The following is a 144,179-nucleotide window of genomic DNA, read 5'->3' as shown; positions in this document are numbered from 1 at the left end:
CACGAAGTTCTTTAAACTCGCATACATTGGTATTTTGGAATATTTTCGTTTGCTATAATACATAAAATACACAAAATTTGTTAAACTTTCAAAATTAAGTCCTTTTGGATGATTTTCGTGTGCTATATACTACATAAAAGTCACAAAGTTCGTTAAACTTGCAAATTTTAATATTTTGGAAGATTTTTGTGTGATATACTACATAAAAGTCACGAAGTTCATTAAACTTTCAATTTTTAATATTTTTGGTAGATTTGCGTGTGCTATACTACATGAAGTTCGTTAAGCTTGCATACATTGGTATTTTAGAAGATTTTCGTGTGCTATAATACATAAAAGTCATGAAGTTTGTTAAACTTGGAAAATTTGTGCTTTTGGAAGATTTTTGTATGCTATACTACATAAAACTCACGAAGTTCGTTAAACTTGCAAATTTTAATATTTTGGAAGATTTTTGTGTGCTATACAACTTAAAAGTCCTGAAGTTCATCAAACTTTCATACATTGGTATTTTGGAAGATTTTCGTGTGCTATACTACATAAAAGTCACAAAATTTATTAAACTTGCAAAATTTGGTATGAAATTTATTAAACTTGCCAAATTTGGTATTTTGGAAGATTTTCGTGTGCTATACTACATAAAAGTCACAAACTTTATTAAACTTGCAAAATTTGGTATTTTGAAAGATTTTCGTATACTATACTACATAAAAGTCACGAAATTTGTTAAAGTTGCAAAATTTGGTCTTTTGGACGATTTTCGTGTGCTATACTACATAAAAGTCACGAAGTTTGTATAACTTGCAAAATATAGTGTTTTGGATGATTTTCGTGTGCTATACTACATCAAAGTCACGAAGATCGTTAAACTTATATACATTGGTATTTTTGAAGATTTCCGTGTGCTATACTACATAAAAGTCACAAAGTTCATTAAACTTGTGAATTTTAATATTTTGGAAGATTTTCGTGTGTTATAATACATACAAATCACGAAGTTCGTTAAACTTGGATACATTGGTATTTTGGAAGATTTCCGTTAGTCATACTACATAAAAGTCACAAAATTTGTTAAACTTTCAAATTTCAGTCTTTTGGAAGATTTTCGTGTGATACACTACATAAAAGTCAAGAAATTCATTAAACTTGCAAATTTTATTAGTTTGGAAGATTTTCGTGTGCTATATTACATAAAATTCACGAAGTTCATTAATCTTGCATACATTGGTATTTTGGAAGATTTTCGTGTGCTATACGTCATAAAAGTCACGAAGTTTGTTGAAACTTGAAATTTTGGGTATTTATGAAGATTTTCGTGTGCTATTCTACATAAAAGTCACGAAGTTTGTTAAACTTGCATACATTGGTATTTTGGAAGATTTTCGTGTGCTTTACATACTACATAAAAGTCATGAACTTGGTTAAACTTGCAAATTTTAATATTTTGGAATATTTTCATGTGCTATACTACATAAAAGTCATGAAGTTCGTTAACTTTGCATACACTGGTATTTTGGAAGATTTACGTGTGCTATACTACATGAAAGTCCTGAAGTTCGTTAAAATTGCAAATTTTAATATTTTGGAAGATTTTCGTGTTCTATATTACAAAAAAGTCACGAAATTTGTTAAAGTTGCAAATTTTGGTCTTTTGGACGATTTTCGTGTGCTATACTACACAAAAGTCACGAAATTTATTAAACTTGCAAAATTTGGTATTTTGAAAGATTTTCGTGTGCTATACTACATAGAAGTCACGAATTTTATTAAACTTGCAAAATTTGGTATTTTGGAAGATTTTCGTGTTCTATACTACATAAAAGTCACGAAATTTGTTAAAGTTGCAAAATTTGGTCTTTTGGAAGATTTTCGTGTGCTACTACATAAAAGTCACGAAGTTTGTAAAAATTGAAAAATTTAGTGTTTTGGATGATTTTCGTGTGCTATGCTACATAAAAGTCACAAAGTTTATTAAACTTGCATACATTGGTATTTTGGATGATTTTCGTGTGCTATACGGCATAAAAGTCACGACGTTTGTTAAACTTGAAATATTTGGGATATTGGAAGATTTTCGTGTGCTATACTACATGTAATTCACGAAGTTTGTTGAACTTTCAAATTTTAATATTTTGGAAGATTTTCGTGTGCTACACTAAATAAAAGTCACGAAGTTCGTTAAACTTGTTTACATTGGTATTTTGAAAGATTTTTGTGTGCTATATACTGCATAAAAGTCACGAAGTTCTTTAAACTTGCATACATTGTTATTTTGGAAGATTTTCGTTTTCTATAATACATAAAATTCACAAAGTTTGTTAAGCTTTCAAAATTCAGTCTTTTGGATGATTTTCGTGTGCTATATACTACATAAAAATCACGAAGTTCGTTAAACTTGCAAATTTTAATATTTTGGAAGATTTTTGTGTGCTATACTACGTAAAAGTCACGAGGTTCATTAAACTTTCAATTTTTAATTTTTTTGGTAGATTTGCGTGTGCTATACTACATGAAGTTCGTTAAACTTGCATACATTCGTATTTTAGAAGATTTTCGTGTGCTATAATACATAGAAGTCATGAAGTTTGTTAAACTTGGAAAATTTGTTCTTTTGGAAGATTTTTGTATGCTATACTACATAAAACTCATGAAGTTCGTTAAACTTGCAAATTTTAATATTTTGGAAGATTTTTGTGTGCTATACAACATAAAAGTCCTGAAGTTCATCAAACTTTCATACATTGGTATTTTGGAAGATTTTTGTGTGCTATACTACATAAAAGTCAAGAAATTTATTAAACTTGCAAAATTTGGTATGAAATTTATTAAACTTGCCAAATTTGGTATTTTGGAAGATTTTCGTGTGCTATACTACATAAAAGTCACAAACTTTATTAAACTTGCAAAATTTGGTATTTTGAAAGATTTTCGTATACTATACTACATAAAAGTCACGAAATTTGTTAAAGTTGCAAATTTTGGTCTTTTGGACGATTTTCGTGTGCTATACTACATAAAAGTCACGAAGTTTGTATAACTTGCAAAATTTAGTGTTTTGGATGATTTTTGTGTGCTATACTACATCAAAGTCACGAAGATCGTTAAACTTATATACATTGGTATTTTTGAAGATTTCCGTGTGCTATACTACATAAAAGTCACAAAGTTCATTAAACTTGTGAATTTTAATATTTTGGAAGATTTTTGTGTGTTATAATACATACAAATCACGAAGTTCGTTAAACTTGGATACAGTGGTATTTTGGAAGATTTTCGTTATAAAAGTCACAAAATTTGTTAAACTTTCAAAATTCAGTCTTTTGGAAGATTTTCGTGTGATATACTACATAAAAGTCAAGAAATTCATTAAACTTGCAAATTTTATTAGTTTGGAAGATTTTCGTGTGCTATATTACATAAAAGTCACGAAGTTCATTAATCTTGCATACATTGGTATTTTGGAAGATTTTCGTGTGCTATACGTCATAAAAGTCACGAAGTTTGTTGAAACTTGAAATTTTGGGTATTTATGAAGATTTTCGTGTGCTATACTACATGAAAGTCACGAAGTTCGTTGAACTTACAAATTTTAATATTTTGGAAGATTTTCGTGTGCTATACTACATAAAAGTCACGAATTTTGTTAAACTTGCATACATTGGTATTTTGGAAGATTTTCGTGTGTTATAATACATAAAAGTCATGAACTTCGTAAAACTTGCAAATTTTAATATTTTGGAAGATTTTCGTGTGCTATACTACATGAATGTCTTGAAGTTTGTTAAAATTTTAAATTTTAATATTTTGGAAGATCTTCGTGTTCTATACTACAAAAAATTCACGATATTTATTAAAGTTGCAAAATTTGGTATTTTGGAAGATTTTCGTGTGCTATACTACATAAAAGTGACGAAATTTAATAAACTTGCAAAATTTGGTATTTTGAAAGATTTTCGTGTGCTATACTACATAGAAGTCACGAAGTTCGTTAAACCTTTATACTTTGATATTTTGGAAGATTTTTGTGTACTATATTACATAAAAGTCCCGAAATTAGTAAAGTTACAAATTTTGGTCTTTTGGAAGATTTTCGTGTGCTATACTACAGAAAAGTCACGAAATTTATTAAACTTGCAAAATTTCGTGTGCTATAAATACTACATAAAAGTCATGAACTTCGTTAAACTTTTGCAAATTTTAATATTTTGGAAGATTCACCCTGCCCAATCGGCATCACTATAAGCACTCAATTTAGGAGGAACTCCAGTAGGAAAGAATAAACCACGATGAGAACTTCCCTTCAAGTAACGAATTATACGACGAACTGCTGCCAAGTGAAGGTGGCGAGGAGAGTGCATGAATTGACTTACTTGTTGAACAGCAAATGATATGTCAGGACGAGTAATAGTCAAGTAATTAAGACTACCCACGAGTTGACGATACAATAAGGGATCATGCAACAGATCACCATCATCACGATGATATTTAACATTAACCTCAAGAGGAGTATCCACTGGATTAGCCGATTGCAGACCAGCCATAGAAATTAAATTTGTGGCATACTTGTGTTGATGGAGGAATATGCCCTTGGATGTAGAATGAACCTCAAGACCAAGAAAATAATGCAAATTACCAAGATCTTTCATATGAAACGCTGCTTGTAACTGCTGTTTAAGGCTTTGAATGAAAGCATGATCAGAACCAGTAATAATCATATCATCAACATACAGAAGAAGTAGGACAATTCCAGTAGATGTTCTATGAATAAATAGAGAAGAATCGTACTGACTCTGAGTAAAGGAAAACCCAAGTAGAGTGGAGCAAAATTTTTCATACCATGCTCTAGGCGCTTGTTTCAAACCATATAAGGAGCGTTTGAGCTTGCACACACCCTTAGATGACGGAAATAAACCTTGAGGAGGAGTCATATAAATATCTTTCGCCAGGTCACCATGAAGAAAAGCATTTTTCACATCTAATTGATGAAGAGCCCACCCGTTAGAAGCAGCTATAGAGAGTACCGTACGAACAGATGTCATTTTGGCAACCGGTGCAAATGTCTCATCATAATCAATTCCATATTCCTGCTTGTTTCCTAAGGAAACCAAGCGAGCCTTGAAACGGTTGAGGGACCCATCAGAATTCAATTTCACAGAATACACCCATTTGCAGCCAATGGGTTTAACATCAAGAGGACAAGAGACAATATCCCATGTGAAATTCTCTTGAAGAGCTTGAAGTTCCTCATTCATTGCTTTTATCCAACGTACATCTTTAACAGCCTGTGAATAGCAAGTAGGAATAGATATGCTAGAGAGTGTGGCAGTCAGAGAAGTATGTGAGGAATCATACCTGTCTGGTGAATATCTATCTGGTGCTCGAGATATTCGACCAGAACGTCGTGGTTCAACCGTTACAGGATCAGGTGGCGGTTCAGCGTCGGGAAGGGGTGTGGGAACCTGCTGTTTGTGTTTTCTGACATATACATGACCTGGTTTATAGCGTTCTATAGAGATAGGCATAATAGAAAACTTAGGAAGAGTAATAATATCATTCATGACAGGAGAAACACATGGAAACATAAACTGATTATCAAAAAATGTCACATTCCTAGAAATGCGAAAACGATGGTTAGTGACATCATAACACACAAATCCCTTATGAGAGTGACTATACCCCATAAACGCACATTGAACAGACTGCGCTCCAAGCTTATGCCTTTCAAATGGAGGTAAGTAAACAAAACAAACACATCCAAAAGTATGTAAATCATTATAGTTAGGCTGAATTTTAAAAAGACGAAAAAAAGGAGAATCAAGATCAATAACCGTAGAAGGAAGACGATTGATCAAGAAGACAGCTGTGGAAAGAGCCTCCACCCAAAATCGGGGTGGTACAGACGCTTGAAGAAGTAAAGTGCAGGTCACATCAAGCAAATGACGATTCTTGCATTTTGCCATCCCATTTTGTTGGGGGGTATTGGGACAAGATCGTTGAGACAAAATGCCTTTTTGTTGAAGAAATTCTTGAAACTCACGAGACATGTACTCACCACCAGAATCAGAGCGAAAAATTTTAACATTTTCATGAAATTGAGTTTCAACATATGTCAGAAATTTCTTAAACATAGAAAACACTTCAGATTTAGACCGAAGAAAATATATCCAAGTAAAACGACTATAATCATCAATAAATGTGACAAAATATTTATAGCAAGCATGAGAAACTACAGGAGACATACCCCATACATCACTATGAATCATTTTAAAATAAGAGGAAGCCCGATAAGCACCAGACGGAAAAGGAAGTGTTTTACTTTTAGCTAATTTGCAAACAGAACATGAAAGAGAGGCATTAGAAACAACATTTTTATTGCCCAATAAACCATTTTTAAATAAATGAGATAAAACAGCAGAGTTAGGATGACCCAATTTTCTATGCCAATCCTCGTAAGAATTCAAGACATTATTACAAACAAGAGATAAATGACTAGAAATAAACTGAAGTGGAAACAATCTTCCCACTTTAGGCCCCTTCGCAACCACCTTCCCCGACACTTGTTCCTGCACAAGGCAACCATCACGAGAAAAATTTACATTACAATTATTATCAACCAATTGACCAACAGATAATAAATTGGAAGCAAGTCCAGGTGCTACAAACACATCCCGAAAATCAGAGTTGAGGTCACCAACATTCGTGATAGAGAGAGCATTACCATCCGCAATTTGAATTTTCTGATTACCATGGTAAGAATGTAAATTGTGCAAGTATTCAGAAGAGGCTGTCATGTGATTGGATGCACCAGAATCAAGAAACCACGGGCAGGAAACATTCGAAGACTTACCCTGAATTCCCAAGGTTGAAAGAGCGGAAAGTACCATCTGTTAGATTATTTGAGGTTGGAGAGCATCACCATTAGATGGATTGGTGATGGAAGGACCAACTGCAGAGCTTGTACTCGCAGGAAATGCTTGCACCGAACGTTGTGCTGATCGTGGAGGACGGGTGGGACAATCAGAGATAATATGGCCCCGCTGCTTGCAATAATTACAAAACTTCTTACTGCAACTCTGAGCAAAATGTCCAAATTGTTTGCAAGAGAAACATTGGACATGTCGAATATCACGACCTTTACCTCTACTCTGAGGAGCATATGCAAACATAGCAGACTCAGAAATGACAACATCGTGAGACATGGATCCTTGAGTAGCAAGACGTTGTTCCTCTCTGAGAAGTTCACCAACACATGTATCTAAAGAAGGAACAGGATTCCTATTCAGCAGAGCACCTCTAACAACCTCAAATTCTGCACGAAGCTTCATGAGAAATTGATCTCGCCTACTAGTATTGTAGACCTCTTGGACATCCGCGAGAGAACTCTTGGGAACATCAACATGTATAATCGCAGAGTGTTCTGTCCACAAATTCAAAAAACCAGAATAATATTCTTGAACAGACAGATTGCCTTGTTTGTAATTGGCAATGTCTAGCTCCAACTGAAAACGTTTGGCCGCGTTGTCTAGGTTATAGATACGCTTCAAGTAGTTCCACATTTCTTGGGCAGTGGAAAAAGATCGCAAACTATTAATCATGTGAGGATCAATAGTACCGAGAATCCAAGTGATAATCTGAGCATCTTCTATTTCCCATGCATCTAAGTCAGTTGTCTCCAACGGTGCCAAAGAGACATCGTCCAAGTGACTCCATAATCCTTTCCCTTTGACATACATCCGAAACTGAAATTCCCAAACAAGATAATTCTTTCCGGTAAAACGAACACAAATATGATCTATCTCTTCTTCGGAAGCCATAATATCAGAGATGACTTAAGAACAATTTTGTTAACGTGAAACAAGAAACACCAACGGAACACAGAAGAAAATACTTGCCAACACCAAATCAACACCCCAATTGAGGATACTCGCCGACACCAAGTCAAAACCCTAATTCAGAATACTTGCCGACACCGAGTCAAAACCCTAATTCAGAATACTTGCCGACACCGAATCAAAACCCTAATTTAGAATACTTGCCGACACCGATACGATAACACGATCAAAGCAAACACGATTTGTAAGCACCCGAGATTAGAATCGCAATCTTGGAAGAGATTACCGAGAACCGAGATGATTTTAATTACCGAGAAACGAGATCTACCGAGACGATTTCAAGAGCGACCCAGTGGGGTGTCGCTGAATAAAGCCAAGATTAACCTAAAACTCACAGGTTTGATTGAAAACCTCTGATACCATGTCAATAATTCTTGGCTTCATACTTTTCTCATTATTATTTCTCGTATATATAAAGGTTACAGGGCTATATCGGTAATTACACTAAATAATTACATTTAAACTAATTCCTATTCACATGGATGACAAGGAAATGTTGAAGAAATTGGTAATAATTGCTCTATGGTGTGTTCAAGAGGATCCAGGTCTTAGACCAAGCATGAGAAATGTGATACACATGCTTGAAGGTACTGTTGAAGTGCAAGTTCCACCATACCCCTCACAAATTAGTATTCAATATTCTCTAAATTAGTAAGTTGATTTGCAAGATTTGCAGATGTGCTAATCCTTGTTTTGTTGTTTTAAGTGAGGTGTAATATTTGCATTAATGTCTGTGTATCAAGCTGTGGTTTTATGTTCCTTGAACATTTGAATTTGAGGTTCAAGATTGATTAGTTTACAGGGTATGAATAAACTTGAATACACAGTTGTCTTGGATAATGTTAGTTTAAATATAGTTATCATATGTTTTATACAAAATTTGGAAGTTAAAATATGATATTAAGGTTCGCAGTCTTCGCCGACTGTGAGGTCCTCGTTGACTGGAATTCGTGAAAACTTGGTAGGCCACATTGCGGAGATATTAAGGTTTGGGATTCAGATTGATAAAATATTGAGGAGTTATGCTGCAACATGCTCCTGTATATTTCTATATATAATATAGGAAAAACAACCTATGAGTAACTGAATCCTAAATAATAGGATTTTTTATGATTTTAAATTCTAATCAAATCAAATTTAAATATAGGGTTTCAGATTCACATTGATTGAATATTGAAAAACATTAATTATACCATTAATTAGTTTTTAATTGTGACTTTATTTAAAATCTATAGCATCAATTAGTTTTTATTTGTGACTTAATTTAAAATCTATAACATTAATTATTTTTAATTTTATCATATACATTATAGAATTTAGAAAGATAAATACTCGCTTATTTTAAAATTTATTTGATTACTAATATATTTATCTAATAAAATAATAATATTCAATATTATATTATATTTTAAAATAAGTTAAAATTTTAAAGTTTATTGATAATAATTTATCAATATCCAATCAAAATTCAGAATATCAAGAAAATTTATCTTTCAAAATGATAACCGCAGTCACAGTCACAGTCAGGTCGGCACATTAGGTCCTTCAAGTCGACACATACTGAAACCTCAGTATTATGTGTCGACACCAACCTCTTCATAGTATTGAAGTATTGCTAGAAGAACTTTACTTCTTTGAGATTTTTGGCTTGATTAGTCATTCCCTCTTCGACTTCTATTGTGTCTGAATTGTTAGCAACTGCTTCGACTTCCACTTCGACAAGAGTGTCATCGATTGAAATTTCTTTGTCGACATCATAACTCATCAAAGGCTTATTAATTGCATCACCATAATTCCAATCCCAGGAAGAATTTTGATCAATCAAAATATCTCGACTCATCGCTATCATCTCTCTATTGTGAGAATTGGATCGAACTCTTGTGGGTCAAAGAGAATCTTGTTTTTCGGTAGAGAATGTGTCGAAGGCCTACATATTGTATTCGAAGTGTGTTCTAGTATGTAGGTGTCAAAATGCTAGGGCTATTAGTATTTCGAATTGGGCATGTTTGTTATGCCCAATTGTTCCAGTTAGTTTGTACCCTTAATTGGCTTGTAATGAGTATTTGTGAAAAAGCCCATTAGTTTAGTATGTAACTTTTATTATAAATAGCATACTAGCATATCATTAGTGCATACGACAAATCCTAATTTAGGGTGATAAGGTTATTTTTTATTCTTGTAACATTTGTAATCTTGATTTAAAAGAAAGTAAAGAATAGAAGCTATAACCAATCCTAGTTGTTCTTCTTGCTTTCCTATTGTGTTCCCTATTATACTTTGTTCTTGGAATCGTTTTCACAACAAATTGGTGCAGTGAGTGTGGAGAAGATGCCTTCAATAAAGTATGAGGTTGAAAAGTTCACTAGAATGAACAATTTCGGTCTATGATGCTTGAAGATGAAAGCCCTATTGGTTTAACAAGGTTGTTGGGAAGCATTGAAGGGAGCGGCGGCTATGGACGTTGCGTTAACAAAAAAAGAAAAGCGGTCATGATAGAAAAAGCCCACAACGCAATTTTGTTGAGCCTTGGTGATAAGGTTCTTCAACATGTATCAAAGGAAACGACGACATTATGGTTATGGGTAACACTTGAAAGTTTGTACATGACCAAATCGCTGGTAAATCTACTCTACCTAAAGCAAGCTTTGTATTTATTCGAGATGATTGAAGATAAAGTGTGGCTGAGCAGTTGGATATGGTCAACAAGCTGATTCTTGAAAGGGAGTCTCTGACTTTTAAAGAAGTTCAACCAGCCCTGTATTCTAAGGACTTGAACAAACGTAAGGAGCATAAACCTTCGACAATTGGTGAAAGTTTTACGGTTAAGGGAAAATTCGTGCGAAAGGATGTTAAGTTCGACAAGAATAGTGGAAAAAGTAAGTTGAAGTCTTATAGTGGCAAAGCATCTAGTATTCGATGATATCTGTTCTGGACTAGCCCAAATATTCCAAATGGCCCAACCCACTCTTTGGTGTAAACCGGCTCAATAAGCATTGGTCCAACCCATGAAAGCCAATAAGATGGACTTCCCCCTCATTCCGAGCATAACTGGAGATTAGTCGAGCGTGCTAGGATATCGTCCCTGGCAACGACTAGTGTCCCGGGCACAACTAGTCAAGACCTAGTCAACAGTTCCTTACATTCTGGGTCGGAAATCATATCCACTATAGTGTAACGAGAGTGCAAGGTAATCCAAACTTGGCCCAAAATCTCATACTTTCTGTTGTACCTTGTTGTTCTCTTACTTACTTTGACATCTGACTACCTTGCAGGTACAACCCCCTTTTTTCTCAACCGTCACCAAAGATCAAGTCTACTGTTGCTGGCTACTTGTTCTACCCATGGAGAACACTATCATTGCAAAAAGAAGGGTCACACAAGAAAGGTGTGCCCTGAATGTATGAAAGATCATGGAGGTAAGAATAATGGCAACACAACCATTATTCAAGATGATTTTGAATCATCTGATGTTCTTGTGATTTCAAGCAGTGACTCGAGTAAGGAGTGGATTATGGATTCAGGTTGCACTTGGCATATAACTCCAAAAAATGACTTGTTCGAGGGATTATGTGATCAAGATGGTGGATCTGTATTGCTGGAAAAAAAAGCTTGCAAGATTGCAGGTGTTGGATTTGTGAGATTCAAGCTTCATGGTGAGTCAATAAGGTTGTTGACTGAAGTTTGGTATGTTCCTGATTTGAAGAGATGGTGAATTCGACAAGAAAGTATATGTTTTCAAAGGAGAGAAAAGCATCCTAAGATTCATGAAAGGGTCGAAGGAAGTCTCGAGAGGCGTGGAGAAACAAGACTTGTATACCCTTGAGGTTGAAGTTGTAAGTGGTTCGACAAATGTAGCATCCACGAAACCTTTATCCAAGACATAAATTTGGCACATAAGATTGGGCCATGTCAGTGAAAGGGGTCTGGTCGAATTGGAAAAACATAATCTGCTTGGTGGAGACAAAGTAGAAGTTTTGTGAACCATGTGTACTTGGAAAATCTTGCAGAATTAAATTCAACAAAGGAAAAAAAAGAACGCATGGATCCCTTAATTACATCCATGTTGATCCATAATAGATGATTATTCCAAAAAAAGTATGGGTATTTATCCAGAAGACTTATAAAGTAAAGATCTTCCATCCAATGTGTTTTGATGAAGACAATGTACAAATTAAATGTTCATCTCAAAAAGTATGGAAAAATCTTGAAGTACACTTTATCAATCCAAGTGTTCAAGACGTAATACGTATAAAAACTAACATCAAATAACTCAAGACTTTTTATTTGAAGACTAGCATGAATCTTAATTAATAGAGGTATATGCATGCAATTATATCGATAACTTAGTGCTCAATTTTTTTTATACATTTTCATCTATGAAATTCTTAAATTATCATGCATAAAAATCTTTGATTCAAATGCATAAAAAAAACCTTTTTTTTAAGTTGTCAGCAATTTTTAAGTCAGACCTAGTTAACTGACTTAAAATAACTTGATGTTGTTTAAAATTTGAATAATTATTTGAAATTCAAAAAAATATTCTGCACTTGATAAGTCAGGTATCTGTTAAAATCGACTTACCAAGTCCTGTACGAATTTGAAAAAACATCAATTTTTTTAACTCCTTGTCTCTAACTATTGTAGCCCAAAAGAAAGATGCAAAGTCTATATGAGTCAAGGGAGATATTTGATCAAGGGGGTTATCAAGGATAGGGGGCATTCACATAAGAGATTCTTGATTGTTCTAAGAGATTCAAGCATTTCAAGAGATTTAAGCATCTCAACTTTTAATTGATCGTGATCATCAAAAAGGGGGAGAATGTAAAGTCAAGACCCTTCATCCAATGTGTTTTGATGAAGACAATGTACAAATTAAATGATCATGTCAAAAAGTATGGAAAAATTTTCAAGTACACTTTATCAACTCAAGTGTTCAAGACGCATCATGTGTAAAAACTAACATCAAATAACTTAAGACTTTTTATTTGAAGACTAACATGGATCTTGATTAATAGAGGTATAAGCATACAATTATATTGATAACTTAGTGCTAAAATATTTTATACATTTTCATCTCTGAAACTCTCAAATTATCATGCATAAAAATCTTTGATTCAAATGCATAAAAAAAAAACTTTTTTTAAAAGCTGTCAGCACCTTTTAAGTCTGGTCTAATTAACTGAGTTAACAAAACTTGATGCTTAGAGTTTTCAAAATGGGCTCGGCCCACGAGCCCTATATTTTATCATGAGTCGGGCCATAAAAAACCTTTAAAAAATATAACCATATATTTTTGGGTCAGCCCACGGGGCCTATGTTTTTCACGGGTTGGGCTGGGCCGGCCAACCGGGCTTCGAGTTGGCCCATTAAAATAAAATTTTAAATTAATTTTTGTTAATTTTGGAGAAAAAAATATTGAGCTAATGTAATTTCATAAGTGTATTTCAATTGAAAAAGAATTAAAAATGATGAAGATATATTTCAAGATGATATGGTTAAAGAAATAGTTCTGAGATAAAGAATTTTTTTAATAAGTATTAGAGATAATATTCAGTTTCTCTCTAATTTTACATAGATATCTTCGTGGGATTCATATATATATATATATATATATATATATATATATATATATATATATATATATATATATATATATATATATATATATATATATATATATATATATATATATAGATGTTGATTTGATGAATAATTTAAATATCACCGAACTAAGTTTATCATTACTCTCTACTTATGTTACGTAGCTTTTATTATTACATACTTTTTATAAATTGAAAACTATAATATTGAAATGAAGGATTGATTGGCTCATCGAGCCACATGACCAATCAATTACTAGGCCGAACTCATTTTTGACAGCCCATGAAGTAATCAGGCCGACCCACTTAATCCCATTTATATGTTTTGGCCCCCCGGACCGAAGCAGGCTGGGTCGAGTCAACCCATTTGACAGCTCTACTGATGTTGTTTGAAATTTGAATAATTATTTGAAATTCACAAAAATGTTCTGTGATTGTTAAGTCAAGTATCTGTTAAAAACGACTTAACAAGTCGTGTACGAATCTGAAAAAACATCATTTTTTTAACACATTTTCATGCACCTCTTCATGAAACCTTCTCATTTTAACTTGACATTTTTTCATGATATTTTTCCATAACTTTACCATGATTCATAAAGGTGCTATGCTCATATAAATACATGAATTTTCAAAGGCTTAATTCACACCCTATTAGCCACACTTTTGAACTTACAATTGACATCAGAGCAGGTTATATGTAACTTGTTCCTAAGAAATCCAAATGGCTTTCGCAAATCAAAACCTGATTTTTAGAGACGGTGGTAGCAATAACAAGCCTCCATTGTTTTATGGTGAATACTTTGATTTTTGGAAATCAAAACACGAGTCGACGCTCTGTCCAAGTTATGTCGAATCCCTCTCGTTAACAACTTATCTCATGATTTCTGTCATTCTTCTAAGCCCCCTTACAAACCTAATTTATGGGATCCAACCACTTGATTTGTGAGTTTTTTTTAATTGTACTATCAACGTATCTCATTAGATTTTTCCCTTAACGCATACTTAATAAAATTTCGTTTTACTATAAATATTTTAGGTTCAAATAATAATAATGCATCATTTAAAATATTTTACGATTTTTGAATCTCTTGATGCCAAATATTTATAGAATTCAAAAAAGTATCCAAATTTTAGAAACCAGAATATTATATTAAACGTTCCATCTATATGATTAACCGATAATAATATGGGCCTAAGATGATTTTCAATACATTTAAAGATAATAACATAAATTAGATTAATAAGCAAAAACAAAATACATGTTAAAAAAACCAAAAAACAAAACTTATATCAAAATAACCTAAATACTAATTGTTAACTAAACCACCTAAAAGCAAAAATTTAGAGCCAGATAAACTAACCCAAATCCTAACCCCATCCCTGGTATTCGCGAGAGCATTCGGTAACATTGAAACTAGATTCTAATTTTTCATTAGAAATCAAAGGAACTCTTAAACCTATACAATAAACATATTCGTTGTGTTTCAAATTTAATTTCAAATCTAAATTAAATTTTTTCAATAGTGTCTCATTATCGTACTCCATAAGTTGTTGAGCATTGAATTTGATCAAACTATTCCCATAAAACACGACTGGCTTCAAAATAGTGTTCTTAAAATCTGCGTCAAAGGATTCCATATCCACCATAGCAAATTTGTTTCCTTTATATGAAGAAATCGCAGATATGTCATAAATCTCGCTCATATACTGGCCGAAGTGTGGGTTTCTCACAGATATATTGAACTTAAAATTATAGTATAAGGTGTTGTCGCTCGTGAGATTAAACTGCGTGATTGAGGCATCTGCTATACTGAACTCCACTGGTTTATAGGGCTGCGAGTCTTCCGAGAAAAGCGAAAAATATAGCCAAATACCGAAAAGTAACAAGATAGTTACACAAAAAGAGCCCCACAAACAGTCCTTGCGGTCCTCTTCTAATTGGATTTGTGATAACTTGGTAGGGGGAGGTTTCTGCGACATTGCGGAGTTATTAAGGTTTTGGGTTCAGATTGATAAGATATTGAGGAGTTATGCTGCATCATGCTTCTGTATGTTTCTATACAACCTATGAGTAACTGAATCCTTAATAATAGGATTTTTTTAAGATTTCAAATTGGATATTGAAAAACAACCCATGACTGTGTCATAACTTAATCCTAAATAATAGGTTTTTTTATGGTTTTAAATTTGAATCATATCTATCGTAATATAATAAATTATTTAAATTATATAATTTAAATTAATAACTAAATACAAATTTAATATCAAGCAATAAAGAAAGAGGAATAAATACCTTGATATTTTTCTGAATATTCTACAATTGACTTAAATTTTATTGATTTATTATGTATAAATATTATAATTTAAATTAGGTATTTAAATTATATAATTTTCTATATTTAATAATTTTGATAATAAGAATTAGTAACAACTTCATACCTTAAATTTTAATAAAACAACTATGTATAATTTTATTTTAATTAAAAAAAATGAGCAAAAAGTAAAAGAATAAAAATTAATATAATTTACAAAGAGTGTAAAAAATAGCAAAAACATTTTACAAATCATTAAAGATTAAAAATTAAGACATATCAACTTAATATAAAAATTTAAAAAAAAAATATGGATCCAAATAATGTACAATGTTATATAAAACAATAATTTTCTTAATATATTGGCTATAATGGTAATTTGAAATTTTCTTTGAAGTACAATGACAAATGAGGTAATAGCTTTATTTGAAGTTTGCTAATAATAATATACATTTTACATTCTAATTTCTAGAACAATAAAACTGTTGCAATCAAGAAATGTAAGACAATGCTATAATAAGTATGCTATAGCAAATAAAACATAGCATTAAAAAATAGTATGATCATGAATTAGTACTACTGAGTGTCATTTTAGAAGAGTTAAATTGTTCATGAGAAACAAATTTTGAAGAGCTAAGGGCACTACCTGTTCAAACACACCAAACAACACATTAGAATACATATATGAAACAAATTAAAATAAAACTATATACAAGAGTAAAAGAAATAAATCACAGAAGATTTATTTTTAGAAAGCAGTAACAACAAAGTCATATTTCATTTTGCAGGTATGAAATTAGAAACTTATCAATTAATTTCTATTAGAGCTTGACCTAACTCATCCTTACAAACCCGTTAGTAAGGTGAGGAGTGTCCCTCTATATATATTCTTTGAAAGCTCTATCTTTAGCCAATGTGAGATTTTAGAATCTTCCTAATACACCCCCTCACGCCAGCACTCTTTTAGGCTTGGTGCGTGAATATTAATGGTGGACGGCCATAGTCCGATCGATAGGCTCTGATACCATATTAGAGTTTGACCTAACTCATCCTTACAAAACCGGTTGGTAAGGTGAGGAGTGTCCCTTTATATATATTCTTTGAAAGCTCTATCTTTAGTCAACGTAGGACTTTAGGATCTTCCTAATAATTTCCAACAAATATGAATATTTGAAAAGCTTTCAAACTCAAAGTTGTAAGTTCCATGAAACATCAGTACATCACACTAACTCAAAATGTGCATCTTTATAGCGGTTTGTTTGTATCAGAACTTGTATGCACTTCTTGTGCTATATGTTAATATATCTTTTGGCTTTTTCAACAAAAAAAAAAAAAAAACAACTCAAAATGTGCAAGGTTAAGCCATGTTATGGTAATCCAAAATAAAATAGACATTATTAGAAAAATTGAATATAGAGACAGGCAAAATCCGTCTCTAAAACATAAATATTTCGTCACTGAATTTGTTAGAGACGGAATCAGAGACGGGTCAACATCCGTTGTTATCAAATTTATCGCAGGTTGATTAGAGACGAAATATTTATCTCGTCTCTTACTTGAGACCGGTATATTCAGTCTCTGAAGACAATTAATATTTTGTACTATAACATTGTCGTCTCTGAATCATATAATTCCGTCTCTGAAATTCCGTCTCAATTACAAAAAAAATCCGGCTCTATTCCAATTAAGTATTATAAACCCGTCTCAAAATCCGTCTCTAGAATTTATATAATAAATTTTTTATATTTATTTAAAATAAAAAAATCAAGTTTCATTCAACATAACCAATATATTTTTCTTACAAAACATTTGTAAGATATTATACTTTAACATGTCAAAAAAATAAAAAGATTATATATATCTAACTAAAATCAATGTAACTATAGTTAAAGTTAATATCAATATTACCATAAAAATACGTGACATTACAAATCCTTAAATAAAACATTACCATAAGAAATAAAATTAAAAAAAAAAAAACTTCCAATTAGAACTCGCATCTATTTGTATTTTGATAATTAGCTTTAAGTTTTTTTGATTTATTGAAAAATATATTTAAACTTTTATTTATTTATTTAATCATTTTTTAAAACCATATTAAATAACACTTATCTTCATTTAGAGAGGTTTCTAAAAGTTTGATTAACAAGAGACGGAAATAGAGAGGGATATAATATCATATAAATTATTTCCATCTTTAAATCCCTCTCTGAAATATTTTTAATTTTTAAAAATAATATTTTTTATTTGGAGATGGAATTATTGACGGAATAAGTTAGAGACGGAACTAAATTCCGTCTCTGATATTCAAAACTTAAAAATTTGGTGAATATATAAAAATCCGTCTCAATTTCGATCTCTATTAAAAACTGAACTAAATCCGTCTCTAATGTTTGTCACTATTTTAAATTTTTCTAGTAGTGAGATACTCACATATAAATAGAGAGCGGTGGGCGGTAGAGAGAGGGTTTTGTTTTAATTTAATTTAAGTAAAATTTGATTTAATGGAGTTGTGAAGACCCACGTTTTTTATTTAATGGAGGTTGTAAAGACCACGTGTTGTTTTATTTTAATTAATTATTTAAATTAAATTTAAATTTAATTAACTATTTAAATTGACTCAGTGGTTATGAAGCACAGACACTCCTAAAATGACCCTGTCACTAACACGGCAACACTGCTAATAATTTAAAAAAGTAAATGAATTAAATGTAATTATAATTGTCGGTGCAGATTTCCGTCATTGACACAGACACCGACATGCCTGATTTTAGAAGTGTCGAAGTTAGTGGGGTGTGGGGAGTTATGCTTTGTTTTATTTTATTTTAACTAATGACTTTAATTAGTCATTTTTAATTAATTATTTTTCTTATTTATTTAATTTATTATTTATCATAAATTTTTGGGACCTTAACATCCACATTTTGGTTTATTTTATTTAATTAATTTCTTAAAGAGAAAAAGAAATATGCATTGATGGTATAAAATAATTTTGCCACTACAAAAAATAAGGTCTGTAGTAACGTGATTACCATGCCACAAAGTAGAATATCACGTCACAACATAAAATTAGCGACGTGGACGTATATGTCGTTTGGGAGAGCGTGACAACTTAGTTGTGTCATGATTATCACGTCACTAAGTAGTGACATCGAAATCACGTCGCAACGTGATGCACAAAATCCAACAGCTTTTTTCTAATGGAACAGACAGCGCCAGGAAAAAGCTGGTTGGCACAGAACACTGAGAAAAGTTGTGGTGTGTAAAACATGACACAAAGTAGCGACATGGAAAACATTTCACAAAATTTCTAATTAATTTTAAATTATAGCGACGTGATAAACATGTCACTATTTATTGACATGTATATCATGTCACAGACTTAATTTTTTTTTACAAAAAAATAAATTTTCTAATTAATTTTAATTTTTTTTTTGTGGAAGATGGAGGTCCCTTTCAAGATAAAGGCGTTTGGATGGAGACTATTTCATAATAGGCTTCCTTTGAAAGATCTTTTGGTGACTAGACTAGAGGTATGTCTTTCCCTTTGAATGACTTAAAATGTATATTATGTGGATATTGTTTAGAAATCACTTCTTTTTTGGTTGTTTGGTGGTGACAAATATTTGGAGAAAAATAGCTATTTGGGTGGGTAAAGAGGATTATTTTAATGAGGAGTATTTATCAAACTTTATGGAGTGACATTCCTTCTTTTACAGTAAAAAGGTGAGGGATAGAAAATTGGATATTGTTTGGATGGCCACAACTTGGTGTCTTTGGTTAGTTAGGAATGGTTGGTATTTTTGTAAGGAGACTTGGAACGTGAACGATACCATTTGAAATATCAAGTTGCTAACGTGGAGGTGGTCTTTTTGTGGAAAAATTACACACTTCAATTACTCTTTTTACGATTTTTGTATGGATCATGTGTACTTTCTTTCGTAATAGTAATATTCCCTTTTTATTGGGGTATTTTCTATCCGCTTTGTAATCGGGTTGGAGAACCCTTAATTCTCCCGTTTATAATATATATCTCTTGCTTTCTAAAAAAAAAAAAATTTGGAGCTATAATAAAATATGAGATTCTACAAATTGAATCTAAATTAATTTTACAACTATCACTTAATAAAAAAATAATTTACAACCGTGTTCTTCTATAGAATTTCGTTTTACTATAAATATTTTATGTTCAAATATTAATAATGCATCATTTAAAATATTTTACGATTTTTGAATACTTTAATGCCAAATATTTATAGAATTAAAAAAAGCGTCCAAAATTTGGAACCAAAATATTATACTACACATTCCATCTATATGATTAACTGAAAATAATATGGGCCTAAGATGATTTTCAATACATTTCAAGATAATAAAACATAAATTAGATTAATAGCAAAAACAAAAAACATGTTCCCAGAAAAAAAAAAACAAAAAACAAAACTTATATCAAAATAACCTAAATACTAATTTTTAATTAAATGACCTAAAATCAAAAATTTAAAGCTAGATAAATTAACCCCATCCCCAGTATTCGCGAGAGCATTCGCTAATATTGAAACTAGATTCTAATTTTTCATTAAAAATTAAAGGAACTCTTAAACCTATACAATAAACATAATAAATATATTCGTTGTCTTCTAAATTTAATTTTAAATCTAAATTAAAAATTCTCAATCGTGTCTCATTATCATACTCCATATGTTGTTGAGCATTGAGTTTGATCAAACTGTTCCCGTAAAACACCGCAGACTTAAGCAAAATAGTCTTCTTAGAATCTGAGACAAAATAATCCATATCCACTGTAGCAAATTTGTTACCTTTATATGAAGAAATTGCAGTGATTTTGAACCCGTAACTGTCGTAGTTTGAGTTTCTCACAGTTATATTGAGCTTAAAATTATAGTATAAGGTGTTGTCGTTTGTGAGATAAAACTGCGTGATTGAGGCATCGGCTATACTGAACTGCAGTGGTTTAAAGGGCTTGGAGGCTTCCGAGACAAACGAGACAAGAAAGTTACCAAACCGATAGAGCCACCCAAACATTTCCTGCGGTCCTCGTTGAGTTGGATTTGTGATAACTTGATAGGTGGACGTTCCGGCGACATTGTGGAGTGGTTTTTTCTTCACCCACCTCCTAACCTTCTTGCCCACCCCTGGTGAATTTACCACAATACCCCTTGTTTCGGAAGTTCATTTCCGAAACGGTACTTTTTTTGGAAAAAAGGTGTTTTCGGAAATGAACTTCCAAAAACGTGTTTTTTTTAATATAAAATATTGATTTCGGAGATGCATCTCCGAAATAAAGTCACTTTTCAGAAAATGTGGTGTTTCGGAAGTTCATCTCCGAGCGCACCCCCCTTGGAGGAATTCGGAAATGCACTTCCAAAAATAGGTCTGGACAGAAGAAAATGAACAATTCGCTTTATTTAATCGGGTGAAAATTACAACGATAATATTACATAAAATTAAAGTTACATATTGTTAAACACGGGTAGGTGGGGATGAGAGAGTGGTGGGGAGAAAAAAAGGCTTCCAAATTTCAAAAGGTTTATTTATTATTTTAATAAAAATACGTACAACTGAAAGTAACAAATGACGGAGGAGGTGTAACCGGAGCCGAAACATATGACGGAGGAGGTGGATGTCCGGAGGAAGAAGACCCGGAGGTACGTCCACCGCGAGACAAAGGAGCCAATCAATGTAAGCTATAATTTATCATTATCATCAGGGGACGTCATTACAAAAAATTGGAAAAAAAATCTTATTATTTTTAATCTTGATTTTTTAGAAATGACGTCCCCAGATGATAATGATAAACTATAGCTTACAATGATTGGCTCCTTTGTCTCGCGGTGGACGTACCTCCGGTTCTTCTTCCTCCGAACATCCACCTCCTCCGTCATATGTTCCGGCTCCGGTTACACCTCCTCCGTCATTTGTTACTTACAGTAGTACGTATTATTTTTATTAACATGATAAATCCAATACAAAAACACTGTGCGATACAATCCGAAATCCGAACAAAACAAAACAAAACACGTCAAACAAAACAAAAACATGTTATTCTGCCCGACGAGCGTTACAAAATACACATCAAACAAAATAAAAACACGTTATTCTTCTGGACGAGCGAACTCCTCCGAATGAAGATAATTATACCAATCCTCATCCCACTCAGTCTCAGAACCATCAGCGTTGATCACGACTCTCACGCCTGAAGACTGAGCTTGAGCATCCGGGCCCCGGGCCCCCTGGGAACGAGAAGTAGAGCCGGTCTAAACCTTCTTCTTCTCCTTCACCTCCTTCACCTCCTTCACCTCCTTCACCTCTTTCACCTCTTTCTTTGAAGAATCCTTTCTTCCCTTAGCGCCCTCTCTAGAAGACATGTTCCTGTAAACAATTGAAATCGATTAATATGCGAGACAAAATAAAAAACAAAAAAATTTGAACTTCTGATATATTTCGGAAGTTCATTTCCGAAAACTGGGATGGAGGTGTTTTCGGAAATGAACTTCCGAAACACCCCTGCGATGCAATTTTCTGCAACTTCCATGGCAGACCCCTAAATCAACCTTCAAACCAAATCAAAATGCTTCTAAACAACCTAAATACTACTAACAACCTAGCCATATATCATTTATGCAATTAAAACCCTAAATAACATGCATTTGAATAATAGATCTAAAAATTTCAAAACTTACAAAGTGTTAGGATTGAGGGCTTTTGAATGTTGTTTAGCAGTGTGATTGGAGCCTTGATGCAGCTTTGGAATTCTGTTTGCACAAATTTTCGCCTCTGCCACTTTTTGTTTTGATTTAGGGTAAATGATTGGGGGGAGGGGGAGTGTTTTGATAAATCTGCAGAAATCGCAGTATTTCGGAAGTTCACTTCCGAAATAATTGTTTCGGAAATGAACTTCTGAAGTAAGTCAATTTTTTAAAAAAAACACGCTTTCAGAAATGAACTTCCGAAGCAGGGGTAGTTTTGGTTTTTCGCAGGAGGTGACCACCCATAGGGAGGTGGGTAAAGAAATTTTCTTGTGGAGTTCGGATTCAATATCCAACCAAAACTCGTGAATACCAAGAAAATTTATCTTTTAAAATACATTGATAACCACCATAGAATTCAAACATGCCAGCAAGTAGAAACATGAATTAAAATTATAATTAAACAATTTTAATTAAACTTACTCTATTATGACCACGCTATTTTGATTATGGTCTCACTATTTTTGTTTCTTTTTCTATTATATTATATATAGGGTTTGTGGTGCGATCTATATAGATTTTTGAGAAAAAAATTATTTGCGATTCAATTCAGTTATAAATGATTAATTAAAAATATTTGATTCAATACAATTCAATTTATTTTGATTTAATTTTGATTAATTTTTAAATATTTGATCAATTTATTCTAGTATGCAAGTTGGGACTCTAGACAAGAAGAGTTTTGGATTCTAAATAAAGTAACTTTGGACTCTAGCCAATCAAAATGCACTCTGAACCGTTGAAGAAAGAAATGTTTACATCGACAAATTTGCTTCTACAAAGCATCAAGTCATCTATTGAATGAAGATTATCCGTATCGAATCCGATAGCTGAAGAGTCGATGTTTCACAAAATACAGAATACTTACTATGATCAAGCCTCATCTCAATCTATCATAAGCCTCTGACTCAAGTGGTTAAAAGTGCAGAAAGTTAGTAACTCTGAACAAGCTTCACCATATTCTATTAGAAGCCTTTGTTTGAAAGAGATTACTATGAAGGAAGATAGTGTGAAAATATTAAAAATTGTGTACAAATCATCATCATTTCCACTACCTTAAAAAAGATGACAAAAGGACTATTGTCAGTATCCACATTTTCAAAACGTCTCATCTTCACCTTCCATTATGTCGTTACCTTCATTCTACTACTGCACTACTAAATGTCTCCATGCAATTTGTGGTTTAAGAAATTCCACATTCACCCTCTTGCGAATCTATTTTCATCTATTTAAGTTAGTGTTTGAAGCCATGGAAAAATGACGAAAAAGATTTGAAATAGAACAAGAATGTGAAACGCATAAATTATATTCAAAGAAGTTAAGATTAACACGTAGAAAAAGTCGAGCATAAACACTAAGAAGAACTTTGTTATTTAATTGAAAGCTTCATTAATTTCATTCTTTGTAAATCTCATTGTAATGTAACTATGTATATCAGCTTTTTAAGAAGCATTTTGTAAACACAACACTTTGTAAACTTAACCAGGCTGGTTAATATTCTTTGTGGGACTAAAGATTTAGTCAGGATCCTCGAGAAGTCTTTGACGGGTAGTCATTGAGGTTGTATTAAAAGGATATTTGATTAGTGGATTAAATTCTTGTTGATAAGGCAAAATCACCTAGGTAAGGTGGAATGAAGGTAGTCTAGTTAACGGTGAACCGGGATAAAATCTTGTGTTTTTTTAGCCTTTTGCTATTTTTTCAGTTTGTGTTTGGGTGTTCGAAAAAACTTTTAATCTTGAAACCCAATTCAATCCTCTCTTTCTCGTGTTTCATTGAACCTTGAGCTTTAACCTAAACTTAATTTTACTGCATGCTAACCAAGAACCTATGAGATTTTATTACAGGCTCGAACTTAAATAAGAGACTTGATCACACAAATCCCAAATCTAAGTTTTTTACGAGTTTAGCTTCAAACCCAAACAAAAATTCCCTAAGTGGATAAAATTTTTAACCAAGGTATAAACAAAACTTCCTTGATGGAGTGTTCACGCTTTTCAAGCATCCAAAGAATTCAATTGAGACTGGAGGTTGGACCATAGTATGGTCTAAGCTAGATAATATATGTGCTTATACAATCAGTTCTGGTAGTGGTATTTGTGGATACAATATCTTCTGCACTTTGGGACTGTAAGAGATTTCCAAAATATGGAAGTCTGTACTTCTATATTTGTAATATATGGAAGTATAAGCATACAATATTGTGTTATATGGCCTAGTGGTTAGAAGTTGTGTCACTTTACCTAAACATCAACGGTTCAATTCTTGGCTTTGCAAATTTTTGAATGTTTATTTTACTAACGGAAACAAAATATATTCAAAATGAACGATTAACTGTTGCAAGACTTGAGCTCACGACCTGTTGCTTAAAGATGCGCGCCTTTACAATCTGAACCAATGCAATGCTTGTGGTTTAAATTGAAAAGATGAAATTTTCGCTTACAACTTTGAAAGTGGTATATGTTTTAAATACAACAAGACCGATCGAAAGGGAAGAAGAATCAATCGCTGAAACAAGAGAGAGGCAAAAATGGGACAATGGTGATTACATTTGCATGGACCATATTCTCAATAATATGTCTGATTCCTTGTTTTATATCTATCAAAGCAGTCAACATGTGTTTATGATTTACATGGCCGTTGAATATGATAAACATTTATTTAAGAAAATAAAATTAATCTAACTATTTAGATTTAGTCTTGACATGTGCTTACTGTCAGTAGGTTTATTGTTTAGATTTCTTATTGATATTTGCAAATAAGAATAATCTTAATTGTTATTCATTAGAATAACAAAATGCATAAATGTATATATTGTTGTAGCAGATTTATTGGGATGGGATTAATACTATTAATTAGTATATTAAACTGCATAAATGTATATATGGCAGTTGTAGATTTTTCTTCTTCTTTTTCTTCTTCTGGTTATTCATTTTCCAATCTATATTTCCATCTCGTATTCTCGATGTCATTTGATTCAATGTCGAAAGAAAAACATGATGTTTTCATGGTTCGCCTAAATGGAAAAAACTATTCAGCTTGGGAATTCCAATTTTCTTTATATGTCAAAGGAAATGATTTGTGGGGTCATGTTGATGATACAACCCCTGCCCCTAACAAAGACAAAGATAAGGATGGACATGCCAAGTGGGTAGTCAAAGATGCTCAAATCATGTCTTGGATCATCGGTTCGGTTGATCCCAACATTGTTCTGAACCTTCGCCCTTATAAGACTGCAGCAACAATGTGGGCTTACTTGAAGAAAATCTACAGCCAGAAAAATGCAGCCCGGAGATTCCAGCTAGAGCATGACATAACTAATTTTAAACAGGATAATCTCTCTATATCTGATTTTTATTTTCAATTCATGAATCTTTGGGCTGAATACACTGATATAATTTATTCAAATTTAAGTATTGATGGTCTAAGTATGGTACAAGTGTCGCTACCGCAAAAAATGGATCAGAGTCGCCACTAATATATTTATTCCATCGAGGGAAAGGAATATCAGAAAACCTAACTCGAATAAGAACAAGGTCTTGCGACCAAAGAATAGGGTACGGGAGTCGGTTACGCAAGGGGAAGGTGCTAGCACCCCCACGTCCGTCGTACTCGACGATATCCACCTATGTTTGTTTCTATCTAAAGGGTGTAATTTATGTCTAAAGCCTAATGCGAATGAATGCAAAAGAAATATGGGGAAAGAAGAAATTATTTACAATTGTGCTCGCTTGGGCCCCACGACCCAATGCCTACGTATCCCTTACCAGGAATCAGAGCTATCGTAGTTCGGCTCAAAAATTAATTCAAGAGTAAGATGCAGTTGTCTCTCTACTTCCCTTTCTTCTACATCAGACATCTGTGTTGTAATTCAAAAAGGCCACGTGGCAAAAAAATATAGGTTTTGGAGCTAAACATTGTTGTGGCATAAAATCAGTTGAAATTTCTTTTTTAAAAAAGTTAAAAGTGATTTTATAAAAAAGCTATCTCATTACAAGAATGTAAATAATAACTCCTAATAATTTTGAAAGTTTTAATTTATTAAAGTTAAAAATAAGAAAATCAATTTATTAATCGAAATTATAATGATGATCAATTTTTAAACCAATTTTAAAAATATTATAAATCAATTTGTTTTCAAAATTAGTTTCATAAATTGGTTTTGAACAAGATTCAAATGGGTGTGGGTCCACTTCTCATTTTAAAGGTTTTTTTGACAAATAATTTGATTTACATTGATTTAGTTAACTATCCACACTACCACATATTATTAGTCCAATGTAACTTAAAAGATTTGATTTATATTATTATTATTATTATTATTATTATTATTATTATTATTATTATTATTATATTTATGTTGGGGATGGTCTAAGCCTGAAGAAAAACACAATTACAAAAGATCAGCATTCGGAGATATAATCTCCATAATATTATAGTCCAAAAAAGTTTTCAAGAAACTCAGTGCTTCCTCATATATGACGAAGCTTTTCTCAATGTATCCATGGTTATCTAACGCATCCGCACAAGCATTTGCATTCCTATACACATGAGAGAAGACTACTACATCCATCGAAGAGATAGCTTCCACAATTCTCCAAAGAATTGAAACACAATCCACATGATCAACTTTGTCATTCTCAATAGCTTCTCTTACCAACATTGAATCAATATTAATCTCCACCTTATTATACCCTAATAATTTTGCAAGTTTCAACCCTTCTAAAACTCCCCAAAATTTCGCCAGCATAGCACTACTCTTTCCAACAAACTTGAAGAAACCCCCTTCCAATCACCATTATGATCTCTTAGAATTCCTCCACAACCAGCAACATTATTCGCTTTCTTAACTCCATTTGTATGAAGCTTGATCATGGGTGGTTTCCAATCCAAATACATATTTCCACACCCTTCATCTTTAACTGGCTTGTACGACTGCATAACATACTTATAATCTTCAACTCTTCTTAAAATATGGTTTAATGGGTCAATAGGTCTTATATAGCTTGCATTATGTTCTTTCATATTTTGCCACGTCCATAACGCATGACAAGTTATAATCCAAGTACTACACCAATTTTAATTCACGCTACCACTATAACTGAGATTCATTAGTATCCACTCCATAATGTCAACATTGAAGAAATCCACGACTATATCATTAGGAATTAGACTCGGCCAGACTTGCATGCATTTGTGACAATCTCTCAGCGCATGATTACTTGTTTCACACAAATCCGCATATTTTGCATGATGCACTTCCAAGGCCTTTCTTGCTCTTTATTGTTTGAAATGTTTAAAGAGTGTTCTTGAGACACTCGTTATCAAAACTCTTTAGTTTAAATATTAAAATCTTTTTATTTAAGAAAAAAACTTTCTTATATATACAATACCGACCTAATATAAGAAGTTAAAGGTAATGCACAAATAGTATAAAATAATTTTACACTGTCATCCAATTGAAATTCAACAATCAACCATTTCACATAACTTTTTTTTTTAAATAACAATGTGAGTTGACACTTAACATGATCGTAAGTGTTTGACAATGTAAAATTATTTTATATCGTCAGTGTATATCTTTTTTCCTCCTATAATATATGTTAGAATGCTCATCCTTACAATGTTATCTCAAATCAACATCAAAACAAATCAAATTCTACAAATAATAAATTATACGAATGACATACTTTTTAATTGCTTTAAAAATATTTAAAATAATAATTTTATAATATTTTACAAATGATCGTATAAATAAGAGTAACACATTATTCTATAATGATCACAAATTTGGAGCTATAATAAAGTATGAGATTCTACCAATTGAACCTAAATTAATTTTACAACTTGTCACACTTAATAGAAAAATAATTTACAACCGTGTTCTTCTATTACGATTTTTGAATATTTTAATGCCAGATATAGAATTAAAAAATGTGTCCAAAATTTAGAAGCCAAAATATTATACTAAACGTTCCATCTATATGATTAACTGAAAATAATATGGGCATAAGATGATTTTCAATACATTTCAAGATAATAAAACATAAATTAAATTAATAAGCAAAAACAAAAAAATGTTCCCAGACAAAAAAACAAAAAACAAAACTCATATAAAAATAACCTAAATACTAATTTTTAATTAAATGACCTAAAATAAAAAAATTTAAAAATAGATAAACTAACCCAAATCCTAACCTCATCCCTGATATTCACGGGAGCATTCGGTAACATTGAAAGTAGATTCTAATTTTTCATTAGAAATCAAAGGGACTTTCAAACCTGTACAATAAACATTTTCGTTGTATTTCAAATTTAATTTCAAATCTAAATTAAAAATTTTTAATCGTGTCTCATTATCATACTCCATAAATTGTTGAGGATTAAGTTTGATTAAACTGTTTCCATAAAACACGACTGGCTTCAAAATAGTCTTTTTAAAATCTACGACAAAAAATTCCATATCAACTATAGCAAATTTTTTTCCTTTATACGAAGAAATCGCAGTGATGTCATAGATCTCGTCCTTATACTCGCCGTAGTGTGGGTTTCTCACAGTTATATTGAATTTAAAATTATAATATAAAGTGTTGTCGCTTGTGAGATTAAACTGCGTGATTGAGGCATCAGCTATACTGAACTCCAGTGGTTTATAGGTCTGCGAGAATACCGAGATAGCAAAATATAGCCAAATGCCGATAAATAACAACACAGTTAGAGTATACAAACAGTGCATGCAGTCGTCTATTGTGAGGTTCTCGTTGACTGGGATTTGTGATAACTTGGTAGGCGGAGGTTTATGCGACATTGCGGAGCTATTAAGGTTTGGGATTCAGATTGATAAAATATTGAGGAGGTATGCTGCAACATGCTCCTGTATGTATCTATATATAATATAGGAAAAACAACCTATGAGTAACTGAATCCTAAATAATAGAATTTTTTATGGTTTTAAATTTGAATCATTTCACCCGTAAAGAAACAAATTTGAATCGTTTCAAACTATTAAATTTAATTGTTTATTTAATTTAAACTATAAGACCTTAAAATACTCAGAGTCAATATTAAACTACTTAGAGTCAGTATTAAACTATAATTTTGACTTTATTTAAATTTAATTGATTACTAATATATTTATCTAATAAAATGATATTCCCTCCGTTTTTTATAAGTCGTTTTGTAAAAAAAATTACATTTAAATATATGTCGCTTTACAATTCCAATGAATAATTAATGCTATTTTCCTACTATATCTTTAAATATTTATTATTCTCTTTCCTTTCAATTATATAAATTTATCTTTCACATATCATTAATGAAGGATACTTTTGTAAAAACCTTCATAATTTCTCATTTTCATACAATAATTATTATTTTTCTTAATCTGTGTGAAAAGTCTAAAACGACTTATAATAAAAAACGGAGGGAGTAATATTCAATATTATATTTTAATATTATCTCCATTTTTTTTAAGAAACTAAAAACTTTATTATCAAGTGACAAATTTTTTCAAGCACAAGATGTATTTGAAAGACTCACAAATTAATACAAAATCAATCTGGATCCATCTACACAAAGAACGTCAAAAACACCAAAAACTCAACAAATTAACTAACTAAAACTAAACAAAATACAATGTATAGGATTACTCCTCCAGCTATGGTAATCTACCCTAGAACTCCCGTAGTAAGCTTTCAACCACCAAAATGATTGTAGCTTCACCTTTTCACAAATTGACAACACCGTTAAAGTTTTAATCTGAAAATTAGATTGGTTCCACGCTTTCCAAATAATCCACACCATTGCGCTCCAAATGACATGCAAAGCAAGACTACACTCTTTACATGTTCCTCCTAAAGCAACAAATTGATCATGATGATCTAAGTAGTGACCCTGAGAAATCGAGCAAAATCTCAACCAACCAGATATAACCTACTAAACATTACCATAATGCTTGCATCGAACAAAAATGTGATATTTATTCTCGATATGGAGACAATCATTACTACATGTCTAATTCTCAACGGATATTATATTACGCCTTACCAAATTATCCTTCGTAGGTAATCTATTACGATACAACAGCCACACAAAAATTACCTTAAGAGGCACCACTTTAGACCACCACACCTGGGAACCACCATTCATCTGAGTATTCGCCGAGTTTATGAATAAGTAATAAACATTACTAATATTATATCAACTTAAAGAGTAAAGACGCCAACCCCAAGAGTCACCCACTGTCTCTCGCAACACTACAGACTCCAGCAGATGAATACATGCCTGTTTGTTTTAGCTTTAAAAAAATGGATTTTTTCTTTGTATTTTTTAAAATAGATTTTCCAAAAACATTTTTCAAACCATTACCATCAACTCGCTTAACATTATTAAGCCACCACCCTATATCACCCAATCTCACCTCTTGACGGATTCTATTCACACTCTGCCACCACGCAGACCCCCCCTGCTGCCCCTGTAATCAACCGACCCCGCCTCTCCCCATACTGGAACGCTAAAACGCTATAGCACAAAATTCGGAAAAAAATTTAAATATCCATGTTTAAAAAAAATATATACAAAAAAATATCAATTTTTAAAAAAATTTACCAAAGTGTCTAGGTTTGGCAGACCCCCATGGGGCATGTGCCAAATGGTTTGGCGCATTGGAACAAACTTTTGGAGAACAAGCCATATGAAATGGCGCAAACATGTATGGGAAATAGGTGAGCCAAACCATTTGGCGCATACATGTTGTTGTTTACACATATGAGCCATTTCAAATGGCTCATATGTGTTATTTTTATAAAAAAAAAAAAAAAACCATTTCACGCATAGTTTTTATTCCAGTCTTCAATTTTTGAATAATTGTTCGATATCCTGATTTTTTAAAAGTGTAATTAACCCTAATAATGTTATTGAATATTCGTGTATCGACTTTGTAACATATTTCTAAACTTATTTTTAATCAATGAACTCAGGATATCGACAACACAAATATTTAATAACATTTTTAGGGCTAATTATACTTTTACAAAATCATAATATCGAACAATTATTCAAAAATCGAAGATCGGAATCAAAAACTTTGCGTGAAATAGATCGAAATGGGTTTTTTTTTTTTTAAAAAAACCCTACCACATATGAGCCATTTGAAATGACTCATATGTGTAAACAACAACATGTATGCGCCATTTTATATGGCTTGTTCTCTTAAACTTTATTCCAATGCGCCAAATGATTTAACGCATGCCTCAGGGAGGTCTGCCAAACCTAGACATTTTAGTAAATTTTTTGAAAAATTAGTTTTTTTTGTATGTTTTTTTCAAACATGGATATTTAAAAAAAAATTCACAAAGTTCCTCTCTCCACCAACATCCGCCAACACCATTTCTCCAAAAAAACTTCGTTAAACTCTCTTAATTTTCTCACTCCTAACCCACCATTTTCCTTACTCAAACAAACAATATTCTAATCTATCCACACTACTTCCTTTTTTTCTCCACATGATAATGCAGTCTATGTTTATAACTTATCCACACTACACAAATTTTACTATCTACATAGAATATACAATAGCCACTTTTAAATTAATTCAATGTTTCATAAGATCACGTCAATGACATCATCATTGCAACATCAATACTACTTTATACATTACTTTAGGCTGAAGCATAGAAAATAAAATTATTTCATATTTTGAAATATAGTATCATTATTTATTAGCTAAAATATGACACATTGGCATATGCATAAGATTTATGTTGGTATCATCCCATAAAAAAAATACAAAATACAATGAACAATCACATAAACATAAACACTGCAGTTCATTCGTGAATCATGAATTTTTATTAGTGACATTTAGCATTTTCCTAATAATGCATAAGTTGATTTGGCGCATAAGGCCATGAAGCAACACATAGGTGTCATTTCTTTTGGCTCCTATGTGTTGGGGTATTTTTTTAAAAACAAAAACCGTTTTGTGTTTTTTCGCGCATAGTTTCTGATTCTGGTCTTTTAATTTCGTAAATACGTATGATAAACCGATTTCGCATGGTTCTTATTAACCCTAAATAATATTTGCATTGTCGATTTCGGTTTTTTAATAAAGTACACTTTATTGATGAAAGACTAAAGAAAGGTTACGAAAGGTGGTAAACGAAAATCATACATTGTCCTAAAAATAAATTACAAAGTAGATTAAACTTGCGACGAGGTCAAACCACGACTAGGACATTTATTTTTATTGTGCCCCACGTGACGACAAATGCTGCATTTTGTTTCCATTTTGTCGTCGACGTCCATTTCGGTTCTAATCCGCGTACTATTGGGGCGACCCTTTTTCTTTCGCCGCATTGCATCATTATGCCAAACTACCTCCCCATCATACTCAGGCCAGTAATCCTCCTTGGCTACCAATGGAAACGCAACACTGTAAACTCAGAGCAATGTCTGAGCCTTGTAAATTGGAGACAGTAGTGATATTGCGTCGCGGTGCGCAAATGCACATGCCGCTATTACATGTGAGCAAGGCATACGGAAAGCTTGAAACTTTTCACAGTCGCACCAATGGTCTTCTAGTAGAATCCGATATTGTTGTCTTGGCAAACCCTCATTGTGGTTAATTGTTTCGCGAACACTGAAGGTGCGGTTGAATCGATCGAAAGCAGTTACTTGATGAGTGTTTGCTTTTGTTGATTGCTCTTGCATAAATTTCATACAACTATCACTAAACAATTGACCTGGTTCTCTAACATCACTCCACTTCTTGCCTCTCGTTGAGAATAGCGAAGCCATCCTAAAGTAGGTTGCCTCCACTAGTGCAGTGATAGGAAGGTTACGAATGCCTTTGAAAACTCCATTCATGGATTCTACCAGATTTGTCGTCATGTGGCCCCATCTCACGCATTTGTCATAAGCCCGTGTCCATTTCTCCCTAGAAAGGTTATCTATCCAAGTTCCCGCATCTGGATTTGTGAGTACAATCTCACTCTGATAATGTTGGAATGTAGGTTGGGTTAATGCATAACCAGCATTGACTAGGGCCTTCCTGAGCTGCCTATCCTTGATCTCCCGCATGAAGTTCTGGGCAATGTGGCGAATATAATACACGTGAGTTAATGGTGGGTCATGCCATCCGTTTGCTGGATTGTTATAAGCACTCTCAATGGAAGCCTGTCTATCAGATATTAAATAGAGGTCAGGCTGAGGAGCAACATGTTCTCGAAGATTTCTTAGAAAGAAACTCTAAGTCGTGGCAGTTTCACCTTCAACTATTGCGAATGCCACTAGAAATATATTGCGGTTTCTATCCTGTGCAACCGCTATAAGCATGGTTCCCTTGTATTTGTCGTATAACCATGTTCCATCGATTTGAAGTATGGGTTTACAATATGAAAACCCTCGTATGCAAGGTTTGAACGCCCAGAAAATGCGATGGAATATTCCGTTTCCTTGGACAGGGGTTCCATCCAGAGCATGTGCGGGCAGTGTCTCTAGAATAGAAATAGTGTCAGGTGCGTAAGTTTGTAGCGCAGGAAGGTAGCAGGGAAGATTTTTGTATGACTCCTCCCAATTGCCGTCGACTATTTCAATTGCCTTTGTCTTTGCAACCCACGCCTTTCTGTAAGATGGTGTGTAGTTGTAGGCCGTAATGATATGCGAGATAATAGTTTTGACCTTCAAAGATGGATCACAACTTATGAGAGGCAAGATCTCCTAACATATAAGATCGCCACTGAGCTTCGTATGATCCTAGGAAGTATTAGGGTTGACACATATGTGTTGTTGCGTAATCGACCCTATGACCCAAGCATTACTTCTCTTCCTATAAGAAGCCAATAGTCTGAAGCCACACTCTCGATTTTTACAAATGATTACATATCGTTCCAGGTTTGAACGATCTACTTCAAAATAAACTTTGTGCGCCATGTGCCATTTTTTAATTGTTTTAAGACATGCCTCCTTAGAAGGAAATTTGTCTCCTTTCTTTAACTCATCGTCACTTAGGATGTACAGGGTGAAGAAGATATCAGACGAAGGTTCGTCGCTTTGTAAGTTCAAGTTACTCATATGTGCTGGAGGTTCGTACACATGAGCTGGAGGCACCGACATGTCTTGTTCGCCTTTGGATTCCTCTTTGACCATGTAGTTAACTTCAGTTTCCAGTTCTTCTTCTTCCTCGTCTATGACATCAACCTCTTCTTGCTCATCGACGGGTGGGTCAATAACTTGCGACTGAACAATATGAGGTTCTTGTGTCTTAACCTGTATAGTAACGTACAGCTTGATGGTTTCGAAGCCAGAATATTCGTGGTTAGCAAACACATTCTGGAGGTCTTCGTCATTTGCAATCTCCATCTCATAAAACTTGACGGTGTTGTTGTTATTGAAAGAAGGATATTGGTAAACAATGTTTGCAATAGGACCCATTGCAATCTTATCCTGAAGTCGCTGATGGAAGGATGTAAAAGTGGCTCTTTTGCTTAACAAAAATGGCACAATTTCTGTGTTTCTCATCAGAAAACCGGTTGTTTCAGATATGTAAGTCTCACCTTTTAGATGGGCATTTACCAAGTATTGGGGAGATGAAGCCATTGTTTCGGGTTAGTGTTTGGTTTTGGGTGTTGAAATATCAGAAGGCTTTCTATAAGCAATATTGTTTGTTTGTGTTGTAATGTTTAGAAATATTGGTTGTCTTAAATAGGATAAGATAATGCTCTATTGCGCACTGTTTATCAACATGCTTACATCCTTGCACACGGTTCAAAGTCTGTCAATTGATTCCAACATGACGAGACTAGACAGACGCTCGCTGATATATGTCTGTTCTAATGATTCTAAGATGATGTGACTATACACTGATCTATGTCTGTCTCAAGATTCCAAATTGATTGTAAAAGACAAACGCAAAATGATCAATTTCTGTTAGCTTACTTAATGTTTGTAACAACCATAACAAACACAACAACCAAATCAACTTTAATTAAATGATCCAAGGTCCGATTACACCATAATAACGTTTGCAACATATACTTGGAAACCCTTACAATAACTGGTAGAACACAAAATTACATTGCAACAATATAATAACATAAAACAAGTGGATTTTCAAGTATGATATGTACGACCACATCATACACAATACATAATTTAAACTACTCAAGTATTACTGCCAGAACAAGTGGATTTTCAACGCCTCGATTAACTTCTCCATTGTGTGTCCAAAACATTAGATCCACATCCACATCATCTTTCACACGACCCCAATAATACATGTAGGTGCCTTCTGGGTTATTATCCGTCAATATAATATATGGACAACAATAATCTATTTGTTTAACTTTCCTGGTTGAACCATCCAATTGACAAAACCCGGTGTTGATGGCTCTAACAATTCTCTTGAAATCCTAATGTGGGTTCAGACAAACCCTCATGTGACTACCTTCCACAAAAAACACTACAGCCCAAACTGAATCCATTTATAACTATTAGAAGTAAGAACAACAAAAGATTTGATACTTCAACCTCCACAAACACACCTCTATTTATAGAAGAGCCTACCACTTCTACCAATTATTTTTTAGCGGGAAATATTATTGTTAATTATTAATAACTTATTTATTTATTGACGATGTTGTAATAATAAAATATTAATTCATTGAAATATACGTTGAGCATTTGATTGAATGGTAAAGAAATTACATAAATAAAAGAAACTACGACATCTAAGAAATTACAATTGTTAAAACAATGTCTTCTCTGTTCTCCATCATCTGAGTGCATTGGATGTCGTCCTCCATAGTCTCCCACTAATGCTGCCTTTCAAGAACAACAACACCCCTTATTCTAAGCCTCTTGATACTTCTGATCTTTTCGTCGGGATTGTACTCCCCATCCAAAAACCTCAGGATGGTCCTCTTGAGTTGGTCCATAGAATGGATATTCCAAAACATAACCGGCATGAGAGGTTTGACGGGAGAGAATGTGACATGCTTGTTCCTTCTACGATATTCCGGTTGATAGTCGAACCGCTTCACGGGTGGTGGAGGCTCTGATCTCCGGTGCACGTTATCTGGCCTATTGCGAGATCTCATCCTTAATTTGCGTATGTAGTCTTTTACACATAAGAAACCTTAATTTATAGATGGACGCACGCCTATCTTACTGTCCATAACACAGACGGTATGGGACATCATGACACCTGCACTACAGGACAAAACAGAAACCCTAATTTTCAAAAAATTAGGGTTTTCTAGAAGGCGCCATACCATATGGCGCATAGGAAGAAATTTTAACAGGAATGCGCCAAACCAAATGGCGCATAGGTTCAAATATTCCCAGGAAGTCGCCATTTCAAATGGCGCATATGTGTTGTCTTTATTGAATGCGCCATTTCATTTGGCGCATATGTAGGTGTGCCACAATTGGTGGTCCTCACCAGTCACATGCGTCTGAAACGATTCTTGAATGATTCTTGTGCGTCTAAAAGTTTAAAGGAGGTTTTCTCGAATTTATTTCTTGCTTCCCGTTTAAAGTGGGTGTCAGTTGGCGCGATGGGTGGATGGGTTAACGGTGTATGGCAATGGAGGGATTTTGGGATTTCCTGTCACATGGCGGAAAATACCGCTATTGTCGATAACATTATGTCTTTGAGGGGTCTTTTGGCGGTGTTTGATGGGTGGAAGGAAGTGAGAGAATAATTTGAGTGGACGGGAAATGCAGAGAAAGTGTATTCGGTAGCTTCTTGTTATGAATTTTATGAGAATCTTCGTATTCCGTTTGGCCCCCCTAATAGGCACATGGAAGCTTTTGGAATTTTGTGGAAGATGGAGGTCCCTTTCAAGATAAAGGCGTTTGGATGGAGACTATTTCATAATAGGCTTCCTTCGAAAGATCTTTTGGTGACTAGAGGTATGTCATTCCCTTTGAATGACTTAAAGTGTATATTATGTGGATATTGTTCGGAAAGTAGAAATCACTTCTTTTTTGGTTGTTTGGTGGTGACAAATATTTGGAGAGAAATAACTATTTGGGTGGGTAAAGAGAATTATTTTAATGAGGAGTGTTTATCAAACTCTATGGAGTGGCATTCCTTCTTTTATAGTAAAAAGGTGAGGGGTAGAAAATTGGATATTGTTTGGATGGCCACAACTTGGTGTCTTTGGTTAGTTAGGAATGGTTGGTGTTTTCGTAAGGAGACTTGGAACGTGAACGATACCATTTGAAATATCAAGTTGCTAACGTGGAGGTGGTCTTTTTGCGGAAAATTTACACACTCCAATTACTCTTTTTACGATTTTTGTATGGATCCCGTGTACTTTCTTTCGTAATAGTAATTGGTAGGTAATATTCCCTTTTTATTGGAGTATTTTCGATTCGCTTTGTAATTGGGTTGAAGAATCCTTAGTTCTCCCGTTTATAATATATATCTCTTGCTTTCTAAAAAAACAAATTTGAAGCTACAATAAAATATGAGATTCTACAAATTGAATCTAAATTAGTTTTACAACTATCACTTAATAGAAAAATAATTTACAACCGTCTTCCGTGTTCTTCTATAGAATTTCGTTTTACTATAAATATTTTATGTTCAAATATTAATAATGCATCATTTAAAATATTTTACGATTTTTGAATACTTTAATGCCAAATATTTATAAAATTAAAAAAAGTGTCCAAAATTTGGAAGCCAAAATATTATATTAAACATTCCATCTATATGATTAACTGAAAATAATATGGGCCTAAGATGATTTTCAATACATTTGAAGATAATAAAACATAAATTAGATTATTAGCAAAAACAACAAACATGTTCCCAGAAAAAAAAAAACAAAAAACAAAACTTATATCAAAATAACCTAAATACTAATTTTTAATTAAATGACCTAAAATAAAAGAATTAAAAACAGATAAACTAACCCAAATCCTAACCCCATCCTCCGTATTCTCGAGAGCATTGGGTAACATTGAAACTAGATTCTAAATTTTTATTAGAAATCAAAGGAATTTTTAAGCCTATACAATAAATATATTTGTTGTCTTCCAAATTTAATTTCAAATCTAAATTAAAAATTCTGGATCGTGTCTCATTATCATATTCCATAAGTTGTTGAGCATTGAGTTTGATCAAACTGTTCCCGTAAAATACGACCGGCTTCAAAACAGTCTTCTTACAATCTGGGGCAAACGAATCCATATCCACCATAGCAAATTTGTTGCCTTTATAATAAGAAATCGCAGTAATGCTGATCTCGCTCCTATACCCGCCATCATAGTTTGGATTTCTCACAGTTATATTGAGCTTAAAATTATAGTACAAGGTGTTGTCGCTTGAGAGAGAAAACTGTGTGATTGAGGCATCAACTATATTGAACTCTAGTGGTCTAGAGGGCTTCGAGATTTCTGAGAAAACAAAATATAGCCCAATGCCCAAAAATAACAACATAGTTACAATCCAGAAACGATCAAACAAAGAGGCCTTGCGGTCCTCGTCGAATTGGATAGGTGGAGGTTTCTGCGACATTGCGGAGTTATTAAGGTTTTGGGTTCAGATTGATAGATAAGATATTGAGGAGTTATGTTGCAACATGCTTCTGTATGTTTCTATACAACCTATGAGTAACCGAATCCTTAATAATAGGATTTTTTATGATTTCAAATTGGATATTGAAAAACAACCTAGGACTGTGTCATAACTTAATCCTAAATAATAGGTTTTTTTATGGTTTTAAATTTGAGTCATATCGATCGTAATATAATAATTTTTATTTTTTTTTAGAAATTGAGTATCTTTTGGGCACAATTGCAGACGGCTGGTATTCACGGTTAGTTTCGAATCCAAAATTTTTGATTAAGTTGGAAGAGATCTCTTCACATCTCATTCAAGTGCTCTTGAATAATTTTCTAATTGTTTTCGTAATTATGAAATGCACATTTTTTATTACACATATGGAAAAATATTGAGATGTTGCTGAAATTTTTTTATTATTCAGGAACAAAAAAGAGAGAGCATATTATTGCTAAAATACATTGAATAGGTAATAGTGAGTTGTCACTTATATATCCAAATTAGTAGCTTTATACGCTAATAGTTGCAACTATTAGAAACCAAAAAAATATGTTTTCAAGAATTGAAAATCAAAATAATTGATATTTGTATATTTAAGTCTATCTTTTTATTAAAAGGATAAAAAAATTAGAATTACAAAGTATGCCTATAAAAATTTGTTTGTACCGTGATATTATTTGGATATTCTTGTTATGATTTATTTATTTATTTATTTGCTTGTTTTAGAATTATTTAAATTAATGGCAGTTGCTAAAAATCTGGTCTTTGTAATTCCTATAAATTGGACCTATTCTCATCAATAAAAGTATCCAATATATGTTTCTCCTTACATCGGTGGTATCCAGAGCTAGGATACATGAGAGGGACTGCACAGTAAGAAAAAAAATTGTGAGGGAGAGAATATAAAAAAGCTGTAATTTTTTTTCAGACATGGTTTCAGAAAATAGCTTTGTGCAAGCAGTTATTTTACACTTTAATGGTCATTATGACTATTGGGCCATGTTCATGGAAAATTTCTTGAGATCCAAAGAATATTGAACGGTTGTTTCTGGCGTAGCAGAACCTACTGCAGCATTGTCAGACAGGCAAAAGTCGGAGCAGGAAGGACTAAAGTTGAAGGATCTCAAAGCAAAGAATTATATTTTCCAATCAATTGACCAATCAATTTTGGAAACCATTCTTTGCAAGGACACCGCAAGGCATATTTGGGATTCCATGAAGAAGAAATACTAAGGTACAACAAGAACAAAGAGGCAACAGCTTCAACCACTTCGTTCGGAGTTTGAATTACTTCGAATGAAATCAGGAGAGTCGGTAACAAACTACTTTTCAAGAATGATGGCCATTGTTAACAAGATGCGGATTCATGGAGACAAGACAACATATGTCACCCTTGTTGAGAAGATTCTTCGATCCTTGACACCAAAATTTAATTTTGTTTTTTGTTCGATAGAAGAAACTAATGACGTGGATGTACTTTCAATTGATGAATTACAAAGTTCCTTGTTGGTTCATCAGAAAAAATTAATCAGCAGGAGAAAGAAGAACAAGCATTGGAGGTGTATCCAAAAACCGCACCACATTGAGTGGAGGTGACAGAGGACGAGGTTGAGGAGGACATCGAGGCAGAGGAGGCAAAACAACTATGATCGTGTGAACCAACAAAATTAGCAGCATCAGGAAATTTACTTTCAAGGAAGAGGAAGAGGACGTGGAGGCCATCATTTAACAAAGTCACTAAACAAGTCCAATATTGAATGCTACAGATGTGGCAAGTATGACCATTACAACTTTGCAGAAAGAGAGGAAGGGGTGTCTCTTTTAATGGTGTGTCATGTGAAGGAAGACACTCAACCAAACATGTGGTATTTGGATACTGGCTGCAGCAAACATATGTGTGGCGACAAGAAGGCGTTCTTTGACTGTTAAATTTGGTGACAACTCCACTGTTTCTTTTATGGGAAAAGGAAAAATTGGCATTCATACCAAGAAAAATTATGTTCAAACTATTTCTAATGTTCTCTTTGTTCCATACTTGAAGACAAATTTAATAAGTGTTGGACAGCTTCAAGAAAAGGGATATGGAATTTATGTCAAAAATGGAGTTTGCAGAATTGTAGATGCAAAATTGGGCTTGATAACTCAAGTGATCATGGCACCTAATAGCATGTTTCCATTGTATCTACAAGACAATACTCAATCACGTCTCTCTACAAGGTAAAAAGAGAAGGAATGGCTCTAGCATTTTCTCTATGAGAATCTTAGTTTTGGTGGGTTAGATACTTTACAACATAAGAATATGGTGACCGGTCTAACTCAAATCACATTCCCTTATGAAGTTTGTGAAGAATGTGTCGTTAGCAAACAGCACCAGAATCAATTCCCACAAGGAAAATCGTGGAGGGCAAAGGCTACGCTAGAGCTTGTTCATTCTGACATATGCGGACCAATTACTCCATGCTCTAATGGAGGTAAGAGGTATATAATTACTTTCATCGATGATTTTAGTCAGAAAGTTTTAGTTTATTTCTTGCAAGAAAAATCTGAAGCATTTCTAGCATTTAAAAGCTATAAAGCATTGGTTGAAAAGGAGGTAGGTAGTCCTATCAAAATTTTGCGCACAGATCGTGGTGGAGAATATAGTTCACATGAATTTGCAAATTTTTGTGAGACTCATGGAATCAAAAGGCAGCTTACAACACCTTATGCGCCATAACAAAATGGCATATGTGAGAGGAAAAATCGCACTGTTATGAATATGGTGCGCAACATTGTGTCAAGGAGTTGTATTCCAAAAAAAATTTAGGGCTAGGTCAAACTATATTTGTGGGCCTGAGCATGACTTCAGGGCCCAAAATATAGGAACCGTTGATCAAGTCTTGATTTATCTGAGCAAAAGGAACTAGCTGTTGGCGGGGACGGAGCCTTAGCATGCTCTGATAACCCTACGTTGTGGTGGTCCACTACTTAGTCGTGCTCGGCTAGAGGATAGAAAGGGGAGACTTGTCGTGCTCGCTGGATTGGGCCAATTGCGACAATAGGGCTAGTCCAGAACATCTATGTTTCAGTAACTTGGCATAGAAGGTTTGTCTAGTTGAGTTGTAAAATTCAATATCATTCATATTGTTGATTGAAGTTGATCACTAGAGTTTAGTGGTTGTAACATCCTATCAAGGATTGTGTGATTAAGAAGAAAGTGAGTAAGTTCTCATATTTAGGGGGAGACTCTAAATTGAAAGTCATTGGGTAGTGCTAGAAAGAGGCATTGAACAATATGGACTTGTTGTTAATTGTAAATCTAAATGTACTAAGTTACTAATAGTGAATTTATTTTTTATAGATTGTGGACTCAATCCTCCAGACGTAAGTGTGGTTTCACCGAACTGAGTTATCATTTTTTTGTTATTTATAGTTTTTTAGCTTCATCAACTTGTATAACTCATACTGTATAGTTGTGTTGATTCTAGTATAACCTCTTAAACATGTTATCAAAACATCTGTCTTTTGAGAAACAGAATTTCAAAAATTCTAGTTGTATTCACAATTGATCCATAAAAAAATTTATGGTTTTTTCATGTTAAACATGTCACCTTTTTCTTTGGTGTTTGGTTTTTAGATGGTGTGTATGTAAACAAGTACAAGTGGGAGACTTTTCCAAAAAAAGGTACTAATTTTTAAAATAGATTTTAGTTATTTGCCGTGGTTTAACAAAAAAAAGTCATCAATGTAGTTTTCTACAAAGTATGATGTCTTTGTCAACACCGTTTTCTATTTTGGCCTATATTGGAAATTTCAATCTGTTATAATTTGTACAACAGGAATATGCTATCTTTGACATCAAAATTAATTAGTTAAAATAGGAATGTATATCACTAATCGAAATACATGATAAATATTTATTATGACTGATGTATAAAGTAAGAAATTTCGTTTAATGTCTATTAAACAAAATAAGTTTTTTATATAATACCATGTTATGTCAGTTATTTTGCTAAGTTAGATATTAAATTAACTTTATCCAAAACAAAACAACAATGTAATCAAATTTACTCATGCAAATTAATTACAAATCTTGACCTCAAATAGTAACATAAAACCACAGCTTGATCCAAAGACAAATACAAAAAAAAAGGTAAAATTCACTTTTAAGTTTTCACAACACCAGAAAGACTAGCATTTAGCACTAGCTGCTAATCTTGCTTACCAAGGATTAGCATTAGCATTTATTTTGCTTATTTAGATATCAAATCAACACACCAAATAACAACCATTACCAATTTCTCCAACTAATCCTCATCTCCAATGTCACCCTCAACCAAGGGAAACATTAGCTTTTTTCACTTTCAAGAAGGCCTTAGCACCATTAAGAGTTGCATCAACTCTCCCATTTGACAGTGGCAACTTCTTCTTCCAACAACTATCACCTAACCTGAAAATAGCCACAGAACAAAAGCAATCTTCCAAACAAGAATTCCTACATTGTTCTTCAGTAAAAGGCCTTTGAAGCACATAATCTGATAAAGGCCAATCAGTGTCAATCAAAATATCAAAGTCATAGAGATCGTTTCTTCCTACACATCCTTGTATGAAATCTGGCTTACAGCTACCATACGGATCACCAGGATCAACCAGTGAGTAACTTTTTGGACACTGGCATATTGGTCTCTTATCCTGTCCCAAAGTGCAGAAACTATTATATCCACAAACTCCACTACCAGAACTGACAGTATAAAGACATATATTATCAGGTTTGGACCATACTGTGGTCCAACCTTCACTCTTAGTTGAACTCTTTGGATGCTTGAAAAATGTGAAAACTCCATCAAAATTAAGAGTTGCTCTAACATAAAAATCTATGGTAGAGACTTTACTCTCTTCTCCTGACACATTGTATTTGTCATTGTTCTCTCCCAAGACATACAAGTTCCCTGATCTGTCAAAAACCAGTTGAGTTCCAGCACTTGATGTACCGGATCCATCAGTTTTACTTTCATAGTAGTTTTCATTAACATAACCAGATGGTAAATTAATAGAATGCATAACAAGATTACCATCACTTTGCAAAAGAAGCTCGAACCTTCCTTTACTGAAATCTGTCTCCTTAAGCCTTGAAGAAAGCTTTCTTCCTTTTTCAACAACCTGAGAAGGCAACAAGGTGTCACTAGGAAACTTGAAAGTTTCCCAAAGACTGTTGAAATGACCATCCTCAAGCACAAAGTTGCCGGTGTCATTGAACACACCGCGAGAAACTGCACTATTGAGTCCCTCGGTGTTCCATAACCTGACACCATTTGGAGAAGTTAGCACCAACCCATCTTTGGCAGTGAGTTCAACTTTTGACCCTTTTGGTGCAGGACTATCTCCATTGGCATACCATACAACAGTTTTCTCAGAAATTTTTGCATACCAAATGGAAAGCAAAAATAGATTAGTGTCTTTGAGTGGAAGAAAACCAAAGGCAAAGTCACCAGAAGGTGAAAGCAACCATGGAGAGGTGCTACTATCTGCAGTAAAAGAATCACCAATGGCTATAGTACTTTTGGTTTGAGCTGCAACACTGATGGATTGCAGAAACAGTGAGTAGAGGAGAAAGGGAAGCAGAGAGAAAGCCATGTTTAGATTATAGAATCAATTTGGAGACATGTTATGTTAAAAGCACTTATTCAATAGATATTTTGTGTTTATTAGTAAAATGAAAGCACTTATAGTCAATAGACATTTTGTGTCCATTCATATTTCATGTTGAAGCCCTTATAGTCAAAGTGCTTGAATTTTGTGTCCATCAACATTAAAGCACTTAGTTACTAGTCTTTTTATCCAATTAATAATACTCTTTGTGCAGAGGTTGGCGGCGTGATGGTAGGACTAGTATGGTTCACACAACATGACGCAGGGGTTATGGATCACAAGAATGGCCATGTAGCATCTTATCAAGTCTCAAGATTGTGTTTGATAAATCTGCAATTTCAATTCCCTTATTATTAAATAGCAATGTTATTCATACACCCAATTGTTACACCAATACTTACATCCATCATCCGTAGTCACCAAACTTGGTTAATGAATGTAAAAACTTGGTTAATGCAGTAATAAAGTTGGTTTATGCAACATCCAGGTATTAAAAATATTTTTTAGCAATCATCAAACTTAGTTAATACAATGTAAAAACTTGGTTAATACAGGAATGAAGTTGGTTAATGCACGACCAGGTATTAAAAATAAACGTCCGTACATGAATAGTATTCGTCCATACATGAATAATATTCGTCCGTACATACACAGTGTCGTCCGTACATTAACAGTGTCGTCCGTACATACTATGTGTAAGATTTGGCGTAAGAATAACATTTCTGTCATTAATTTCATCATTTCATTATTTTTTACTTTTTATATTTTATGATAAATTTTATTTTTATTTTTGAAAATAAATTATTATGAAAAATTTTAATAAATAAATTATAGGTGTGTATCGATCAAATTCTAGAAATATCAAAATATTTATCATTTTCGATTAATTTTTGTTTAATAAATTAATAATAAAAAGTTTACATAAATAAATAAAATGTGATGGATTTCAACTTGAATATAATATTTATATTGTTAATAAATCGAACTATATGAAACTAGAGACTCGCATTTTATATATGAAACTAGAGACTCGCATTTTAAATTTTTAGTTATATATTTCCAATCTTCAATTTTCGAAATAAATTTAAATGTTATCTTAAAATTTAGCTTTGAAATTAAATTATTTAATTTCTCTGTATTTAAAATATATGAATTTAAGCATTAACTTTTTTTGGAGGGTAAGAATTTAGCATTAAATTGAAGGCAAAAAACAGAGATATTTCATGCTTACCGAAAATTCCCAACATTCTATGAAAAAATTTAGTTCGAAAATCTTATTCTTTTTTTGACAAAGAACATTTTTGATGGGAAAAACACTAAGGCCATGACAAAGGGGTATGGTATGGAACGTGCTTTTGAAAAAAATAAAAGTATTGCTATGTTTGATATGGCACAAGTGCATATTAAAGAAACAAAGGTATCATACAGTCACGATTTGGAGACAAAATTTCATAAAATACAAGTTAATGAAATTGAGGATGAGAATGCCCAAAAGAATGAACAACTAAATAAAAACAAGTTCTTTCCGTTCAGCTTCCCTAAAGAACCAAGACCACCTGATATTTATCTCCGACAGCATGGGATAGAGGACCAACATGGGGATAATATGGCTGTAATCTCATCTCACGACACGCAGTCACATATGAACAATGAAGGACAGATGAAGCATCAAGATAATGAAGAGGAAGAAAGTGTGATGGAGACACCAACACACGTTGAATGATTTCAGCTAGGGCATGCGGGATTACGTTTTATATACAAATGTTTTTAATGATTGGACAACCAAATATTATTGTCTGGAATTGTAGAGGAGCTGCGGGGAAAGATTTTTTCAAATATAGCAAATATTACAACGATATTTACAAGCCTGAGGTTTTTGTCTTCATGGAAACCAGAAGTGATCCGGCAAATCTCCAAAGTCCTTTAAGGAAGCTGGGTTTTTGTCATTTTCACCAGGTGGATAACCAAGGGTTTGCGGGTGGTATCCTTGTAGCATGCATTGAGGATAATTTGAAGATTAGTATGATAAGTAGCGCGCGCAATTTATTCACATGCAGGTGACTACAAAAAAAGGTGATGAATGGATGTTTACAGCTATTTATGCAAGTCCCAATGAGATCCTTAGAAGTAATCTTTGGGATAGCATGAAAAACATAGCCATAAATATTGATAGGCCCTGGTTGGTGGCTGGGGACTTCAATGATTTGGCTTATGCTAATGAGAAGAAAGGTGGGAGTAGTGTATCCACGCGCAAGTGCAACATCTTCAGAGAGAATATGGAGGCATGTAATTTATCTGATCTTGGTGCAATGGGGCCGAGGTTTACTTGGAGAGGGCCGATATACCAAGGTGGTCAAAGAATCTTTGAAAGGCTTGATAGAGCTATAACTAATGAAAGGTGGAGGCTGCTTTATACTGATGCTCAAGTTAAAGTGTTGACAAGAGTTGCTTTTTCGGATCATCATCCTATCATGGTCACTCTGAATTATAGGAACCAGGAGAGAGTTCCAAAGCCTTTTCGTTTTGAAAGCGCCTGGATGCTGGAAAATAGTTATATGGACAGGCTAAAGGGCTATTGGAATGACAAAGCTGATTTTGCTCAAAACCTAAAGAATATTGAAAACGACGCTCAAGATTGGAAAAGATGCTCTCTCAATCATGTGCAATATGTGAAACGAGGAATAGCTCTCAGACTTCAGGGCATTCAGAAGGGTATATATGACAGACGCAACATTGCTGGATTGGTGAGATTGGAAAATAAGCTGCAGGAGGATCTTAAACTTATTTTGAGGCAAGAGGAGTTGATGTGGTTTCAGAGGTCTAGAACTAAGTGGCTCGTGGATGGCGACAGAAACACAAAATACTATCATCTAAAGACTGTGAATAGGAGAAGAAGGAATAAGATTCTTATGATCAAGAATGATAATGGTGAATGGGTGGAGGATATTTCTGAAATTAGAATCATGGTAAATAACTATTATAAGGAATTGTTTTCGGTGAATAACAATTGGAGCAGCTGGAGTCAAACCCAAGTTTCGTATGCTAAGCTTACGGAGGAGAACATTGCTAAGATGAATATGCAGGTGAGTAATGAAGAGATTCACAAAGCTCTTTTCAGCATGAAACCTTGGAAAGCCCCTGGGCCATATGGTTTCCCAGCAGGTTTTTATCAAAAAGCTTGGAATGTTGTTGGTAGTAGTGTTTGTGAGTTCATTCGCAAATTGTGGGAGAAGCCAGGAGATATTGCTAACATTAATAAGAATGACATATGTCTTATTCCCAAGATCGAAAATCCAAGTGTAGTGGCTCACTTCAGACCTATATCTCTTTGTAACACGATTTATAAGGTGTTAAGTAAAGTGGTGGTTGGTAGACTTAAAGGTCATATGAATATGCTTATTTCTCCTTATCAAACGGGATTTGTGCCTGGTCGACAAATTCATGAGAATATCATTGTTGCGAGAGAGTTTATGCACACGATGGAGAAGATGAAAGGTAAGAAAGGAGCCTTCGCCATTAAGGTTGATCTGTCAAAGGCATACGATAAGTTAAATTGGGAGTGTATTTGGCAAACGTTGAAAGAGATTCAAATTCCTGAAAATATGTTAAATGTTATCATGCATTCAGTGGCCAGCGTTGAAACCAATGTCAATTGGAATGGAGTCAGAAATGATTTCTTTCGTCCTCGGAGAGGTATTCGCCAAGGAGATCCCATATCTCCGTATTTATTCGTGTTATGCATGGATAAATTATCGCATATAATTGAAGAGGAACGAATGAAGAATAGATGGAAGGGCGTTAAGTTGGGAAAACAAGGGATTATGATTACTCATCTAATGTTTGCTGATGATCTCTTGCTTTTTGGGGAGGCAACTGAAGCTCAAATGATGGGTCATGGAGTCCATTGCTAGGTTCTGCCATATGACGGGGCAGGAAATTAGTCTGGAAAAACAAGTATCTTGTTTTCTAATAATGTCAGCAAGAGCATGCAAAATAAGCTCCAACACATGTCCAAGTTCAGAAAGGTTAAGAGCTTTGGGAAATACTTAGGTGTTCCTCTAAGTGGAAAAAAGATCCGTCGAACTGACTGTCAGTATATTGTTGAGTAGGTTGCGGCAAAGCTTAATACTTGGAAGCGTAACAGTTTATCTCTTGCTGGCAGAATTACGTTGGCAAAAAGTGTGATAGAAGCAATCCCACTATATCCTATGATGACAGCGAAATTACCAAAGACTTGCATTGATGATATTCATAAACTTCAGAGAAAGTTTGTGTGGGGGGACACGGATGAGAACCGTAAGCTGCATGCTGTTGCATGGGACACGGTGACGATGCCAAAATCACTTGGGGGTACCGGTTTGCGTGATTTACATACTCTGAATCATGTTTGTCTGATGAAGTTAGGATGGAAGATGTATCATAATGATAGTGATCTTTGGTGCCAAGTGTTAAGAGGCAAATATAAAATTCACAATAGTAATGATTGTCTCAATACGAAACCTGCGGACTCGTCTTTATGGAAAGATGTTGTTAGTATTATGCCTGATCTTTTGAAGACAGGGAGATGGATTGTGGGGGATGGAACGAGGATTCATGCATGGGATGACAACTGGCTTGGTTTTGAGAATACGTTGAGTGAGACGAATATTGATATTCCATTGCCGCTGCAAGGAGCAAGAGTTTGTGACTTGGTAAACAATTTTGGCGACTGGAATACTGAAATTCTGGATAGATGGCTGCCTACCCAATAGATGAACAAGATTCAAGCTTGCTTGCCCCCGAGCAAGGAGCCTTTAACCGATATTTTCTGTTTTGCAGGTACTGGAAATGATGAATTTTCTATAAAGGAGATGTTCACAGAGGTGGAGGGTTATAATCGGGTGACACCGGACAGTGACTGGACGCGTGTTTGGAAAGCTGAAGTACCGGAGCGGTGTAAAACTTTCTTGTGGTTACTCAAGCATAATAGACTCTTAACAAACCACAGCAAAAGCAAAAGAGGGCTGGGCAGCGCAAGCTGCAAATTATGTGGCTGTACTTGTGAGTCTACCCTGCATGCTTTGCGGGATTGCGCGAAATGTATGAGCGTTTGGAATAGTTTGGTTCCAAGTGACATTATTGTAGAGTTTTTCACAGTGGAGATCGATGAATGGGTTCACTTGAATCTAAACTACACCGGTGATGCTAATAAAGGGTGGTTGAGCACTTGGAGCATCGCTTGCCATGCTCTTTGGACATGGCGAAATCTAGAAGAGCACAACAAGGACTATACACGACCTCTAGATCCAATTGTGCAGATTATGAAGCGAGGCGAGGAGTATAAACAAGCGGTGAAGCTGTTCAAAGTTATTACAGAGGATATGTTGGGTCAGAAGTATGTTGGGTGGAAGCCCCCCAATTCTAACATGATCAAACTTAATTCGGATGGTGCTAGCAAAGCGGATAATACAGCTGGATGTGGCGGTCTTTTGCGAGATTATAAGGGTCTTTGGAGAGGTGGATATTCCAAATTCATAGGGCAGTGTAATGCCAATGTAGCTGAATTTTGGGGAGTGGTGGAGGGTTTGAAGTTAGCAAGGAAGTTAGGTGTGAGGTCCCTGGAAATCAATCTTGATAGCTTGATAGTAGTCAAGGCAATTGAAGATGGCAAAGTGGGAATGGTTGACTGTGTAGGATTGCTGCGTCAGATTCAGGAGCTCATGGGTGAATTTGAGGTGGTAATCATCTCTCATGTATCTCGAAACGCAAATGTTTGTGTTGATTGTCTGGCCAGTCATGGATGTAGGAATCAAGCTCCTCAACACTTCATCGACCCGCCCTCGTTTCTCATTGATCTTCTTGAAGCAGATTCTTGTGGAATTATAGTTCCGTCTGTTATTTTTGATTAGTTGTTTTTTCTTTCGGGCTTAGGCCCTCTTTTCTACCAAAAAAAAAAAAGAACATTTTTGATATTAAGAAACTATGGGGGTGCCAGTTACAATTGGAGTAATAAGTTAAATCCTCCAATATCTTAGATTAGTATAACAACATTTGGATTGAGAATGTACCAAAACAAATCTAAGCCCAAATAACTATTGATAAGCCCAAATAATAAAAAAATTGTTTTCTTAATAAAAAATACTCCCTCCAAGCTTACCGCTTATTTATAAGTAAAAGTTTCTTAAAATTTTTGGCCTTATATATAAGCAAATGTCCATAAATCAAGACGCGTTTAATGTTTTTGTTTCAAAATTATCCTTACATTAATTACTTAATATTGTTATATCTCTTACATGCAATTATGTTATATATAAGAACAAGAAAAGTAAATACATTTAACTATATTTTTTAATAAGAAAAAAAACTTATCATTTTTACTTATAAATCCGACCGGAATAGTATAAGTGTAACAAAAATTCATCAAAGACCTGCCAACTAAATGTAAATTAAATATTATTAAAAAGAAAAACAATACTTGCAAGGTTTGGTAACTTCACTTAAAAATAACTCTTTAACTCATCAAGATGAGGACAACATTGTCAAAATCAAAATCATGCATAAGCATAACAACAAACTTGGAAGTTAAAAATTTGAAAATTTTCTTTAACGTATAAAAGTGGGTCCCATGTCAAATGTTACTAATCTAGGAAATTCAAACTTTGGATATTATTATAATAATAGTAATAATAATTTGAATTTCTCTCACTCTCATTCAACAAACTTTGAACTCTGACAGCTCCGAACTGTCCCATAATGTTTTTCCATCTCTCTCTCTCTCTCCTTCACTTCCCACCACACTTCCACAGCTTTTTCAAAAGAGAAACTCTTAGATGCATTAAATTACTTACATAAATAATCTTCTTCTTCTTTCTCATTCTACATTTTGAAACATAAACATAAACATAAAACATGTCTGGTCATTGGGGAATTCTTGTTTCAGATCCATCTCTTCAGAATCAGTTCACTCAAGTTGAACTTAGAAGCTTAAAAACCCATGTAACTTCATCTTTCTCTTCATTGCTTCTTTTATGATTTATATGAAAAGATTGGATTTTTGATCTTGTTATTCAAATTTGGAATCTGGGTCATGATGATTGTTTGTTTGTTGGTGTAGTTTATGAGTATGAGGAGGGAAAGTGGGAAGCTTGTGATTGCAGATTTAGCTTCTAAGATGTCAAGATTGAAAGTTGTGGGAGAAAATCTGAGTGAGGAAGAAAGAGGTTCATATGTTAAGGATTTGTATCAGAACAATGATGAAGAGGTTGATTTTGAATTGTTTCTAAAGGTGAGTTTTTTCATCTCTTCAATTATCAATTTTTTGTGTGTGGTGGATCTTTTTTGCTTTGTGTAAATTAGGATCACATTTTTCTTTTTGTTTTCATAAGGTATCCCGAAAAACTTATGGAAATAAGCTTAGTTTAGTGTTTATAGCATAAACACTTATCATATTAGTGTTTACAGATTAGTTATTGCGATAACAAATGATCAAATAAAATCAGAATTATCATTTTAAATTGCGGTCGCGGATGCGATTGTAAGTGTTGCGATTGCAGTCATTTGCTGCGACGCGCATTGCCACTGTTGCAGCGTGAAATTTGATTGGACGGTGTTTGAAAGACACACTTGAAAATTAATGAATGTTAAGTCACAAGCGGTAGAAATTGTGGTTTCGAACTGCAATTTAAAACTAGAATCTGTTTTCATAAGCACTCTCAAACAGTCTAAGTCACAAGTGCTTATGCCACTAAATAAGTTCAAATAAGTCAATTCTAATAGATGCATAATATGAAGAAAAAGAATACCAAAAGTTAGTATGCTTCATGTGAAAGAATTGCTTAGATGTCAAATTTTGATGCACTGGTGCTACGATGATAACAGGTTTACTTGAAACTTCAAACATTTGCGAATTCTAGAACAGGAAGTAGTCCGAAGAATTCCTCAGCATTCTTAAAGGCAGCTACTACGACATTGCTTCACACAATAAGTGAATCGGAGAAATCATCTTATGTTACACATATAAATCACTATCTTTCACAAGATGAGTTTCTCAAGAAGTACCTTCCTATTGATCCTTCGTCCAATGAGCTCTTCGAAGTTGCAAAAGACGGTGTTCTTCTTTGGTACTACACATTTTCATCCATCTAGTTTAACATTTCTATTATTCATGGAAATTTTATTTGAAAAGAACTATTACATGTTGTTGTAGCAAGCTTATCAATGTGGCAGTTCCGGGGACTATTGACGAACGTGCAATCAATACGAAAAGATTACTCAATCCATGGGAAAGGAATGAAAATCACACACTTTGTCTCAATTCTGCTAAAGCCATTGGATGTACCGTAGTCAACATTGGCACACAAGACTTCATTGAAGGAAGGGTATGCTATGCTACATTAGATTCTTTTTCTTTTCGGTTTTTCATTTCAGCGCTTTAGTAACTAGATTGTTTTGTTATCGTTTCAGCGTCATCTAGTACTCGGAGTGATATCACAGATTATTAAGGTAAACTGTCATTGATTATACAGAATTTTATAGATATAATCTTTTCTTTATATTTGCAAAATATTTGTTAAATCCAATATATAAATCTTGAGTTTTGTATTTTAGATACAACTATTGGCAGATCTCAATCTAAAGAAAACTCCTCAGCTTCTTGAGTTGCTTGATGATAGTAAGGTAAATACTTTCTATCATTATTCTTATCCAATTTTCAATTTTAGCACGCGTCGCTTCATATATATATTTTGATTTAACAGGATATGGAAGAGTTGATGAATCTACCACCCGAAAAGATCTTGTTAAGGTGGATGAATTTCCATTTGAAGAAATCCGAGTACAAGAAGATTGTCTCTAACTTCTCCTCTGATGTCAAGGTAACTAACTAATTTTGTTAATGACTAACAAGATGAAAGTGTTGTATAGCTCGGGAAAAACCAAGTTCAAATCATAGTAAATGCATGATATTCTATGAGTCGAGCGAGTATTGCCAATTGCGAGGCATTAATCAATAAGAGAAGCTTCGAAATGTGTTTCTTGTAAATTGTTTCTGATTGAACTTTGTATGGTTCTGACACTAACAGGACGCTGAGGCTTATGCGCACCTTCTAAATATTCTTGCACCAGAATACACTAATCCCTCCACAATGGCGGTAAAAAATTCATTTGAAAGAGCAAAGTTGGTTCTCGAACATTCTGATAAAATGGGCTGCAAGCGATACCTAACCGCAAAAGACATCGTGGAAGGTTCCCCAAATCTTAATCTTGCCTTTGTTGCACATATTTTCCAGCACAGGTGAAAATAATCTCCCTCTTGAGAAATATTATAGTATTATATATCAATTTTTTTCGTTTTGGTTTCTCAGAAATGTATGCTGGCTATAAAAAAAAACTCGATTTTTCTTTTGTAGGAATGGACTTACAGACCAGACAAAACAGATTTCACTCCTTCAAGCCTTGCCTGATGACACCGAAGATTCTAGAGAAGAGAGAGCTTTTCGCCTTTGGATTAACAGTCTCGGAAATTCAACATATATCAACAATGTCTTTGAGGATCTTAGAAACGGGTTGAATATCTCTCACTCGCATATTTCCTATTTCCCTAGCACATACTATCCTTCAATTGTTTGTTAAAACCTTTTGTATGGATCATTAATCATATCTATCGTAAAATTCATACAGAGGAAGGTTTGTGATTGGTTGACATTGTAAAAAGTTTTACACTGACAGTACATCATAATTACAGGTGGATTCTTTTAGAGACACTTGAGAAGGTGTCGTCAGGGATTGTGAATTGGAAGATTGCTAACAAGCCTCCAATTAAGATGCCATTTAAGAAAGTTGAGAATTGCAACCAAGTTGTGAAAATAGGGAAACAGCTTAAATTCTCATTGGTAAATGTTGCTGGAAATGACATTGTGCAGGGAAATAAAAAGTTAATACTCGGTAAGTATATACTTTCGTTACTTCTTGTTCGTACTAAATAATCTATTGAGCATAATCCAACTAAATCATTGGTCATATACTTCAAACTTTAGCTTATCTGTGGCAATTGATGCGATACAACATCCTACAACTTCTAAAGAACTTGCGATTTCACTCTCGCGGGAAGGAAATAACCGATGCTGATATTTTGGAATGGGCTAACAGCAAAGTTAGCAGCACAGGAAGTCAAAGCAGTATGCACAGTTTTAAGGTATTGCAAATCCTTTCAATATATTCAAAGAAGCTTTAAGAATTGAAATTGTATTTGTGTTGCATTTTTCATTATTTGACTAGTACTGTCTACCATGGTTTCAAATTTCAGGACAAACGTTTATCCGATGGAATATTTTTCCTTGAGCTTCTTAGTTCAGTGCAGCCAAGAGCTGTAAACTGGGGACTTGTAACAAAAGGAGTAACTGGTATGTCTTCCTGTAACAACGACACCTCTAAAGAAAGACGTGTTTGTGTCTGTGTCTGTAACACTCTATAACAATTGTATAAACAAAAATCTCTTGCTCCATTCAGATGAAGAGAAAAAGATGAATGCCAGCTACATCATCAGTATTGCAAGAAAGCTAGGCTGCTCTATATTCCTGCTTCCCGAAGACATCACTGAGGTAATTTGGAAGAACCAATATTCATTAACTCGCGTCGTTTCCAACAAGGATTGTTTTTAAAAAACATGTTATAGTAAAAAGACTCAACTGTTTTTTTTGGTTTTTGACAATGTTTGTTATACAATTTCAGGTGAATCAAAAGATGATTCTTACTCTAACAGCTAGTATAATGTACTGGTTCCTAAAACACCCTCATGAAGAAAGAACAGTTGGAATTTCAGATAGTGAGAGTGGTAGTCAATTGGAGACTACATCAAATTCAACACTAGATGATTCTGCTTCTGATTCATCTGTTGATGAAAATGGAAATGTGTAAATATGCCAGAAGGGACCCATTTTTTATTTATCAATATGATCTTTATTTGAACTCATCATTATAGTTGATCAAAAGGTCAACGTGTAATTTATTGGTTTCAAAGAAAATTTTGTTTAGGCAACTGCTGTGTAAATATTGTTTTTTGGTTTGTTCCCTAAGTTTGGTACCTAAGTTATGTGAAGTTATGTGGTGTGCCTTTGATTAGCTGTTACAATAATCACTTCTGTCACAGATTCAAGTTGATGAATGAATATCAATCATTTCATATATGTTGGTTGATCCATTCAATTGATGAGTATTTGTTAATATATATGTTAGTTGATATCCAGAAGGAATGTAGGTTGTAGTTTTCAATCCACCATTCAATTTCTTTAAAATGAAATGTCGGTCAATCTTAATATATTTAGTTATGTCGTGCTGAATAAGATAATGTACAATACTAATAGAAGATTTATTATCATAAAACAACTTAATAGGATCTTTAGATTGTATCTTTAAATCTGATAGTACTTATTACAACCACTACACCTTCATCTTATTCATTGAAACTTTAAGGTTTCCACACAAGAAGATACAATAGCTAGAAGTATATCTTCGATCACTTACTAAACATGTGTAATCATCAACGCATGTCTTCGTACATATCCTTCCACCTCTTTTAAACAAGTCATCCCCCATAGTGCATTTGAGATATTGTAGAATTCAATATATAGTCGGCAAATGTATTGTTTATGAACCATATATGAATTGACTCATTACACTAACCACATAAACCAAACATGACCTAGTGTGTGTGACAAGTGATATCGTACCTTATTAATTTTTCATTTTTGTCTACAAAACTCATCAGGTATTATACTAAAAAGACATTTTTTTCTATTTTGCTCAAATAGAATACATGTAGGTTTGCATCAAAGCTTATTTTTTTTATTCAAAAGATTAAGTACATATTTTATCTGAGATAAAAATGTCTTTTATTTTATCTGAGATAAAAATGTCTTTTTTTAGTATAATACCTCAATTCCCAAAAAAAAAAAAAAATTGAGTTAGCCAAAGCTCTTAATCTTATAAGCTTCTTGAAAATCTCAACCAAATATTCAAGAACGATTAGTTTCAAGACGGTGTCTCCCTCAATCAATTACAAATCTCTCATTATTAAGGTCTAAAATCAAACTAGAGGTTGAAGATGAAAGAATTTTCATTGCAAGGGTTTTTTTAATTTTCAAAAATGAGAGGAAGTTGATTTCACAAAATCACAATACAAAATGTTGTAAAGTTGTGTAGGGTTGTATTTGAAATATGATGACAAAAAGATTTTATATGTGCTTGAGATTAAGCATAAAAATGAATAGAAAAAGTTAGTTAGATTCTAATCAAGAACACTTCATGATTTGAGTCAAATGAGCAAGAGAAATGGAATAAGAAAGAAAAATGATTTTAACCAATTTCTTATATGATTTGAATCAAGTGTAAAGTCTTATTCGAATCAGATAGCTCGTGATTTGAAAAAGTGTAAATTCTTATTCAAACAATTCAAACAGAGCCAAAAGAAAATGTGAAAAAACTGTCTAATTCGTATCTGTTGTAAAGTCTAATTTGAATCAAATCAAGCAGAGGTGACTCAGATCGGCCTGATTCGAATCAAGTGTAAATTCTGATTAAAAACAAGTTGTTTGAAAAACTTGGTTTGCCTTTGTCCAATTTAATTCAAGTCAAGATATGTGCTTAATTTGAATCAACCACACAAAATCTCAAATTTGCATATTTTTAAAATACTTTGGATTATGCATGTTAAAAATGAATCAATTCAAACTTGATTCAAAGATGTACAATCATAAAGGAGATTCAATAAACCAAAATGAAAAGACAAACAACAAAATAACCGTATTGGATATGTTCCTTCTGAATGTATTAGGAACATGCAACTTCAGTCTCCCTTTAAGATATGTAACTTCATAGGATGGATAAAGTTATACCCAAATAAAATTGTCCTAAAATAAATGAACATGTTCAATTTTAAATATAATATTAATTGTTTTTTCTAATTCTATCATCTAATACTACTTTTATCATTTCAAATATTTGATAAAGAATACTTTAATAAAAACATCATTCTCTCTTTCAATTATACATTTTTCTTAATTTCATTGTATGAAATGGTTAACTAAATCACTCATTGTATGACGGAGTGATCACTATAAGACGGAGAGAGATATTTATCATTATAAAGATTAATCACATAATTTTATGTTTGAATTTGTTTAGGGATTTATCTTAAAAATTACAAAATAGTTCAAGGATCTTTTTACAATGTTCTGTTGAGTTTATATTCATAAATAAAATGTTTTCAATATTGAGAAAAATGAAGATGCAGATAACAATAACTCAAATGATAAAAATTCATCTCAAATGATTTCACTAAATAGTGTGAATTAATATTTAAAAAAATAAACATTTGTCTAATTTTTAATTTTTCATCAGTTTTTTAAGAAACGTATTCTGTTAGAAGTTACTGTCTGTAACTTACAATTTACAATGCTGTTACTCTTGAATGCTATCCATTACAGCCACACGTACAGTGTTTGCAATAGGTGAGTAGAACCACTATAAAACAAAATGTATGGATGTATCAAATGAAAAATTGTTTGCTTCATTTGGAAGACCAGATCACAAATTGCCAAGGCAAAATTTGGCAAGAACGTATTAGAAAAACAAATAAGAAAAAACATTCTCAATATTGTCATACAGAAACCTAACCACAACTTCACAAGAATGTAAAATACTCACACTTCAGACATTACAATAACCTATGCACACTAAATGCTCAAGTTTAACACCACTACTAAATACCTGCACTCCTGAAAAACCCATCACAAACCATTATGTTCGAGTTTGACACCAAGAATCCATTTTGCAAGATGGGCCAAATATGGCTCTGCCTGGGAGCTACTACTCAAGATTGATCCAAGACTCTGAAGCTCGGTATCAAAATCCTTCTCAAATTTGCTGCAATTATTTATTTAGGTCAGAATGCTCACATGACATGAAATCATCAGTATCTACATCTACGGACACTAATATAATTATATAGTTTTGTTTTTGGACTTACAGAATAGAATCAGTGACCGCTGAATTTCTGGTGGTTGACTTCAGGACCTGACCTGATTTTGATTGTTTAGTTCCGAGTGAATTAGCTTTAGATTCATCTGGACTATGTAATACGATAGAAGATGATATAAGCCACTGAGTTGCAGCTGCATATTGAAGGCACATGGATTTAAGCTTCTCCACCTTCTGCAATCAAGAACCCAATAAAAACCAATCATGAGAAGTGTCAAACTTTTCACAATTAGCTGATGGCAAATGTCAAGTAAAAGAAGGTTGACAAAGAAGTGAGGCAGATAATAGTTTTAATTAATAAATCTATCAAATACCATTAATGTTCCTATTAAAAAGATCCAACACACAACAGCATAACCATATATATATTATATTTTATAAAAACAAAACAAAGAGAACTAACCTTTAGCAACTCCGGTAAAAGTAGTAAACACTCTCTCAGACACTTATCAAGGAAAAAATCATGATGTTGAATAACCTGTTTCAGAGAGAAAATGTTAGACTTTCTCAAACATCCAAGCCCCCCACCCCCTGATAAAGGAGAGAAATACTCCAGTATCATGTAAGTAACATGATTTATACATCACCAGTTTTGCAATCTAAGACGACAAAAATAACTTACCTCGTCTATGCTATTTGCTGACTGAAGTCTAGTATACATCACGTGCCAATTGGGTTCAATAACCTAAAATACAAATCAGAGTCATTAAACCAAAAACTAGCATAACTGCTCAGTTAAGGAACCAAATTTATGAAAAAGAAGGCGAGAAACCCAGATCCGATCCTATGCACTTTGAAAAGTCCCAACTACAATAATCATTTTGCTATGCAAATTGGTCATAAAAATATGATTTGAGAACTGATTTGATCTGGTTTTGATGAAGTAAAAAGACAATACATGTGTAGTCAGAAAAGAAAAACTTGCCTCAAATGTAAGATAGTGCAAAAGGCTATTGATAAATTTAAGCATACTTCGACACAGAAGAGAAGATCTGGAGATAGCAGTTCCACGTGTATTGAGAGCACGAACTCCCTACAATATGGTACCAAAGATGAAGGTAAGACGAATTAAACACAAAAGACAAAGTGAAGCAAAGGCAATCATAGCCATACTTGATGTGTTTGCCAGGCTCCACATAGCTGACGGTCAACATGTTTGCAGTGGAAAAGAAATCGAAAAATTAACTGGTAATTTGTAAGGGCTTTACGTGATAATACTATAGACAATGGCCAGTGCACCTGAAAAGAGAACCAAAAACAACAATAGGATGCGACTAACTAAAAGCAGACTTTCTCAGAAACTTGTAGAGAAAAAAATACCTTATAACTTAGTGAAAATGTTTCAAGGCCGGTGATGCTAACAGGCTCTTCCAGAATATCATTATTACTAGAATCTCTCTGGCTAACTTCAGTGACATTAAATGTGCCCAACCTTTTAAGCAAAGATGATCTTTCCTGAAAGTATAAAGTTTGCATCATGTGAGAATACTGAATTTTACAGCTCCAAAATTTCTTACAAGATGTATAAGTTACTTGCCACAATACAGGTTAAGCCTTCATGATAAGGATCGACAGAAGCTGCTGTTGTACGCAGAGCAAGGTCTAGAAGAGACTGCGTCATACAGGAAGACAGCCAAAGCAAACAAAAGATAAAGGAAAGTTAGAGTAAAGCCCCCTTTCAAAATCAAAATAGGCAGTTGACGGATGAAATTTACTAGAAGAAACAAATGTATAGTAATTAGTAAAGTGAATAACATCCCATAACTATACCTGCAGCTTCTCAACTGATACTTCATCAGGTTTTTTGGCCAGCTCATCTCGAGCAATATCCATAAAATGCACTAAGAAATCCCCCTGTGTAATCATGAACATATATATAAAAATATCAGTCAACAAAAAGTGTTTCTTAAGTGTACTTTATCAATGAGTATTTGTGTCCAAGAGGAAGGAGAAAATCACTTTGATTTGCATCTATAGATTCTATATAGCTGTATGCTCTAGGTAGACATGTCAAACCAGCTCAACATCCTCTTACAGGGTCCCCCCTTCAATGTGATCACGTAATAAAAATATCCCATGGGCATTTAGGACTGTGTTTATTATTGTTTCATTCAAAACCATCATATGCCTTCAGACTACAAACAGTAAGATCTCACGTCACATCTTTAAAGTTGCTACTAGGAAAGCAGAAGAGAAGGAATACTTAAGTTAAGGATGGGGTGCATTTGATTTGTTTATGTATTCATCAATAATTGCAAAAATACCAACTTATTTTCACGTTTCCTGTTTGTTATACCATTTTATTGGCAAATTGTTGCAAACAGGAAACAACGTAAGGTAGTATTTTAGCTTTTCTAGTGTTGCAAGTTATTGTCTCCAAATTGAACAGTGTAAGATGAACATGACCGTACCTGATCAAGAAGAAGATAGTGTTTTATAGACCGCAATTTTCCTGTTAGATCATACTAAACATACAAACACAATTCACCATCAGAACTTGGGTTTTTAACGATAACAACTATTGCAGAAGCATTAAACTGTAAGCTGAAAATTTAAAAACCTAATCGTATTAAAAATCACCTTTTCCTTAATGAGATTCACAAGTTCCCCACTTGCGAAGTTATAAGCAGCCTTAATACATTCAAGATAATGATGATTTGAGCCAAAGCTCATCAGTTTTGAATTTTCTGATGGAGGGACCTAAAGTAACAAGTAACTGCATTTAGTGAACAATAAGTATTTCACAAGCACACTCCAACTTGAATGGCTGAGGATCATATAACTTTACTCTACATACAAGTATAACAGTAACAACACCTGAACATTGTGTCCACATTCTCTCAGGACATTTAGATATTTTCCTGTGGTCAAAATTGTTCCCGCAGCATTGGCAAGGAAACTAGGAATTCCATCTTTGAGGCTGTAACGCTGTCGCCAATACTTAGCATCATAATCTTTAGTAAGACTCTCCTATAGAGAATATGAAACTTAGGTCATACGGAAAAAAAAAACAAGTTTTGATATTAATTTTGGGCTGTATTAAGTGACTAAATTTTATTATGTACCTTTTGAAGAGATTTGTCTTCTGCGATGAAAAATTCACCATAAGGATCATCTATTACTCCTTCATAGACCCATCTTTAGGATTGTTTGATTCCCAGATGGACAATAAAATGGAACATTAATTAGAGATAACTTAATAATAAGAGTGCACAACAATCTAAACCACCACAATATTCAAGGTTATTAAACTAGTATATAACAAATATAACTGACAAATATAATAGCAAAAAAATACACACTCAAAAGTAGAGATTTGTTTGTAGGTAAACAACATCGAGCACATTGTTCACATTTTTTTATGCATCGGATATCAAAAGAAATCAAGCTAGTTCTATGATTAATAATACAAACAAAAGATTATAAGATAATTGAAAAAAAGGGACTTGGATAGAGATTCTAAACCCCAAAAGAAGGGTGACAGGGCTTATAATTATTTAGTGATATATGTAAAAACCAATACAAACAGTATATTTGAATATCCATTTGATTTGGTGTATGTCTATGGACTTAATACATATTAAAGAAGAAAATAGAAACCTTTCTAGTATGCTCATGTAGGCTCTACTTGCACATTGTGTCATTTTCTCCAGCAACAACCTAACTGCATTATCTCCAGCCATAGCTTTTGCCTAGATACAATGGAATCCATAGTGGAGAGAGTCAAGTGCTTGAGAAACTAAACTAAACAGAAGTTTTTAAACATGTGCAGACTTCAGAGAATGGTGACAATCACAAGTGAGATTCATTACCTGGCTCTGTAGTAAGTTAAGAACGGCAGAACCAGAAAAACTATTGGCTGAAGCCTTCTGTATGACAGTAGACAATGCCTGCATAGACCTCAACATGGGCTGAAACACGTCATTGAAGGTATTATCAGCAATGGTTAGACAAACATTTACTGATTTACATTTAATCCAAGACGAATTCATACCTGACAGTAGAACCACAGTCCTTGAAGGGAAAGTCTCCCAAGCCGGAATTGGTGCTCAAGTTGTGCCACCAAGGCCTGGTAATCCTGGTAAACATAATGACATGCCTTAATGGTAAAAGTTCATTCTTATTCAAATTGCATATTCTAATCAAAAGATACTATAAATGCAGAACTGCAACAGAGGTGAACATTTACTTTGCTAAATAATGCTATGCTACTAGTTTTTGCTCAATAACGTAATCGGCAAGTCAAATATTTGCATGGCTCCTGCATGAAATTCCAGCAAGGCCCAATAATATGCAGATATTGGAAAAGGAAACTGCTCAACAGAACCTGGGTTCTAAGATAAATAAGATTAGGATTTATAAGAGTGTGAAACAAACTGTTTTGCTTCAACAAGAAAGGGCTATGGTCTTTGTAGAGGGATTGCACTTACGGACACTGGTAACTTTGACCCATCGAAGTTCCACTTTTTTTTTCTGGAAGATACCTTATCCTATAATACCCTTTACCAAAATATTTTGAAAATAAAAACACTACTATAAAAACTAAACTAGGTCTGCACATCCATAACAAAATACTTCACCCTAAAATGAGTTTGAAAGTGCAAATGGGTACAATACTGAATAAAATTTTAGACTTGACCTTATGAAGCGCAAAAACAAACACAACATAGCCACGTAAACACCAATAATGTCAAAAATATAGAACACCATGTGACATAATGTCAAAAATATAGCACACCGTGTGACCCTATATATCTATAATCTAGCAGACAGTAACATGCTACTAATAGAAGTTAAGGGGCCAACTATAAAAGTGAGTGTATATGTACACAGACAAACATCTTTTCAAGAAGCAAACAATCACTTCATGTGAAACATAAATCAACAACTGACTCACTATTCAGAAAAACATACGAGAAGGAATTCCCTAAGGGCAGCAGAAAAGGCATGATTAACTAGCCCATTCTGGAACTGAGACCTTGATTCCACAAATTGGTTGATCAACAGAAAGCTCCTACAAAGAGGGAAAATCCGTTTTGCCAACTCCTGCAACAACAAAAACTGACTCAGACAGAACTCTATCATTGTAATGTTATATTTCATTATTGTAATGTTGCATTTCATTATATTGTCCATTATCTAAAGTTATACAGTTATAGCATAGGCCACTTTACATTCCCTGTCAGCTTAGTTGGCAGATACCTCGAAAAAACACAATTTGGCGGCAGAGTTATGGTTGGAAATCCCAATTTAAAACAATGGCTGAATATCTAAACAAGATTGCAGAAAATAATTTTCTTAATTTGGATTGCTGCCAAAAGAAGAGAGAAAGTTTAAGTAAAATGCATTGTATTATTTGAATAGTAAGCTAGATGTTTCACATTCCTTTACAGAACTTTTTAAAAACGAATTAAGAATACAGAAACATTGAAAGAAAAACCTAAATGGGTTTAATGAACCCATTAAGCATTAGGTTACGATACTGAACATTTTGAACTCATAATTTTTTTTCTCAAAAAATTGTATGTAAAGCATTTCCATTGCTGATATAGCTAGGTTTTCTATCTTAACTTCCTATCATAACTATCACCATAAAGCAAAAGGTGAAGGTTTAACAGCTATAATCTTATGATTGCAGCTCAAAACACCGCAGTGAAAAATTATGCAAATCTCACCTGCAGTGCCAAATCCATAGATGGGTCCACCAGGAAATTAATAATCTCATCCTTCTTTCCTCGAAGTGTTTTGATTGAAATGTAACGTCCTTCAACCCCAACCATAGCAGAGAGCACTTCATCAATAACAATAAGCTCCTACATTTCAGAAAAACAAGATACTAGCTGAAACCTTTAAAGCTTGTTGACACCCTAACACAAACTGGATTATGCATATAATTGTACACATGAATACATACATACACAAAAGCCAGCCCTTAAAATCCAATACAACACCACTCATCAATAACAATAAGGAGCCAAATAGTATGGCAGCAAATAGAGGATATATTACAAAGTGAAATCAAATAACTAAAAAAACCTAATCCCTATGCAGTTTTATGAACAAGGCATAGTCAGTACCTTAATTTCTTATCAATTATAATCACATAGTTCACTTTGCCTAATTTGTACAAATAAAATATCTATTCGGCCAAATGTTCAGTCAGCATCATTTTAATTACAAGCTTTTATGACACCATCGTTGTAAAGCTTTTCTTTACAATGCCAATCAATCATAACTATCTTATCATTAAAAAAAACTTACAGTTAATCTTATCGGCTTCTAAATTCACACAACAAATAGTACATTTTCTTAGTGTAAGTTTGGTTTATCTTTTGAGTTTAGACGCAATTTTACACTAAAATTGATTGCTCAACTCACTTTTACATAAATGTATCCAAACATAAATCATAAGTCTAACTCACTTTAACTAAAATCAATTATAAAAAAGCACTTCCCTCAAAACCAATTCTCCTCCCCGCAGAACCAAACATACAAGTAATTCCGAGCAATATTCCTTAAATTCCTTTAATAAAAGCTTATATATACAAGTATAGAATGCATTCTGAATTGAAATTAGGTTTTCTACCTACTATAAATCTTAGGTCAAAATTGAATAGAATAGAATAGCATCAAAAGCAATTAAACTACTGAAGAACACACAGCAATAACATTAACAGATAGAAAATGGAAATGCGGAACAAGAACCAAAGTTTAGAGAGTGAAAAAAAGTAACAGATCTGAGAATGCTTCAACGAGAGAGAAAGAGAAGAACGTACTTGAACTGGAGGTTCGTAATAGCCTATGAGATTTTCAAAGCCCGCGGCGGTTTGAGTCATGTTGAAATAAAGCAAACGCAGATCGGGAGAAAAAGCGCTTTTGAGAAGAATCGATTGTTGGAAGATGGAAGAGTGACGAGTGAGAATCGGTTATCAAGTGATAAGTGATTATGGGAAATGCATAGAGTGAGTGAGTGTTTGAAGTTGTTACTGGATGGCTAAATTCTTTTTCCTCTCTTGTATTTTGAAATTTGTTTGCGAGCGTTTATTTTCTTTCGGAATCTCTCCATTCTTGAAGAAAAAAAAATTCTGTTAATGATTGACTTTTTTTTTTCTTTCTTAATTGCAAATTTGGTCTCATATTTTGTGTTTTTTTTCAATTTTATTCCCTCCATTTTTAAATATTATGTTTTAGCTTATTAACTAAAAAAATATTAGATAATCTCTTAACTTCATTTTCATTGTTTTATTTGGTTTCTTCTTTCATCAAATTAGAGCAAATAAAATGTTTAAGTTCTAGAAATGTGGATATACATAAAGACTCAAATTCTAAATATGACTCAAAATTAGTACAATAATACAGGATTTCCAATTAATAAAATGAAAAAAAAAGCCTCATTTGAAGAAGATGAGCATCCTTAATTTGAATACAACTTAAATAGAAACCCTACTTTATAGTATATACGTCAATTCATTTGGAGCTTTAGCTTTGTTATACATTCATGTCATTAGAATTTTATATTTTTTTCTCGAATTTGTTGAAAGACACCAAATAAAATAATATAAGTAAAGTTAAGGGACTAATTTGAAATATTTTTTTAATAAAAAGATTAAAACGAAACTTAAATTAAGTTAATAGACTTAAGAACGGGAGAATTGTATTCTCTAAAATCATTGACCTATTTTAAAATTAATTATATGACATGTTATAAAGATGATAGGCCCACCTCATATGCCCTTAATACAAGGAAGCGTCACCAAATGGATGATAGGCCTGATAAGATGTATAAGGTGTCTAGACGACATCATCTACTATCAGAGCATCAAGCCTCATCTTGTATTTCGCAACACTACCATGAACCGATTGTCTGCCCTTCCATTTCCTCGCTCGTGGAGCACTCGCTAGGACACACTGATGTCTCCTATCACAGACGTGGGGAAATTGCTCGTATGTCCAGCATTGAATAAATAAAAACATATTAGTATGGCAGCTTGCTCCTCCATAGGTGCCTGCTCATCCACAAGCATGTGTACCTCCACAACAATCGCCATATGAGTAGGTATCGCCTAAGTAGTAACAACTTTAGCAGTCTGGCGTTAGGGTGCGCGGAACTGCGCCTGCTCAGCCAAACATTTTCGATGAGAATGAGTCGGAGGAAGTCGTCCAGTCCGTAGCTGAGAAGCCTCTGCCCCATTCACCCGGCCCTGAGCTTCCCCGCTATTAGTCGGTACGCCTACAATGGAATCATCTTTATCCCTGGTCATCACGGAAACAAAGCAAAAAGGCAAAAACTAAAATAAAAAATGAACTATCAGAAATTCTAAAATTTTCAAGATTTTATAAAAAAAAATTGAACTACCGAAATTTTTGAAATTTCCGACACAAAATGCTACAAAAGCACCAAAAATTTTGAAATTTCCTATAAGAGATATTAAAAATACTGATGTTCCCGTGATTTTCTACCAGAAATATCGGAAATTCTTACTTTATGTGAAAATTTCGATTGCTCCTCCAAATCTCTGGTATCGTCCTAGAATTTGAAATCTTCAGTGCTCTACTGGAAATTTTGTGAAATGGTAAAAAAATTAAGCTACCTTATTTTAAACTTTTCATACATTTTAGGGAAATGTTAGATATAAGTGGGGTATTTTAAACTTTTCATACATTTTAGGAAAGTGTCAAATATAAGTGTGGAAATAGTAGGTTAAATACCCGAAATGTAGATATGGTATTCAAGAACATTCACTCTAAGTAAATTGGGCCAACATGTGATCAAAAAAAAAAAAAGTAAATTGGGCCAACATAATCCACACATATTTTGGGCCTATGGTTGTACCACTCGCAATTATTATTATTTTGTATTTTTGTATTTTTATTACCCCTTGTGTTTTTATTACTATATCTGGTCTCATTTATAAGAAAATATTTTCTTTTTAAATATATTGAATAAATAATGTATCTGAATAATATATTATCCCGATACATTATTTATTCAATGTATTTAAAAAATAAATATTTTCTTATAAACGGAACAAGAGAGTATGTGTTAGTTTTTGATTGTCCACCACTATAAAAAAATATTTAATTGAAGAAAATTTTAAAAGAGAAAATGTATAAAAAAACCTAATACTAATAATTAGCAAGAATAATAATAATAATCATAATAATTATAATAAGCATAATAATTAATAGAATGTTATAGATTAACTTTTGACTTTTTTTTTTCTCTTTAATTTCAGGTAACAGAGCTTTTACAAATAAAGTTCAAAGTCCAAGCATTGATACCGAAAACACATTAAACACTAAATATTAAAATAAATAATAAAAAAAATCCTTTAGATGGAAAGAAATATACTATAATATGATAGATAATCTTCTTGGTCCTTAAATAATATACTATCAAATAAATATCATCCAAGAGAATATCTATCTACTAATCAACAATGTCTCCATTTAATCTCTTCTATATACATTAATCTCTCAAATTTTTCTAGTCTCATGCAATGCAAGTTGGAAACAAGCAACTTGGAAAGAAACACAACCCTCTTTTCTGCAATAAAAATTAAAGTCATATTAGAAAAGGAAGTTTATAAAAATAAAACTTTTGGCAAAGAAGAAAAGAGCAAAAGTATGAATAATTGAATATACACTAATAAAAAGACATTTATAAAAGCAAAGTAATAAAGTTAATGAAAATATAATTTTTAGTAGTGGAGAAAAAAGAAAAAGTAGTGTATACCTTGGTAGTTTTGACATAAAGAAGATCTGGTGAAATTTTGTACAAATCTTCATCAACTGGTTTTGGTGTTGGTCTTGACATTGGTGGCTCATTCATCACATTGTTCACCCAATTTTGCTTTTTTTCATCTTTTTCATTTTGGGAACGTAGCTTTTCCTATAATGTTAAAAACATATTAATAATTTTGTTGGTACTTTATAAAAAGTCTAATTAATGTCTACACTACATAGTGTCACTATCCCGTTATTTTTTAGGAACCGTTGGCGGTATTGTGTCACTAACACTTGTTTCTCTCATTTGATTTTCACTCACACTTATAGAGTTGTGCTAATTTTTTGGCAAATTTCGCGCATAGATTCTACCATCCTTTTCGATTCTATTCCTTTGGGTATTCGAAAAGATTTTGTAAAGAATAGGTTAGGTATACCTTTCTTTAGGTTTTCGTAAATCTTGGGGCTAACTTGATTCCTCTTTTGTATCGATTTTCTTTTGGTTATATATATAAACCGTTATTAAAAATAAAAATAAAACATAGTGTGCTATGTGTCATTATGATTTAAATTTTCATGCTAGTGTCTATGTTTTTGGTGACCCATTAATATAGGTGATAAAGGCTAAAGTTAGATTCATTATTAAACAACTAAAGATAACATCATAAATTAATATGGTGTTTATGTCAGAAAGCTCTTGCTTTAATAAATTGTCACGCTAGGCGTGAATCATTAATGTCAATTAAATAGGAGGCTCAATTATAAAGTCATGTGACCTACCATAGACAAATTAATTATTTTTCATTAAAAAAGCTAAGTTGTTCTCTTTATCTCCACCCACACTCACTCACTATCTAGAAGAAAAAAAACTATAATCACAAACTATGATGCAAATATGCAAGGAATATAACTTTGAACTTTCTACTAGTACTTCTTCTCCTAAATATAATAAAGATTCATCTAAAAGTAAAGTTTTTTAAAAAATTATTATAAAATATTAAAATTTATGTTATTTATTTAATATAAACTCTTAATGATTTTGTAAAAATATTTTAAATTATTAAAATTCAAAATTAGTTAAAATACAATAAATACTCCATTATTTTGAAATATATTTATTAACTACATAATTTTTTTAATAAATAAATGTGAAAAATACAATAAATACTCATTAAATATAACTTTGTCCTATAGTAATATTTATGTAAATATATATATTAATTAATCACATATAAATATGTAAAAACAAGAAGAACAAGAGAGTTAAGGTAACATACCCTTCTACAAGGAACAACAATCATAGCAGGAGTAACAACATGGTTATCATACAAATCACCAGCAACATAGAGATCTTGATCTTCAGTTTCAGAGTTGTAACTATAGTGAAGAAAACCACCTTGTCTTGCAGATTCAAAGCACTCTGTGAATGGAAGATTATCATTCCAATCCCAGCTTCCAAATGCTGGCACATGGTTCCTCTTAAAGTGGTATTCCTATTATATTTACACCCCCCACAAACAAACCAAAAAAACATTATTAGAACATGAAGTTAAGGTTAAATAAGTATATATGTAACATAAAGAATGAAAGACTCACTTGATCCATTTGTGTGGTTGAAATTAAACAAGTGTTGAGTGAGAGAAGGTAGAAGGTTTGTTTCTATGTGTTTGAGTTTGGTGTGTGTGAGTGTGTGGTTTTGAGGTGGTTGGGACTTGGGAGCAATATAATTATAGACAAGAGAGAAAGAGAGAATGTGAGCGTGTGAGGTGGAGAAAGAAAAGGATGAGAGAGAGTGTAAAGGGTTGAAAATGATGAAAAGGGAAGTAAGGTGTAAATAGTAAAAAGAGATGAAAGGAGAAAATGAAATAACAGAGTAGGAGACAGAGGAACAAAGAGGTAAGACTAGGGATAGAGAGTAGGGTGAAAAGGAAAGTACATAGATAGGGGTGCGGAGGAGAATGTATGTTCTCTCTTTTTCAAATTTCACATTATTTCCAATTAACTTTCTATTCATCTTCTTTATTTAAATTATCATATATGTCTTATTCATAAAACATAGAATGATCACATTTTTATCTAAAATTTTAAGATATTAGGTATGCATTTGGATTTTTATTTAATCTTGTCTAGGTTAGTTTTGCTATATATAATCCATTTTAATTTGAATAAAAGGAGAGAGTTGTGTTAGACATTCGACAATCAACATAAAACTTTGTTGAATCTCTATGTCATGAAACAAATACTTTCAGAACACGTTTAAGAGTTAGTACCAAGATGCATGCTTTTTGTAGATGATATATATACTCCTTCTTGAAAAGTCGGATGAGAATTTAAACGAGAGGTTGAAAAATTGAAGACAAACTTTATAAATACATGGTTTTCGCCTAAACAAAAATAAGACGAAATGTATGGAGTGTAAGTTCAACAAAAGAAAAAGTGTTTCTAACCTAAAGGTGAAAGTTGAAGATCATATCATCTCTAAAGTTACACGATTTAAATATATTGGGTATGTAAGACAAAATGATAGAAAAATGGAAAGGGATGTAAACCATCGAATTTAAGCTGGGTAGTTGAAACGGAGAAAGATGTCAATTGTTTCATGTGATGCAAAGGTACATTTCAAGCTGAAGAGAAAATTTTATCGGATTGCGACAAGACCTACAATTTTGCAATGAATTTGTGGTAAGACTCGACAGGATAAGTATAAAATTAGAAATGAGAATATTATATTGAGTGTCGAGGTAGCGCCTATAGTAAGGGAGATGGTGGAAAATAGAGTTAGATAGTTTGAGCATGTAAAGAGAAGACACATAGATTTTGTAGTAAGGAGACTAGACCAGATGAAGAGAATACAAACACTTCAAGGAAGATGAAGACCAATGAAGACTATAAGAGAAGTAATTAAGAAAGATCCTGAGATTAATAATTTGGATAAAACATGGTCCTTATAAAATATTAAGCAAAAGCTGGTCCATGTACCTGACCCCATCTGATGGGATAAGGCTTAGTTGTATTTGTTTGGATTTCCATCTACCTATCAAAATCACATTAAAAAACCAACATCAATTCAAAAAAATTAAATAGTAGTGTCATAATTTTCATGTTTTTTCATTCAGATTTGATATTTTAATGTGATTTATTTTTGAACACGAAACCAAACACATACTAGGTATGTTTCAGTTTCGACCAAAATCTAACATCAACAACATGGATTCAAAGTATCTCATTATCCGTACAATTGCTCAGAGCCTTCGAAACACAAAAGATCGTTGGATATCCACATATGTTCTGTAATATGATTAAGGGTTGTTGTCAAAAATAGTTTTTGTTTCTTTCAATTCCATGTTTAAGTATGTTGTTATTCACACAACTGCCTAAGGTCTTCAGACTCGCCGCCATTAGTTTACCAACACTCTTGTAACTATCATAATTAAAGACAACTACAATCTAAACAAAGTTACTCTTATTCATTCTCTAGAGACAATTCTTCTTGAAGTACCTAATTTTATGGAAAATTGAAATATTTTAGCTTTGACATATCAAAATCACTGGATTTAGACTCCGAGCTTAATTTCTTCCCCTTTTAATTTCTTCTATTCTTACTTCTTCCTCTTGAAACACCCTAGTGTTCACCACTATTTTCAACCTTCAACTCTTTAATATTAGTTGACTTCTTGGTTCTTATTGTCGATTGGACATCCTCGAACGGATCAACATGTTAGCTTTGTATTCATTGATGCTACTATGGTATGTAAGTTCCATAAAGCCTTGTATGACTTAAAACAAGCTCTCGTGAAATGGTTTATGTGGTTCATAAACACCCATATTCTCGAGGATTTTGAATCCAAGAAGCGTGATCCCTTACTCTTTATTTTTAATTCCAAAGTTTCTACTGCCTATCTCTTGATTGCCTATCTCTTGATTCATGTGGATGATATCGTTACAAGTAACTCTTCTAACCTATTAACTTTACTAACTTTCTAGGTTGTGTCATCATTCTTTTTTATCTTCTTAACGTCGTACATATATATATATATATATATATATATATATATATATATATATATATATATATATATATATATATATATATATATTTATTTTCTACTTTATTTAAAGAATCTACTTGATTAAATCTCCATCTCATGTGAAAGGAACTTCTTCTACATTATGTAGAGATAACTTTCATTGTTATCTCAGCATAACTAACTTAGAGTTATCTACGGCTAGGTGTATATTAAAATAACATTTTGTTACACAATAAGGATATCTATATAAATTTTAGCCTAAATTTAGTAACATTGTGAGCCACTATTGTCGCTCGTTCAAGATCTTTTTCATTGTGATATTTAAAACTTCTATCCAACCCTGGTTTTCAACAATAATTTTAAAATTTTTCAAACACGAACTTAATCTACTTTATACTAAAAAATTCGAAAAAATCAATTACAAAATTTGTAAAGTAAATGATTCAATTTTCTCTCACCTCATACATGAAATAATTAGATTATCATAAGGAGATAAGTAATTGGGATAATTTACTTTTTTGGTATAGGAGATTAATGTTATTTATGAACAGACTTTTAATTCTCAAGTTTTGTTTTCGTACACGTGTTTTAATGGTGGTAGATAGAATTTAAAGAAATGGACAAATTGAAATCTATGCAAAGCATGCATGAAATCCTAAAACTTTATTTTCAAACTTTACTTAACAATACTAGTAAGAGTAGTGTTTGATGACTTTTATTTTTCATTAAACAACACTAGTAGTCTAGTACTACTACTATGCTTGACTCACTGATTAGTTTTGTTTTTATTCAAGGGAGGGGTCTGCAATATGTGCAATGGCAGTCCCATTTGGCCTAAAATGTCGCCGAAGTGATGAAACAAAAAACGTGTATTCCAATGCATACTGAGAAAAGTTCCAAAGTTTGTTGCTTCTTTGTTGGGGAACTCCAATCTCAATACTCATATTTACCAATAGAATTGCTCGTGAGATGTGTTTTAACTTTATCTACATCACAAGTCACACGCGTACCTATAGGTTTCAGATCTTTGTGCTTTGTGCCACAAATACTCATGTGACCCTCCCTCTCTCTCTCTCTCTCTCTGCCTTTCACCTAGTAGTACAATATTCCCCAACGACCATCACTCTACAACACAATATTAATTTCTATTAACAAAAGTAAATGTTTTATCAACTGAAAAAAGAGAGTAAATGTTTTATTTTTTGCTCTTAAAGTGAAAAGGCTAAATTTTCTATAATTATTGTGGGCGCGTTATGAGGTCAAAAGCAAGCATGCACAGTTTAAGGATGTAAAATTTCAGCCTTTTATGGTTGTAAGGTAGGCATGTTTTTCTTTTCTTTTGATAAAAAAGCTAGGCATGTTTTCAAACTCTAAACTTGTGTAGAATGATATCATAGGTTTAGAATAAGGCCAATAGTAACAAAAGAGGAATGGGGGTATTGGTTTACAGTCATAGTTAGACAAACAGATAAATACAAAACATAAGAGAATAAGTAACAACTTTGGGAGTAACTGACAAATCCAGCCAAAATATGCACCATAGTTGACCTCTCAGTAAGTTTACTACTTAGCCTAAAATAATCTCTTGATATTACTGTATGTTTTGAATAAATGAATAAAAAAAGTAAATAATTCTTTTGTCTCAAATGGTCTGTCAGGTATAGGAGAGATAGGAGTGGATACAAAGTGAAAAGAGATAAAAATATGAGAAATATATTTTGTTTGTTGGTTAATATGTGATAAACCACTTCATAATTAAAACACATTGGTTTATCACTTATCAATTTTTTATATAAATGTATGGATTTTCAAACCATTAGATATAAACTTATTTTTTATGTTTGACAAACAAGCCCAAAGTAAATAATTAGTAGTATTATTTTGGTAGTATAAAGAATAGAAAATTAGAAGAGAAATAAGTTTTATTGTGAAAATTAAAGATTTTACTTTTGAAATGACAATTAGTCATCAATAAAAATATTAACTTCATATATATGTGAAATTTTAAGACAATAAATACTTTTATAACTAAATAAAAAATTAAGATTAGATGAATAAATTCTGAAATTGTTTTATCGTGAATATGATTAGCTCAGTAAAAAATCCCTTGCAACTTAAACAGATTTAACCTCCAGTGGGACCATATTCGCTGCTGTCACTATTTCCCTCATTTATGCATTGAATCGAGATAGGATAGTACAACTTTTAAGTTATATATATTATTTATTTATAAAAATTCAAATTTGTATCAAAACCAAAATCAGCAACCCAGTGAAATACTAATGTAAAAAATACAAAATATACAGTGGAACACTAGATAAGGGAAGAATATGCAAGGATGATGCCCAATCACCAGTCGATTTGGTACAGTGCAAACACAACCTGGAGTCCCATACTCAATCCCCATCTCAGGCGATTGATATTACCCATTGAATCGCAGGGAAACATGAGGCGCTTCTAAAGAAACTAATCAGATTTTTAATCGGACCGTCTGTTTAGATATGAAGGATGTTTGTCTAAACCAGAAAAAGTAAATAACAACCTCAACAGACTTTGAAAAGTAGTATATATCTACACGTTAAATGAGTTTAGTAGTTACAAGTTACAACATCTCATCAGTGTCATGTTACTTCAATTTTCTTTACATTCTCACAAGTCACAATAATCATCCTTTCTGGCAGAGATAAGGTCAGTGGTTTAATAGATCCTCATGTTTCTATTCAAAACACAATTTCATCTTCCTAATTGAAGGAGCTTTAAACCAAAAAAACACCCATGTAATCTCTGTCAATCATTTTCTTAGAAACTGCTGTCACATGCAACATAGTATTGAAGGTAAATGGACAGAAATGTGAAGAGAGAAGGAAAACTATCCCACCTCTTTGCATGATGGTAGGCACAGTTCACTTATTCTCCTCCTCTTGATACCTTTCTGTTTGGCTAAAATATCGATCGGTATTTAGAGGTTGGTTCCAGCCTTCCGAATCATGGGAGTCAGCCACAAATCCTCCATTCATGGGAGCAAATGCTGCAAGGAAATAGATAAGGATGGATGAAAACTGAACCCTTTTTCATTGGAATTGAACCCAACAAAACAAAATTGTAAATAAAAACAAGAGATGGTTCATGGAGCACGAAATAAGCTACAGGTGCTTAAGGTATCTACTGTCTCACTAGAAAAAGCCAAGCAGTTGGAGACATTGATTTATAATTAAATAAGCAAAAGTTATTTTGCATTGAACTCAATCCACTAGAGTATGCTCAACTCACTAGCTAGTTTATACACTCGCATGTCCAATAAAAATGTCCATTCAAAAAGGCAGTATGCAGGGAATACTAAAATTTGTGAAACTGTAAGAGAATGATAGTAAAAAAGTAGAATCTTAACTAACCTTTCTCCTTCATTCTTCTCTCCCTGTCATACTCGAATTTATCGCGTATAAGGCTAACTTTATCCCAGCTATCAGACTGCCTGTTTCTATCAAAATTCTGGTCCTGAAATACAATAACAAGACAACGCAATCATCAGAGATATAGCACTACACAGAAAAATATAAAGTAGTAAGGAAAATTTTGATCTTAAAAGATTAAAACCATCGTATACAATCAGATCCAAAGTGGGCCCAGATGTTAACTAGTAATAACAACAGAATATAATATACTCCCTCTGTCCCAAAATAAGTGTCTTTTTAGCCCTAAAAAGTTGTCTCAAAATACTTTCCCAATGCAACATTAACTAACTTTTATCAACTTTACCCCTTATCTACACTCTTTTTTAGACATGACAATATATAACAACCAATAGTAATTAAGGGTAATTTTGTAAAAATGTTATCTTTATTGACGCAATCATTACTTTTCTTAATCTGTGTGTAACAACCTTAAACGACATTTATTTTGAGACGGAGGGAGTACACAATATCATCCCTATCCCATCCATCACCTCTCAAAGATGATTTGGCAACTTAAATTAAAAATCCAACGGTAAGCATAATTTCCTAAAGAAATATATTCTGCACAGCTCACTCATCAAACAATATCCTTAGCAAACTGATGTACTACTCATTATAAAGTATTTATTCAAAGTATTTCAATTGTACCTTGCTATACTCCATCTGGGGTCTTCTATTTCTGTAAAGCCATAACAGAGAATACATAATTAGACACCATCTCCATGACCCCCATCCACTTAATGACAGGTGAAATTTAAACCATTTATCTGATTGACCAATAAAAACAATGTAATATACATGCACAAAATTTCAAACAGAAAATCCAGCACCAAGAGAATATATAGATTAAAAAAAAAACTCATCAAAATGTTCAAAGAATAATTGCCACTCAGTTCCTTTCTTCAGCACGAAAATCTCAATTTTATCAGCAGACAAGCTCATGCACATGCCATTAACAACCATTATATTCTTCCAAGAAGAAAGCAGGAATGAACTATGCAGAAATAAAGAAAAACAATGGAGGCAAACCTGTAAGGAGAGAAATCTTCATCATCATCTTCGGCAGACTCATAGTTCGCATGATCCCGAGCAAGCTTATTAGAGTAACCCTCGTCCCAATAAAGTCTCTCCCAATTTTCTCGAAGTTCATTATACAATTCCATATATCTTTTGCACCAAGGATCGTGTTCCTTTCAATATAATACACACGTTTTATGAGAACAATTAAGACTTTAATTTAACACGTAAATAAAAAGATAAATCACAAATTGGCACCACCGCTGTTTCAACAAGTAAATCAACATGGCCTAAGTATGAACAGACACATCACACATCATATTTCCCAATCACATTACGAAAGAAATTACCAGGTAATTATGAAAAAAACAAAGCATACAAAGATAATGACACAATATAATATCAATTTTAGGCTTAACCCTATAATTCCTTTATTTTGTTTTTAAGACAACACCAAACCAAAAATAAACAAACAGATAAATTTAAACCAAAGCACACTCAACCAAAAATGGTTAAAATCCAGAAAAGATTAAACAATACTCAAATAGCACAAAATAAGATAATCAATTTTATCATTTACTCTCGAATATTGAAAGTTATGGAAATTATGCTAAATTGGTCCTTTGAAAGTTACCCTATCTTCACACTACTCTCAAACATTGGGAATTAAGCTAAATTAAATAAGGTCGTGTATAGATTAACAACTTAAATAAGCTTTTATTTACACGCTGATTTCATAAACTATCCTAGAGAACTTATGGAAATAATTTGAAAACAACTTATGACCATAAAATAAGTTAAACTCTATTCAGCAAGACCATATTTTGAGCTTATAGCATAAAAGCTCGTATGTTTAAAAAAACTGTGTTTGGTAACCTTCATTTTCCCACAAGCTTGTAGCTTATTTTAACTGGCTTATAGCATTTTTTTTATAAGCTAATTTAAGTTGAGTATCTTATTATTTTTACCCATTTTATCCTAATTGGAAAAAACAATTTTAATTAAACATACATGTTTATGTCATTTTACAATGATAAGTTAGTTCAACCACTAATTTTACCAAACAATACAAATTCAATCAGCTATCTTATTCGCTAGCAACCATCAGCTAGCTTATAAGTTATCAACTACAATTTCATCCGCTATAAGCTAACTTATCAATCACGAGCTATTTTTTTTCTTCCAAAACAGAGCCTTACTTTTGCATGTTCTCCATCAAAGTCTCATAAGCGCTAAGCGAATAGATAATCTCAAAACAAGTCAATCCAAACAAAGTCCTAAAAGATACATTGATTATCAAATTAATCCTAAATTTGAGTTTCAGATTCTACTAATTTGAGCAACACTTATACAAACACATTGAATTACAAGCTTTATACTGTAGTAACTAGTCATAGTTATTTAAATTTCTAATGAATCAAACAAAAATAGAAAACGAAAAATGAAAACCCGAGGGACTAACAGATTCCTTAAGAACGAGGCGAGTCCTGCGCATGAACTGTTCTCTCAGCTGCTTGCGGCGCTTGTTAGGAATATTCTCTCGAGGAATCACAAACCGCTCACGTGGTGGCACGTTATCTCCTATCTCGTGCATTTCACCGTCGACGATCCACCATTCTGACCTCTCCTCCGGTTTTTTCAGCGGAAGAGGCGGAGACTTGTGGCGCCGCCTGGAGTGGGAGGCGGCGTCGGGTCGTGGAGAGCGGAGTTGGTGGGAGGTGCGAGAAAGGAAGGGTGGGAATGTGAGAGAGTGAAGGCGTTTGGCGAGAGATAGCATGGATTCGATTGGAGTGGGATTGAATCTGTGCTTCGAGGTTTAGGGTTTAGGAAGAAATTTTAAATAATTTAACTTTTATTTCATCTACATCTAATACAACAAATATAAATATTATGAATGTTTTTTTTTTTTTTACGGGAAAAGATTAATTCATTTCATTAATAATAATATTCTGAATACATGTTGGAATATCATAGAAATTTTGAAAACTAGCCATAAATGGAGCCACCCGTGCAAGAGCGTGAGCAACCTCATTTGCTTGTCTTCTAACGAACTTAACATGAGAGTTCCTAAAGAAAAGAGCCATCAACCGGTTACATTCTCCCGTAATAGCTCCAAGGTCCGAGTCATTAGGACTCGGAATGGTCACACTATCCACCACTCGCTTAGCATCTAATTCAAAATCCATATTGTCGTACCCCATATCATGGACCCAGATTATAGCTTTCAGAAGACCTAAAGCCTCTCCAATAACAACATCGGTGCAAGGCGAAAACCATTCTGTCCGAGCTACAATAAAATTACCTGTTTCATCTCTTATGCAAGCACCAAAACCAACCTTATCATGAGAAAAGGAGGCATCAATATTGCATTTAAATCTACCCCTCTGCGGTTTTTCCCAACTGATGATAGTTGTCAGGGGAATAATAGTCTCATTGCTGGGACGATACTGCTGGGCCTCTTTCCAATCTGTCAACAATTGATTTGCCCGCTGACAAATAAGCATCGGAGAATCTTCCACCTGATTCCAAACCAGATTATTTCTCCCTTTCCAGATGCTCCATAAGATCACAGAGAAAATCGCTTTTTGGTCTTGATTGGAAACCTGCAAAAAGGAGAAAATTACCGACTCAAATAGCTCTCCGTTACTACTAATCTGTTGCAACAAATGCCACAGACCCACTCTTTTCCAACACTCTATGCTTTTAGGACACTGGATAAAAAGGTGATAATTATTCTCTTCGCCAACCCTACACGCGACACAATTAGAGGGACAATTAACTCCTTTATCCAACAGTCTCCTTCTTGTAGGTACACAGTCTCTACACAAACGCCACAGAAAATTCTTAACTCTGGGTGGGGCCTTGATATTCCATAACAAATTCCATCTCTCCTTAATTCTTAGATGAGAGGTGTCGATAGCATCATTGATACAATACCTATAAGCACTTCGAACCGAGAATTTACCATTGGACTCATGCTTCCAAAACAATTTATCATTATTAACCGCAGTAAAGAGAGGAGTGTTCTGAATCTTTTGAGCTGAATCTTCTCCAACAAGCGCAACAATCAAACCATGGTTCCATTCTTTACCATATGGAGTAATCAAGTCCGAAACTTTAAGATTATCCACCACCAAGTTATTCGGCCAGGGATTACTTAAAGAAGAACCGTCAGCCAACCAATAATGATCCCAAACCGAAATATTCTCTCCTGATCCTATGCTCCATTTTAATCCTCCCTTGATCACAAATTTAGAACTCCAGATACTACGCCACACATAGCTTGGATTATGACCAATATTAGAACTTAGATAATCGCTATTCGGAAAGTACCTGGCTTTGAAAAGGCGGGAAACAAGAGCATCTTTGTTGGTCGTAAGTCTCCAGGCTTGCTTACTTAACATAGCGAGGTTGAAAGCATTCAAATTCTTGAAACCCATACCCCCATCAACTTTAGGCATAGATAAACGATCCCAGGAAAGCCAATGAATACCTTTGGTTCTATCTCTTTTATGACCCCACCAGAAGGAATTCATCATCTTTTCGATCTCATCAATTAAGGAGGAGGGAAGGAGGAAAAGACTCATAATATAAGTCGGTATAGATTGTAGAACAGATTTGATCATGGTTTCTCTCCCTGCTTGTGACAAACTTCTACTACTCCAAGAATTAATTTTCCTCCATATTCTATCTTTGATGAAGCTAAGCGCTGATTTCCTGCTTCTACCGATCATGGAAGGGATACCAAGATAGTTACCGGTACCCAGAACCTGTTGAACCCCTAAACACGTTGCCAGCTCTAAACGAGTATCGGGGTTTACATTCCTACTACAATAAAATTCAGATTTTTGGAAGTTAATAGCTTGACCTGAAGCTTCCTCATAAGTAGCAAGAATATTCTTCATGACATTTGTTTCTGCAATATTAGCTCTGAAGAAGAGGAAGCAATCATCGGCAAACAGAAGGTGAGAGATAATAGGGGCATTTCTGCAAATTTTAACACCATGGATATCACCTCTATTTTCTGCTTTCCTGATAAGAGCAGTAAGACCTTCCGCACAAAGAATGAATAAGTACGGAGATAAAGGATCTCCCTGCCTTAACCCACGCCCGGGGACAATCGGCCCGATCATATTGCCATTCATACTCACTGAATACTCCACCGTTCCAACACAAAGCATGATCCACCCAACCCATTTTTGACAAAAACCCATAGTGATAAGAATATCCTTTAAGTAATCCCAGTCGATTCTATCGTAGGCTTTACTAATATCAAGCTTAAGAGCTATCTCTCCAACTTTGCCTCTAGTTTTGCTCTTCATAAAATGAATCACTTCAATAGCAACCATAACGTTATCCAAAATAGATCTTTCGGGTACAAAAGCTGACTGATTATCTGAGATACATTTACCTAAGATCTTCTTGAGGCGATTAGCAAGAACTTTCGCTATAACTTTATAAAGAACATTGCATAGTGCAATCGGGCGCCAATCCTTCATAGTCGTTTGGATATCTCCTTTCGGAATGAGAGTGATGTTAGTTTTATTAAGACTTTGCGGAAAAACACCTGTTTCGAGCCAATCACATGCTGCTTGAAATATATCAGTGCCACAACTGTCCCAAAAGTGATGGTAAAAGCCAGGATTAAATCTGTCGGGACCCGGGCTCTTATCAGCTTGCATCGAGAAAATAGCGTCTCTAAATTCATTCAAAGAAAATCCAGCAGTAAGCATGTTATTATCTTCTTCTGAAATTAAAGTGCCTATAGCTTGTAGAACACGATCCCGAGAGCTTGTTTTCTTTTGGAATAAATCATTGAAATAAGCACCAGCCACTTGACACATCCCTTCAGTAGACTCAATAACATCTCCATTCTCATTGACAAGAGACTTTATAACATTTACTTTTTTCCTAACAGTAGCTGTGACATGAAAAAAGCGAGTGTTGAGATCGCCGTCTTTGTACCAATGGGCTTTGGCTCTTTGCTTCCAAAAAAGATCATCTTTCACCAGTAGAGAAGTTAACCGTTTCTTAAGGGCTGAAAAATAATTAAGATTCCCTTCCGAAACGTGTTGTCTAGCTTTATCCAACTTCTTGCAAATACCGTCAATTTCCTTTCTAACCTTACACCAATTTTTTTGACTCCATTTTAACATTTCAGTTCCACATACTTCCAGCTTTTTGGTAATTTCTGCATACTCACAGTTAATCCAATTATCACGCACAAACTCCGTAAAACCCGGTTCAGTAAGCCAAGCATTCTCAAACTTGAAATTCCTGGCTGCATTATGATGTACCGTAGGAAAACACCGTAACAGAACTGGGTAGTGGTCTGAGGAGGCAGCTGTCAAGCATTCTAGTCTCGCACCAGGAAATAAATTGCTCCATTCCGTGTTAGAGAGCAAGTTTATTAATTTTTGAGATAAATGGTGTTTAAGTTGATTTTTTTTATAAAAAATAATCAGGTATTAATACCCCGATTTTTATTATTCAATGATTAAGTGTTATTTTGATATTTTGTTGATTTATTGGATGAATTTTCCTTGATGTTATGATGATTATGGTATTAGAGAGTATCTATCCTTGGAATAGAGGGTAGGGTAGTGCCTTTGAATTAAAAGTTGTGGAATTAAATAAATATAATTAGTTCTAATTATTCATTTGATTTAATTTATTAGAAAATTAGATGATTTAATATGATTTGGAATAAGAATTATTATTGAGGTTTAATAATAATCATAATAATAATAATAATAATAATAATAATAATAATAATAATAAGAGAGTAAATGCGCAAATAGTTAGTGGGTCTATGTTGAGTTAGAATGAGGAATAGTGAGAGTGTGTTTATTAAGTCCATTAGTGAAGTTAAAAGTTAGTCAGAAGTTAAATAAAAATAAGAAAGAAAATAGAATGGAAAATAGAGAATTTGGAGAGAACGTGAAAAGAGAAGGTTTTCGTGAAAGATGAGATGAGGCACAAAAAGGCTAGGGCAAAGATTCCATTGAAATAGTAGAGAACCTTCAATCCAAAGTAAGAGTGGGGTTCTAAATCTATAATATTGGGTATGATGATTTGTATGTAGGAATGAGTTTTGAGGTTTTATTGATAACTTAGGTTTTGAAGGAGAATTATACGAAATTGATGAAATTAATTTATGTTAGTGATGATTCTTGTTGATATGTGTTGTAGAATTTATATTGCATGAATTTTGATGTTGTTGTGTATGTTTGTATGATGATGTTTTGCGATGACGAAGAAGTGATGGCCTATATTGGCGTTTGATGAAGGCTTATGCCTTGTGGTTGCATAATTGTTATCGTTGATGTTTAGTTAATTGACATTGTTGCATTTTGTGATGCCGCATTATTGAGTCGCATACATTGTATTTTTACAATGGCTTGGATTGACAAACACGTTGGCCTGGATTGGCAAAAACACGTTGGTCTGGATTGGCAAAAACACGTTGGCCTGGATTGGCAAAAACACGTTGGCCTGGATTGGCAAAACTATGATGGCCTCAATCCCATCGTATGGATAGAGGGAAAATTGGGATGAAGGTGTATGCCTTGTTGATGCCTCTATTTATTGGCAATTTTGTGATGAGGGTGTATGCTCTATTGGTACCACATGCATTCGCATAGTCATTGGTCTAGTTGCATTTTACACGAACGATGATGAGTTGTTTGATGATGAATGATGATGAGTTGTTTGGTGATGAATACTTGTATAATCGATGATGTGATGATGGGTTAGATGTTGTAAAATAATTGTATACTACTTGGTAATAAATGACGTGGATGTGTGGTGAAGTGGTCAATCGTGTATGACTCTATTCTCATATACTTGTTATCATACATTTTCTTATATCGTTTTGATATCCCACCCCTTCTGTTTGAATGTTATCCCTATGTTGGTAACGCGCAGGTAACCTGAAGTTGCTTGAGATTGAGGTTAGCCGATTATCTCATAGTGAGAAGAATGAGTCGGTGTCAGCTCTGATATGTAACACTGTGGTTGATTGCGTCTAGTTTGTTATGTTGGGAGTAAAACCCTTGTAGAACTCCACTTTATTGTATTTATTTGATGATGTTTGTTGAATATTGAATTATGATGATTATAACTTGTTGAAGAGTTAAGAGTAAATATTTTTGATATTTTTCTGCTGCGAGTAAATGAATTGAAGTTTATATATGATGAATATATAATTATGTGTTGCGTATTTTGTTATATGAGCATATGTGATGAATGAAGGTGACATCCTAATTGTCTAATTATTTTAATTCCTTCTATTTATTTTAAAAAATTATCGTTGGGGAATTAGGGTGTCACACAAGTGATGATTTTGAAAAAGCCAAGCACTGTTTATCCCAGGAGGTGACCGAGCTGAAGGAGGCTTTGAAAGTCCATGCTAAAAAGTTTGACGAGGCAAACCGACAACTTATCAAGAAGGTCAAAAAATCGGAGGAAGAGGTGGAGAAGTTGAAGAAGGATAATGACAACTTGAGTAGAGATAACGAGAAACTTAAGGCTTCACTGAAGGAAGCTCGGCTTGAGATCCTATCTGCTGGTGATGAGGATTTTGATAGAGCCAAAGAGCAAGCCCAATTTCTATAGCCTGACCTAAATGTGGTTGAGATAGATTTTTTCAAGGTTATTCGAGATGGTAAGTTGGTCGACCCTGGCTCTGATGCATCAGATGCTAAAGGAGTTTCTAATGGGGAGTTTCCGGCCCAACACACTGGTGATGATCCCGTGAATCGGTCCAGCCAGTGATGTTTCATGTAATTTATTTGTTTATTTTTGAAGCTCCTGGCGGCATATATAATGAATTTGGCCCTCGTGGCTTTGTAATATTTTAAAGCCCATGGCGGCGTGTACAATGATACCGGTACTCGTGGCCTTTGGCTTTATACTTTTCTTTCATTTTTCTAAATTAACTGCCTCGCCCGAATAGTCAATAACCAGAGCCCGGCTCGGGGCAGGGTTTTTGCGCATCGTCCTTGCTAAAACCTAGGTATTAAATGCTTTTCGATATTACCTATGTTTGTGCCTTTTCGTCAAACTTCTATATAAGGGAAGGTTAAGGGATTCTTGCTCCTAATATCTTCCCCTCTTTTAAGCCATGGATAAGACCAAAGGTGAAAAAATCGTCTCGAAGCCACGGGACACGAAAAAGAAAAACGGGGTTGCCGTGGAAACCTCTAAGGAGCCAAAACATTCTACTGAGGATGTTTCTCATTTTGAGAAGAGTCAGGGCGTGAAGACTAGGTCACAGTCTTTGAAGGCCAAAGAGGCAGTCACGAAGCGTGATTCTGATACGTTGTTGATGAGGAGTGGGGCGAAGATTGACGTGAATACCTCCGTTTGGAGGGTCACAAATTTATTGACTAGAAACAATGTCGTTCTTGTGTTCGCATTCTGTATTTGCTCCATTTTAATCATTAATAAAGAGTTTTCATGTCTCGTTATGGTTTCTGTTATGTTGGTTTATGCTTTGTGCCTATAGTGGCATTTTTGTTGTGGCCATTAGAGCCTTTTAGTTTAAAATTATGCGTGTTATGTTTTTTTGCATAACTTTTCCATATGTCGAATGATTTCTTTCGCGTAGCATGTAGGTATGCCCGAATTTATGTATGGTCATGTGACAACATGAGACCGGTTTAGCTAAGAAAATTCATGGTAGTATGATAGGTTACAAAGTGCACGAAGGGATTACCAGCTCGGGCGAGGTGGCACGTTCGTCCAGGTTCGTGATGACCCTGTCGTCTTGATCAAAATAGTCGCGATGACGTTTGTTTTGACAATTGCAACAAGGTTCGTGATAGCCTTGCCGTCATGATCAAAGTTGTTGCGATGACGTTTACTCTGACATTACAAAAGGGTCCGCGATGGCCCAGACGTCTTGATCAAAGCAGTCGCGATGACATTCACTTTGATAATTGCGACAAGGATTGCGACGGCCTAGCCGTCTTAATCGAAGCATTCACGATGACGTTCACTCTGACATTGCGAGAGGGTCCGCGATGGCCCAGACGTCTTGATCAAAGCAGTCGCGATGACGTTCACTTTAACAATTGCGACAAGGTTCGTGATGGCCATGTCGTCTTGATCGAAGCAATCGCAATAACATTCACTCTGACATTGCGAAAGGGTCCGCGATGGCCCAGACGTCTTGATCAAAGTAGTCGCGATGGCGTTCACTTTGACAATTGCGACAAGATCCGCGATGGCCTTGCCGTCTTGATCAAAGCAGCCACGATGACATTCACTCCGACATCGGGAAACGGTCCGCAATGGCCCAGACACCTTGATCAAAGCAGTCGCAATGACATTCACTTTGACAATTGCGACAAGGTCCGCGATGGCCTTGCCGTCTTGATCGAAGCAGTCACGATGAAGTTCACTCCGACATTGCGAAAGGGTTCGTGATGGCCCAGACGTCTTGATCAAAGCAGTCGCGATGACATTCACTTTTACAATTGCGACAAGGTCCGCGATGGCCTTGGCGACTTCTCGCCCACACTGATCCTTAACCTTCCGATCTCTTGCCGACATTTATTGTTCAATCTCTTTTATCGGAAGTCATCGTTCGTTGTTAATCGAGAGGTTGGGGGTGCCTTATTAAAAAACCTAAGTAGGAAAAAGAGCACACTCTCCATCCCCGCTTTATTACAAGCTTTGGCTGGCTCATGGCACTGTATCAACTTATTTTATATCCAGATATTAAAATAAACTAAAAAGAAAAACAAAGTAAAAGTTAGGTTTTCCTTCGTGTCGTCGCTACTCCTTGCCTTCTTGTGACTTCCCGACCCCTTCTAAGGTGTGCTAGATTGGGATTGAACATCCCTCTTGAGGTTTGTTGACTTCTTCTGGGTATGACCTCCTCCTCGTTGTCCTTGAATGTGTTAGACTCCTATTGCCTGCAGATGAATAGAGAGAGTGTCACTTATGTGGGTTGACAACTTACCTCACTGGATCAGGGCTTCTATCTCCTTCTCGAGTTGTACGCAGTGTTCCATGTGATGGCCCCTCATGCGTTGAAACGAGCACCACGACTCTTTCCCACTGGTCGCTACCTTCTTCCGTGTAAAAAGTGAATCAAAAGTGAAGTGATTTATGTTTGGAGAATTTTTTGCAAAAGTGAATTGAACAATAAATTTTAGTGTAAAAATTACGTTTAAAAATCACGTTTGACATTTAAAATCAATTCTAGATATCTCAAAACGTAAAACCAAACATAGACATAATATTTTATAATTTGAGATAGAGATAGTATTGAATGGAAACTCCATTAAGTAATTCCCTTGGAGTGATTGATCTATCACTAGCTTTTTCACATTTGCAAATTCAAATTTGTCATAAAAGAACGAAGCATTAAAGGAATCATATCTACGACCAAAAAGCAAATACTAACTGATTTTGTTTTATTATTTGACCTTCAACTACTCCCACATGTCTATGTACCCTCTATCCTACCAAATAACCTTATTCTAATTTTTTCTAGTTTAAATAGCGTGAATAAACATCATTTAGGAGAAGGAATTGAAAGAAAAAATTCAACAAACTTTCATCTTTGAGATGCTTTTAATTTTATCTTTCAGGCTTATCATATTTTTCATTTTTCATTTTATCCACGGATTATCTTTGAGTTGCTTTGAGATAATGAAGTTTTTCTGTTTTTGCATTTTAAGCTCACTTGGTTTCATTATGTTATTTGGTACCTTATTGTTGAGAAGAAAGGGTATAGGGCAAGAGTAGACCAATAAAGATAACAATAGCGGGAGTAATGACAATGAGGAAGATAACATCAACAAAAATGGATGACTAAACCACATACCTCTTTTATTTTGTTGTTGTCATCTTCTTCATTTTCTTCATTGCGGCTATTGTTAATGATTGATAACTATGGGATGAAGTTTTGTTTAATTAATCTGTTAGTCAAGAACAACAAACAATTGGATTTTAAAATAAGTGTCTTCTCTAGTCATATGAAAATATGAAAAGATAGTTGAATTTTAAAAAAATCAAATATGGGATAAGAGAGTTATTCTCAACTCACTAATATTCATGAAAGTGGTGGAAGTGTTACAAATACACAAAACTTGAGTCGGTTAGTGTCGCCGACATCGTTGACAAGGTTATCAAAGCTGAGTCGGTTAGTGTCGCCGACATCGTTGACAAGGTTAAGTTGATTTCTTGGCAGTGGAACATGATGGACCAAAAACATATTGTACCTTGTTGTTTTTTCTTTTGGAACCAACATCCTCTGGATTTTTTATGAGGTTCGGTATCGAACTTTTTTTGTAAATTAGGCGAGTATCCCTTATACTCTGTGTGAATGAGAATTTCATTGCCTATCAAAAAAAAAAACAAAAATACACAAAACTTGATATTTCACTATTTTACTCATGTCTCGTATTTATAGTGTCAATAACTAAAACACTTTGGAAACACAACAAGAAAAAAAAAAGTTACACGTGACAGATCAAATTATTAAGGAGTTATATTTAACGAGTTAATTTTTTTTAAACTTATATAAATTATTAATAAATTAAAAATGTTCAAATTATTTTATAATTTATAAAAAAAGTTATATTAACTTTTTTATGTATACTATTAATTACAATGACATTTTATCTATACAATAGTAATCTTACTATAAATACAACTAGTAACAAACCCGTGCATACGCACGGGTTCTGTTCGGTTACGCGAATTTGGATACATCATTGATTTTTTTTTTAAAATGTTAAAAAAATTAGATTAATAATTGATTATTTCATATACAAAAATATTTAGATCAATAATATATTTTTTCCCGTATACCATTTTTGGATTAAAAATATTTAATCATAAATATCATTTCTCGTATATAAATGTGGTGGCAAAAAATCAAATAAGGGTATTTTGGACTTTTCCACAACCATTAATTTTCTTATATTATAGATTGATAGATTTTAAAAAAAACAATGTTAAAAAAAATTAGATTAATAATTGATTATTTCATATATAAAAATATTTAGATCAATAATCTATTTTTTCCCGTATACCATTTATGGATTAAAAATATTTTAATCATAAATACCATTTCTCGTATATAAATGTGGTGGCCAAAAAAACAAATAAGGGTATTTTAGATTTTTCCACAACCTTTAATTTTCTTATATTATAGATTGATAGTTTTTTTTTGGAAGAAAGAAGTGAGAAAGTGATGAAAGAGAAAAAAAATAGAGAATAGAGAGAGATTTGATAAGTTTGATAAAATATAAGAGTTGTATAATTTTAATAATAAAATTAAGAACTTTATGGTACAAATACCAAAAAACCACAATTTTAATATGGTGGCAAAAAATCAAATAAGGGTATTTTAGATTTTTCCACAACCATTAATTTTCTTATATTATAGATTGATAGATTTTTTTTGAAAGAAAGCAGTCAGAAAGTGATGAAAGAGAAAAAAAATAGAGAATAGAGAAAGATTTGATAAGTTTGATAAAATATAAGAGTTATATTATTTTAATAATAAAATTAAGAACTTTATGGTACAAAGACCAAAAAACCACCATTTTAATGTGGTGGCAAAAAATCAAATAAGGGTATTTTAGACTTTTCCACAATCATTAATTTTCTTATATTATAGATTAGAGATTGATAGTTTTTTTTTTTAAGAAAGAAGTGAGAAATTGATGAAAGAGAAAAAAAATAGAGAATAGAGAGAGATTTGATATGTTTGATAAAATATAAGAGTTGTATTATTTTAATAATAAAAATAAGAACATTATGGTACAAAGACCAAAAAACCACAATTTTAATGTGGTGGCAAAAAATCAAATATGGGTATTTTGGACTTTTCCACAACCATTAATTTTCTTATATTATAGATTGATAGATTTTTTTTGGAAGAAAGAAATGAGAAAGTGATGAAAGAGAAAAAATAGAGAATAGAGAGAGATTTGATAAGTTTGATAAAATATAAGAGTTGTATTAATTTAAAATAAAATTAAGAACTTTATGGTACAAAGGCCAAAAAACCACAATTTTAATGTGGTGGCAAAAAATCAAATAAGGGTATTTTAGACTTTTCCACAACCATTAATTTTCTTATATTATAGATTAGAGATTGATAGTTTTTTTTTTGGAAGAGAGAAGTGAGAAAGTGATGAAAGAGAAAAAATAGAGAATAGAGAGAGATTTGATAAGTTTGATAAAATATAAGTGTTGTATTATTTTAATAATAAAATTAAGAACTTTATGGTACAAAGACCAAAAAACCACAATTTTAATGTGGTGGCAAAAAATCAAATAAGGGCATTTTAGACTTTTCCACAACCATTAATTTTCTTATATTATAGATTAGAGATTGATATTTTTTTTGGAAGAAAGAAGTGAGTAAGTGATGAAAGAGAAAAAAATAGAGAATAGAGAGAGATTTGATAAGTTTGATAAAATATAAGAGTTGTATTATTTTAATAATAAAATTAAGAACTTTATGGTACAAAGACCAAAAAACCACAATTTTAATGTGGTGGCAAAAAATCAAATAAGGGTATTTTTGACTTTTCCACAACCATTAATTTTCTTATATTATAGATTGATAGACTTTTTTTTTTGGAAAAAATAAGTGAGAAAGTGATGAAAGAGAAAAAAATAGATAATAGAGAGAGATTTGATAAGTTTGATAAAATATAAGAGTTGTATTATTTTAATAATAAAAATAAGAACATTATGGTACAAAGACCAAAAAACCACAATTTTAATGTGGTGGCAAAAAATCAAATAAGTGTATTTTGGACTTCTCCACAACCATTAATTTTCTTATATTATAGATTGATAGATTTTTTTTTGGAAGAAAGAAATGAGAAAGTGATGAAAGAGAAAAAAATAGAGAATAGAGAGAGATTTGATAAGTTTGATAAAATATAAGAGTTGTATTAATTTAAAATAAAATTAAGAACATTATGGTACAAAGACCAAAAAACCACAATTTTAATGTGGTGGCAAAAAATCAAATAAGGGTATTTTTGACTTTTCCACAACCATTAATTTTCTTATATTATAGATTTATTTTTTTTTTTTGGAAAAAATAAGTGAGAAAGTGATGAAAGAGAAAAAAATAGATAATAGAGAGAGATTTGATAAGTTTGATAAAATATAAGAGTTGTATTATTTTAATAATAAAAATAAGAACATTATGGTACAAAGACCAAAAAACCACAATTTTAATGTGGTGGCAAAAAATCAAATAAGGGTATTTTGGACTTTTCCACAACCATTAATTTTCTTATATTATAGATTGATAGATTTTTTTTTGGAAGAAAGAAATGAGAAAGTGATGAAAGAGAAAAAAATAGAGAATAGAGAGAGATTTGATAAGTTTGATAAAATATAAGAGTTGTATTAATTTAAAATAAAATTAAGAACATTATGGTACAAAGACCAAAAAACCACAATTTTAATGTGGTGGCAAAAAATCAAATAAGGGTATTTTGGACTTTTCCACAACCATTAATTTTCTTATATTATAGATTTCTAAATTATAAGTATTTTTAAAATATTTTTTTTATTTAAAAAATATTTAACCCGTGTCTCGCATGGGTCTAAGTACTAGTAAAATATTTAAAGCGTAATTGTGTCCATTGGTTCGATTCATCAACTTGATAGTTTCTAAAAATGAAAACTGAGAACTGAATCAAACCACATCGGTTTTCATTGTTTTGATTCAATTTTAGAACCAAACCACAAACAATCGATTTTATTTCAATTTTATTTGTCGGTTTAATTGGTTTTTTCTATCCACTTACATCCCAAAACATCATTGCTTCTGCATCTATGGGTTGCTATATCTTATTTTCCTTAAACCATTGATGCAACCAATCCTTTACTGATTCTACCAAATCTTCGAATTCACCTTCCCCTCTTTCTTCAAGTAAACAAAGATTGACTCCCAACTGTTAATTTAAAGTGTGTAAGTTCTCATGATCAAAATAGAGTTTTAGAACTATTTTGTCCCACAAACCCGAAAGCCTAACATTTAACAACCTCTTTTTTTATCTAATTATTTTAAATAAGAATTTAAATATTAATTTTTTTTGTTTTATATTAGTTTTTCATCGATGCCAAATAAAGCTTAAAATTTTCCCTTTTGTAACAAATAAAAGATAAAAAATTTCCTTAGAATAAGACATTTGATTAGTACTAGCTAGCTTGATTTGTGATAGGCTTTTCATTTTTTATTTTCTAAGGATTCTGTTTGATAAAAATGGCTGATGACTGATAGTTTATAATTTATAGCTGATGATTGAGACTGATAACTAATAGGTTAATTAAAGTGTTTGGTAAAATTAACGATTCAAGTAATTTATAAATGTAAAATGACATAAAAGATATTTAATACATAATTATTTAATTTGAAATTAAAATAAATTTTAAAAGATAAAAATAAGTTTGTGCTAAAATAATAAGGATAAAAAAGGAAGAAAAAATATAAGCTATAAGCTAAAATCTAAAACGCTATTTGAAATAACGCCTGAAAAATAAGTTATAAATTAAAAAAATAAGCTAGTGATAAAAATACTGTTACCAAACAGATCTAAATTGTCATATGAGCTTATAAACTATAAGCTATAAGACATAAGCTCAAAATTATATCTTACCAAACGTAGCCTAAGTCTTTGAGAGTTTAGAAAGTAGGTAAGAGAAGATTTTCAGTTTTTTTTTAATATTAAAAAATAATTGACATTTATTGAAGAATAATTTTATATATAATATTCTCTCTAGTCTTATTATGAAAAAATTTACTTTTTAGATACATTGTCAACCAATATAATGTGCACATACATTACTTATTCAATATATTTAAAAAGTGGAATTTTTCTTATAAATAGGACAAGAGGTAGTAATAAATAATATCATTATTATGTTTTTAATTTTTAAAATATTAAAAATATATTTGAAAAAATTATATAAACTATCTAAAACCCTCGTTTAATATAAAATTTGAATTTATCTAAATTAGAGAAATTTTGTGTTATGAATGAATAAAAACAAATAATTTAAATTCCTCCTCACTAAAATTTTTCTATTTTTCACTCAATTATTTCTTCTTCTTTTTTAAAATAAATTTTCCCCTCTCTTTCTCTTTCAAACAAAATCTAAGAGAATAAATACATGCATGAGTGTGTGTTTGACAACCACCATTGCAAAAATTAGGCTCCCATTGGTGGGAATGAATTCTTTCAAGTGTGACTCTAAAATGTGATTTACACTTGAGAGAATAAAGTGTAATCTCTTCCAATTAAAAATTATTTTCTCTAAAATTTTGAAGTGTTTCTCTTTCACCATGTAAGTACTACTATACTACTAGTGGGAAAACAAAATTAAGTAATACTAGTAGAGAAACAAAATTCAGAACCACCATTTCCTAAGCATGTAACTAGTTACTCATTGAAAATTGAACTTATAATTATATGATTCAACCATGCACCATTGACCAAATTGAATAATACTTGAATGATGAATCCCATATGAATTGTACATCCATCTAAAGATCCAAGATGACTCATTAGAATCTAAATGCATATCCAAACTCTGAATATTCTTTTCAGTGGTTGAGATATAGTTCATCTAATTACTGCTTTTCCAATTGATTCTCTGACAATGTGATTTCTCATTTTCACCTACTCTCACCATACCATTTTTTAAGTTCATATTTATTGTTCAATCTATTTTTACATAAATGTAATTAAAAAATAATAATTTTATGAGTTCGAACATGTGCCTCTCTGCATCAGATCAGATATCATAGCAAAGTTATCGTCTGAGTTGACTTAACGAAAATGCAAAGATATGTACACACTGACATTAATTAGTACAGTAATTCTGAGTTAAGTCATAGAGTGACTGAGCCACTGAATGAATCTGTCTGTGTAGTAAGGTCCATAGTGTCCTTTTTCTCATTTCAGGTTTTACCAGTTTATCTTTTTGGTCACATTACTTGACCACAACATAAAACCTTCTCTGTCTCTCTTTTTTTCTTCTGCATACTCTCTTATATATTCTCTGTCTATACACTCTTAAACCCTTCAAAGTTTTGCAGCACAAAAGAGGAGAATGAGAATCACTAAACTAGCCAAACAAGTTTTGCTACTTTTGGCCTTAACCTTTTCTATTCAAGTAATACAAGGTCATTGTCAAGTTTTCTTCTGATACAACAATTCTAGTTTCAATTGTATTTCATAGCAAGTTTTTTATTCATCATTGTATTGTTGCAACTTGCAGGTTTTAGAACAGAAGATTTGGTGTCTAAGAAATCCATTCAAATCTTTACAGAACAAAGATTAAAGGTAAACCAAACGCAAGTGTTATCAAATTATAATCGCTTGGAATATTTTTTTTCTTCTTCTCTCAGGATGCTTAGATTTATGTATTGAATATGTGGAATCATATATAGGATAGCAATGTGGCAATGAGAATGAGGAATTCTAGGAGATTGATGATTGGATCCATAACACCAACCTGCACTTACAATGAATGTAGAGGATGTAAGTACAAGTGTATGGCTGAGCAGGTGCCTGTAGTGGGAAATGATCCAGTCAATAGTCCATACCACTACAGATGTGTTTGTCATAGAGGATAGACTATGTAGCATCAACACTTCAGATTGTAACTTTGTCTGTGTATCCGACCTTTGTCTTCGGTCGACATTGTTATGAACATTATACTTGGTGGTTACATACAATCACTTTTTTCTCAAATAATTACCAGTATCTTATGAGTTTGCCTGTGTCGTATCCGATGTCTGCATCTCTGTGTTATTACTTCATAGAAGATTAATTCATAGAAGATAGCAATAGATAGGCTATAGGACAGTGTAATCTTTGGTTAAAGCAGGTGTTGGTTTTTAGTAATCAAAATATTGTCTTTGCTTACTATAATTCTGCTTTCCAATTCTAGAATCAGTTTTAAATGCATATACTTAAAACAGCTAAAGCTTTGCATTGTTATATTGTCATTCAATTAAAGATGAGAAAACAAATGATTTAGTAAATTTTTCCATTGTTATGATTTTACTCATTTGAAACTATTGAGTAAATGACAATGTAACAAGCACAAACATTGTGAGTGATTAAAAACATTGATTTTGAAGGAGGGGAAGGAGCTATAACTACAAAGTCCATTTCAATTTCAATTTCACAAGATAGAAAATGTGAGGTTAGTTACTAGTGGGCCCATGAAAGTGGTCCCATTTCTAGACATGAACAACAAAAGATCACATGAGTAACTTTTTGAATTTCACATTTTCACTAAGTGGCAAAAACAAGAACTAAACTAAACATATCAAGCATACAAGGAGGGAGGTCCCATTTGAAACATTAGGTAACTTAATAGTACGTGGTTTAATCCACGAAGCACAAACATTAACAGGGACACCAAACACGATTCTGACTCAAACATGTCGGCATGAGTAAAAGTTTATAAAAATATGATGTATTTGATTGTAATCTAATGTGTCGAGAACATGTCAGACACTGACATGTGTTAGATACCAGACACGTTTTCTATTAGAAGAATTTATATTAATGTGACTTTAACAATTTAGTGCAACTACCTTGGACTAGAGACATTAATCTTATTTGTTTCCTTCTTAGTGCAACTACCTTCAATCTATAAACTCACTTAAATTTAAAATTAAATCTCCTATTCTTTCTTAGGCTATACTTCTGATATATAGACAAAATCTTTGTGAAGTGTGATTCATCATCAAAATTATTGTCAAACTACTATCATGAGAAAGAATCATTCTTTAGGTCATCTCTTCTTAATATTATAATGTTGTGTTGTTCGACATGGAAATATGAACTCTCATTTGAAATTTAAGGCAGAAATCAATTTGAACTAGAAAGAACTTCACAAGATTTGTATTAATTTAATTTCAATCATAATTTTCGTTATATACAATTATACATTGCTTATACATGTAGTAAATTGATATGCGTCACAATCAGTATCATGTTTTCCTCCTGCCATAATGATTGGAATAGAAATAGCTTCAGAGCACAACTTGAATCTTAGCCAAAACTTAATTAGTTGTTGGCCTTGCCATGGCTTCTTGGAAAAGGGATAACATCCCTAACATTGCTAAGGCCTGTTATATAGAGGATCATAAGGTCAAAGTTTAGAGTGAACCCGGCGTGCTTGACCGTTCCATTTCGACAAAGATCCAAGTACCATTCATACTTCTCTCTTGGCAAACGCAATTCTGTAATTCTGCCATACAGTAAAGAAACAGCATAAGGGTTATTTCATATTTTACCAAGAAAATAAGCATCCTTATATAACTAAAGGCATATTAAACAAGTAGTACCTGGAGCTTATCACGGTAAGACGATCCTCATTTTGGCTGCCAGAGATTATAGTTCCAACCTGCAAAGATTTTTCAAAACTTTAACACTGAACAAAACTGCACCACACTGTCACTGTCCACACGCAACACCTCAATAGCAGCCACTTTAGATCATACCTTTGGGACAACGAGATCAAATGCAGAAACAGTTTTATCATCATTAACTCTAACATAGAATGGCTTAGCTTCTTTTGGATAACTGTGAATTATAACTGGCCCCTTGTAGACGACATCAGCCAGATAGCTGCCATGAAACAAACATAATCGTAACTCGGTAAGTAACTAGAACTGGCTAAGGCATTACACCTCCTGTTATAAATTAAAAATATTCAGAATATGACTATAATATCATATACCTTAGGTGATCTGAAGTGAGTATAGCACCCGAATTGAACTTTGCTTCAGATTTCTTATCTTCGGCCTTGGAGGACAACCAGTAACACATAAACAAACATATTTGTTATCTTTGAAATGAAAAGGAAAATGGGTGGCGAAATTCAAAACGATACGTTCAGGAGCATTTGGTGAAATACATACCTTTCTAAGAACATCTAAAGCTTCATTATAGGAAATTATTTGAGGAGAATCTGATATAATTTTCCGAAGACGATCAATGCAAGTGTTGTCAATTCTTTTGCCAACAAACTTCACATCATCAGAGTGATTTTCCAAAACCCACTTACATAGATACTTAAACAAGTCATAAGCACAGTTGATAGAGTCCTGTAAGTATCACAATGTACATACAACATGCTATTAACTGATAGAAAATCTTCCAATTAGAACACATGAAATAATTTATAAATTTCCAAAATTTCTCATATACAGTAATTTTGCTGAGGGAAAAAGTGATACCTGTAATTCAGCAAAAGCCATTTCAGCCTCAACCATCCACATTTCTGCAGCATGTTTTGCAGAATCTGTTTTATCTGCTTGAAATCTAGGTCCAAACGAATACACATTACCAAGGGCAGATGCAAAACTCTCCAGATGTAAGCGACCGGAGACAGTCAAATAAGTTTGGGTATTGAAAAAATCTTCAGAAGAGTCTACTCTGTCTTGCTTCAATAAAGTTCCCAATTTTTTCTTTTCTCTTGCTTCCAATTGTGATTCCAGTTCAATAGTTTTCTGCAGATCCTGAATTGCTGCCGCCAGAGCTTCCTTATTGCTTTCACTTCTTTTTAAAGTTTCAACTAGTTTGCTTTTCTCTTTGGCAGCTTCCTTCACAGTTTCAAGGGTAATACCTTCACTCTCGTAAATAGTACTCAACCTCTCCTTGTCTGCTTTCTGATTCCCAGTAGTCGTAACCTGGAACATGTTGCTAAATCCTTTGGAGTCTGTAGTAGTTATAGTTGGTACTTGCACATCAAAAAATGCATGATCCTTGAAAAATGAGTGGGTTGCAAACGACAGAGCACTGCGAACTCGCATGACAGTTGCCACCTAATATATGAGCCAAGCGTCACTCAATTAAAGAACTGGAATGCATCAAATATGTAATCATCCATCTCATACAATTTATATACATGAAGAACAAGGATCTATGTCATTGCAATTAGAAAGCATCAAATATTGTTCCCAAAATTTAGTCCAAATCTTACCGATTGTCAAAATCATTCCTAGGCATTAAACTTACATGTTTACATTAGAATACATACTAAAATCCTCTAGAATGTAACAAGTTTCTATAAATAAGAATATGGGGTAAGGTTCACCACCAAGAAGAACCAAATAATGAAAAAGTAGTGCGTCCGAATAGTAAAATGTAGCACTTAGTTATAAATGTTAGTAGTCAGCAAATCTAATATTGTAAACCTGGAGAACAATCAAGTTCTGGCTAAAGCGAAATATAATAAGACATATATAGAATGAGAAGATATCAAATTGATATATAATTTCACCGTAGTTGTTCGAGGCCGAAAATGAGCGTAATCTCTTAACATCTCCAGTGGAACTCGCTTCTTTGATAACGGATACTTCCCAACGTCTACTGTCCCAATGTGAAGAACTTTGTCAGCCTTCAACTGAATAGCATGCTTCCCTTCTGCGGACGGCCGCTCTAATCGACCTTCCACTAATATACAGGTTCCAGTAGCCAAAAGCCGGCTCGGTGTAGCTATCGAGGATTCAACCACAACCTACATGTTTCAAATAACAATGAGAATCATGAAATCAAATCAAATTTTGAAAACCTTCATCTTCTACAATTCAAGCACATAAACATGCATACAAATCAAAATTTCTCAAGCTAAAACATCCGATTATATATTTCAGTTCCTGAATCCTAACATTTCAATAAGTTATTTTCAGCTTATTTCTATAAGTTCTTTATAAATCACTTATATATTTCACATAAACAGAGCTTAAAGAGATTGAAAAAACGCAAGAACCTGAAGTGTGGCAACGCATGAACCATCTGTGAGAAGAAGAAAAGCGGTTGAAGATTTGGGAGGAAGAGTTTTAGGATTTGGAGAGTCACGTAATTTCTTGCGAGACACGTAACTGCTTCCTCCCAAAACTTCCATAATATTCCGAATCAAAGGAATTCGAGACTGAAAAATCTCGACACACGAAACGTCTTTGCACGGCGCTTCATTTTCCGGCGCCGGCGACGACGGCGGAGGAGGAGGTGAAGATTTCTCAACTTCCTTCGATGACTTCACCCATCCGCCAACGACCACAGTCTGTCCTATAAACTCCGCACCGCCGTCGGTTCGGTTAAGAAAAAGCGACTTTAATTGAACCCGGTTCGAGTATTTGAAGTTACTCAAGGGTTGAGAATTGGACCCAAGTGAACCGGGTTCTTGGGTTTGGATTTGTTGGTTTTGTTTTGCCATGTTAGTGAACCGGTTATTATAAGCAAAAGTGAGAGAAAGAAAAAGCACGTTTGTGTTTGAGTTGTTGGAAGGGGATTGATGAGAAACATGGTTGAAAATGTGTGATATATACAGTGGAATAAGAGAATGATGCTTTGCTTTTGCTTGGAATGAGAAAATGAAGATTGGGGGAGAAGGAAAAGGATTGTTTGGGAGTTTTGGATTAAATGGAATGGAAATATAATAAATTATTATAAGAGGTATTGTATTGTGTTGGGTTTGGTTTGGTATTCTTTGGTTTTAGGTAATAGCTTGCTTTTATTGTATTTGTAGTATTTGCCTATCTTTCTTGTTCAAAATGCACCAAAATGAGGTCATACCAAGAAACTCAACTTTGGATAATCTATTAAGGAATCCATCAATAAATCTAATAAGATAAAATCAAATTAAATTATTTTCATATAATTTATAAGTTATTTTTATAAACTATTGTAAAAAATTGTAAATTATAATAGGAGGATAAATTAGCTTAAATATAACTAAATTTAAACATAATAAATTTATATAATGGACATTGTATTAATAAATAAAATAACTACAAATGTTATGATTTCCTTCGAACCAGTGAATGTATATCAATTATTTCAAATTTTTAAGTTGGTTGAATTGTTTTGTTGATAATTTTTTGTTAACACATATACCAATTGATACATAAAAGATATCGAGGTTGTAGTTATCAATTTATTGTTCAACTTTTCTATCATGAAATGTCAATCAATCTCAATATATTTTGTTCTGTCATATTGAACCGAATTATGTAAATATTAATGGTTGATTTACTATCACAATAACTTCGTATGGTCTTCACATTATATCTTTAAATCTTGTAGCACTTGTTTTATTCATAATAGTTCACACATTTCAAATGTCCTAGCTCTGAATTTTGACTCAGTGTTTGATTGAGCAACAATACTTTTCTTTTTACTCCTCTAAGTAACAATGTTTCTAGACAAAAAGGTATAATAATTTAAATTACATCTTCTATAAATTAATAAACATGTATAAACAACATTTGTGTACGCCTCCATGGTTAGACTTCCACTTCTTTCAAACAAGAGTCATTTTCCTAGAGTAACTTTGACATATTGTAGAACATAGCCAACAATGTCTCACATTCGAATTATGCATGAATTAGCTCACCACGCTGATTGCATAAGTCAAATCTAGCCTAGTGTATGTCAAGTTAATTAACTTTCATACTAACCTCTAGTATTGATCCTTGTCAACTTTAAAATTTTCCTCCTCATAACTCATCTTATTATTTTGTTCAGTAGGAACACTAGTAGGTTTAAATTCAAGTTTTCTTGTTTCTTGAAAAATATCAATCATAAACTTTCTCTAAGAGGTAAAAATGTCTTTATTTAATGGGCTACCTTAATTCTCAACAAGTACTTGAGTTCTCCAAGGTCCTTCATTTCAAACTCTATTGATAAATTCTTTTTAAGTAGTTGTAACTTAGTTACTCATCTCATGTAATAATAATATCATCAACATATACAAGAAGTACAATCGCCTTTGCTTACCCGCTAAACAATGTGACCACTTTCTCAACTTTGCATCGGAAACACCATACAACATATTTTTCTTAGTCAAAATACTCAAACCTTTTTCACTCATATGATCCAAACTCTTGTGCCATAATTCGGATGAGCTATCATTGTCACAAGTGTTGATGTAGCACTTCGAAACTCCAAGTTGGACGACATACAATTTCAAATTTCTTTTTCCTTTAGCAACTACCATTGAGCCTTTCTTTAACCTCCATTCATTGCCTGAAAAATAATTATCATATCCTTCATTATCATACTTTCCAACGGATAAAAGATTGAATCGAAGTTCCAGAATGTGTTTCACACCTTTGAGAACTAGAATAGTCCCATTTCTAGTTTCGACACAAATATCCCCATTCTGATGACATTACCTTCCCCATTATTTCCCATACAAAACAACCCCAAAGTTACCGATCTCGTAAGTTGAAAAAAGATCACGTCTTGAGGTTACATTAGTAGAAGCACCACTATCAACCACCAAATCCATCTCATCACATGATAGATTGACATTCTCTACACAACTATCACAAACAGTAAAGAAATCATCAAAAATAGCAACATCTTCATTATTGCTACCTTCCTTTTTGTCATTGTTGTAGTTCTTCTTCTTGTTTTCCCTTTTCAATTTACGACAATACCTCTTTATGTGTCCCTTTTCCACACAATGTTAACACTCAATATGAGAGAATCTATTAGATCCTGCTTGTGATTTACCACGTGAAGTATCGCGATTACTTGACATACATTATAATTGGAATCATTCAAACTTACCATCCTAGATGTGTTTGTCTCAATCGTTACTCAAATCAAACCACGACTCGAGATACCACTTATTAGGAGAAAATCACAAATGCAACAGAAAAATCCAATAAGACAAACTCTCCCAATTATCACATGTAACTTTGAGACAATCAACAAAAAACACATCAAACAACACAACCCAATTATATCGTGGAAAAACCTCCATTGACTAGGAGTAAAACACATAAAGAAAATCACAAACCATGACTCGAGATACCACTTATTGGGAGAAAATCACAAACGCAACAGAAAAATCCAATAAGACAAACTCTGCCAATTATCACATGTAACTTAGAGACAATCAGCAAAAAACACATCAAACAACACAACCCAATTCATTAGAGAAAATCGGTAAGTGAAAATCTTTCACATAAAGAAAATCTTCATTTTTCCTTTCCATAAATTTTAATTGGAATCATTCAAAATTACCATCCTAGATGTGTTTGTCTCAATCGTTACTCAAATCAAACCACGACTCGAGATACCACTTATTGGGAGAAAATCACAAACGCAACAGAAAAATCCAATAAGACAAGCTCTCTTAATTATTACATGTAACTTAGAGACAATCAACAAAAAACACATCAAACAACACAACCCAATTTTATCGTGGAAAAACCTCCATTGACTAGGAGTAAAAAACCACAGGACCAACAGGCCACTTAAAATATCCACTATAATTAACAATGAGTACAGACAAAATTCTCTCTAACACTAGTTAGAGGTATACATCAATATCATCAAGATTTGCAATCAATCTTGAAATACAACAAGAATCAAAAGAGACAAAACCCAAAAAACACCAAGAAATTCTGACCTCAAAGATGGACTCAACAGACTGACTTAGAAAGCTCTGAATCCGATCATCACCGTTAAGAATGTGCTCTTATAAGTCACAAATGTTGCGTTAAAATTTTAGAACGATCCGACCGTTGGATTTTGCACAAGCTTCAATTTTCTGGGACTGATTTGTGTAGAATTGGGGTTGCAGAATTTCACTTTTCTCTCACATAGTGAATAAATAACGTAATTCTCTTTGCTGTGTGATAACAAAGGCTTACACACATATGGATCACTAAATCACTTCTAATTGGACCTCTCCAAATAGGAGGGAAAACCCAACACGATTAACAACTCTTTTACATTAATTTTACTACCCACTGTTGTTATTACTATATGAGAGTTTCTTAATCCACCCCTTGATACTCTTAGGCACCTAGCGTATTTCCATTTATACTTCCTGTTTTCGGAGATACATATCCGGAAGCACCTTTTTTGACCAAATTTTGGTTTTTTCCGGAGCTACATCTACGACATATGTCTTTCCTGAGTAAAAAAAAGTACGTCCGAAAATACATCTCCGAAATAGAAGCATATTTTTAAAAGCGAATATGGTGCCTAAGAACCCCAGAGGATAGGGTAAGAAACTCTCTTATGTACCCTTAACGAGAGAGTGAAGAATCATGAAAGAAATTAAAATGAAATTTATTTTTATTAGTTTAGTTTATATCTTCTCTAGTGTAGAATTTTAAAAAATTTCTATTAATTTTGATAATGCTCTCTTTTACATCCTATCACATCATGTTTCATTATGTTTCTTTTCCTAATGACTTGCTTTAGATTTTGGTTAAAGTGATTGTAATTTGTATGTTTCTAATGTGACAGAAATCCAATTTTCTTTCTACCTGAAATCTAAGAAACAACTTCAAGGATTTAAAGGGCTTATTAGTGATCCGAAATGGATGTGAAGACTATCACCAGAGTGGTCGAGGGGAAGCAATATCTCTCATTTTCTTTACTCAGTGATCCAATTAATATTCCTTGTCTGAGAAATTTCTTTCCCTCTAGTTTGGACAGAACAATATAATGAAATTTCTATCCCTTGTATGAGAAATTTGTATAGAAGCCTATAAGCAATATATTCCTAAAACATTGAAATGATCATAGGCTTTGCTCCATTCAATCCTTAACGATAGAAAGCGAATCACACAGAAAGCATTAAAAATATACAACAACTTCTTATTACCATTACAGCGGCAAGCAACAGAGTTTGCATTAACCATACTATTACATAAAATACTTTCAGACACAACACCAATAAACACAATAAGAGCACCAATCCTTTTTAGAACAACTAGATCAATTGTAGCTGCTAGTCTGCTACATTTCCACAGTGGCTAAGTTGGCATGATGATAACATCCATGATTTCAACAATAGCATGTTCCTTCAAGCGTCGTTCATCCTTCAACAATTGCATCAGTACAATGTTTATCAAGAGAAAGTGTACTGACACATTATTACCTAAAAATTGGGGTGAGCAATATTAAAATTCGGAGGCATGCATATGAAATGAAACTAGCTAAAAAAGTTATTGGCTGAGAAAACAAGTGCAATAACAAATTAAGACTCAAGACACAATCCTATCTAACTAAGCCATTTACAAATAATGGAAGCTATTTACTTGTGAAGTTCTAGAAAATCAAACAAACTACATCAAATAAATTTAACAAGTGGTTTTAAGAGGATATGGGTACCTTTAGTAAGAATATCACTCTAAGATTATGGTTGGGATGTGAGCAATATTGGCCCATGTTGCACTTGTTTCTGTCTGGCATTCTTCAATTAAACTGGGGCAATGAATGATCTCTAGGGTTTGTAAGTTGGCAAGGCGACGCATTCCATTGGGCAATGAAGCTAAACATGGACAGAACAGAATGGAGACATATTGAAGTGAAGAGAGGTTGCAAATCCAAACTGGAAATGCCTCTAGAGTAGAATCAAAAATTGTAATCTTTTGCAGGGAAGGAAGATAGTTGAGTCTGTCCTTAAACCAAAATTCAATTTCTTGAAATGCTTGATTTTGAAGATTGTAAAATTTAAGATGCTTGAGAGAAGTTAGATTTTGCATCCAAGTATCTGGGAGTGTTTTAACATCCAGCTCTTGTCCGCAAAGTTCCAGGTGTTCGAGCATGGAGAGTGGAGGGAATACAATCGAAGAATTTGATTTTACCATGTTTAGTGTTGCTTCCAATGTGTCCATATTACAACCCAAGAAAACAAATTTCTTGTCGAGGTATGGAAAAGTAGGCATGTGAGTCAACATTGGACAATCAATGATAGCTAAGGAAGAAAGACAGGGCAAAAAGGAGAGATGACATGATTGTGAAGAGTTATCATCATAAATGATACCATCCCTTATCCTCCTCCATCCCTTCAGATTTTTACAACTAATAATTTCGAGGTTTTCCAAAGAAGGGAAGAATTCTTCAGACAAACGAGGTTCTTCAAAATATATGTACTCCAATTCATCAAGGCCGCCTATAATTAGGGACTTTAGAAACGGAAGACGTTCCATGGGTGAAAGAAAGTGCACACCTTTGCAGTTATAAAGAAACACATAAACAATGTTTGTGAGTGAAGAAAGCCACTTGGAAAAAGTTAAACACTTATACCGCTCCCATAGGCTTAATTTTCCAAATCCACACGTTCTCTTCTTCTCTTGAAACGCATTTAAATTATCAATATAAAGATATCTCAAATTGATTACACTTAAGAAATCTTTTATAGAAAATTCAAATACTCGACTCCCACTAAATATAAATGTTTGAAGACAAACAATGCTATTTATAGATTTGAAAATGCCTTCTACTCCTTCACAGTGTTGTAACTTAATAAATCTTAAATGCTTCAAATTTCCAATAAAATCACACAACTTAATTATAGAACAATTCAACAACTTCAAAAAGCGTAGGTATTTGAATTTGGAAATAAGAACCAATTCTTTCTCATTCCCATTCCTTAAAAAGCTGTTGTAGAAAATTAAAGTCCGCACCCTACTTGCATCCACGGACTCTAACAAACCAATAGAATCACTTTCCAACATTACATGCATGGGACATCCTACAAGTCTTTTTGTCTCACTATCCAAGTAACAACAATCATTACCTGTTACTTGCATTGCAATATCATGTATTAAGTCATGCATTTTAAAGCAATATAATTTATCACCAACAAACTGAGCATCTTGGAAAAATGACTTCATCAAGAAAATATTGATGAATTGGTCACCAATATCTTCCATGGCCTGCTTTTCATTTGAAAATTCAAGATAACCTTGTGCAATCCATAGTTGTATCAATTCATCCTTCTCAATTTGCCAATCCTTGGGATATAAAGAGCAACAAGAAAAACATTGTCTTAGTTGAGGCGACAAGTTTTGGTAACTTATTTTCAACACTGGCATGATGCTTTCTTCATCTTCACATAATTTCCAAAAGTCACCTTGTAAAACCGTAATCCATTCCTTTTTTTCACTTTTACCCTGTAATAGACCTCCCAACGTTCTGATTGCTAGAGGAACACCCCTGCACTTTTTTGCTATCTTCATTCCAATCGGCTCAAGATTTTGATTCACTCCTTTATTCTCATCCCCAAATGTGATAATTTTCTTCAACAAACTCCAAGAGTCTATTGGATTCAAACCATTCAGAGTATAAGGGACACTTACACCCATTGTCTGTGCTACAATTTTGCTACGAGTTGTCACAACAACCTTACTGTCTTGAGCACCACACATCAAGTAAGTCCTCAACTGAGCCCATTTTTCAAAACTCTCGTTCCAAATGTCATCTAGGACTAACAAGTATTTCTCACCCGTTAAATTGTCACGAAGCATATTTTGCAACTCTTCCAGTGATAACTTATCATAGTCTTTGCTATAGGTTAATGACTCCAATATTTTCTTAAGAATAGTTTTGACATCAAAGTTATCAGAGACACATACCCACATACGTTTTTCAAAAACATCTTTTACTTCAGCATCATTGTATACCAACTGAGCAAGAGCTGTCTTCCCCAAACCACCAATCCCAACAATAGCAACCACAGAGACATTTTGATTTCCATGTGGTTGCCTCAACAAGCTTATAATCTTGTTTTTATCATCTTCTCTTCCAATGATATCTGATTCTATCACATATGAACTAGTATCCCTCTTTACATTGTTACTATGTTCAACCACCACAACCTTTCGATTTAGATTCAACTCAATCATATCTTTCTTAACATCATTAAATTTCTTTTGTATTTTTTCAATCTTATGAGCCATTCTACTGCGAAAACAAATCTTATTTGGAAAGAAGGAATGAAGTACCTGTGTCAGTTTGTTCTTATGAGATTCATCAATTTTGTGTCTCATATCTTGAATAAAAAATTCATCAAGCAAATCATCTGCAGGATGGAGCACATCATCTTTGAGTCTTCTTATCCAGATCTGTATGGCACGATTTTGTTGTTGCTTATCCTCGGCATCAAGGATCTCAGCTTTAATGGAGTCAACAGTTTTTCTAAGACTTTCCAATTCATCCAGAACACCGTAAATCCTTCCAAATTCACGAAAAGCAGCAGAAGCCAACCTGACAAGATAAAAATTATCAGCATACCAACTTAGCCTTGTTTTTATTTAGATACTTTTTTGATAGTAATAATAAACAACTATGTATGATAATTTGAATGTAAGAAATATTAGATAAATGGTTGAGAATGAAATCAAGTCACCTGTTAATGAGGTTTTCGGCAAAACCAGATACAATTTGCTCAGCCATCGTTCAAAAATAAGAAAGAAGTATCAGATCAATGCGGAGTTTGAGAGTGGCAAAGAAATGAAATCTATGAAAAGTGTTGGTACATGATTGTAGTTATGTAATGGTTGGACTAAAATAAAATCTAAGAAAAGTATCAGAATAATACTTTACTTGACCAACGTATAGACAAAAATGAACTCTAGGAAAAGTATCAGAATAATACTTGACCAATGTATGGAAAAATTTGAACCCTAGGAAAAGCATCAAAATAATACTTTACTTGACAAGCGTGTGGATAAAAACGGAATCCAAGCAATGGTGCGCAAAATATCCGGTTATTAGACCCAAATCGATTTTAAATATATGGATTTAATTAAGTGGTTAACTACTGGTTCATTTTAAATTATCCTTCCATATTTTATTTTTGGATCCGGTTACAAACCAGTTTTTATCCAAAAGCCCAAAATAAAAACCGACAGTTTTCTATATGCTTTTAATTAAGAGATGGTGCTCATTTATCATGTATCTTTGTGAAATATTATAAAAGTTGATGATTTTTATTGTACATTTTCAAACCTCTGATGCCTCGGGTTAGAAAAGAATGTGCATCTAAAGCTTATACATGTTCAAATTGAGAAATATAGAGCCTTAGTTAACAAATTACAACATTTAACTCATTATCATTTAGAGATACAGTAGCAACTATTGAGATACACTAGCACCATCAACAGCTATTTCAAGAGACAGTGGCATCGAAGGAGGTGAAGCCATATCTCTGATTTCCTTTACTCAATGATCCAATTAATACACACATGTACTAATCCATCCATACACAGCACAAAACTAGCAGCGACTTCTAGCCACGCCTTTGGGATTGATTGCGGCTACATTTCCATCAGCATTCGTGAACATATAGATCACATCAGCTAGATAACTGTCATGCCACAAACGCAAAAGTAAGTAACTAAAACTGGTGAAGACAATAATTTTGCTCTATAGAATCATAAGTGACATAGTATTGGCCAGACATTGTCACTTCAACTATTCTTCCACGACTTCAACGATAGCACATTTCTTCAAGCATACTTCACCAACAATGAAACTTGGTAAAAAGTATGTATTGGTCAAGAAAATAAGTGCAATAGCAAATTAAGACACAAACATAATCGAAGAGTGAGAAGGCGTTTTTTGAGGTTAGAAAGAAAATCAACCTGCTAGGACATTGATACATATCCAACAAAGCCATTTACAAATCTATTTACTTCTGAAGTTCTAGAAAATAAAACAACGGACACCAAATAAATTTAGCAAGTGGTTTTAAGAAGATATGGGTACCTGTAATGAGAAGATCACTTTAAGATTATGTTTGGGATGTGAGCAATTTTGAGAGATGTTGCACTTGTTTCTTTCTGGCATTCTTCAACTAAGAGGGGACTTTGAATGATTTCGAGGGTCTGTAAGTTGGTAAGACGCAGCATTCCATCGGGCAGTGAAGCTAAAATTTGACATTCCGAAATGGTTATATGCTGAAGTGACGAGAGGTTGCAAATCCAAACTGGAAACGCCTCTAGCTCGAAACATTGAGAAATTTTAATCTTTTGCAGGGAAGGAAGATAGTTGAGTCTTTCCTCAAACCAAGCTTCAATTTCTTGAAATGTTTGATTTGGAAGATTATAAAATTCAAGATGCTTGAGAGAAGTCAGATTTTCCATCCAATCATTTGGGAGTGTTTTCACGTCCAGCTCGTGTCCGCCAAGAATCAAGAATTTTAGCAAGGAAAGTGGAGGGAATCCAATCGAAGAATTCGATTTTACCATGTTTAATGTTGCTTCTAATGTGTCCGTATTACAATCAAAGAAATCCAATTTCTTGTCGAGGTTTGGAAAAGTAGGCATGTGAGTTAACATTGGACAATCAACAATAGTTAAGTAAGAAAGACAAGGCGAAAAGGAGAGATGATATGATTGTGAAGAGTTTTCATCCCTTATCCTCGACCATCCCTTCAACTTTTCGCATCTAAAAATTCTGAGAACCTCCAAAGAAGGGAAGAATGCTTCAGACAAAAGAGACTCTTCATAATATATGTACTCCAACTCATGAAGGTCGCCTATAAAAAGATACTTCAGGAATGGGAGACGTTCCATTGGTTGGAGATATTGCACACCTTGACAGTTCCTAAGAAATATTTTCACAATGTTTGTGAGGGACGAAAGCCAGTTGGTAAAAATGAAACCCTTATACTGCTCCCCCAGGCTTAATTTTCCGAATCCAACCGTTGTCTTCTTCTCTTTAAATGCTTTTAAATTTTCAATATGAAGATATCTCAAATTAATTAAACTTAAGACATCTTTTGTAGAAAATTCAAATGCTCGACACTCAACCAATATAAGTGTTTGAAGACAAACAATGTTACTAATAGATTTGAAAATGCCTTCTAGTCCTGCACAGTACCACAACTGAAGATATCTTAAATGTTTCAAATTTCCAATTGAATCACACAACTTACTTATAGAACAATATGACAGCTTCAAAGAGCGTAGGTATTTGAATTTTGAAATCACAGACAATTCCTTCTCATACCAATTTCCTGAAATGTTGTTCTCGAAAATTAAAGTCCGCACCCTGCTTACATCCAATGATTCTAACAAACCAATAGCATCACTGAACATTACATGCATGGGACTTCCTACAATATTTTTTGTCTCACTATCCAAGTAACAACAATCGAGGCCGGCTACTTGCATGGCAAGATCATGTATTAAATCGTGCATTTTAAAACTAGTTAAATCACGGTCACTATCTACTTCAGCATCTTGGAAAAATGACTTCATCAATAAAATATTCACGAAATGGTTACCGATGTCTTCCATGGTCTGTTTTTCATCTGAAAATTCAAGATAACCTTGTGCCATCCAAAGTTGAATCAACTCATCCTTCTCTATTGCCCAATCCTTAGGATATAAAGAGCAATAAGCAAAACATTGTCTTAGTTGAGGCGACAAGTTTTGGTAACTTAGTTTCAACACTGGCATGATGATTTCTTCCTCTTCACATAATTTCCAAAAGTCGCCTTGTAAAATAGCAATCCATTCCTTTTTTTCACTTTTACCCTGTAATAGGCCTCCCAGTGTTTTGATTACGAGCGGAACTCCCCTACACTTTTCAGCTATCTTCTTACCAATTGGTTCAAGAATATGATTCATTTCTTTAGTCTCATCCCCATTTGTAATAATGTTCTTCAACAAACTCCAAGATTGTATTGGATTCAAACCATCCAGAGTGTAGGAGACACTTGCACCCATTATTTGTGCTACAATTTTAGTACGAGTTGTCACTACAACCTTACTGTCTTGAGCACCACACTTCAAATAAATCCTCAATTGAGTCCATTTTTCAAAACTCTCATTCCAAATGTCATCTAGGACTAACAAGTACTTCTTACCCGTTAAATTGTCACGAAGCATTTTCTGCATGTTTTCCAATGGTAACTTATCGCTAATTTCGCTTTCAGTTAATGACTCCAACATTTTCTTAACAATAGTTTTGACATCAAACTTATTAGAGACACATACCCACATATGCTTTTCAAAAATCTTTGCAACTTCGGCATCATTATATACCAATTGAGCAAGAGCTGTCTTTCCCAAGCCACCAATCCCTGTAATAGCAACCACGGAGACATTTTGATTTCCATGTGATTGCCTCAACAAGCTTACGATCTTCTTTTTATCATCTTCTCTTCCGATGATATTTGATTCCGGCATATAAGAACTAGTTTCTCTATTTACACTGTTACTTTTCTCAGACACCACAGCATTTGGGTTTAGATTCAACCCAATCATATCTTTCACAACATCATTAAATTTCTTTTGTATTTTTTCAATCCCATGAGCCATTCTACTCCGAAAAGCAATCTTATTTAGAGAGAGGGAATGAAGTACCTTTGTCATTTTGTTCTTATGAGATTCATCAGTCATATCTTGAATAAGAAATTCATCTAGCAAATTATCAGCAGGATGAATCACATCATCTTTGAGTCTTCTTATCCATACTTGAACCGCATGATTTTGTTGTTGTTTGTCTTCAGCATCAAGGAGCACAGCTTTGATGGAGTCAAGAGTACTCTTAAGCCTTTCCAATTCATCCATAACACCATAAATCCTTCCGAATTCTCGAAAAGCTGCAGAAGCCAACCTGACAAAAGAAAAATTAGCATCATGCCAACTTAGCCATGTTTTCATTTTGATACTTCTTTTATAGTATTAGTATATATATTAGATAATTTGAATGGAAGGAATATCAGATAAAGGGTTGAGAGTGAAGTGAAGTCACCTGTTAATGAGGTTTTCAGCAACACCAGATACAATTTGCTCAGGCATGTTTCAAAAATAAGAAAGAAGAATGAGATGGATGCAAAGTTTGAGAGTGGCAGTGGCAATGAAATGAAACCTATGAAAAGTGTCGGTACATGATTTTAGTTGAAATGGATTAGTAGGATAAGAGTGTACTTAACCAATGTATGGTTTTGCATCTCTAGTACAGTTTGAGCATATTATTGGTTAGTGTTGGTCTAAACTTTTAGAGCAATTGTTTTGTAGATCAAAGAAAAATGTGTACGGACTCAATCATGTACCACGATAGTGATACAAGAAATTTGATTATTTTATGCATAAATCAATTAACACAAAGAAATGTCACCTTCACATCAAATTATTCAACATCTAGATTCAAACTAGTTCTTAATCCAATCACAACTTGAATAGAAGTCATAAGTGAGAAAAAAAATTCAAAAGCAATATTCTTCCTCCAATTAAATCCTTTTATAATCACTAATATTTGGATAAATGTGAAAGAAAGAAAAAAATCTCAAATCTCACATTGTTAGAAAACTATGTGCTTGCTTGTTAAGAATATTATAGAAGAAAAAAGAAAAAATTTCAAGTCTCACAATACTTATATTACGTATCTTGGTTAATTTATTTCATTATATAACGAATTTGTTCTAAAAAAACGGAGCGGGTAATCATCGTGACAGCTGTGACAATGGGTTGAAATTTACACCATAAGTAAATAAATATTTTTAAAATAGAAAACCTAAAGACAAAATTGTTCACACACAAAAATGTATTAGGCTGAGCCTAAGACAAATTCATTTGAAGTCATCCCCTATTCCAATCTAATTACACTGAGGCATAAAACTGGAGGATTTACATTAACAAATTAATATATGGGTGGCCATATCTTGCTATATGACAGAAAGACCTAGTAAAAAAAATATATGAACAAGGGTAAGAAAGAATTCAACTTCTATTAATAAGGCACCAGGGTAATTATGAAAGGAATTTGGTCTTCAGGGCTTCCTCAGCGCTGACGCTGCCCCCATTACAATCGCCAGGACAAACCCAAGACCAGCCCCAAGGGATGCGCCTACGGCAGCAGAATTCAATGAAATTGCCTTGCCTACACCATTTTTACTTCCATCATTTGATATTCTTTGCTCTCTCGCTAACTCCATCATTAGTCTATCTCTGGCAAGTTCCTGTGATATTATAAGCATTAAAAAAAGGAATAAAATTAAGTGTGCATTATCATAAGAAATTTGAAATTTTGCAATAAAGAAGATCAATAGATAGTGAGCGTCAACAAAATGTTTATTGATAAAGTAACAAAGTTTCACTTGAAACAGAATCCCAAAAAATATAAACAACTGAGCTTCAAACTCAAAAGTTTCATTGTGATTAGCGTACACCTATCAGTAACTCAATAAATTCATGTAGATTCATTAAACTAATGTGTCCCGTTTTCAAAGTGGTGGAACAAACATAAACTTCACCCTATCATAAAGTGTTTGGACAGTGTTAAAGTGTTACGTTAAACTAAAATTCCCTACTACTACTACTACTACTACCATCTTGGAATCAACCAAATAAAGGAAAATACAATATATACAAAACCATGAAGTTAAGTTTTCTCCACCTGAAACGAAGACTCTTCGTGACTGCGAAGAATGCGATGGATTTGCTGACATAGCGCGGAGACACCTTCAACTTGAAGAACAATCTCCTTTTTCAGAAAAGGCCTCCTAACAAAATTGATAGGAGCAAATAAAAGCTTTTGAGCACCCACCCTATTATTGGATTCTGCATTAGTTGCATCCCATGATAAAGAAGTCCCAGCAAAACCAGGCATAACGTATGGGCAGGAGTTTATAACTTCAACTGAGGTAGGAGATACTTGGTAAGCTTTCAAAGCAGCATCAATTGCTGCCTTTTGATGGTGAGCACTAACTGCAAATTTATTTGTTATTGCAATAACCCAAGGAATTCCAAGACATTTGGCTTCATCCAAGAAAAGTGACAGGACTGGCTTCTGTTGAGTTCCATTTGAATCACTATATCGAGGTATAGTATGGGATAAGTTATGAACAAGAACAATTAAATCTGTCTTTCTATTTAGATCTTGAATACCAGCCCACAGTTCATCCTTGAAGCGAGAGGTTTCCGATTTCAGTTCCTGAAAAACAATTAAATGAAAAAGCAAATGAACATCACTACTATATATTTTAACCAATTCAAATTGCACTGTCTATTTTCCACCTAGCACCTTTTTAACAAAATGTTGCTCTGCCGCTAAGCCAAGCTCTTAAAGCCAACCATGAACGCATGAAACATTTACTTAACTACTATATTTGGCACCATCTGACTATAAAAATATTTTCCTTCTATTAGTAAGTATCTAGAATCAGCACAAATATTTATCAATTAAGAGCAATAATTTACTCTGAGTTTTGGCATCATATTAACTCTTGGTAAAAATGGTAGTCAATACTAAAAAATTGCAGCACAATAAATAATTGATGATAAAGACTATTTTTTACAAAAATATAGATGTATAACACCATAACCTTCCTGGAAAAAAATGTTTTAGGAGTGTTTCGACCTTCTAGTATCCATAAATAAAGGGGCCAGACCATGTTAATACTAGAAATAAAAAAGTACGATGAAGTAGAATTGATCAATTATTACAAAACATCAACATAGAACAACAGTAGTAGCTATCTCCTACTTGTTGGGGTCAGGCGGTCAGCTACATAGAAAGATTATGCGACACCATTTTGTCCTATTGTGATTTTTGTATCTGGTACTAGCATATTTTAATTGAAAACATGACCAGATTCTACAGGCTAATATTAGGTTTCACTCAAAGGAAAATGAAACATGAGAAGAAGAATATATTGTATTTTCTTCTATCAATAGTAATAAAATTTTAAAAATAACCAAGTGTATCAAGCACGGGCCCACTTTGTAGGGAAAAACAAAGACCAAGAGAAAACCTGCATATTTATTCCGGCAGAGTCACAATAGCACAAACCATCAGCAATAACTTCTTGCACGTCAATATCTGAAACTGCATCATCATAAGCTGCAGTGCTTGGTTTACATTTATTCATGATTGCCTTTAAAAGAGTAGTTTTACCCGATCCCTGCATATAAGCCAGCTCATGAAAGTAAGTAGATGAATAATAAAAGGAATCACACTTTGACTCGAGAAAAATTTGTATATACCTCCAGCCCAACTAATCGTACTCTACGAGTTCTCAAATGAACCTCTTTGGAAACAGTTGTAAAATCACTGGTGCAAAATATTAAAAAGTTATTTAAACTTTCTGGACGGACACACTTATCCTTGTCAACAGATGCTGAACTACCGGCAGTCTTTGAATCAACAGAGGTAAAAGCAGGCATCAAAGAGTCCAACACTGTTTGATGTTTTGGAGGCGTTCTTTGCGGAGCACCAATTAATACTCTCATCTTTTGTAACTCAGGCTGAATTTCTTGATTTGAAGAATAGTTTGGTGCAGAAGGAAAGGATTCAACGGTAGTTGAACACCTAAGTAAGATATAAATACACTCAGTACATCACACACCTCAAGATGCGAAGGAAATTATTTTATAGGCAATAAACATGAACTGAGAAACAGAAAAAGCGACTTGAATGTTTATATATTTCAATTTATAAGTTGCATGGCACTGTGCTATTAACTCCTTGTCCTATATCACTAATCGAGGAATCTGTATAATGAATATACGGTTAGATTAAATGGGAAAAGTAAACGTCAAGCACATTGTCTAATTTGCAGATTAAATGGGAAAATTAAACGTCATGCACAAGCCCATTCAGGAACTGCATTATTTAATAGAAGACAGACATCACAAAAACAATTCTATTACCATAATACTAGCTTGATGGCTTTAGAAACCTATTTGCTCAGACATCACTAGACCATGCCATAGTCGGGGGTCGCTTAGTGAAGGGCCAGATCCATTTGGGTCTATTGTAGACAACTTTATTTTGCATTTGCAAGAAACTAATTCCACAACTTGAACCCATAACCTTATAGGGAATGTTGTATAAACTTAATTAAATGCCTACTCAGTAATCAATTCTCATATAAGAGCTTATGCATAAGCTGTTTTTACAAATAGAGAGAAAATAGAAGTAAATTTTTTAAAACCTCTCTATAAACTATTTTTATAAGCTATCATGGGGAGCTTATGAAAAATAAGCTTAAAATAGCTTATTAGCATATCGGAGATAGTTGCTTTTAAAAAAATGGTTTCCACTTTTAGTAAGCTCCTCAAAACACTTATGCCATAACTCATAAGATAACTCCAAATAGCCTCTTCCAACCACCCCCTTAGCCACAAAGACGCAACTCCAACCTCTACAACATGGCTTCCCTTTCAAAACATATTTAATTAGTCGTCATAAATTTATGAGGTAAAATGTTAACACCAGCCTTGTGGTATTAATAATACACATGTTGAAAGTTCTTATTGGAAAAGAAAACACTTGTTACATTGGAAACACAACAGTGCAATAAATGCTTTCTTTCCCAATAAAAATTTCACTCACCTTAAGTATTCTTAACACTAGTCTTAAGGACTGGTATTAATCGGACATAATTATTTATAAGAACACTACGTCTGTAAGTAATATTTTATTGGGTAATGACAATACCAGTCACCATTCACTTGAGCGTGAACAAGTGTACAGAGATGCAATCCGAAACCAGTAATATCAACTTTCAGAGGTTCTCCATTTTTTGCTCCAGGCACACCATTCCATCCTAGAGGAACAATAGAAGTTGCAGTACGTATAGTAGGAGACTCTACTATATGCCCGAGCTCAACAGTGTCTGCAGCTGCAAGCCCGAGCCATTGTTGTAGATGAGAAACCTGTTGCCATTGCTCAATCCCTAAGAAAGATGACGCATCGTCATTCATACATAAGTCAAAGATTCTGCAACCATAAAAGGGTAAAAGAAGAGAGATTACTTGGATTCAAAACATAATCAATTAGTAATGTTAAAAGGTGCCATCATGCTTCAGTAACCAATAAATATCCCACTGAGCCAGGATTCAAGGAGCTGTGAGGATGTATTATTGAAATAATACACAATAGGCAACAAGGAAAATTAGTTTAGATATGATCTGGTCTTGGGAATATGTAGGCCAGTATGGTCATTTAAGTGTAATAATATTCAAAACTAAAATTAACAACTCTATTATACGCAACATGATAAGAAAGATGATTACCTCTGAAACCGAGATCGGTATGATTTCATTGAATGTGATTGAAATCTTTCCCTCAATTCAGCAATCATTGATTTGACCTGAAAATGCCTTTGCCAGAAGAAAGCAAACAAAATGAGAGAACTTACACTATTGCACTCGTAAAGACGACAAGGTTTGATCATATATGCTAAGACCAAAATGGAAAGGACTTTGATAAGCAGTAAAAAGAAGTTCATACCGATGTCAACTTTGAGTACTCTGCACCTGATAGTGACTCTACAGAGGAATTCTCCAATAAATAAAGCTGTCTTGCATAAAACAGGTTTTGATGAGAAAATTTTATTCAGACATGGTAGCACCACTATCATGCTATGCAGGAAAAGGATAAAACAACAAAAAATAAACCAAAATAATACTAAAAACAAACACAAGAAGGAGATTATAAGCAAAGCACAAACAAACTTCTATTAAAAAAACTTTAGCATCTTTGGTGACAGCAACAGAAACTGTAATGAATCATATGTTCCTAACATCTACCTGTCCAAATGGTACATATGATGGTAAATAAGGTACTTTGTGCCATTTTCCTTCATCACCATTTGTGGCATTGGCCTTTGCATTTGTTTTCCCATTTGTTGACACCTCCAATGAATGTTTATCTGTTTCAGGAAAAGGCTTGAGTGATATGCCATCAGAACCCTCTTGTATTTCAAGTGACCGCGGTTGAACCACTTCATCCTCAATCAAGGTATTGGCAAGAGAATCAGGCAAAGAATTTGTTTCAACAGAACTTATTCTTCTTTCTTGATGCTTACTAAATTGCCTTCGCAATCCTTCTAAAGGAACTAGCCTTGAGAGTCTCCAGAAGGATCTCTGCACGGGACCTACTCCCAAAACCAGCTGTTCTCCATTATTGACTTTTGGCTTTTCTACCCCTTCTTCCTGTTTTCTCAATAATAAGCTGTTACTTTCACTTTCAGAAAGCTCTGGCCCAGACTGAGCATTATAATGGCTGAAATATGCGGGAGATAAAATACGGGGGACCAAATCTTCTGGGATACAATAACTTCTGAAATAATGCCGCCAACCTTTTCTATTAATGTAGCTGAAACAGAAAAACAACAAACAAAATAACTAATAAATATTCTAGTTTTTCATGTTCGAACAAAATATCAGCGGCTAACAACTTTTTTTCAGTGGACAAGCAGCTAACAATTTAAGAATAGAAGAAAAGAAACACAAGGAAAACCTACTCCTTCAAAGCAGCATTTCCAACAGGTGGTTGAGAAAATGTGATACATTTAATAGAGACATTCCCATTTTCCTTTGATGAAGATGAAGCAGCCATTACTCTCAAAATGGCAAGAGTAGCTAATGCTGCTACCTAAGTAGAATAATAGGAACTTAGTATATGCAAATTGCTCAATCACGTTAAGTAATATTTTGAAACTAAGATGAATGAAGCAAAACTCACTGCTCCTCCAAGTGAATGGCCACACAAAACAAGCTTGCGTTTCTTCTTTTGAGCAAGCTTGTATAATTCTAATGCAGGTATTCCTTTGGCACGGGCCATGAAACCCTGAGAAATAATGGGGGAATTTATTTTAACAGGAAGACATAATTTACATAAATGGTCTATATATTACAAAGTATCCAGAACAAAAAGCAACAAAAATCTATAATGACTAGATGGCATTAGCCATATGGATCAAATAGCACCATAACACCATGTCATATTGTAAACCATGCCCAATGACACTAGTTAAATTTAATTCTTACTTCATGATTTTGCCTATAGTTTTGCTACATCTTCCTCTATCGCTAACTATAAGAACAACTTACAATAATTAAGGCAATTGAAAGTTCAAAAGGGGTCTTAACTCCCTATAGTTTTAAAAAGATCAACTATTTGAGTCTGCATAGGCTCAAACAGTAAGATGGATTCCAGGACCCATCACAACTTTTTGAAACAATTGGGTCATAATTAAAATTCCCAACTATAGTCTATAAATCTTATTTGTTATTTTCCAAAGAGTATAAGAATCTAGGAATTAATACAAACAAAAATATATAAGATAGAGGACAATGTTATTTACCCTATGGGCAGCAGGTTTATATTTACTCTTCGTTTGTTTAGACCTGGATTCTAGAGGATTCCACATGTATTCTTTTCCATTTTGATTTTCTCCCTTATCAGATTCAGTTGCTGCATGTGCATCTGATTCTTCAGCAACATCTTCATGAAAGATTGCACCTTGAAGTATATTTGCATCAGCAATTACATCCCTTTCAGCAAAATTAAAAGGTAAAAATTCCAGAAGCTGTAATGAATTTAAATGATAAGACATAAGTATATGAAAAACTAACTTGTATTGCTTTGTTCCAATAAAGGAAGCAAATAAAGTGTCCCCAGTCTCTGCCAATAAATACCTGTGACAACATAACTAATTAAATAAGTATGACAGTTCAAAACATTCAACCCTACGCTGCAAAACATTATAGACTTACAAGAAAAACCACAGGTTAAAAGTGGAATACAAAATTCTACTTTAAAAGACAATCCAAAAATCTAACTGATTACAAATAAAGAAATTGCAATTATTTAATAATTTCTTCTTAGCAATGTGAGCTGTTGAGAGACTCACATGCTAGATTGTCAAAGAAACAAAACAAAACAAACTAACTGAAACCAGTGTTATCAATCCCCAATTACTAATAGTGGAATGGAGCGGCCAACCATAAAAAGACTAATGGTGTAGGTATTCTGAAATTGTTTATAGATTACATTATGTATATAGACATAAATTCTCAAAAATGATAAAACCATTCAAAGCTAATGACATTCATAATTAGCAAGAAAATTAGGTGGCTTAAAGAGTCACGGGGAGAGTAAAAAGGAATCACAGGTAGCAGGTCTTCGGAAATGGCAGCAGGTTGTGCCCAGGATCTCCGGAGAGGCGGGAAAGAGAATAAACAGAGAGCAGCAATAGACAGCCACAAGAAAGCGTGAGAGAGACAAGGAAACAAGCCCTGAAATCTCCAGAGATGTTCTGATGTGTTTTTAGGCGGAAATCCATAAAACACCCCACAAAAAGCCCAAATGTTTAATTTCAGAGGGCATTTCTGGGCATTTCAGCACGCACTCATGGGGCGGTGTAATAGTTCCATTATTCCCCCTATATTCACTGCAAAAGTGGCGCAAGGTTTGCTGCAGTAAGAGCAACGCAGACGCGGGAGAGGATGCTGTAGTGACCAGCCTTCGTTCTCCTCACAGCTATTGTGCACTATTGACAACCCCTCACTCTCCTCTCTCTCTCTCTCTCTCAAATAAAATCTGATATAATTATATTTTTTTTCAAGAAATAAATGGTGAACTTTAAAAGGAGGATCAAAACCACTACATGTCAAAAGACGTAGAGCCGTATATGCAATTAATACAATATCAAAAGGGTGAATGACAAACCTATGAGGAACATGATCTGATGAGGGTTGCACCCGCTCCAGAGCAACAATTTGTCCTCCAAAATTGGCCTTAAATTTATTTACAGCTCGAATCATCTCAGTAGCAGGCCTCTGAGATATAGAGAAGTCACAGATAAATGTAAGTTTATGTTGGATTGTAGCCAACGTACGTTCAAGCAAGCATTGTACACATAAAAACTCATTAAAGTTCCTATGTTATTTGTAGTACTTGTATGAGTCTTGAAGGACATATAATATGCAGGTAATTCCAAAATTATTGTTTACCAATATATTTTCTAATGATAGTTGCACTCAGCTAAACAGCAGTCACCAATATATTTTCCAAATCAGCCTACTTGCTAATGCCTCTACAAATGCGAGATAAGTTTGTCTTATCTACAATAGACCCACAATGGATCCAACTCTTAGATTTTACCATGGCCATTGGCCAGTGCTTTGTAGCACCAAGTTCCAGTTGTTCTTAATTTTATTCACTTGAATAATGTGGAATGAATTGTCTACATTACAAAATGAAAATGTACAGATTTATATACATGAGAGAATCTCTCAAAATAAGGAAAACAGGGAACTGGCCAAGAGTTTCTGAGAAAACTATAATAAAGGTAATAGAGAGAGAATAGTCTTAATAATGAAAATATGCAACATATTAAACTAAACCCCCCAGGCCCCAACATACTAAAGCTCGAGGAGTGACCCTAAGAACATAGAGAAATCTCTACCAAGCTTGACACAACCCAAATGAAGTAGAATAAGAGTGGCAATAATTACGCCCCACGCAATTCAGAGTACCATTACATGTCGATTGCAATCAGAGCAAGTATAATATTTTTTCCATTTTTACAGCATAACTTGAAACGACTGAATATTTCTACTATAGAGAAGAAATTCCTATTTGACGTCAACTTTTTATTTTCCTATAATAAAAGCCCAAATGGTGCGCTTAATTATAACTAAAAAGTAGACCAAAATCTTTATCTCAAATCAATCACAAACACCCTTCAATTACAGAGTTCATACTTCTACGGAACTTTTTCAAATATATTTTTGCAAATGTATTGCAGTTTTCAAATTTAAAATATAGTTGTTGTAGCATCATATCATTAATAAAATGAATTATTTTCTTTATACCTACATTGAAGATACCTCTTCTGATTCACTACCGTGTTTAAAAGCAGTTCAACAGTACTTAGATTTAAAACTGATACAAGCAAGACATAGTCCTCTTTGTCAATAGCGCACTATAGCGGAATAGCGCAGTGGTCTGGTCGGTGCAATGTTTTTGGGCTGCAAGCCTCCGTCAGCAATAGCGCTCGTTGCGGCTGTAATTATGTCCGTATTTTAGGGTTTTGGGACGAAATTCGTCAGATCCTTTTTTTTATCAAAATCCCTTGTCAATTTGAACTCGGTTAAGGGCAATATTATGTCCTTTGTGGAATTATGTTCTATCTCACAAACAATCGCTTCGTCTTTCTTCCTACTTTTAGTTTACTTCCATTAAGTTCTTCTTCTCTGTTTAAGTTTTATTGCTCTTTACTTTAAATTCTTTAATTATGCATATTTTTATATTAATGAGTATTTATGTTTACTTAAACTGGCTCTTTAATTAATGTTTAATTTTGTATATATCAAAATCCCATCGCTAACTCCAACCTCATTCTCGTTAAAACTGAAAATTTTCTAATATTAACTATCCACTATGAAAACAAGACCTCCATACATCAATTATCAAAAAATCATCAGAAAATTCGGTTTAATTTAATCTAAGCAACTAATTCACAGTCTTCAACCTAAAAACTGCAACTGAAGCAATGAATCACAAACTCAACAACATGAATTGAGCACAAACAATGAAATGGAAGAAAAACCTTGTAAACGCACTCGGAGAGAACCATGCAACAGAGAAGATCCTGTAAATCGGATAGAGATTCAGTCTTAAGCGCTAAACAGAGATCGTTAAGCTGCTTCCGTCGCCGTTCATACTCCTCCTTGATCCGCTTCTTCTGCTCGCGGTGGTTAGTCCATGGCCATCTCATCCGCCATTGGAGTGGGCCCCAGGAAACCTTCATGAGCCTCGCTCCTTGCTCTCTCATCCATGGCTCCACGCGGCTCTGGATGTACTCCATTGCCGGTTGCGAAGGGATTTGGAATGAATAACCCTAATTGGATTTTAGAATTCACGAAGTTGGTTAGAGTGCAATGAAAAAATGAAAAAATGTTATTAATATTAATAGTTTAATAATGGAATAAAGTAGAAATAAATAAAAAAAGAGAATGTGATTCGTTTACGGTTAGATTAGATTTGAGGATCCAGTTTAGTTATTCTTTTCCAAGTGATGATGATGATGACCAGGAAATCTAACTACTATTTTTTTATTATTATGACAAAAATTTCAAGTGTTATTAAACTGGGATTAGTGTTAGTTTTTTAATTAATGATTAAAAATATTTTGTTGTATTTGTAAAATTAAATTTGATTCTGAAATAATTATTGATTCCTGTATTTGATGCGGAATACTTGGATAAAGAAGGGAATATCCCAATTTTCTTTCTTATAGGTTTACATCATTCTATTATTTTTTTGGAATGTTCTTCGTTTTATTTTAATGAGTAATTTTTTATTTTAGGAATGGAAAGAGATGGATTGGATTACATAGGGATAGGAGATAAATGATATAAAAAAAAATTAGTAAAAGTTAATTTTAATGTGATTAAAATCGGATTTGATGACCGATTCAATCGATTTATTGAGAAGAGAAAAATGGCTACAAGAGTGGGAGAAAAAAGGCTGTCTTGAGAAGAGAAAAAAAATTCTGCTAAAGTAGATAAAAGCTTATTGACTTATTCTGTCTTCTTAGAACTCAATCAAGTGTAGAAGTGTGCTCTTAAAGTTGCAAATTGCAATTAATATTAATTCAATATCTGTTTAGACCATTTATGCAGCAAAAACATTAGATTTTATCATTTTGGTGTTTAAATGAAATAGTAACATTGGAGTGTTACAGCAAAAAACACAGCTTACATTTTTTCTGACCAAGGTTTCTACTGATTTGACTAATTCAAGGCCTAGAGCAACACGGAAACAGTGCCTTTCATATGTAATCAGCACACTCTATTAAGAACTCTTGTAATTTAACTAAATTTAAATACGACAAAAAGTGAAAAAAGTGAAACAAACGACAAAAAGCAAAGTATACGATATGTGTATCCGACCATAAAATTATGTGCTAGCATTTAGTATAACTACTAAGTGCTTTTTAAAATAATAACCAGTTTGGATTAGATGCAATTTGCAAAGAGACTTTTGCACCAAGTCTCAAATTGGATATATAAATAAATTTTTCAATCCTAAGCCAAAACTTCCAAACTCACAGAAGCTCATTCATAAATCCAAGTAAAAATAACATTCATAGGTCAATTTGGGAAACTTTTGTTACCCTCGCCGACATCTTGACCCCATCTTTGATTAAACAAATCACTTGAGCACCTTCTATGTCTGCATTGTGTGCCCCCAAAAATATCATGAACAAAGGTGACAAAAGGCCTCACAATAGTCTTCAAAATTCTGAAACCAAAATTAATTCTTAAACAGTTAATTTTAAAACCATAGTAAAGGAAAATATAATTTTTGGAAAATAGTTTTGCTTTTATAGCACTTGCCATTTATACTCAAGGAGAAGACAATTGGGAGCATCTACAGAAGACGACTCTGTTGCAGAAGAGTTACCGAGCACTAATGAAGACGACTCTATTGCAGAAGAGTTACCGAGCACTAATGAAGACGACTCTATTGCAGAAGAGTTACAGAGCACTAATGACCGAGAAAGCTGAGAGGAGCCTGTAATGCCAGCTATCTGCTTACAACTTTTAGAATTGGGGGCAGTTGATGACTTGCTTGCTTGCAACTTCTTAGGGGAAGCTGATTTCTTCTTACTAGATGCAGCTTGGGATTTCTTCTTACTAGACGAAGCTTCAGATTTCTTACTAGTGGCACCTTGAGTTAATAATAGAGGACAAGACAACCCTGTTGCTTGTAGCAGCTTCTTAGGAGGATCTGGTTTCTTCTTACTAGTGGCAGCTTGAGATTTCTTCTTACTAGAGGAAGCTTCAGATTTCTTCTTACCAGTGGCACCTTGAGTTAATAATAGAGGAGAAGATAACCCTGTTCCTTGTAGCAGCTTCTTAGGAGGATCTGATTTCTTCTTACTTGTGGCAGCTTCAGATTTCTTCTTACTAGAGGCAGCTTCAGATGTCTTCTTACTAGGGACAGCTTGAGTTAATAATAGAGGAGAAGACAATCCTGTTCCATAAGAGTACGAGCACCTTGAGAGGATAATTTTAAACAAGACAACAATGTTTCACAAGAGTGATCAAAACTATCAAATTTGATTTGAAAATTAGAACTACACATTATAGATTCTTGGATTTTATAATTACCGGAACCTAATGACCGAGAAGGCTTAGAGGAGCTCGTCGCATGACTTTCTTTAGAGCTATTGCATGTTGCCTTCTTACCACTTGTAGTTTTCTTCTTACAAGAGACTGTTTGAGGAAATAATGGAGGAGAAGGCAATTCCATATAAGAACTAAACATAGTAAAAGGTTCCTGCAATAAAGCATACTTATCACATCAGTGTAACCTTTTGAAAATATGTCAATGTAGTCATTAGAGTAATGGCCATCAACATTAAATTTAAACTTATCAAAAAATAAAGATTACCTGATTCATGGAGGATAAAGTACAAATATTAGGTGACTTCTTAGCTCTTTGAAAATTAGTGGAAGTTGGTGGCTCCATGGCCTCTGGATTTCGAAACAAACCATGGTTTTTTGAACCAAACCTAACAGATTGTGTTGGAGCGTGGAAGGGATTCGAAAACGTCTTTGAGTTAGATGATTGAGCACGTTGTGGTGCAGCTGATTTCTCTTTACTAAGAGCAGCTCGGGAATATAATTGAGAAGCAGACAACCCTATGCCAAAAGAGTGATCATCATTATCCATTTCGATTTGCAAAGTAGGACTACCCATAGTAGATCCCGGGGTTTTGGAGTGAGCAGGCTCTGATAACCGAGAAGGTTGAGAGGAGGCCATCAAATAACTATTTGCAGCCTTTGATTTTGTGCCATGCCGAGTACTACTTTCAATTGTACTCTTCCTTGAACTTAGGTTAGATTCAGGAAATGAAGTAAAAGGTGCCTCAATTTCACGAGATATATTGACATTATCCAAACGGGCCTGTAATAAAGCATAATTTCAGTATAATCTTCTGAAAAAAGAAATGTCAATGCAGTATGAACTGAAAATGCTAGCTACCTTTTTAGCGCTTTCAAAATTAGAAGAAGTTGATGGATTTTGTGCAATAAATTTCCTCTTATTAGGGATAGCTTGATGAACTAATGGAGGAGGAGAAGACAAGTTTATCCTGGTAGAATAATATGTGATATCTATTTTGTTTTGCAAACTTGAACCACCCATAGTTGATCCTTGATTTTTGGAGTTGTTGCGCTCTAATGACCGAGAAGGTTGAGAGGAAGTTGTCAAATGACTGCTTGTAGTTTTTGATTGTGTGCCATATTGAGTACTACTTTCAAATGTACTCTGCCTCGAACTTAGGATAGATTCTGGTAACAAAGTAACAGGTTCCTCAACTACACGAGGTATATTAACATTATCCAAGCGTGCCTGTAATAAGGCATAGTTTCAGTATAATCTTATGGAAAAAGAACTGTTAATGGAGTCACTAGAGCAAATATAAAACATTTCCTAATTCATGGAGGATGAACTGAAATTACTTGCTACCTTTTTAGCACTTTCAAAATTAGCGGAAGTTGGCGGATTTGGTCTAGCTTGATAATATAATGGACGAGAAGACAAGAAAGTTGTCGAATTACTTTGTAAATTAGAACCACCGGTAGTAAATCCTTGATTGTTGGAGTTGTCGTGTTCTAATGACCGAGAAGCCTGATAGGAAGTTGTCGAATGACTTTTTGTAGCTTTTGATTGAGTATCATATCGGGTACAACTTGCAAATGTACTCTGCCTCGAACCTAGGTTAGATTCTGAAAACGAAGTAAAAGGTGCCTCAACTACACAAGGTATATCAACATGATCCAAGCGTGCCTGTAATAACGCATAATTTCAGTATAAATATATGGTAAAAGAAATGTCAATGTAGTCACTAGAGCATATACAAACATTTCCTGATTCATGCATGATTAACTGTAATTGCTAGCTACCTTTTTACCGCTTTCAAAATTAGCGGAAGTTGATGAGTTTGGTGCAGTTGACTTCCTCTTATTTGGAGTAGCTTGATAAAATAATGGAGAAGGAGGAAACAAGTGTATCCTCGTAGACTGGTATGTATTATCTATTTTGTTTTGCAAGTTAGAAGCCCCCACAGTAGATCCTTGATTTTTTAAGTTGTCGCGCTCCAATGATTGAGAAGACCGAGATGAGGTAGTTGAAGAACTATTTGAAGCTTGTGATTGTGTATCATTCAATTGTGTCTGTGATAAAGTGTACTTTATAATATTAGTAGAATCTTCCGAAAATTATAAATATAGTCATAAGAGCAATGAAGGACTATAAACATTGATTATACAAATATCAAAACATAAAAATTTACCCGATTCACGGAAGATGAGTTGCAAGCACTAGCTACCTTCGTAGCATTTACAAAATTATTGGAAGTTGGTGGCTTGCTTGGATTGCTATTTGTAGCTTCTGATTGAGTATTATACCGGGTACTACTTTCAAATGTACTCTTTAAACCTATGCCAGATTCACTAAACAAAGTAAAACGTACTTCAGTTCTTCCTGGTATATCGATATTATCCATGTGCACCTGTAATAAAATGAACTTATCACATTAGTAGAATCTTCCGAAAACTATCAATGTAGTCATAAGAGCAACGAATGACTGAAACCATTGATTATAAACCTATCAAAACATAAAAAATTACTTGATTCATGGAATATGAATTGCAAATGCTAGCTGCCTTTGTAGCACTTTCAAAATTAGTGGAAGCCGGTGGCTTGTATGGATTGCTAGCTAAACCATAGATTCGGGAGTAGTTGGATTCTAATGACCGAGAAGTCTGAGAGGATGTCGTCACATGACTATTTGTAGCGTCTGACTGTGTATCGTGCAAGGAATTACTTTCAGATGTATTTTTCTTCTTTGAATCAAGGTCAGATTCTGGCAACAAAGTAACAGGTGCTTCAATTCCACACGGTATATCGACATTATCCAATTGTTCCTGTAATATAGCATACACACCTTCATCAGAATAATCTTCCAAAAAGTTATCAGTATCTACATCAAAGTCATAACCATTATATTGAATCGTTGATTAAAATAATATGATACCAAAGCGTAACCAACACTGGGCTAACAAAACATATAATCAAACACATCCTAGAAAAATATTCCAAGCAAAACGATAAATCATTTAACAAATTAGAAAAGATAATATCAGTATGCTTCAATATATCACAAATAACATCTTATACAAACCACTGCTTGATGAATGGTTTCAATGGTCTTCTCCTTTTTACTTTTACTAACTTCATCAATTATCACTAAATCATCAGAGTCGTCGTCATCATCATCATCATCAATGTCCATCACGTCGTGCACAATGACCTACATTGTAAATTACAATATGTGAGAAACAAATAAAGAAGACTATGGGACACATTCAAGTGGTAACTTTAACACCAAAAAAAAAACAGAAAACCATGGTAAGATCATTTGTCCTTCATTGTCACATCATACAAAGCACTACTTTTAAATGTACTCTTCATCAAAACTAGGTCCTATTTTGACAACCAAATAAAATATGCTAACTTATGGAAGGTATATCGACATTATCCAGGGGTTCTTGTGAATAAAAATATGAATCTACGTTGTATATTTATACCAAAACAAAATTAATTCATTTCCGTCATATGATAGATAAGAGTCATGGCAATCAACATCCATTAAATTATGTGATACCAAAGAGTAACAACTAGAAGACTCAATTCCACTTACTGATCCAAAACTTTTCACAGCAGACTGGCAAGAAGTATAATCAGACACTTCCTGAAAGGGATTTTGGTCAAAATGTTAAAATCAGTTATAAGTAAGAAAGTATAATATTAATCTAGTACAAAAAATAACGGATAACATTAGACACACCACAACTTGATGAAGGGCTTCGATTTGTTTCCCTTTGTTGCTTTGACAGACTTCTTCACCAATTATTACTAAATCCTTACAGTTGTAACCATCTTCATATGATAGGTCAGAGCCAAGACAATCAATATTGATTAAATCATGAGATACCGAAGGGTAACCATTAGAAGTCTCGGTCCCACTTACTGATCCAAAATTTTCCACGTCAGATTGACAGAAACTACTATTAGACACTTCCTGAAAATGATTACGAGCAAAGTTTTAGAATCATTTTCAAGTTACAAAAGGTTCTATCAATCTACTGCAAGAAAGGACTAATAACATTCTATATAAATCACAACTTGATGGATGACTTCAATTGTTTTCCCCTTTTTTTTCTTTTACTAACTACTTCACCGATTATAACTAAATCCTTAGAGTCATAGCCATCCTAGTATGATAGATAAGAGCCGTGACAATCGATGTTGATTAAATTAAGAGATAACAAAGGGGAGCCTTTAAGAAACTAAATCCAAAATACTAGTCCAAAATTTTCCATGCAAGGCAGAACCCTAAACTCTAAAATCAAACACTTATTAAAAGGATGTCGGGCAAAATGTTAAAATCATTTAAAAATAAAAAAATGACAATATCAATCTACTGCAAGAAATGAAAAATAGCAACTAATACAAACCACAATCTGATGAGTGGCTTCAATTGTCTTTCCTTTGTTACTTTTACTACTTTTTTCACCAATGATCACTAAATCCTCAGAGTCATCACCATAGTCAGATGACAAATTAGAGCCATGACCATCAACACTAATTGAATTATGTGATAGCAATGAGGAACCATTAGAAGACTCAATCCCAGATATTCGTCCAAGCTGAGAAATAGTATTATCAGAAGCTTTCTATAAAAGGATTTCCAGAAAAATGTTAGTATCATTTACAAATTAGAAAATATAATATTCATCTACAACAAGAAATGACAGCATCGGGTACATACCACAATTTGATGAATGTCGTCAATTTTCTCTCCCTTATTACTTTCACTAGCTTTTTCACCAAGTATCACTAAATCCTCGCCATCATCACATGATAGGTTAGAGCAATGACCATCAACATTGATTTGATTATGTGATATCAAAGAGGAACAATTAGAAGACTCGATCGCAGTTATTTGTCTAAACTTTTCCACGCCAAGCTGACAAATAGTATCATCAGATGCTTTCTAGAAAAGGATTTCAAGTAAAATGTTACAAAAGAAAATATTTATCTACTACAAAAAATTAAAAATGACAAATAGCATCGAGTACATACCGGAACTTGATGAATGGTTTCAATTTTCTTCCTCTCGTTATTTTTACTAACATTTTCCCCAATTATCACTAAATCTTCAGAATCATCATCATTGTCAATGTCAAACACATCATGCAAAATGGCCTACAAAAGTAAAATACAATTTTCATATATATATGGATTCTATGTGGTTATTACATCACACTAGATTTTAAAAACAACCGCGTAAAGACTTTCGCGATTTCAGTCGATATAGATACCGCGACACGGATTGCGGTCGTCGTGATGTGAATTAACTACAATTTGTTTTCTAACATAAAAACAGTGAATAACGGTATCAGTACATGTCAATATCGTTTTGTCGCAGAAGTTTCCAGCGTCTGATTTAATTTATGTATTGTAATATATAGTTTAAACTGATTCAATCAAATTCAATGGCGGAGATCACTTACTTTGTTCAACAGCTTGGCTACCGCCACCGATTTGGGAATGGCAGCGGTTGTGTTCCGTCGTACTCCACCTGGTTGGTGTTGGCGGATCATTTCTGAAGGAAGAAATGACAGAATACAGTTACAGTGAGTTCTTCTTCAAACTTCAATCCAATTCAATCATCCCTAAACTATGCTTCACGCGCGTTTGTTCATTTTTCTTTCAAATTTTTTTGTTAACGTTATTAATTATTTCAAAAATTGGACTGATAATAGTAATTTTTGGCCCATAAATTTAAATTTGTTGATTTTCTTTCACCTTATTACGCGGGATACGAGTACTTGCACTTTTCAGGCAGGAAATTGAATCCTTGCAACTTTTTTTTCGCATTCGTGCCTTCAAGTTTTTTATTACTAAATCCTTATTACTAGTTTTTTATTTATTTTTTAAATTGAAATATTAATTTTGATATTCTATAAAATAAATATACATCATCATCAAAAATTAAAACATAGTTAAAATAGCAATTTTTATACAAAATATATTTTAAAAATAATTTTTATAAAATATTATTTGAAATAGTTCCAAAAAATTAAAAATTATAAAATGAGTCATGTTCTAGGTTTTGTGTTTGGGTGTGTGACATAAATTGGTCGCGAGTTTATGTGATGTGGTTTGGTAATCATGTTTGGTTGGTTGTTGGGTGTAGGTGTGTTGGTAATCATGTTAGGTTGGTTGGGGGTGTAGGTGGATTGAAAATTTTGTTGGCGATGTGATGTTTAGGTGGTTGTTGCGTGTAGGTGTGTTGGTAATCATGTTAAGCGTATGATGATGAAACTTGTAGTCGTGGATCGATACAAATTCATATAATTATGAGTTGGTTTAGATTTGTATGGCAGTATAGGCTTGTTTTGTTAAGTAGTTAATCGATTAAAGTAGTTAGAAGTTATTTATTTTGTTGGGTTAGTTACTTAGATTACAAGTAACAATCTGTATATAAGTGTAAAGTTGAGTTTCTTTATATACAACTCTCTCCAATAATAAAAAGTGTCATTGTCTTACAGGTCCAAGGCATCTTGAACAACATGTTGCACATTCTCTTTCTTTTCACCAAGTGCATTTGCACTAACACGTTTATGACCCGTTGATGACGACGCTTCCACCGATGACACACATCCTTAGCGAAGTCTCTCCAATCAATAAAATTTTGTTGGGTTGTTGGGGTTTATGTCATTGTTCGAAATGCGTCGGGAAGTTGAGGTTTGTGGAAGCATGCCAAACTACAATTTGATGCGTTCACTATTGTGCATCTCCATAATAGTGAACCTGATGATCGTTGTTTTTGCAGTCCAAACTAGAACATCTTCAGGATTAATTTTATGGTATAGACATAGATATGGTCTCCAGATAAACTATGGAGAAAAAATATATTATTAGATTAGTAAATTATTAATATTAAAACTAAATTAACGATATGATGAGTATTTTATTTGTAATACATCGTTTGGTCCTAGGTGATCCAAAAGATTTCTATAGACCGTTATACAATGCTTAGGACATTTGTTGTTGTTCATCCTTCAAACGGACCACATAAACCAAAATAGTGAAAATAAATTATTTATAGTTATTTTTAGTAAAAAGTAAGTAAATGAAATAATGTGCTAAACTTACTTTGTCGTGTAGAGAAAAGTGAAGCTATTCTTGTTGGCGGGGCTAGTGAAGGAATTCTCGACCAAGCCCATGCTTGGAGCAAAAAAGTGCAACTAACAAGTATCCTTATATGCGTTTTTACAAAAATAACTATATAGATGAGACAAAAAAGTTGAACCCTAACTATATGTTCTTATTTTAGTTATGTCTCTTAACCAAGGTAAATACATAATATTTACAGTATTACCAGTAGTTTTGAGAAGACTAAATACCCTTTTTGGTCCTTTACCTATAACTTTGAGTCTATTTTGGTCCCTTTTCTTTTAAAACGACCAATTTGTTCCTTTATCTTTTAATAACATAGCACGTTTGTCCTTTATGTTAGAACCGTTAGTCAAAGCCAAAGTTGCGTGCCAAATGACTTTGATTTTATCAAGGTGGAGGCCACATATGTGTCATGTAATAAATAAATTTTAGTTAAAAATGCAAAAAAAATGAAATCAAATAAAAAATGAAAAATTGCTATAATTTTCCAAAAAATGAAAAAACTTATTGTCTTCTACATATCATGAAGACATAGTTTGGCACAACAAAAATATACAAAGGAAGACAAAAGGGTCGCCCTAACAACACGAGTATTCGAACCAAAATGGATTTGGCTGACAAAATCGTAATGGTATATATGCCATCAACACCAACACACACGTAAATGTTTTCTCAATCTTGAAATAAGTTCCACAACATAATTATTTTGCATAATTGATGTGATGACACTTGTGATAAGTGAAAATTTTGCTTGATTTACATAAGCCCTTATTAATTAAAATCATAAGTAATCACATACAACAACTCCAGTTTATTATAAAAAGATGATAAAACACCTGGGTGAATTTTTTTAAGGCAAAATACTCTTTTTGGTCCCGTAAGTTTACCTCAAGGTTCATTTTAGTCCCTTAACTTAAAAAATATTCATATTGGTCCCTTAACTCTTCAAAATGTTTCATTTTAGTCCTTTTTGTCTTATTAGCGACAGAGAAACTTAGAAATCGTCCGCTAAATTTGTCGCTAATTAGACTAAAAGGACTACAATGAAACGTTTTGAAGAGTTAAAGGACCAATATGAACATTTTTTAAGTTAAGGGACCAAAATGAACCTTGAGGTAAACTTACGGGACAAAAAAGGGTATTTTGTCTTTTTTAACTATGTTATTCTTAAGCACATGTGAAAATGGTCAATGAAATCGTAAAGTTTATCAAGCAAAGGTACATAGATCTCGTTAGGCAAAATAGGGGCTCGCATAGCGAAGCAAAGTCAATACACCTCGCCAAGCCAAGCTAGAGCTCGCTCAACCAGATGCAGGACAACACATGCATAAATATACTCGTTAAGCGAAGGAATTAGTTTACTAGGAGATCTAACGTGGGACTAAAGGATTCAAAACGTTATTCAAGATCAAGTTACTTCATAGGAAAGCAAATGGTTTCTCCTTTTAGGTCAAGTAACTCAAGGTGAAGGAAGACTGGCTCGCTAGGTTAAAACAATACCTCACTTAGCCAAGAAAGGCAACAAGGCCCACTTGCATAAGCTGGAAATCAATTTATGGTGCAAAAGAACAAGCTTTTTAGGCAGGTTAAATGTCTCACTAAGCAAGATATATGTTACAGACCTCTATAAATAGCAATTTGAACCATTCATTTGAGAGTCTTTGGAGAGGACTTGTACTATATTCTCGCTAGAAATACATCATTACAACAAGGGAGGAATAGAGATAAAAATATTGAAGGTGAAGCGTTGTCTGAGAAATCGACACAGATGCTATTCAGATTCTTTCTTCTAGATCATCATTGTACATCTACTATGAGTAAGAGTAACTAGTTTATCTTTTCTTGGTTTAGATGTAGTCATTTGAATATTCATATATCGATCTTAATCATGACTTTTTTGTAATTCTAATTCTACTTTAATATTGATGATCATCTTCATGTTTAATGTTTGTTTTAGAATAGCTAATATGATTTTGAAGTGATATTTAGAAATAATTTTCATTATTAGATCAAAAAAATTTATGCATTAGATGTTAAATTCTAGAGATAGATTTAGGTTTAGCATCCACCGATACTATCAAATCTTAATATTATCGTATTGGTTAATAGGCCGAGAGATCGTCCATTAGGTAATACAATTGACTTCAGGTTGTTGATTTAGAGATAAACAACGAATGCATAACGATGGGTGGTAATATTAATTGCTAATTAGAAATGCACATTACTGATCACAATAACACATAAATACAGGACGATAAAATCTAACTCCAACAATTTTTCTCATCTGTCAAAACATTTATCTCGTTTACCGTTATTTCTATATTAAGTTGTTACAACAAACAACTTCTGCAAACCTTTCATAAATTAATAAGAACTGTTGAACGACTTTTGAAATCGCATCAGTCCTTGAGGAGACGATAATCTTAAATACTTATTTATCTGTTAACGATACTATGTGGACAACAAAAAATAACGTCGTTATCTAGGGACTGGCGTTTAGATTTTAAAAAGAATTGTGATAATTTTGATTGTTTTCAGTATTTGTGTTCATATTTGTGCAATATTTAATTTTATTTTGTGTAACAAAAAGTTGTTGGTTAGTTTTGTTACAATTTGTTTATTAGATATAAGATTCCTAAAAATCGACTCTTGTTTGATCCCAAAATTAGAATAACCGCATACAAGAACAATAGGAAAACAAGAAAACAGAAACAACTAGCCAAAACAAAAGATCAAACAACAATTTTTGTTTCAACGTCTTTAGTCAAATCTGGAGAAATGACATATCTTGAAAACAACAACAATAACAATGTCAATTATCCAATTGTAAATAACAACATTGGAAGCAAAGAACAACAGCAATGGTTACCTTGCCACAACAATCTGAGACGGCTAACACATAGAGTCACACCTGAGAGAAATGCTCAACATGCTGAGATGAAAATTTGATTGCTACAAATTTTATATGCTAATCCTTTTACATTGTTAGTTCACGAAAGCCATTGAATTCGCCAATGAAAAAAATTGATACTATTTTTGGTTGAAAATCGATTTTATTGAGGTGGTACTCGCATTCACACCTCCTTTTAAAGTGCTTTGGCAAAATCGCACCAGATGTATTACCCATGTAAGTATCACTTCACATTTACTTTTTATTTTTATTTTTATTTTTATTTTTTAAATTTTCACATATTTCCAATCTACTTAGGTCTCACTATTACCAATTCAGTCCATTTTAACTTGTTGCCTTTAAATTTAAGAGCCGATTTTATAAAGCATAGACAGTTTTTTTTTCCCAATGATAAAAAATTTGTATTATATCCTACTTTTTCTCTCTTCATTTTCATATATTTAACCTTATTAAAAAAACAAAAAGAAAAAGATAACAAATCTACGATACCATACTAATCACTTAGGTCGGTACCCCAAAAAAGATACTTATATACAGGCTAGAGGACTACTAGTACTACTAGCGGTTAAGAAAGAAATCACATCAAACATTACAAAAATTCAAGTGGACGAGTTTAATTCTTTAACGTATTCCCCCCTCTAAAGAAAGCGACAATAACATTACAAGTTCCATTTCTCACTCGTAGTATGCCATAAATCAGGAAAACGAAAACTGGCATGTCAATTATTTAACACCATAATTAAACACCTCAACTACTCAATATTAACTACCCTATTTTTAATCTAAAAAATTTGAGTTTATAATAAGGAAAGTGGAGTTCTTCAACGTTCAGATGAATCTCATTTTGAGACAATTTTTTTATAATTAAAGGTAAAACAAGTTGGACATGCCACATGTTTTGCACAATTGTTGTCTACTTTTTTCAGAAGAAAAGCAAATTGTCTTGAAAGGCAGAAAAAAAAACTTTTTGTCAATTCTCTCCAACTTTATGGAGTACTACTAAGAAGTAAACACTCATATTAAAAAAAATTAATATAAAGATTTTGTATTTAAAACATAAATTAATATTTTCCGACATTTAAAAAAGGAATCTGTAAAAGCTGAATTTCTAAAGTGGATACAAATTACAAAAGGTGCAAACCAAATTGAGATCTGAAAAATTTCAGATTCAAGAGAAGAGTAAACTTCTAAAACAAAGAAAGAGATGGTGATGAACTGATGATAGACATGATATATAATAAATAAAAATAAAATTATTGTTCAAGAAAAGAGAGTGAAATGAAAAGAATCACATGAAATCATTCTCTCCCTCTCACATAGTAATTAAACTCAACAACATCATCAAAACAAATCCCAACCCACTTGCTACTAAACTCACCCCACCACTCTTTTCACCAGCAGCAGAAGGAGCAGGTGCGGTGCTATTCCCACCTCCAGTAGTGCTATTCGCACCTCCAATTGCAGTGGTCTCCACAGACAATTTCGCAAAAGCGTTCAAGTTATCCTGCGTTGAACCATGCTTCGCTGGCCTTCCACTAACAACGGGTCCCACTTGCCAGACCTGAGTGATGTTAACATCCGTCTTTTCCGGTAATATAACCGTCGCGAATATCGTTATAACGCCGTTAGCTTCTTCGCCGGAAACCGCCGATGTTGCAACGGAGAGACTGTCGGTGGCGGTGATAGGTCCGTATGAACTGATATTGGAAAGCTGGACTTGGACTTTGTCTTGGTTTTTGAAAGCGACGAGTGCTTGGGTTCCGACCATTTTGCCGCCGGTGGGGTTAATTCCCCATGCAACCCAACCGTTTTCAGGCGGTGTGGCGGAGTACGCGACGGAGATGGCGCGGGTGGTGTCGTTGTAGGTGTAATGAAGAGTCGCGCCTAGAGTTGGAAGATCTGTGCAGTTTGCGAAGGTGTGGTTTGATGAAAGCTTCTGAGTTGAGCATGTGAGAGCTGAATGAGTGGGGAAAAGAGAGATGAAAATGGAAACTGTGAGTGCTAAAACGAAAGGTGAAAAGAGTAATGAAGAAGATGAAGAAGCCATTGTTGAAGACAGTAACAAAGAAAGAAGATCGACAAAGAAGAAGAAAGAGATTGGTAGTAATGGTTTTCAACTTTGTGGTTGGAAGTAGCAAATATATAGTAAAAAAGAACGTGTGGAGAGCAAAGGAGTATTATTAATTTTCTCTTTTTTCTCTTTTAAAAAAATAAATAGTGTCAAGTGGAATATTGTCTTTATTGGTATAAAATTTGGATTTTAGGATTTTTTTTTTTTAATGGGATAGAAACGAGTGGAATTTTTGTATTTTAGGTATAAAATATGTGTTTTATTATAAAATAAAAATACAGATATTTTTCTATGGAGATATTAATATAGATATATATATATATATATATATATATATATATATATATATATATAGATGGTTGGATATATATCAATTAAGAATTACAATTTTATTATGTAATATTATTATTCTAAACAATTATAGATATTAAAACAAATCATGGATGAAGACGTGTAAGACTTATTAACACATTTTATATATATATATATATATATATATATATATATATATATATATATATATATATATATATATATATATATATATATATATATATATATATATATATATATATATATATATATATATATATATATAGAATAAATTCATTATAAAACAAATTATTATTTTAATGATAAAGTTCTTATCAAAATAATATAAATTTAAATTATTATCAACATAATAAGGTTTGAGATTAAAATGATATATAAATAAAATATGTTATTCATGCAAGATTTGGATTAAATAGAAATTATTAAAGTAATTTTTTTCTAATTAATCAAATTCGGCCACAATAATAAATTTTATTCCAAAAGAAAAACAATATAAATTATTTTATAAGAAATGATGCCTATAGTACATAAATTGATATTTTTATAGAAATACTTGAAATTTTTGCTGACTATAAAAATTATATGCAAAATATATTAATAAAGTAATTCATTTATAACATGACTATATTCATAATTTTTAAGAATTGTTCATAAAATATTAAAGTAAAAAAATAATATTTTAATATAATATTCAATTTCTAAACCCTATACTATTCACACAAAAAGTTAATGTATTATATGTTTTTTATATAATAATTAACAAATATGTAATTTTTTAATATGAAAAACTCATTATTGTCTACCATATTTATACTTTGATGACCAGCTTGACTACATTCATAGTTTTTAAAACTTGCAAATACTGTACAGTAAGTTTTAAACACATATTTTAATATTATAATTGAAAATATGTAAATTTTTATATAGTAATGTTTTGCATGAATTTATTTTAAATAATATATTTCAAATATTATTTTTTCAGTCCACAAAAACTTCAAGTATTTGTATTAAAAACTTCAATTAATGTACTATACATCATTTTATTCAAAGTATTTTAAATTGACTTTTTCAGTTAAAATTATTTTTATCTTAACCAAATTTGTATGATGTAAGAAACTTCCATTTTAATTATTCTAATTTATTCAAATTCTCAAATTAACCCACTAAAACATTGTTTTGATTTCTAGAAGAGAAAAAATATTGTTTTGATTTCAAATCTTAGAGTCACTCACTCAATTTGATCTAATTATTAATAGGTCAAATGTATTTTTTCTTCTTCAAGTAAGACATTTAAAAAAAAATTAATTCACTATCGTTTTTTTTTATCAAATTAGTTCTTTTAGTTTATACCTTAATACTCTCTCCGGTCCTATTTATAAGAGACATTTTACTTTTTAGATTCATTGAATAATCAATGTATTTGGTTTGTATCATGTACAATATATATTGATTATTCAATAAATCTAAAAAGTCAAATTTCTCTTATAAATAGAAACAAAGAGAATAATCTTTAAGAAAAATTATAAAAACCTTCCCTAAGGAAATTGTTTATCCCTCCACTGAATTTTATTTCTTTCTCGGAGACAACATCATCAGCTGGAAAACCAAGAAACAAACTATCGTCTCTCGCTCATCATTGAAAGCTGAATACCGCGCCTTAGCCAATACATCCTGCGAAGCTCAATGGTTGCTCTATCTCCTTCGTGACTTCAGAATCCCACACACTTCACTTGTCAATCTCTATTGTGACAACCAAAGTGCAATACAAATTGCCACCACTCCTATCTTCCATGAACGCACTAAGCACATAGAAATGGATTGCCACCTCGTTCGTGATAAAATCCAAGACCATACCATATATTTAATGTTGATCAGTTCTGCCAATCAAGTTGCCGACGTGTTTACAAAGCCTCTTCACCTTGGTCTGTTTTCCTCTTGTGTTTCCAAACTCGAACTATTGAATATTCATTCCAGTTTGAGGGGGGGTGTTGAAATACACAAGCCCATTAAACAATAACTCTTTAAGCCCATGTCCTGGTGTAAGTAGCTTTCCGTTTTTATCTCAAGTCTGTTTTGTAACGACTATTTACTTTTCTACTAATAGCCATATCTGCTCCTTCTGTAATAATCAAACAAAGTAATAATAATATTCAGTACTCCCTCTGGTCCCATTTATAAGAAAAAATTCCCTTTTTAGATACATTGAATAAATAATGTATCTGGACAACATATTATTTAGATACATTATTTATTCAATGTATCTAAAAAGAGAATCTTTTTTTATAAATGGAACCGGAGGTAGTAATTTTCAGTTTTCAATCATTCCCTTCTCTATGCTTCCGCAAGCTCACTTTAACATATTCTTTTCTTTCAACATATGTCTGATCATGTCAAATAGAGTTTTGTTTCTTCATTATTTATAGAATACAAATATACTTAATCTTAAAATTATATCTCAAAAACAAAAAAAAGTTATTTTCACAAAAAAGAAAATTGTACAATTTTTAATACAAAGTTCCATTGCTTAGAATTCCCATTCCATCAAAGCAAATTTTGTTTCTTCCAAAATCAAGATTGGGTAATGCAAATGCGACTTTTTGTCATGCTTGTGGAGAATTGCTAGTTTACTAACGTGTCCTTCATTGATTGGTTGACATAGCTTTCACTATACACTTTGAGCAAACTGATTGGTTGACCATGGAACTTAGTTGATCAGATTAAGATATTAAAATTTGTATTGGGGAAGTTCACAATTCACAAACAAACAAGACCAGATTCATATATATTGTTTTTTAATGTAACATTTTTGGCTGAATCAGCACGTGATAGTGAGAAAAATGCGATTACCCCATGTGAATGATAGTGAAATATTTGGAAAAGTTTTAGTGATAATTGTCAAATATACACTTTTGGTAATAGTGGGTGTGAGCCATAAGCAATGAGAAATTTTTATTGCCTTTTTGAATCATCATGCTGACGTATGGGAATCATTTTATTTACTTTTGTTTCTTTTAAAAGATGTTTTTAAAAAAGAAGAATATAAAGTGGTTGGTAAAGTTGCTTATTATAGTCGGTAAAGTTAATCGGATTGATGAGTCAACTTATTTCGAAAAAAAAGGTACTCTAGTTTTGGTTATTCGGCAATTATCTATATGTGCATTTGGCTTTTTTTTCTTTTTTTTTTACTTTTAAACAAGTGACAAAGACGAGGAATATTGAAAAATACTTCATTCTTCTATAATGAGTGACATACATTTCACAAAGTTTAAGAAAAGTGTATAAAAGTAAAAAAAAATAAATAGAGTTTTTACTATATTATTTTTATTATATATTAGGAATATGAAATTTTTATTAATTAGAGAGTAGAATAGGAAAATATATATTGAAAATTGAAATAAGTCATTTATTTTGGGATATCATTTTATTTTAAATGAATCACTCATTAGAGACGGAGGAAGTAACATATTAGCTTATCACTAATAAAATGGACCCAAATTTCATGTAGTGAAAAAAATACTTCATTCGTCCATTTAAACATATCTGATTGTTTGATCAACATCAAATAATTTTGATTTAAAATTAATAATTAAAAAATATATATATTTTTCTGATCTGTGTGATCGAAATCAAATGTTTAATAGCACTTAAACATCATGAATGCGACAAAAATACTACGTGAATAAGGACTTTTTGTGTGTTTATTTAAGATAATTAAAAGATTTCATATATCTTTTCATCTCTTAATTTAATTTAAAATTTCACTTTGTTATCTTATTTAATAAATGTTACGTTTTAGTCCTTAAAAAACTACTATTATGTTACCCAAAATTTAATCTATCATGTTAACTTTTAGCATTAAATGTCTTAGGAGAAACAATATTATTAACTGTCTATCATTGGGGTCAAACACCTCCTCATAACCAAGCCCGTGAAACCAGGAACACAGTTCCTCATTCATCTCCATTTCCCCAGGAGAAAGAGAACTCAATTTGGTGCGGTAGGAATGGACATCCTAGTTGAAGTGAGATGAAGATAAGCAATTAAAAAATGAGCTCTTACAAAAGCGATAAGACTCGACAAGGGAGTATCACAAAGTGAGAATGGCCTCCGGCGTAAGGGGTCCCACCAGAAAAAACGCCCCCCAAAAGTCACCCCAATCCAAGTTGACTAGTCATTCCTTATGTCATGTCATGTTATTGGAGCATCCTAAATCTACATACCATTGTTCACATAATAGATTTGCTTCACACGTGGTGGCCATGAGTAACACTGCATCTGATTCACCATCATCATGTGCTATGTTGGCCTCTTCATTATCTTTCTGAATTTTCTCCTTCTTGTTTCTTGTTTCTTGTACCATCATTCATTTGCAAAGTGGCCATGTTTCTCACAATTATAGTATTGTATCTTACTTTTGTCAGAGTCTTTCTTCTTGAACTGATTCTTGCCATGGCCTCCTCCTTTTTTAGAATATTTAACATTTTTCACTTCTTTTCTTTGCAGCATTGTACCAGCTTGGACTGTCGGGACCTCTTTGCCTTTCTTCTTGAAATTCCTTTCAACTCCATCCTTTTGCATGAATTGATCCTGCAATGCTTGTTTAATCTCTTTTAGTTTCTCTATCAATTGCCATCAACTCATGTGCTTCTAATGAGCTCTGCAAACCCTCAATATTCATGATCTGTAAATCTTTAGATTCTTATATTGCAACAACTATGAATTCAAATATCACATTACCTTCTTAACTACTTGCCAATAAGTGACTTCTTTACCACATGTCTTTATTTGATGGACCAAAGCAATTGACTTTGGGAAGTAATCACGAATTTTTGATTCTCCACCATTTTCATAAGTTCATACATTCTCCTTTGTGACTGCAACTTCACTTGCTTCACTTTGTCTCCACTATCATGATATTTCTCTAACACATCTCATGCTTATTTTGATTTTACGGCCTTTGAGATCTTCTCAAAGATGTAAGAATCTACATTTTGCCAAATGTAGAACAAAGCTTTGCATTCAGTCTTTCTTAAATTTTTTAAGGTGGTTCATTGAGCATGATATGCACATAATTCTTCATACCATTCTTGCACGATTTTAAGCACATTTTATGCTCGAAACAAAATGATTTCATTAGGGAACTACACCTTTCCCAATTGCTTCCATTAAGTGTCAAGATATTGGTTAAGAAACCACCATTTGCATTCATCTTTCTTTAATTTCAAGAAATCTCTAATACTTTTCTTCACTCTCTGTTTCTCTTTGTTTTCCTAACACTTCACTGGTGTTTTTCTTATGGATCAACACCAACCCACTTTGATGTTTTAACCAAGTTTTGATACCAATTAATGGTGCAACAAAAGCAAGTACGACATGCATGAGAATGGCAAAAACATGTTTAACATTCTTTATATAAGATCGTACTATTAACTAACTTTTAGTTAGTAACCACATATGGAGTTAGTAGTACGACATACATGGGAATGCCAAAAAATTAATATATATATATATATATATATATATATATATATATATATATATATATATATATATATATATATATATATATGGCATATTATATGAGAATGAATCTGAACAATTAAATTTTAAAATAAATGATGGAGATTATGTGTGAATCTTTTTTTCTCTCTCATATATCATTTAGGTTTAGGAATGGAATTATGGAATTGAGTTTTTATAAAACATGTTTTACATTTTTTATATAAGATCATACTACTTACTAGTTAGTAACCACATATAGGTTTAGGAGTAATTACATTTTTAACTAGCATTAAATACATACTAAACTATTAGTAACTCCATATTAAACTATTAATATCCACATACTCAACTATCAATAATTACATATTGAACTGTCAGTAACCACATAAAAAAATTGAATTACACAGCAACCAACTCAACTAATTATCTAACTAACTCCTAGCTAGTTATAATCCTCATTTAAAATTGTTACATAAATATTTATCTATCCCGCACATACTAAACAAAATTTAATAGTTAAATAAAAGAGAGATGAATAATTTTCTAAATTATCTTGATTAACTATTGATATATTCTAATTATGCATGCATAATATTAATCAGATGACACTTTTAAAGGAAATAAATTTAAATTATATTTAAAACTAAAAATAACATTTATTTTAGAATAATTAACTTTTAAAATGTTACTTCTCTTTTGTGAAAGATTAGAATTTTAAATTATGCGATACTTGCAATTGCCAGATAAAAAAATTACATTGAAATTAATGACATTTATTTAACATGGGATTAGAGTTTTAATGTATTAAAAAATTATAAATTGAAGATACATAATAATACTCTTTCCGTTTTAAAATTATTGTTGTTTACAATTTTTACACAGATTAATATAATTATGGGTCGTAAAATATTGCACTTTTACTCCATCAATCTAATAAATTTGTAAGAATTAAAATCATATGAAGAATTAAAAATAACATTTATTTTAAAACAAATTTTATCAATAGTAATTTACTCTAACATATTAGTACTTGTGAGCCAGTACAAATTTAATTATAAAAAGTGTAAGGGATATGAGGGTACGTTGCTAGCGGGGGTAAAAGTTTTAGCATAATTGCAGCTTGCATTGTAAAAGTTTGAACATAATTGCAGTTGCATCATTGCATGGATGCTAATTAATCGATCATTATTCATCACTATTCACTAGTATCATTATGTGTTAATTTGGCTTTTATTAGTAAAATTATTAACTACTAGCTAGCATCTAGAAACTGAATGATGATATTTTGGCTGGGATTTTTCATTTGCTACGGCATGCATCATGCATGTGATTGAGAAGTCAAATAATTTAATTTGTCCCACTCCCCTTCAATACGGAATGTAAATGTTTTGACTTTTTATTGTAATTTTTCATGTTAGGTCGGGTTGTGTGCCCCTCAACCCTAGGAAATTTTAAACTTTAATTATGGATTTTGAATTGCGTGGAAATGAGCTT

At 33.2% G+C, this 144,179-nt stretch overlaps 14 protein-coding genes across 17 annotated transcripts; 2 read left to right on the top strand and 12 right to left on the bottom strand.

Moving 5' to 3' along the window:
- Positions 1 to 14,860: 14,860 nt before the first annotated feature.
- On the bottom strand, positions 14,861 to 15,472 carry LOC131619923 (NDR1/HIN1-like protein 10). The gene has a single exon (XM_058890961.1). The coding sequence runs from the start codon at positions 15,470 to 15,472 to the stop codon at positions 14,861 to 14,863; it is 612 nt and encodes a 203-aa protein (XP_058746944.1).
- A 23,033-nt stretch (positions 15,473 to 38,505) lies between these two features.
- Positions 38,506 to 39,102, bottom strand: LOC131619922 (NDR1/HIN1-like protein 10). Its single transcript, XM_058890960.1, has one exon. It carries the CDS (start codon positions 39,100 to 39,102, stop codon positions 38,506 to 38,508), a length of 597 nt encoding a protein of 198 aa, XP_058746943.1.
- A 4,058-nt stretch (positions 39,103 to 43,160) lies between these two features.
- Positions 43,161 to 44,847, bottom strand: LOC131618173 (G-type lectin S-receptor-like serine/threonine-protein kinase RLK1). Its single transcript, XM_058889435.1, has one exon. It carries the CDS (start codon positions 44,758 to 44,760, stop codon positions 43,459 to 43,461), a length of 1,302 nt encoding a protein of 433 aa, XP_058745418.1. The 5' UTR covers positions 44,761 to 44,847; the 3' UTR covers positions 43,161 to 43,458.
- A 6,618-nt stretch (positions 44,848 to 51,465) lies between these two features.
- On the top strand, positions 51,466 to 55,925 carry LOC131618172 (fimbrin-2-like). Its single transcript, XM_058889433.1, has 14 exons — positions 51,466 to 51,750; positions 51,869 to 52,039; positions 52,633 to 52,874; positions 52,961 to 53,132; positions 53,218 to 53,256; positions 53,362 to 53,430; positions 53,511 to 53,627; positions 53,835 to 54,046; positions 54,162 to 54,317; positions 54,497 to 54,696; positions 54,789 to 54,946; positions 55,058 to 55,154; positions 55,261 to 55,352; positions 55,483 to 55,925. The coding sequence occupies exons 1-14, from the start codon at positions 51,664 to 51,666 to the stop codon at positions 55,666 to 55,668; spliced, it is 1,998 nt and encodes a 665-aa protein (XP_058745416.1). The 5' UTR covers positions 51,466 to 51,663; the 3' UTR covers positions 55,669 to 55,925.
- A 2,164-nt stretch (positions 55,926 to 58,089) lies between these two features.
- On the bottom strand, positions 58,090 to 65,874 carry LOC131616397 (gamma-tubulin complex component 2-like). Of its 2 annotated transcripts, XM_058887715.1 has the most exons (19): positions 65,565 to 65,872; positions 64,464 to 64,601; positions 63,703 to 63,834; positions 62,783 to 62,866; positions 62,601 to 62,699; positions 62,389 to 62,480; positions 61,854 to 61,926; positions 61,606 to 61,758; positions 61,369 to 61,488; positions 61,200 to 61,253; positions 60,559 to 60,642; positions 60,326 to 60,400; positions 60,109 to 60,243; positions 59,902 to 60,027; positions 59,714 to 59,821; positions 59,411 to 59,473; positions 59,192 to 59,266; positions 58,778 to 58,962; positions 58,132 to 58,674 (listed from the first exon to the last, which is right to left on the bottom strand). In XM_058887715.1, exons 1-19 carry the CDS (start codon positions 65,622 to 65,624, stop codon positions 58,539 to 58,541), a joined length of 1,992 nt encoding a protein of 663 aa, XP_058743698.1. In that variant the 5' UTR covers positions 65,625 to 65,872; the 3' UTR covers positions 58,132 to 58,538. The 2 variants fall into 2 exon arrangements, with proteins under 2 accessions (XP_058743700.1, XP_058743698.1); XM_058887717.1 differs by lacking the exon at positions 60,109 to 60,243 and having other exon boundaries at positions 58,090 to 58,674; positions 65,565 to 65,874.
- A 2,112-nt stretch (positions 65,875 to 67,986) lies between these two features.
- On the bottom strand, positions 67,987 to 70,375 carry LOC131618171 (uncharacterized). The gene is made up of 4 exons (XM_058889432.1): positions 70,111 to 70,375; positions 69,792 to 70,007; positions 68,525 to 68,680; positions 67,987 to 68,335 (listed from the first exon to the last, which is right to left on the bottom strand). Exons 1-4 carry the CDS (start codon positions 70,117 to 70,119, stop codon positions 68,282 to 68,284), a joined length of 435 nt encoding a protein of 144 aa, XP_058745415.1. The 5' UTR covers positions 70,120 to 70,375; the 3' UTR covers positions 67,987 to 68,281.
- A 4,719-nt stretch (positions 70,376 to 75,094) lies between these two features.
- On the bottom strand, positions 75,095 to 78,879 carry LOC131618170 (uncharacterized). Its single transcript, XM_058889431.1, has 5 exons — positions 78,474 to 78,879; positions 77,024 to 77,184; positions 76,643 to 76,673; positions 75,935 to 76,037; positions 75,095 to 75,570 (listed from the first exon to the last, which is right to left on the bottom strand). Exons 1-5 carry the CDS (start codon positions 78,786 to 78,788, stop codon positions 75,446 to 75,448), a joined length of 735 nt encoding a protein of 244 aa, XP_058745414.1. The 5' UTR covers positions 78,789 to 78,879; the 3' UTR covers positions 75,095 to 75,445.
- A 15,146-nt stretch (positions 78,880 to 94,025) lies between these two features.
- On the top strand, positions 94,026 to 94,865 carry LOC131618168 (EPIDERMAL PATTERNING FACTOR-like protein 9). The gene is made up of 3 exons (XM_058889430.1): positions 94,026 to 94,196; positions 94,292 to 94,356; positions 94,464 to 94,865. Exons 1-3 carry the CDS (start codon positions 94,124 to 94,126, stop codon positions 94,647 to 94,649), a joined length of 324 nt encoding a protein of 107 aa, XP_058745413.1. The 5' UTR covers positions 94,026 to 94,123; the 3' UTR covers positions 94,650 to 94,865.
- Positions 94,866 to 95,903: 1,038 nt separating this feature from the next.
- LOC131618167 (asparagine--tRNA ligase, cytoplasmic 2-like) lies at positions 95,904 to 99,373 on the bottom strand. Its single transcript, XM_058889429.1, has 8 exons — positions 98,807 to 99,373; positions 98,318 to 98,554; positions 97,272 to 97,859; positions 96,954 to 97,139; positions 96,773 to 96,837; positions 96,534 to 96,660; positions 96,378 to 96,436; positions 95,904 to 96,280 (listed from the first exon to the last, which is right to left on the bottom strand). The coding sequence occupies exons 1-8, from the start codon at positions 99,251 to 99,253 to the stop codon at positions 96,097 to 96,099; spliced, it is 1,893 nt and encodes a 630-aa protein (XP_058745412.1). The 5' UTR covers positions 99,254 to 99,373; the 3' UTR covers positions 95,904 to 96,096.
- A 4,218-nt stretch (positions 99,374 to 103,591) lies between these two features.
- Positions 103,592 to 107,396, bottom strand: LOC131616395 (putative disease resistance protein RGA1). The gene is made up of 3 exons (XM_058887713.1): positions 107,201 to 107,396; positions 104,179 to 107,058; positions 103,592 to 103,945 (listed from the first exon to the last, which is right to left on the bottom strand). Exons 1-2 carry the CDS (start codon positions 107,245 to 107,247, stop codon positions 104,193 to 104,195), a joined length of 2,913 nt encoding a protein of 970 aa, XP_058743696.1. The 5' UTR covers positions 107,248 to 107,396; the 3' UTR covers positions 103,592 to 103,945; positions 104,179 to 104,192.
- A 57-nt stretch (positions 107,397 to 107,453) lies between these two features.
- Positions 107,454 to 112,033, bottom strand: LOC131616396 (disease resistance protein RGA2-like). Its single transcript, XM_058887714.1, has 3 exons — positions 111,559 to 112,033; positions 108,562 to 111,420; positions 107,454 to 108,160 (listed from the first exon to the last, which is right to left on the bottom strand). The coding sequence occupies exons 1-2, from the start codon at positions 111,603 to 111,605 to the stop codon at positions 108,576 to 108,578; spliced, it is 2,892 nt and encodes a 963-aa protein (XP_058743697.1). The 5' UTR covers positions 111,606 to 112,033; the 3' UTR covers positions 107,454 to 108,160; positions 108,562 to 108,575.
- A 305-nt stretch (positions 112,034 to 112,338) lies between these two features.
- Positions 112,339 to 122,702, bottom strand: LOC131616393 (uncharacterized). 3 transcript variants are annotated; one of them, XM_058887710.1, is made up of 15 exons: positions 122,574 to 122,702; positions 122,153 to 122,443; positions 120,268 to 120,377; positions 119,172 to 119,234; positions 118,901 to 119,090; positions 118,279 to 118,383; positions 118,058 to 118,188; positions 117,342 to 117,909; positions 117,043 to 117,108; positions 116,826 to 116,902; positions 116,248 to 116,529; positions 114,792 to 115,116; positions 114,560 to 114,709; positions 113,203 to 113,739; positions 112,339 to 112,765 (listed from the first exon to the last, which is right to left on the bottom strand). In XM_058887710.1, exons 2-15 carry the CDS (start codon positions 122,408 to 122,410, stop codon positions 112,577 to 112,579), a joined length of 3,051 nt encoding a protein of 1,016 aa, XP_058743693.1. In that variant the 5' UTR covers positions 122,411 to 122,443; positions 122,574 to 122,702; the 3' UTR covers positions 112,339 to 112,576. The 3 variants fall into 3 exon arrangements, with proteins under 3 accessions (XP_058743693.1, XP_058743694.1, XP_058743695.1); XM_058887711.1 differs by lacking the exon at positions 122,574 to 122,702 and having other exon boundaries at positions 118,901 to 119,058; positions 122,153 to 122,293; XM_058887712.1 differs by lacking the exons at positions 113,203 to 113,739; positions 122,574 to 122,702 and having other exon boundaries at positions 122,153 to 122,544.
- A 1,229-nt stretch (positions 122,703 to 123,931) lies between these two features.
- On the bottom strand, positions 123,932 to 128,458 carry LOC131619921 (uncharacterized). Its single transcript, XM_058890958.1, has 11 exons — positions 128,450 to 128,458; positions 128,321 to 128,371; positions 127,802 to 127,930; positions 127,248 to 127,544; positions 126,911 to 127,129; positions 126,522 to 126,791; positions 126,085 to 126,405; positions 125,599 to 125,967; positions 125,005 to 125,520; positions 124,722 to 124,890; positions 123,932 to 124,584 (listed from the first exon to the last, which is right to left on the bottom strand). The coding sequence occupies exons 1-11, from the start codon at positions 128,456 to 128,458 to the stop codon at positions 123,932 to 123,934; spliced, it is 3,003 nt and encodes a 1,000-aa protein (XP_058746941.1).
- Positions 128,459 to 135,984: 7,526 nt separating this feature from the next.
- Positions 135,985 to 136,909, bottom strand: LOC131618166 (auxin-induced in root cultures protein 12-like). Its single transcript, XM_058889428.1, has one exon. It carries the CDS (start codon positions 136,824 to 136,826, stop codon positions 136,092 to 136,094), a length of 735 nt encoding a protein of 244 aa, XP_058745411.1. The 5' UTR covers positions 136,827 to 136,909; the 3' UTR covers positions 135,985 to 136,091.
- Between the last annotated feature and the right edge of the window lie 7,270 nt (positions 136,910 to 144,179).

The sequence above is a fragment of the Vicia villosa genome, linkage group LG7, assembly GCF_029867415.1.
Source record: "Vicia villosa cultivar HV-30 ecotype Madison, WI linkage group LG7, Vvil1.0, whole genome shotgun sequence".
NCBI lineage: Eukaryota > Viridiplantae > Streptophyta > Magnoliopsida > Fabales > Fabaceae > Vicia > Vicia villosa.
This window is presented reverse-complemented; position numbering and strand designations above follow the sequence as displayed.

Excerpts from the sequence above, each read along its gene's own strand:
- LOC131619923 (XM_058890961.1), bottom strand. The coding sequence starts at position 15,472 with ATGTCGCAGAAACCTCCCCCTACCAAGTTATCACAAATCCAATTAGAA.
- LOC131619922 (XM_058890960.1), bottom strand. The coding sequence starts at position 39,102 with ATGTCGCAGAAACCTCCACCTATCCAATTCGACGAGGACCGCAAGGCC.
- LOC131618173 (XM_058889435.1), bottom strand. The coding sequence starts at position 44,760 with ATGGCTTTCTCTCTGCTTCCCTTTCTCCTCTACTCACTGTTTCTGCAA.
- LOC131618172 (XM_058889433.1), top strand. The coding sequence starts at position 51,664 with ATGTCTGGTCATTGGGGAATTCTTGTTTCAGATCCATCTCTTCAGAAT. Across the intron at positions 53,431-53,510 it reads AGTTGCTTGATGATAGTAAG|GATATGGAAGAGTTGATGAA; the intron begins GTAAATACTTTC and ends TTGATTTAACAG. Across the intron at positions 55,353-55,482 it reads TTCCCGAAGACATCACTGAG|GTGAATCAAAAGATGATTCT; the intron begins GTAATTTGGAAG and ends ATACAATTTCAG.
- LOC131616397 (XM_058887715.1), bottom strand. The coding sequence starts at position 65,624 with ATGACTCAAACCGCCGCGGGCTTTGAAAATCTCATAGGCTATTACGAA. Across the intron at positions 60,244-60,325 it reads AAGGCTTAACCTGTATTGTG|GAAAGATCATCTTTGCTTAA; the intron begins GCAAGTAACTTA and ends TTATACTTTCAG. Across the intron at positions 58,963-59,191 it reads TTTTACCGGAGTTGCTAAAG|AAGGTGGAGAAGCTTAAATC; the intron begins GTTAGTTCTCTT and ends TCTTGATTGCAG.
- LOC131618171 (XM_058889432.1), bottom strand. Across the intron at positions 68,681-69,791 it reads TTGTTGTTCCTTGTAGAAGG|GAAAAGCTACGTTCCCAAAA; the intron begins GTATGTTACCTT and ends TTAACATTATAG. Across the intron at positions 68,336-68,524 it reads TTTATGTCAAAACTACCAAG|AAAAGAGGGTTGTGTTTCTT; the intron begins GTATACACTACT and ends TTTTTATTGCAG.
- LOC131618170 (XM_058889431.1), bottom strand. The coding sequence starts at position 78,788 with ATGCTATCTCTCGCCAAACGCCTTCACTCTCTCACATTCCCACCCTTC. Across the intron at positions 76,674-77,023 it reads GAAGATTTCTCTCCTTACAG|AAATAGAAGACCCCAGATGG; the intron begins GTTTGCCTCCAT and ends ATGGCTTTACAG. Across the intron at positions 76,038-76,642 it reads CCCAGATGGAGTATAGCAAG|GACCAGAATTTTGATAGAAA; the intron begins GTACAATTGAAA and ends ATTGTATTTCAG.
- LOC131618168 (XM_058889430.1), top strand. The coding sequence starts at position 94,124 with ATGAGAATCACTAAACTAGCCAAACAAGTTTTGCTACTTTTGGCCTTA. Across the intron at positions 94,197-94,291 it reads TTCTATTCAAGTAATACAAG|GTTTTAGAACAGAAGATTTG; the intron begins GTCATTGTCAAG and ends TGCAACTTGCAG. Across the intron at positions 94,357-94,463 it reads TTACAGAACAAAGATTAAAG|GATAGCAATGTGGCAATGAG; the intron begins GTAAACCAAACG and ends AATCATATATAG.
- LOC131618167 (XM_058889429.1), bottom strand. The coding sequence starts at position 99,253 with ATGGCAAAACAAAACCAACAAATCCAAACCCAAGAACCCGGTTCACTT. Across the intron at positions 96,437-96,533 it reads TTGATCTCGTTGTCCCAAAG|GTTGGAACTATAATCTCTGG; the intron begins GTATGATCTAAA and ends AAATCTTTGCAG. Across the intron at positions 96,281-96,377 it reads CTTACCGTGATAAGCTCCAG|AATTACAGAATTGCGTTTGC; the intron begins GTACTACTTGTT and ends ACTGTATGGCAG.
- LOC131616395 (XM_058887713.1), bottom strand. The coding sequence starts at position 107,247 with ATGGCTGAGCAAATTGTATCTGGTTTTGCCGAAAACCTCATTAACAG. Across the intron at positions 107,059-107,200 it reads GCCGAAAACCTCATTAACAG|GTTGGCTTCTGCTGCTTTTC; the intron begins GTGACTTGATTT and ends TTATCTTGTCAG.
- LOC131616396 (XM_058887714.1), bottom strand. The coding sequence starts at position 111,605 with ATGCCTGAGCAAATTGTATCTGGTGTTGCTGAAAACCTCATTAACAG. Across the intron at positions 111,421-111,558 it reads GCTGAAAACCTCATTAACAG|GTTGGCTTCTGCAGCTTTTC; the intron begins GTGACTTCACTT and ends TTCTTTTGTCAG.
- LOC131616393 (XM_058887710.1), bottom strand. The coding sequence starts at position 122,410 with ATGGAGTACATCCAGAGCCGCGTGGAGCCATGGATGAGAGAGCAAGGA. Across the intron at positions 117,910-118,057 it reads GGAAATGCTGCTTTGAAGGA|CTACATTAATAGAAAAGGTT; the intron begins GTAGGTTTTCCT and ends TTTCTGTTTCAG. Across the intron at positions 113,740-114,559 it reads CTGCCGGAATAAATATGCAG|GAACTGAAATCGGAAACCTC; the intron begins GTTTTCTCTTGG and ends ATTGTTTTTCAG.
- LOC131619921 (XM_058890958.1), bottom strand. Across the intron at positions 127,545-127,801 it reads AAACCATTCATCAAGCAGTG|GAACAATTGGATAATGTCGA; the intron begins GTTTGTATAAGA and ends GCTATATTACAG. Across the intron at positions 125,521-125,598 it reads ATTTTGAAAGCGCTAAAAAG|GCCCGTTTGGATAATGTCAA; the intron begins GTAGCTAGCATT and ends GCTTTATTACAG.
- LOC131618166 (XM_058889428.1), bottom strand. The coding sequence starts at position 136,826 with ATGGCTTCTTCATCTTCTTCATTACTCTTTTCACCTTTCGTTTTAGCA.